General features: G+C 56.6%; 2 protein-coding genes across 2 annotated transcripts; one reads left to right on the top strand and one right to left on the bottom strand.

The window, feature by feature from the left end:
• Nucleotides 1-23,375: 23,375 nt before the first annotated feature.
• Nucleotides 23,376-70,742, bottom strand: KRT7 (keratin 7). The gene is made up of 12 exons (XM_056119997.1): nucleotides 70,627-70,742; nucleotides 70,457-70,522; nucleotides 41,373-41,485; nucleotides 40,933-41,285; nucleotides 39,564-39,775; nucleotides 36,253-36,313; nucleotides 35,261-35,356; nucleotides 33,732-33,896; nucleotides 31,787-31,912; nucleotides 27,417-27,637; nucleotides 23,799-23,833; nucleotides 23,376-23,579 (listed from the first exon to the last, which is right to left on the bottom strand). The coding sequence occupies exons 1-12, from the start codon at nucleotides 70,740-70,742 to the stop codon at nucleotides 23,428-23,430; spliced, it is 1,716 nt and encodes a 571-aa protein (XP_055975972.1). The 3' UTR covers nucleotides 23,376-23,427.
• Nucleotides 70,743-84,328: 13,586 nt separating this feature from the next.
• Nucleotides 84,329-108,012, top strand: KRT80 (keratin 80). Its single transcript, XM_056119996.1, has 9 exons — nucleotides 84,329-84,628; nucleotides 91,164-91,372; nucleotides 95,983-96,043; nucleotides 96,222-96,317; nucleotides 104,648-104,812; nucleotides 105,918-106,043; nucleotides 106,752-106,972; nucleotides 107,700-107,755; nucleotides 107,888-108,012. The coding sequence occupies exons 1-9, from the start codon at nucleotides 84,329-84,331 to the stop codon at nucleotides 108,010-108,012; spliced, it is 1,359 nt and encodes a 452-aa protein (XP_055975971.1).
• The last annotated feature ends 30,332 nt before the right edge of the window (nucleotides 108,013-138,344 follow it).

Here is a 138,344-nt window from a genome sequence, read left to right as displayed (position 1 = left end):
GTTCCACCCTCTCTTGCTGGGCTCTTTGCTTCACCTAGAGTTGTGCCGGGCACCTGCCTGGGTAACTGCAGCCACACTTAAGGCCTCTTGGTGCAGATGAAGAAGCCAGGGCCTAGTGCAGGCACCAGGGCCGGGCTCCACCCGTGTCCAGGGGGGTTCCTGAGAGTCCGTTCTCCGAGGCAGCCAGGGTTTCACCCAGCAGCAGCCCTGTCTGTGCCTCTTTATATCGATGACCAATGAGAGGGTTGGCGGATGGCTCAGAGCTTAAGGCAGCCTCCCTCAGCGCAGAAGTGGGAGACAGAGGCCCGAGTGAGTCAGCAGGATTCCTTTAGGGGAACACAAAAACACGACTGAAACTTGCCAAAACTCTTTGATATGGCTACTTTTTTTTTTTTTTAATGAAGGTCTGTTGGAATGTAGAGGCCTGTGGTGGCTGTTTAATAAAAGACAAAATAATAGGTCAGAGCAAAGGGGTGTTGTGGTGTGGAGACAAGGGCCACGCTCTGGAACCAGCTTGCTCAGGCCAAGGCTCGCTGCTGTTTCTTCCTCATGGAAGGGCCTCGGGCCACGTACCTACCCCCGAGGGGCCTCAGAGTCCACGTCTAGAGTAGCACTGTAGCACTGTCCTCCCGTTGTTCATCGATTTGCTCGAGCAGGCACCAGCAACGTCTCTGTTGTGAGACTTGGTGTTACTGTGTTTGGCATATCGAATACGTCACGGGGAGCTTGCCAGGCTTTGCCATGCAGGCGAGATACTCTCGGTAGCTTGCCGGGCTCCCCAAGAGGGGCGAAGGAATCGAACCTGGGTCAGCCCGGTCAGCTGCATGCAAGACAAACGCCCTACCCGTTGTGCTATCGGGAGCTCCAGCGGTACTTATAGGTCTAGAGTAAAACGCTAAAAAAACAAACCACAACCCCCCAAAAATTTGCTGCCTGAGGCCAAGAGCAATAGTTTAGCAGGTAGGGCACTTGCCTTGCATGTGGCCAGCCTCAGTGATAAGTTCAGCTTCCCGGATGGGCCCCAGTACCCAGAGTGACCCCTAAGCACAGAGCCAGGCCGAAACCCTGAATTCTGCCAAGCATGGCCCCCAAACCAAAAGAACCATCATCTGCTGCTGCAGACGGTCAATGGAAGGATTAGGAATTTGATATAAGTAAACTACTTAGTGCCTACCCCAAAACAATAACCCCTCGCCTATTCTGAGTTTGCCATTGGCAGTTTCCTTTCACAGACTATAACGTAGAACCCTGCCAGGCATCTGGGTCATAGCCAGCTTCTCAGTACTTAGATCTGGGATCAGAGTTCATTTTTTTTTCTTTTTGGGTGATATCTGGTGATGCTCAGGGATTACTCCTGCCTCTGCACTCAGGAATTACTCCTGGCGGTGCTTGGAGGACCATATGGGATGCCGGGGATTGAACCTGGGTCAGCCGTGTGCAAGGCAAACGCCCTTCCCCCTGTACTATTGCTCTGGCCCTCGGGGATCAGAGTTTTCTAATGGAAAGAGAACACCACTCCTTCAAGAAGCTTCAAATTTCTTGATGCGGAACCAGGCCTCACCCTCACCCCTGACACTGATGAGGCTCTCTGGGTGGCCTGGGTGTGGGGAGACAACCCTTCAGCCTCACCTTGAGCCGAAGTGAGTCCCTGAGCTCAGCCTGCATCACTGAAACCCAGGACCCAAACTTCCAAACCCGGGTCTGGAAAGCTAAAGCTGACTGGCCAGCCCCCATATAACTGAGAATACATATGGATGGAGACCAGAAGGAGCTCTCTGAAGGATGTTTTCAGGGCTAGGAACAATCCCAGCAACCACATTGCCCCTCAGTCCACCCTGTCCCTGGAGTTTTTCTCACGCAGAAGCCCAGGAGGAGTTCTGGGTAACAGACCTTCATCTGCCGCACCTTGTACCGCTGAAGCCGCCCTACTGAGGTCTGCATCTCTCACCCTGCCTAGAAAAGACCTGTGCCCCCAGTCCCGGTGGGCCTCACACCACTACCCACGGGTGCCTTCCTCTCCTCTCACCGGCCTCTCCAGGCTCTGCCAGCTGCGACTGCTACAGTCCTCACCCTCCTCCAGCAGTGCTCTTCTCTCTCCAGCCAACCCCCTCCAGGGTCAGACAAGCCCAGGCTGAGAAGCTAGACTACATGAATCAAACACCCAATAGCCCTGACACAGGATGAAGATGACGGAATGCCTTGCTATATGACCATCAGCAAATCAGCCCTCCCCCCAAAACCCCCGTCTGGGGCTCTGTGTGTTCACTGGTGACATAAAATGTTTGCACCAGATCTGGGGCAAGAGTGAAGCGTTCCTTTCAGTTAGGAGGAGTAGGACTGGGCGCAAGAGGGCAGGGCTGGCCCCCCGCGTGTCCTCCTCCTGCACCACACACCTTTTCCAGCAGCTGTGTGAGGGGACCAGAACGTGTGCTGGGCCTGGGGGCCTCTGTGCGTTCTGGAGAGAGGAGGCCCACGTGTGCAGTTCCAAACAGTGTGGTGTGTGCTGGGGCAACATCACTGGACAGGGGTGGGGAGATGGGCCTATTCTTGTGTATGTCTTTTTTTTCTTTTGGGGTCATACCCAGCGATGCTCAGGGGTTATTCCTGGCTCTGCACCCAGGAATCACTCCTGATGTTGCTTGGGATGCCGAGGATCAAACCTAGGTTGGCCGCGTGCAAGGCAAACGCCCTACTCACTGTGCTATCACTCCGGCCCCTCTTGTGTGTGTCTTTCTGGAAGCATCCTTTGTTCAGGGAGACGTCTCTTTAGGCCTAGGACATGCCCACCTGTACTCCATCCCCCGAGCCAGGGCAGACAGCAGACAGTCAGCCAAGCTTGGACCTTCTTGGAAAGCATTGAAAATCCTTCCCGAGTTCATTCTCAAATGACCTGAGAGGTCCTATGCTTCTTCTCAGATACACTCTGATACAGAGAGGTTAGATGGAAAAAGGTAAGTAAATTCTCACTGGTTGCACCTGGGAAGGTAGAATTAAGACCCACAAACTGGTGAAAAGTCTGATCAGATAACAGCAAGACCGGGAATCCCATCCTGGCCCTGACTTCCCTACATCGGCAGCCGGAATCACGTGGGGGGAATAATGCATTTAGACCCAGCCAGGGGCTTCCCTAGGCTGACACACAGTAATGGTGGGAGAGCAAGGCCCCTGGAAGCTAGGACCAGCGTGCCTGGACCCATCCACCTGTGTAGCCATTGGACAGACGGTCTATGTGAGGGGCCAACACAAAGACAAGAGCAAAATTAAGCCACATTCTACAGCCGTGTCGCAGCTGGTAAGTGTGAGGCATGCGCAGAGGCCAACCGAGAGCTGACCCCTCGATGTCCCCTTCTGCTGAGAAATGATGACCAAACTAGTGACAGCCTCCTCCCTTAGAAGTCACCCCAACTCACAAAGCTTATAAAAGCGCTGGTGACTGTCTCCATAAACGCACCGCAAGCCTCCCCCACCCCAGGCTGGAATGCTGCCCGTTCCCGGGGCAGCCAGGCAGAGAATTGGTCCCCAAACCACAAAGATTGCTGGTGCCCCACATGGTCCAGCAGGAGACTCCAAACTGACCCACAATGCTTGAGATCTCCTGGCCTGACAACAGGCAAGTGCAGACACAGAGGATGTGGACAACCAGACCTGGGTGGAGTGGCATCTGACTGCTCACCCTCCAGCCCGTCTGCACCCCTGGGGGTGTGTCCCCGCAGAGGGCCTTCCTTGACTGAACTAGCACAGCCAAGGCTCAAAACCCTGACTCTGGGGGCTGGAGCGATAGCACAGCAAAGTAGGGCATTTGCCTTGCACGCGACCAACCCAGGTTCAATTCCCAGCATCCCTTATGGTCCCCTGAGCACCACCAGGAGTAATTCCTGAGTGCATGAGCCAGGAGTAACCCCTGAGCATTGCTAGGTGTGAACCCCCTCCCCCCCCAAAAAAAACCCTGACTCTAAAAACCAGACAGTCATGACCCCCTCAAACAGTGGAGGGAGCTGAGTCCCGGTGAAAAAACGTGCTGGACAGCAGTCTGCTCAACTTTGCCCTGGGAGCCTGGGGACAGGCGTGTTTACACTGTTGCTCTGGGTCAGTCTTGATCCAAAGGGGCTGAGGCAGGTGTCTGGGCTGACCTGTCCCCTCCTCTTCCCCTGCAGGCAGCCAAGTTTCAGTCCCATTCCTTTGGCATGAAACTGCCGCTTCCCCCACGAAAGGCCTCTGCTGGTGACCTGTTCTCCGGGCAGGGGCCCAGGAAAACCCAGCAGACATCATGGCACTGGAGCACCTTAAAAGGTAAAGCCAGGCTGCCGGCCAGTGACGCACCTGAGCCCCACCCAGGGACAGAGAAAGCAGGAACCATTGTCCCGAGAGAGACGTCGGTGATGTAATCCTTTGTGCAATAGGAAAGAGCGTGAGCTCATGAACAGACGTTTCTCCTGGCCCAGAAACACAGCCCCCCTCTGGCCACCTAGTCCCCCACCCCCAAACTGGTCTTTCTTCTATCCCTCAAAGTCCTTTGCCTTATAAAGTCTCAGCGTGAGCACCCGGACATTCTGTCAGCACAAGCAGAGGCAGCGTCTCCACCTGACCCCAGAGCCAAGGCCCTCCCCAGCAGCGTGCTGCCAATCACCTGTCCCACCAGGGCCCAGCCCCTGGACTCCCGTTGTGCTCCTCCACTGGCCCCCTCCCACCCCAGCGTGGGAGCAGCCTCCTTCCCAGGGCTGACCTTGAACGCCCTGCCAGGCAGTGCCATGCTCCAGCTCACTCTCCACCGCTCTGCTCTTTCTCTTGCTCTGACGGATACGCCACCTCCCCAGCGGCACTGTCTGGTGTGGAGGTCGGGGACTCGCCGAGCACTAGACGTTCTCCAGGAAGCGCAGTGTGTGTGAGCTGAGTGGGTGAATGAGTGAAAGCATTTCTCAGCTGCTCTGCTAAGCAGGGCCAACCGTGGACCCCAGGGTAGGAAGCAAGTTGACCCTCTGGCTTGAACTAACCCCATTTTTGTGCCTTTTCACCGGAGGCTTCTAATCCCACCACACCTCAGTTCTTTTGGAGGTTTTTTTTGTGGGAGGTCACACCCGGTGATGCTTACGGTCTGCACCCAGGAATCACTCCTGGCAGTGCTTGGGGGACCATAAGGGATGTGGGGGATCGAACCCGGGCCATCTGCGTGCAAGGCAAACACCTCGTTTGCTGTGCTATTGCTCCAGTTCAACCACACCCCAATTCCTAAGATCCTGGTTCTGTGATGTCACCACATGGAAGTCGTATGGACCCACCCATCTCGAGGGGATTCCTAGTAGTGCTCTCCTCTATCTCCTCCATTTTCAGATTCGGTCAGACACCCACCCCCGCCCCGACTCTGGAGGATGCAGGCACTGCTCAGGTTACAGTAGAACATTTCTGTGCAAAGGAAGAGTCCCAGGAAAAGAGGGAGGAAAAGACCCAGGAAAAGAGGGGTAGGGAAGTCTAGAGGGACAGGATGCCGGGTGCCAGGAGGCAGCCAGGCGTCCATGGGGGCCCAGCACCCAGGCTCTCTCACCGGCAGGGAAGTGTGTCACAGCTCCTGTTCACATTGCTGGGGACAGGACAGGGCCAAAAGGGAGAAGTCAGATGAGGGCCAGTTCCGTGGGAGGGACATCTGAGGACCAAGACTTCGAGTCAGAAACTAGGGTTCCCTGACGCCCCCAGAGAGGCTCAGGAGGGGGCTGGAGCGATAGCACAGAGGGTAGAGCATTTGCCTTGCACGCGGCCGACCCGGGTTCGATTCCCAGCATCCCATAGGGTCCCCTGAGCACCGCCAGGGGTAATTCCTGAGTGCAGAGCCAGGAGGAACCCCTGAGCATCGCCGGGTGTGACCCAAAAAGAAAAAAAAAAAAAACAGAGAGTCTCAGGAAAGGTTCCACCTTGCTGGATCTGCAGCCGCTGATGACTCCACCCCTCGCCCGGAGCCGCAGAGCTCACGGTCGCCACCAGGGGCGCTCGTCTCCGTCTTCTGGGCACAGAAACCCCAATCCAGGCCAGAGCCGGTGGACAGTGGCCACCTGCACGGCTGAGTCAGGCACCTACCCTGGCAGACCGGAGGGTGGCTGTTAGAGGAAGGAAACCCCCGTCTCCCATACCTACACACACACACACACACACACACACACACACACACACACACCCCTCTAAGAATGCATCTCTTCCACAAAGACAGCTCTAGAGAAAAGCCCCCAACCCCTGACTGCCCACAATAATCAGCCCCGGCCCCCACTACCCCCGCCACAGAGAATCAGTCCCAGGAGGAGCAACAGCCCTTGTCAGAAGGGAGGTGCTGGAGGAAGAAGTCACAGTCATAAGACACCCCCTTCTCCCTTCCCAGCAAGAGGAGAGTGTGGCGTGACCCCACTCACCCTCACATGCCTATTATTTACTTACTGATGCTTCCTCTCCATATCCCAGACCAAGTCTGCTGGGAGGAGGAGGAAGAGGAAGAGGAGGAGGAGGAGGAGGAGGAGGAGGAGGAGGAGGAGGAGGAGGAAGAGGAGGAAGCTGTGAATATAGCTCTCTGCTAACAGATTCTGATTTCTCCGTCCTAGTAGACTCTGATCTCTCCATTCTAGGCCACTCAACACCTGGCCTGGGCCCAGGAGGGCAGAGATCCTTCCGGCCTGCCATTCCTGTCCCCTCATGTGCCTCCCCACTGGCCTGACCCTTCGCCAAACACCTCTTGAATCTTTCAACCCCATCCTTCCTGCCTTACACTCGAAAGAAATCTTTCCCTGATGTCGTCTTGGAAGAGGGAAGAGGCAAAAGTTCTTTCTTTGGCCTATGCCTACCTTGAGGATATGTGGAATATGTGTGTGTGTGTGTGTGTGTGTGTGTGTGTGTGTGTGTGTAGGAGAGAGAGAGAGAATTCCCCATGTGCTGGAGCCAAAATGTCAGTACAGCCTGACCTGCAATTTAAGAACTAATCTCTTCTTGGAAAAATGTTAAAATACATTGTGTAAGTTTCTGAGCTACGCCCGGGATGACTGCCATGAGCCCACCATTAGGGCTCACACCATGATTTATTGAAAATCTGCATGCTTTGTTAATTCCCCATTTTGCTCACTTCCTCATGTAATCAATTATAAAAGGCTAGCTAGGGAGAAATAAATCTGGAGCTTGATCAGAGTCTAGACTTGCTCCCATTCTTCTGTCTTTCTCTTTTTCCCACTGCCGCACCCTCTCCCGGTTATCCACCTTGACTAGTCCCACGGGTCGGGGCACCCTTGCTGCTTTCTCAAAGCTAAAGCCCTTTTTCTCTTCTACAAGGAGGAGAATGTTGCTAGCACAGATAAAGACAAAGAGCGAGGGGTCAGAGCGATAGGACAGTGGGCAAGGTGATTGCCTTGCACAGGAACAAACGGGGTTTGATCCCCAGCATCCCGGTTGGTCCTCCGAACACCACCAGGAGCGATTCCTGAGTGCGGGGCCAAGAGGAACCCCGGAGCATCTCTGGGTGTGCCCCACCCCCCAAAAAAAGGATGAACAGTGAGCTTATGCCCTGGTGTCAAATGTGTAATTTGAAGCAGAGGGACTGTGGCACCACAGTAGGCTGGGCCCACGTGAGAGGGAGCAACTGACTAGTGCAAAACTCCCCATTTTTTTAAAAAGAACCCAGGCAACTGGATTTCTAGGTAAAATCTTGCACCTCTTGAACTTGGCTCCAATCCTCTATACTGACCATGTTCTGCCTTTCTTTTTATTGGTGGGGGACCCTCCCCAGTAACATCAGACAACTGGCCAAACAGTTCTATACTAAGGTCCAGGATGTGGATCTTCTCTGGTCCTGCAGTCCTGGGGACCAGCAGGGTTACCCCTGTGGGAGCTTGGAGGCCCCAGGGCCATGCTCTGGTGCTCAGGGCAGCATACCATGTAGGGTCTCAAACTCAGATCCCCCACACATGGGCCCCTGACCACTGAGCTATCTTGTAGGCCCCTCTGGTTTTCTTTTGAAAATCCTCTTTTATTTTATGGTCTTTGTGTTTTAGGGTCACTTCTTATAAATAACATACCACTTTTCATTATATAATATTACGAGTGATAGCACAGCGGTAGGGCGTTTGCCTTGCACATGGCCTACATGGCTAACCCAGGTTTGATTCTTCCACCCCTCTCGGAGAGCCCAGCAAGCTACCGAGAGTATCTTGCCCACACGGCAAAGCCTGGTAAGCTCCCCGTGACATATTCCATGTGCCAAACACAGTAACAACAAGTCTCACAAAGGAGACGTTACTGGGCCCGTTCAAGCAAGTCGATGAACAAGGGGAGGACAGTGCTACCGTGCAGTGCTACCTTGAAAACAAAATACCCATGAATCCACTTAATGACTCAAGAACCAAAACCTTACTAATAATTTACATCCATTTACACACTCCGTCTACATCTTGTCTCTCACTATAGATAACCAGGTCCTTGAATTTTGTCACCGTTCCCTTGATTTTATTGAAGGGGGGATTCTAACCTTTGAACAGGGGTAATTTTTCATTTTAAGGGGTTACTCCAGATTCTGCACTCAGGAATTTACTCCTGATGGTGCTCAGGTAACCGTGTAGGATGCTGGGAATTGAACCGTGGTTGGCTGCATGCAAGACAAACGCTCTACCCACTGTGCCATCGCTCCAGCCCCCAACTCCTCTTTTTGTTTCTTTTCCCTTGATGCTCTGTGACCTATAGTGTCAGGTTCCATAGGCCCAACCAGTTTGACTTTTAGGATTTCTTTTTTTTTTTTTGCTTTGCTTTGTTTTGTTTTGTTTTTTGGCAGTTGCTCAGGGCTTATTCCTCGAAGGCTCAGAGGATCATATGGGGTGCCAGGGATCAAACCTGGGGTGGCCATGTGCAAGGCAAGCACCCTACCCACTGTGCTGTCTCTCCAGGCCATGATCTTTTTTATTTATTTATTTATTTATTTTGCTTTTTGGGTCTGGAGCGGGTAGGACATTTGCCTTGCATGTGGCCAACCTAGGTTTGATTCCTCCATCCCTCTTGGAGAGCCCGGCAAGCTACTGAGAGTATCCCGCCCACACGGCAGAGCCTGGCAAGCTCCCCATGGCATATTCAATATGCCAAAGACAGTAACAAGTCTCACAATGGAGATGTTACTGGTGCCCGCTGGAGCAAATCGATGAACAACGAGAGGACAGTGCAGTGCTACAGTGCTATTCATATAAAAGTGTTTTAACTTTTTTTTAATTATAAAGGAATCACACAGTAACTTGAGTTTTTTTAACATCGTGTAATTAGGATCCCTCTCCTGGGATTCATACTGTTTAACTGAATTAATGAGAATATTTTAGGTAATTCTATTATAGTTTCTTTTTGACTCTTTTTCTGTTTTTTTTTTGTTTTATTTTGTTTTGCTTTGCTTTTTAGGTCACATCCAGCAATGCACAGGGGTTACTCTGGTTCATGAAATCAGGTATTACTCCTAGCGGTGCTCTGGGGAACCATATGGGATGCTGGGAATCGAACCTGGGTTGGCAGAGTACAAGGCAAATGCCCTACCTGCTGTGCTATCACTCCAACCCTGACTCTTTCTCTTATAAGGTGATACTGTGAGCATTTTTCTAATATCTTCTACAGCATGTATGTGAGGGTTTCTTTTTGATATATAACCAGGAATGGGATTTCTAGGTCATAGGACTGTCAAATGTTCAATATTACAAGTCACTGTCACTGTCACTGTCGTCCCATTGTTCATCAATTTGCTCGAGCGGGCCCAGTAACGACTCAATCATGAGACTATGTTGTTACTGTGTTTGGCATATCAAATACGCCACGGGTAGCTTGCCAGGATTTGCCGTGCGGGCTAGATACTCTCGGTAGCTTGCTGGGCTCTCCAAGAGGGGCAGAGGAATCGAACTTGGGTCAGCCATGTTGGCTGCGTGCAAGGCAAATGCCCTACCCGCTGTGCTATCGCTCCAGTCCCATTATAATAGCAATTAAGAGTTTGTTCAGCTATGCATAAAAGATTCATTTCAACTTGTCTTAATTCCAATAATTAAGTGGCTCAGTCAAGATTATATTGGTCTTGCTTTGCATTTTCATTACTATTAGGGCTAGTATCTTATGTTAGTGATCCTTTTATATTTTCCTTTCCTGTTGCCTAGTTTTTCTTTTGGGTTCTTTGCCTGATTCATATTGTATGATAAATATTGTTTATAGCAAATCACTGCTTTTTCAATATTATTATGTTGGCGGTTGTATGCATAAGATATCTTCAAGTTTGCAAGTTCTCTTTTACACTGTAGAAAATTTTGACGGAAGTTTTAAATTTTAATGTAATCTGATTTCTTAGTCTTTTATACTAAGCACTTTATGTCCTTGTTTAAAATCCTTCCCAGAGTGATAGTACAGTAGGCAGGGTGCTTGCCTTGCATGCGGCCAACCTGGGTTCGGTTCCTGGCACCCTATAGGGTCCCTGAACTCTGCCAAAATTTAAAATACAATAAAATCCTTCCCTTAGTCAGAAAGACATACTCCACTTTTGGATGTTTGTTTGCTCTTGAATTGGGAGCTACACACAGCTGTATTCCAGGGATCTGTGCTTCGGGGATCACTCCTGACTGAGGGGGGTTGGGGCTGAATCAGCCGTGCGCGAGGCAAGCACCTTACCCATTTTTACCATACTCCAGTTGCAACTCCTGTCCCTCATAATCTAGTCTGGTTTCAGGAAGCCCGGAGGCACCACGCTGACAAAATACCCTCCCTCCAGAACAGTCAGTCATGGACCTGGCCAGCCCCCGGTCACACTGGCCCATCTGGGTCGAGATGACCCGTACCTGGCACTGGGCGTTCTCCACCTTGGCCGTGAGCCTCTGGATCATGCGGTTCAGCTCGTTGATCTCCTCCTTGGTGCGGCGCAGGGTCTCCCCGTGCCTGATGACGGTGGCCTTCATCTCCTCACACTGGGGGCAGAGGGGACAGAGGGGCCTGAGACTCAGGACGGGGGGTGTCGCCCATCGGGAACCCCAGGTGAGAGTGTGGGTTGTGCAGTGCCCAGCTTGAGCGACTGTGTGGCAGCCCTGCCGGGAGCTGCTGGCCCTTCTCCTGCTGTCCTTAGGGGCCAGGGTCCCGGGTAAGAGAAGCCTTTTGCAGTCTGTGCTTCAGTGCTGGCCTGTGTGGGAGCCGGGCCCGTGCCTCTCACCTTGCTGCGGTACCAGCTCTCGGCCTCGGCCCAGCCGAGGCTGGCAATGTCATCGTACTGAGCCTTGATCTCGGCCATGACACAGTTCATGTTCAGGTCCCGGCTATTGTCCATCTTGACCATGACCAAGGTGTTGGAGATGTGGGCGCGAATGATTCTTAACTTCTGTGGGTCCAACGGCCATTTATATTTCATTTACCATCCAAAGCTAAGTGGAAAAGAGCTCTTATTTTCCTCTTCATGGATGAATACAACACACACAAAGACACAAACATATACGTACACACATATGTACACATATATACATACACGTACATGCATACAGGCACACATGCACATATATACACACCCACACCAGTCACACACACAAATATCACACATGTGCATTCATACAAACACATTCAGACACACATACATACACTTATACACACTCACACACATATGTGCATACACACATGTAGGCATACATATATTCACACACATATACAATACACATACATGTACTCATATATACACACCTACAGGCACACATTCGTGCACACACACATACACACACACATACACACACTCACACATATACACATATATAGTCGCACACATATCATACAGACACATGCGCGCACACATATACACACATATACATACACACACCACTCACACACATAAACACACATGCACAGCACACACACACACACACACACACACACACACACGCCTTTCCAAATTCCTCAGTCCTTTCCCCTCCAGCAGGCAGCGGGTCCCCTGCAGCAGACTGAGGGAATTGGCCTCTCGGTCTCCCCTGCACAGGCAGACACAAGATCCTCCTGGGGACAAAGACACACAGGCAGCCCCTCCTTATTGAAGAAGTTATCCAGGGTCCCTACTTCCCCCAGCCAGCTCTGGAGAAATCCCACTCCCATTCCCAGTCTCTAAGCAAGCCAGAATCCTGGACGAGAGGTGGGTCAGTAGGGGCTCAGGAACCTCAGCGCCCTCGACTCCAGCAGCCTGGGGGTGTAGGAAGCTCGCTGGGCCTCTCTCGAAAGGGACCCGGCAGCTCCTGGGTGTCAGAAGGAAAGTGCCCATCGGTGGTGGGAAAACAGGAGCTTAGGGACCGAAGGAGAGAGGACAGGAATCCTGGGCGCGGCTGGAAGCCAGACTGCCACCCACCGGCTGGGTTCTGACGCGCTCCTCCTCTGCCAGACAGGAAAGAGGGTTGGAGCACTGTAGTTCTATAGCGCTGTAGCCCTGTCCTCCTGTTGTTCATCGATTTGCTCGAGCGGGCCCAGTAACGTCTCCATTGTGAGACTTGTTGCTACTGTGTTTGGCATCGTGCGGGCAAGACACTCTTGGTAGCTTGCCGGGCTAGAAAGTTAAACGTGGCTCAGAAGGGAAGGGAGGAGACTTTCCAGCCTGTCCCACAATGTCAGAAAAATTCCTTTGGGGGCCAGAGTGATGGTACAGCAGGTAAGGCATTTGCCTTGCATGTGGTCGATGTGAGTTCGATCCCGGGCATCCCATATGGTCCCCTGAGCACCATCAGAAGTGATTCTTGACTGAAGAACCAGGAGTAACCCCTGAGCATTTGCCAGGTGTGACTGCCCCCCCAAAAGAGAAAGGAGGGAGAGAGGAAGGGAGGGAGGGAGGGAGGGAGGGAGGGAGGGAGAGAGGGAGGGAAGGAGGGAGGGAGGAAGGGACAGATGGAGGGAGGGAGGGAGGGAGGGAAGGAGGGAGGGAGGAAGGGACAGATGGAGGGAGGGAGGGAGGGAGGGAAGGAGGGAGGGAGGAAGGGACAGATGGAGGGAGGGAGGGAGGGAGGGAAGGAGGGAGGGAGGAAGGGACTGATGGAGGGAGGGAGGGAGGGAGGGAGGGAAGGAGGGAAGGAGGGAGGGAGGGAGGGAGGGAGGGAGGGAGGGAGGGGAGGGATGGAGGGAAGATGGGAGGGAGGGAGGGAGGGAGGGAGGGAGGGAGAAAAGGAAGAATGAATCCTTTTCTTTTTTTTTCTTTTTCAAATATTCAAATGTCCATCTGCCTCCCCCAGTTCTCAGTCATCCCTCTGACGCATCCCGAGTGGCACTTCTCCAACTTAATTAAGCACAATTTATTTCAAAGATCTCAGGTGTATTGCTCTCGAGTCTAATACAGCGACTGCCTGAGCTCTGATCTGGAGGGTAGATGGGACGAGCCCCAGGACACGGTGGGCACAGGACAGTGGGGTGGAAAGATCGGACAGTGGGGTGGAGTCACACTTGCAGGCGGCTGGCTCTGCCTCAATCCCAGTCACCCCAGATGGTGCCCAAGGGCCTGACGGGGTGATCCCTGAGCTTAGAGCCAGGAGCCAGCCCTGAGCACAGCGAGGTGTGGCCAAAGACCAGAAAAATAGATGAATCGATGGAAAGAGTGCGTGTGAACAGCCCTGCAAAGGTCAGCCCAGGCCTTTTCGCTGTACTTTGTGGACGTTAAGAAGGAGACAGGAATTCGGGCAGGGTTGAGCCCCTCAGGGTCTGCGAGCCTGGCTCTCAGGCTTCCTGTCTGGGCTGCAAAGTGAGCTAAGACCAGCGACAGAGTCTGGACCTTTCTGGCAGGGTGGGAGTGGGACCAGGCAGAGGGTCCCACTTCCAGACTCCACAGACGACAGGATTAGGAGCCAAAGCTGTGGCACAACCCATGAGTCTTGAGCTTTGGCGTACTGTCCCCGTCTCCCCGCCAAACTCAACAAGACGACCAAAAACTCCTGTTCGGTCACTTCTCACAGTCACATGAAACTTCCAGCAGGTTGTGTATCAGTGATAGGACAAGAGGACTCCCAAGAGCTGGGTGTCTGTCCCTCTCTCTCTAACCTCACTCAGCTGATCCTCTCCAGATCCAACTGTGTAACAGCAAATTGCATGATTTCATCTTTTCCTAAGTTTGGATAGTATTCCGCTGTGTTGATGTACCATAGTTTCTTTATCCGATCATACGTTCTTGGGCACTTGGGTTGTTTCCAGACTCTGGCTATTGTAAATAGCGCTACAATGAGCATAGAAATGCACATGGATTTTCTGAATAGAGTGTTTTGGGTCCTAGATGCCAAGAATTTCTGGGTCATACGGAAACTCAATTCCTGGTTTTGTAGGACATGTCCATATTGTTTTCCAAAAGGGCCGGGCCAGTCGGCATTCCCACCAGCAGTAAGTGAAGGTCCCTTTCCCCTCTGGTTGGGGAAACAAAACTCTGGTTGTTTTGTTCTTTGTGGTGAGTGCCAGTCTCACTGGTATGGGGTGATACCTCATTGTTGTTTGATTTGCATTTCACCTGATGATGAGTGATACAGAGCACTTTCTCATCTCATAAGTGGGATATGAAGAAACAAAGTAGGGGCATAACAAACACCCCACAGCAACCGAAACTGAGATCTGATCTTCATAGGAAGCTCACCACAGGGGAGAATAGGACAGAAGTCAGGAGGGGACACTGGGACAATGGTGGGGGGAAGTGGTTACTCTGGTGGAGGGTGTGGTGCTGAATTGTGTTATGCATGAAACCCAATTTTTTTTTTTTTGCTAAATCACACCCGTTGATACTCAGACACCTGTCACTGCACTCAAGAATTAAACTCTGGTGGTTCTCAGGGGACCATTTGGGATGCCAGGGATTGAACACGGATAGGTGGCATGCAGGGCAAATGTCCTACCCACTGTACTATCACTCCAGCCTCTTGAAACTTTGTCATTAACAGTATTATAAACCACAGTGCCTAAAGTTTAAAAATGAAAATAATTTAAAAATTGAGGAGTGATTGTCTTGGGAGTCACACCCAGCGGTGCTCAGGCTTAGACCTGGCTCCGTGCTCAGGGATCACTCCTGATGGGCACAGGGGACCATATGAGGTGTGTGGGGTTGAATCTGGGTCGACCACATGCAAGGCAAGTACCCTACCTGCCATACTGTCACTCTGACCCTAAAATAATTTTTAAAAAAATTAAGAGTTGGGTGCCTGGGACTGGAGCAATAGCACAGCGGGTAGGGTGTTTGCCTTGCACGTGGCCGACCCGGGTTCGATTCCCAGCATCCCATATGATCCCCCGAGCACCACCAGGTATAATTCCTGAGTGCAGAGCCAGGAATAACCCTTGAGCATAGCCTTCAGGCCCTCTTGTTCTCCTGCCCATCCACCCCCATGTCTTCCCTTGTCCTTTCAGCCCCTCTCATCCCCCCAAACCCAGCAGCTCCTCTCCCTCCATTCAGCCCTACGTACAGGACCTTCCTTGCTCTCCAGCCTCTTCCAAATTTCCCCCATCAAACCTTCTCCAGTAAGTTCTGAGCCCAAACTAATGGGAGTCTCAGGGAGAGAACATCAGAATGCAGACCGTCACCCCAGACCTGAAAGATCAGACTTCGGGGAGGCAGGGAGAGACGGGGACTGCTACCTATAACAAACCCGCAACTCCAGTGCCATCCTCACACAATCACGCAGCCGGATTTGCAGCTGCAGCTTCAAGGAGCAGCCCCAGACGCCCTGGCGGGGTTGGGGGTGGGAGACGCCCCTCTTCTACAGGGGACAGCAGTGAAGAGAAGCCACTCCTGAGAAACCAAGTCTGGACCAAGGGCTTGGCTTTTGGTTTTGGCTTGGCTTTGTTGCTGTCGTTGTTGTTGTTTTTTGCTGCTGTGTGTGTGTGTGTGTGTGTTGTTTGGGGATTTTGTTTTGTTTTGTTTTTTTGTTTTTTAGGTCACACCCAGCATTGCTCAGGAGTTACTCCTGGCTCTGCACTCAGGAATTATTCCTGGTGGTGCTTGGAGGACCATATGGGATGCCGGGGATCCAACCCGGGTCAGCCACGTGCAAGGCAAACGCCCTACCTGCTGTACTACCACTCTGGTTCATGGCTTGGTTGTTTTAATTTAATTTTATTCTGTTTTGGAAAGGGGACACAGCTGGGTCATTCCTGGTTCTGTATTCAGGGATCACTCCTGGCAGGGTTCAGGGGACCATGCATGGTGCTGGGTTTCGAACCTAGGTCAGCCACATGCAAGGCAAGCGTCCTCTGTACAATCACTCTGGTCCCAGGATTGGGTTTTGGGGTCAACCCTGGAGCAAAGGGATTCAGGGGCTACAGGGCAGTGGAGAAGACAGAACAGGGCCCATGGCTACTCCCTGGAAGTGGGAAGCGCCAGGCACAGCCACTACAGTGACCCTGGGTGCTGGGATTTAATTACCCTCTGTACAATAATAGTTCGTGTATAAAAGCAAAGGAAGCTCAGGGTGATTTGCATGTTTGTCTTTACTGCCAGCTGCTGAGTGCACACTCTAGTTTCCTCTGCTGATAATTGGACACATAATTAACTTCCTTTATGATAGGTTACGGCTTTCGAGAGTGGGCAGCCAAGATCTGCAGCGGCTGAAGAGCGATCTTTGGATCAGGCCAGTTTCTAGAAGATGCCATCATCTGGAGGTCCGGTCCACGCTCCCACCCCAGAGAAGACCTCCTCTCACCCAGTCACCCCCAGGCTCAGCCCCTGGGCGGAGGCGTGTCAGGGCCCCTCAGTGCCTACCTGCAGGATCCTGTAGTATTAGACCTTGCACATGACCCCTGGCCTCGTCCAGCCCTCATTCAAGTCACCTGGGGCAGAAGTGAGGCCATCTGGGGGCTGCCCTGGGCCAGGAGAGACAGCACCTGTCCCAGTGGGTAGGGATGCACAAAGCCTCATGGAGAAGAACACGGTAGCCACTGGGGGCTGGACACAGGAGAGGACACGGGCACTGGATTCTGAGGAGAGAAAGTTCTTGCCCAAAGGGAGACAGGATGAACAACAAATTAATAGGAATAGAACAAACAGAAGGAGCAAACACATAAACAAACGTTTATGGAGCTCTTAAGTGCTAGGTGGGGCCTGAAATCTTTCCCTCTATTATCGCATGAGGCCTGCCAGCACCTCTGGGCTGGGCGCTATAATCGCCTGCCCTGCAAGGGAGGAAACTGAGGCTCAGAAAGGTTCTGCTCCTGGCCCAGGTCCTGCCCCACAGGACGGACCCCGGAAGCCATGGTGGAGCACACCACTAAATGACGCCTTCCCAGATTCCTTCCTCCCTCCCTTCCTTTCTATTTCTCTCTCTCTTTTTCCTCCTTCCTTCCTCCCTCCCGCTTTCTTCCTTCTTTTTTCCTTTCTTTCTTCCTTTCCTTTCTTTCTCTTTCCCACACCCTGCGGTGCTCAGGGCTAACTCCTGGCTCTGCACTAAGGGATCACACTTAGTGGGTTCTGGGGACCCTAGGGGAGGCAGGGAATGGAAGTTGGGTTGGTCACCTGTGAGGACACGTCCTCACACCTATGAGGGCTGAGCTAAAAACCACCATATCCTGCACCCCAAGCAATTTTTTTCACCCCAGGCCATTCAGATCAGTATGTGGGTGATTTTCACTTTAAAGAAACTATAACTCCTTTGGATCACAGCTAAAGGACCATGGCCTGGCCAGTGTGTCCCACACTGCTGGCCTTCTTGAGGAGGCATGGCTGTTGAAAAGTTGCTGGGACCTCCCACAGAGAGAGCAGCTGGGAGGGCAGCAGCAGGCCTGGCCTCTCCCTCCTGTGCCAGGGGGACCCCAGGCTGTCCTGGGCTGGGCTCCAGGGGGATGGAGCACAGAGCCAGGAGCCAGGAATGTTGACTGAGAACAGAAAAAGAAGGCTGGGACCAGAGAGACTGGGCCCCTAGTTGACTGCCCCACCCCAGAAGGATGACTCTGTTCTTTGGGGGGACGGGGGAGCCACACCCCACGATGCTCAGAGTTCCTCCTGGCACTGCACTCAGGAAACACTCCTGGCAGTGCTCAGTGGACTATATGTGGTATTGGGGCCAAACCCAGGTCGACGGATGCAGGGCAAAGCCAACCCAAGATACTATCCATCCAGCCTGTCCCCCCATCGACCCCCAGGGATGATTCTTAACGACTGTTGGTTTGGAGAGAAAGTTCTGACCTACCTTAATGTGTCATGATTTACTGCCCCTCACAAAATGTACATCAAGGGATAGAAGGAAAAAACAATAAACCTTAAAAAGTAACCATAGGGGCTGGAGAGATAGTACAGTGGGTAGGGTACTTGCCTGGATTGCAACTGACCCGGGTTCCAACCCCAGCATCCCATATAGTCCCCCGAGCAGCACCAGTAGTAACCCCTGAGCATCACAGGGTGTGACCCAAAAACCGATCAATCAATAAATTATGCCTTTTTGACCTGCAGGCTTGCCAGGGGTGGGGCACGGGGTATGAAACTAGCAGTTGAGGTCCCTGATGCCCAACCCTGGGGAAAATGGTCCAGCGCTCCCTGGGAGGACAGACAGCCCCCGGGGGCCCCGCCCTGGCCGCAGACCAGGAGCTTTCTGGCCCCACAAAGCCCTGGCGGGAGGCGAACACGGTTTTTCATAGATACCTGCGGCTCGGCCAGCTTTGATTAGCGGCTCAGTGGGGCTAGGGCCGATCTCCAAGTTCGTACACACGTGGGTCGCGCTCCGGGGTCCATGATATAAGGCAGCGGCGGACTCGGGGTCCAGGCTGCCCCGCAGCGTCACAGCCGGTCTGTGGGCATCATGGCTGCTGCATCACGGCCGCCCCCGACAGCAGCATCTCCTGCTACAGAGGCATCACCCGGGGCTTCCCGGCTCTTGTGGAAGCATCTGCGGGGACCGCTCCCGGGGGAACCTGGCCCGCCTGCATCCCCACTGTGTCCGTCATCAAGAGTCCTCCTCACGCCCCTCAAGCTGGACGCGGACTCCAATGCACGGTGCATAAAGCAGAAGGAGAAAGAGCACATCAGATGCCTTAACCAGTCACCAGCCTTCATCAAAGGTGGGTGGCTTGATTCAGCCCTTCCTGAACTCCACCTCCTCCTTAGCTAGGACTGGGGAAGTAGTCAGGGGCAGCAGGAATGTGGAGCAGGTGAGCTCCCGGGATGATGGAGCAGATGGACACACATCCAGGACACAGAGAAGATAGGACGAAGTATCCTGAGTGGTGAAACTGGTCTGTTACACAGCCTGGAAAAGAGATGGACCCCACAGACCAGATGGGGTATCCTTAATCAATCTCTTCCCAAGCCTGCAGCTGCTGGAGAATCTGGTCAGTCTCTCAAAAACGGAATGAACTGATATTTTTTATGATCCTGTTAATGATGCCTACAGAAAGCATTAAGTAACACTGAAAGCCGACAAGAACATTTCTCTCCTTTCGTTTGTGTCATGCCTCAAGATTTGATAAGGGGGGGGGGGGAGTTTTTGATAGGGAATCTTATTGGCACCTAACATGTCTTTGCCGTGTCGCTAATGTTTGTGACTCTTCTGCTTTTAACTGAGAGTGACGCTCCTTCAGAGCTATCTGGGGCAGGGTGCTCATCTCAGACGAGCTTCTGCGATGCCCGTCTCTGTGTGCCCAGGGCTATGGGAACACATTACTACTGTGACCACAGAAAGTCAGCATCGTTTCAGCGTCAATGTCAAGCACATCCACGTCCAGACAAATGATGAATGGGTACGGGGGGAGGGGTGGGGTACAGGGGCCTGGGCAAGGGCTGCTACCTGCCAGTCCTGGAATGTTCTCGGGAAAGGAAGGAGAGGGGCACCGACAAGGGCCAGCCTGACAGTGCCCATGCCCTGACAGGGGGTGGGAGGGGGGAGGGAGTGGCTGGCTCCCAACACTCTCCAGCTCTCCAGGCCACTGGAGCTGCAGATTCCAAAGTTTGGGGGTCTCTGCCCCCTCACTCAGGAGCTGGACCCCTGGGCAGGCAGTGTAAACATTGGTGAGAACATTGGTGCTTAATCTTGGGGAAGGAAGCCAGGAGAAGACGAGAGGAGGTTCCTGCCCAGGGAGAGATGAGGGCAAAGAAAGGGTCCTATCACGGGAGGGGTGAAGGGAAGGGAGGGTCCTATCTAGGGAGGGGTGAGAGGGGTGAGGACCCTGCCCAGGGAGGGGTGAAGGGAAGGGAAGATACTGCCCAGGGAGAAGTAAAAGGAAGGTCTCGAGACCTTCCAGGGAGGGGTGAGGGGAAGGGAGGGCCCTGCCCAGGGAGGGGTGAGGGGGGAGGGCCTTACCCAGGGAGGGGGGAGGGGAGGGGAGGGCTCTGCCCAGGGAGGGGTGAGGGGAGAGGAGGGCCGTGCCCACCTAAACAGTCATGAAGCCAGGCTTCCCCGTGTCTCCTCAGGAGGGAAGAGCCCAGTAGAGGCGCACCGCCCACTCCCACCCTCAGCCTGGCCGCCTTGGCTCCACCCGCTCTGGGAGTGGGGCTGGACCTATTGACTGACACACTCACCCGCCCACCCCAGCCCCATTTCCACACCAGAGGCACTTCCTGGAGCAGCCGAACAAGCTGCTGGAGACCAAGTGCTTGGTGAAGGCGTACCAGGAGGTGATGAACCCCAAGCTGGGCCTGGACCTCGAGATTGCCACCTGGAGGGCAGGGAGCAGAGGTGGGGACACGGATGAGACCTCCCCCTCTCCCCGAAAACTGGACTGGGAGCCAGTGGCGTGCTCACATACTGTTTACATGTGATTCGCATCTAATCTTCCTGGAGGTGGAAACTGCAAGCTTTGCTCTCTCCAACTAATTTTTTGTCTCTGTTCTCCCCGCTGGCTGTGTGCGGCACTGGTGCTGTGAATGTCCGAGTACTGGATCCTGAGACCGACCCAGGGAGGGGCAAGAGGGGTTTGGGTTCCAAGTGTGCAAAGTGTTCCCTGAGAGGAACGTGAGTTTCCCAGGTCGTGAGTCATCTGGACAGGTGAGGCCTGCCCTCCTCCCCTCCGTCCTTCTCCTGAGAGCAGCCACAGCAATACTTAGAAGAGTCTGTGCCTGGTACCAATACACTGTCACGGTCACAGTCACGGTCCTCCCATTGTTCATCGATTTGCTCGAGCAGGCCCAGTAACGTCCCCATCGTGAGACTTGTTGTTACTGTGTTTGGCATGTTGAATACGTCACGGGTAGCTTGCCAGGCTTTGCCGCGCGGGCGAGATACTCTCGGTAATTTGCCGGGCTCTCTGAGAGGGGCAGAGGAATCGAACCCAGCTCGGCCGGGCCAGCTGCGCGCAAGGCAAACGCCCTACTGCTGTGCTATCGCTCCAGCCCAGTACATTGTCAAATTGTTCTTTACAAAAACAGGAGGCCTGCACAAGGGGAAAGAAGGAGGCTGGAGAGAGTATCGTGGGCAGGGTGCTTGCCTTGCACACAGTCTGCTGGGGTTCCATCCCTGATACTACAGACAGTCCTGTAGCCCAGCCAAGAGAGATCCCTGAGCACAGAGCCAGGAGTAAACCACTACTGTAAGCAACTATTACTGATCGAAGGCCATCAGGAATACCAAGAAATGATTGGTGCAGGGAGGGCGGGTTCCCAGCAAAAGATGGGACTCTTGTCAGCAGCCAGGGGTCCCTGAACTAAGGGGGCACCAGAACGAAGCCCCCCTTTCCCCACCCCCACCCCACCAAGGTGTGAACAGCTCCCAGGGTGGGGTTGTCCTGGGGGACTTCTGCATGTCAGGTTCCAGGCGGCAGCGCCCCCTGCAGGAACCTGGAGGGAGCACGGGCGAGTGTGTGCCCCAGACAGCTGTGGCCGCTTCTCCCAGCGCCTCCCGCTCTGCCAGCCCGGGGTTCCAGGCTTTACAGAACCCGAGCCTGGCACCCCACAAGGGCTTCAGAAACAGCCTGCTTGACCCGCCCCAACTGCTGGCTTCCCGCGACTTGCTCCCCTCCCACTTTCTCTCTTCCTTTTTTTTTCTTTTTGGGTCACACCCGGCGATGCTCAGGGGTCACTCCTGGCTCTGCACTCAGGAATGACCCCTGGCAGTGCTCAGGGGACCATATGGGATACCAGGGATCGAACTCCGATCGGCTGCATGCAAGGCAAATGCCCTACCCATTGTACTAACTATTGCTCTGGATCCAAACCCAAGTTTTTTGTCTTTTGTTTTGCTTTTTGGGTCACACCTGGCGATGCACAGGGGTTCCTCCTGGCTCTTCACTCAGGAATTACCCCTGGCGGTGCTCGGGGGACCATATGGGATGCTGGGAATCGAACCCAGGTTGGCCACATGCAAGGCAAACGCCCTCCCTGCTGTGCTATCACTCCAGTCCCTGCCCTCCTCTCTTCCCTTTTCGTAGGAAGGACAGGCTCTGCGCTGTCCACTGCCCCACCTGCTCAGGTGTGTCAATGACAGTAACCTTGTCCTGGGCTGAGATCCAGTCCTGGTCCAGGGACCCTCTGGGGCCTCGGGAGGGAGCAGTGGTCCCGCAACACGGTTGGGGCTGTGCTGGGCATGTGGGGGCGGGGGTGGGCTGAACAGGGGTTCAGCACCCTCCCTTCTCGTTCGTGTGGCTTCTCGTTTGCTCAGGGGCCACACAGAACTCATTCTGGCCTGCATGCCACTTCCTGCCCAGTTCCTCCAGGCCCCGCAGAGATGGTCTGCAAAGAGCCCCTCTCCACGCTCCAGACACCCTCACCCCCGAGTGAGAAGCCAGCCGGCCAGAGTCCCAGAAGGGAGGGCCCGGCTCCCCGTCGCCACAGGTGGGATTCATCCCTGCAGCTGCTGGGACACAGGACACTTCCGCTTCGGCCTCAGCAGGAAACTGACCACGAGAGCAAAGTCTTCAACGCTCCCTCAACGACACCCCCACACCCCGCCATCACCTACGGGTGGGGGGACTCCTGACACATCCTCTCCGGTAGCCGTCACAGATGCTGCTGCCTGTCAGGAATACAGACACCGCCCCCCCACACACACACACACAGGCACACACATACCTTCCCGCACCCAGCCCCAGAGAGCACCCTCCAAGGCCCCATGTTTGACGTGCCCCGCACCAGGAGAGCTGAGGGCAGCACAGTTGATAGTTGGGAGCACACTGGGCAGCAGGAGAGCCCTCCGGCCCCGACAGCAGACGGCTCGGCCCGCTTCCCCGGAGCCAGGCCTGCCTGCAGGACTTCCTAGGGCTCAGCCTGCACTGGAAGGACTCGTGTGGGAGCTCAATTCTCAAAACAGACCTCCCCCTCCTCCAGGGCACCTCCCAGAGCCAGGACAGACCCAGGCCCCCCTCCCAGCCCCCCACCCTGCCACAGCCCATGAGAGTGATGCCAGCAGGGCAGGCGCCAGGCACGTCTCTCCCAGACCTCAGAGGCTGTTTTATTGGGGACCATCCTCACATCCTTTTCCAGACTCATGGTCTTGGGGCCTGGAGGTGTAGGCGGGAAAGGGAGTTGCGGGTGACTGTGTGTGGAGGGGTGGGTCTCCCTGCTGGGGTTCAGTTGAGGGCACTCCGTCGAGAGGCAGAGGAAGTCCTGAAGGAAGGCAACTTGAAGGGCCCCGAACCTCCGCTGCTGGAGAAGTTCAGGGCATTGCTGCCCATGGTGCCCCCAAAGGTCAGCCTGCTGCCACCGGTGGAATTCACGACGGCTGAGAGAGACAGGAGGAGAGCTTTCTCAGCACGGGGCACCAGGGGCTCCCCAAAGGGCGTGGGGTACGGGGGAGGCTGAGCCACAGATGCCCCTTGCCACCCTCAGCCCGGTTGTTGAAGGAGACCCCTGGGTGGCCCTGGGCACAGTGGCCTCCCTTCCTAAGCCCTGGCCCACCCTGGACAGCACAGGGATGGGGGAGGGGCGCCACCAGACTTACAGATATTCATGGCACCTGCTCCATCTCCTTCCAACCTGAGGGCAAAGCAGAGACCGGGTAGTGAGTGTGGCCCTCTTGCAGACCAGGACGGCCACCCCAGCCAGGCGCAGGAAGGCTCTTCCTTGGCTCTTCCCACCAGGGTGTGCGGGGGGGGGGGGGGGGGGGCGGGGGTGGAGGTGCCGTAGCCATGGCGTGGGCAAAGCAGGCAGGGACCACCTGGCCACACACAACAGTGCTCCCCAGGGACAGAGGCCCCATGCAAGCACTGGGCTCGGTGTCCATAGGGTCTTGCAAGGTCACCCACAGCACGCAGACTCCCTGAGTCTCTGTTGAAAATAGACTCTAATATCGGCTTACACATTAGTCTTGGGAATTGTTTTCAGTTTTGCTGTGTTTCTGATTCCTGCACAAGAGCCCCCTCCCCCCGACTCGTAAAGCTCAATAAATGTTTCACCTGGCACCTGGCCAACGCAGACTCTCTTCTGAGAGCTCTCCTCAGCCACCTGATCTGCTGGAATGAATGGGCGCTGGAGGCCCGATTGATCTACAGTCGGGTGTCAGTGGAGGGGATGGCTGGAGGTCTCGGACCTTCCCATTTTCTTCCAGGACTGTGGGCAGCGCCTCAGAGCCTCCAGACACTCACCAGTCATGGGGTCCCTCCACACCAACCTCACAGGTGGTCTGTGAGAGTCAGAAGTTCACTAACCTAAGGCCAGAGCCATAGCACAGTGGGTCGGGTATTTACCTTGCACCAAGGTTCGATCCCTGGCATCCCATGTGTGCCCAAGCACCACCAGGAGTGATTCCTGAGTGCAGAGCCAGGAGTAACCCCTGAGCATCATCAAGTGTGACTCAAAACCAAAAAAAAAAAAATCCACTGGCCAGGGCACGGGGACGGGAGGGTGTTGGGTTCAGTCCACGAGACTGATTATTCACACCCTTGGCTGCCTCCCAGTCCTCCTGTCCTTCAAGCAGCCTGCAACTTCCTGGTTGCGGCAGCTCCGGGTCCTGGTTCCAGATCTAGCGCTACGTAATGTGTGTGGAAATAGTCAGAATTGTTGAATGAGTGAGCGTGGCTCGCACTGGAGAGGAGAGAGTCAGCAGGAAGAGCCTGTGGGCCCCAAACAGGTCCTACACTCGAAATTAAAAATCCACAGACACAGCTGGAGTTCTGTGACTCACAGCCCGTTGTTACCAAGCCCTTTGCCTTGGGGATGAGTTTACTTTGGGGATCAGGAGGGAGGACACCTGGCTTAGGTGGAGGGGGAGAGGGGAGTCCAGCAGGCCTCAGTGGCCGCCAACCCAGGAAGGCCAAGGGCAAGACAGGTGTGCTAGGAAGTTTCCAGGCGCCGAGGTGGAAACTCTGGGCAGGGACAGGCCCAACGACAGCAGCAGCTGTGACACCCTTAAAAGGATCTGACGCAGCCTCTCACGCTCAGAAGCAAGGGACTCAAATGTATGATTGCTCCTTTCTCCTCCTAAATAAAATATTCTTTCTTCTGGCCCACTTTAAACTTATACCTTGGTATTTTTATAAGGTCTCCTGGATTGCCTGAACTGCTGGACCACAGTCTGGACATGCCCCTGTGGAAAGGTCCCACAGGGTAACAGGTAGGAATGAGGTGTCCGTCCTCATCCTAGGGGGAGATGGACACCCTCAACCTGCCACCCACCATCACGGAGCTGCTGCCCCAGGGACAAAGAGGACCAGAGAACACAAGCCTCCAGCTCTGACCTCAGGAAGGAAAAAGAGGCCCCTGCCAGGTCCCTTTGCTCTCCCCGAAAAATGGGGCCCCAACATCCCTGGTGAAGGGGCAGCTTAGCAGGGACAGCCAGGCCTGAGCCCCAGATCAGCTGCACAGTCTTCCCTGTTCCCTTCCGGCCAAGACTGGCTGCTGACAAGGAGGAGCCCTGCTGCAGGGCCGAGACCTCGCCTCCTCCTGCCTTCCCTGTCCTCTGCAGTGTGCCGCCAGCACCCACCCTGTCACCACCAGCGCTCGGGCTCAGCTCCCACGCACTGCCCCCTTGTTCTCCAATTCCTCCCCTTCCATCAGTCCAGCCTAGTCTCCTTTCCCCAGCCTCCCGGGGAAGCCCACATTCTTGGTCAGTCTGCATTCTGGTTGCTGAGCGCCTCTCAGATGTTGTCTCCCTGCCCCCCAACACACACACACACACACACACACACACACACACACACACACACACACCTCTATCTTGCACCACCCATAGATTTATCTCTCTCTGTCCGCAGTGGCTGGATTCCAGCAAGCAATAGGTTTAGTTTCTAAACCTTCCCCTCTTGCTCTCTCCAGACCCCAAGCTCCCCACAGGCCACAGCCCCACCGCCTTGTCTGTTGACTGAATCCACCAGCCACCACGGGGAGAACAAAGGCTCAACTGCACGGATGTGAGTTCCAGGGCACAGAATTCCCTGTACCACTTGGCCTGTTCTAGCCTCCTCTCCAGCTGCAGATGAGGATGCAAATGTCTTGGAGGACAGAGGGAAATGGGTCTTCCGCTCCACCTGCAGACGATCCCCTGGGACAGAGCATGTGACAAGAAGCAGACTAGTGTCATGGAAGATGCTTGGGCTAGAAATCACAAAAGCTTGGCTACCACTGGCCCTGGCCCACAGTTAACAAAACTGAACTACTTTAAACTTGTAATTTGGGGGCCAGAGAGATACTGGTGGGAGAGTACCAGGGACTGAGGTTTGAACCCTGGCATCCCATATGGTTCCCCGAACACTACCAGGAGTAGTTCCTAAGTGCAAAGGGGAAGCAACCTTCCGCATCACTGTTTTGGGTGTGGCCAAAAAATTTTATTTTTATTTTTATAAAGATAAAAGTAAAGGCCCTCCCGTTGTTTGTCGATTTGCTCGAGCAGGCCCAGTAACGTCTCCATTGGAGATTTGTTGTTACTGTGTCTGGCATATCGAATACGTCACGGGGAGCTTGCCAGGCTCTGCCGTGTGGGCGAGATACTCTTGGTAACTTGCCGGGCTCTCCAAGAGGGGCGGAGGAATCGAACTCGGGTCGGCCATGTTGGCTGTGTGCAAGGCAAACGCCCTACCGCTGTGCTATCGCTCCAGCCCTTTATTTTTATATTTTATTTTATTTTATTTTTGCTTTTTGGGTCACACCCAGCGATGCTCAGGGGTTACTCCTGGTTCTGCACTCAGGAATCACTCCTGGCGGTGCTGGGGGACCCTATGGGATGCTGGGAATCGAACCCGGGTCGGCCACATGCAAGGCAAACGCCCTACCCGCTGTGCTATCGCTCCAGCCCCCCCCCCAAATTTTATTTTTAAACGGACCAGTTTCATGTGTCAGTGTGGAAGTCAGCAATACCTGACTTGCTTGCCTGGATGTATTCTGAGGGTCAAATTAGGAGACCCTGCTAAGGAAGGGCCACGATCCTGAGGGGTTTCTGTTATTTCACCTTCACTTTCCTGCCAGCTTGAGGCATTTCCTTCTAGAAAGTCAACTCACCAGCTGTACCCTACAGATACACACGCGCATGCGCGCGCGCACACACACACACACACACACACTCACGGGATGCTTATGGATGGGGCCCATCCCCAGGCCCCTCCGGGCCTCACAAACAGCCCCTCACCGGCTCTCCTCGCCCTCCAGCAGCTTGCGGTAGGTGGCGATCTCGATGTCCAGGCCCAGCTTGACGTTCATCAGCTCCTGGTACTCTCGCAGCTGCCGCGCCAGGTCCTGCTTGGCCCTCTGCAGGGCGGCCTCCAGCTCGGCCTGCTTGTTCCTGGCGTCCTTAAGGGCCAGATCCCCGCGCTCCTCTGCCTCGGCAATGGTGGCCTCCAGCTTGGCACGCTGAGGGCAGGAGCGGGCAGTGAGCAGGGGACACTTCTCCCCAGCCGCTGCTCTTCTGTCTCCCGTGCTACTGGGCCTCTTGCTCACGGTGGACCCCCAGGCACCCCCCAGGAATCCTGGGGGTCAAACCCTGGGCTCGCCAGATATGGTTCAGAGATAGAGCACGGGAGTGATGGCTCAGAGGCAGAGCACATGCATGCCTTGCTGTGTCATGCACCGCAACATGTCAGCACACGCCAGCATCCAAACCCTGGGTTTTGGTGCCCTCTGCTAGGTCCCAGTTCCGGCCTGCTTGGCCGCGTTCCACCCCTGGTTATCTGGGACACGATCGCCCTCGTGGTGATCAACTCTTGCAAACTAAGCCAAAGTTTCCTCTTTTCTACAACAGAAAAGAGATCACGGTGTCTACCTCCCAGCACTGTTGCAAAGAGGGTAACGTGAGGTCAATGAGGTAATACCCAAGTCCTTGGCACAATGTCTGGCATACACTAAGGGCATATAAATTCTGCGGTGATTACTATTATTAACAAAGGCTATTCTGGTTTATAAAGGCCATCTCTCAGCATCTAGCTGAGGAGTTCCAAGACGCTGAGATTCTGGTTTGCATCTCCAAATACCAGGCAGGTTACAACCCCAAACTCCCGTCTCTGTAGGAGCCAGTTACAAACCCAGAAGCCAGAGCAGGGAGATGTCACCCTTCAGCTCGAATGCGTTGACTTTCTGCCCTGCTGGAGAATTCCCTCAGCTGGGGCCCCACCTGCACCCACTGCCAGGAGCTAGTTTGGTCCAGGGACCCTCTTGTCAGGCAGGGATGCTGCCGGGGCCCTCCCCGTCTCCCTCCTTCTCACTAAGCTGTCTCTGCTCTCCCTCCTCCCTGCTCTTGTGCCCACTGCCTTCACCCCTCTCCCTCCGAGAAGCTCTCTTTGACCCTCATCTGTTGGATGCCCCTCTGGCCCGGCACCCGAGCCATCTGTACAAGGCCGCCCTGTGGACCAGACCTCCGGGGTTTCTCCTTGAAGCAGAGGTAGAGGACAGTCCCATAATCTGTGATCATTGCTCCTCTACTGGGCTGTAGCACAGCGGGTAGGGCGTTTGCCTTGCACGCGGCCAACTCACCCAACCCGGGTTCGATTCCTCCACCCCTCTAGAAGAGCCCGGCAAGCTACCGAGAGTATCTCACCCGCACGGCTAAGCCTGGCAAGCTCCCCGTGGCGTATTCGATATGCCAAACACAATAACAAGTCTCACAACGGAGCGTTACTGGTGCCCGCTCGAGCAAATCGATGAACAACGGGAGGACCGTGCTACAATGCTACAGTGCTCCTCTGTTACGAGAGTTAAGCCTCAGGTCTGTGCCCCTTGCTAGGCGGTCACATTAACTGAGTTCCCTGCCACCCTTTGGCCTCGCCCATTGCAGCGCTGCCATGGCTCTGCAATTCCCCACGGATCCCCACAATTCTTTTTCTTTTTATTGGGGGGGAGGGGGTCACACCCGGCAATGCTCAGGGGTTCCTCCTGGCTCAGCACTCAGAAATTACTCCTGGCAGTGCTCAGGGGACCATATGAGATGCTGGGATTCGAACCCGGGTTGGCCACATGCAAGGCAAACGCCCTCCCTGTGCTATGGCTCCAGCCTCTCCCACAATTCTCTGTGCTGGTGTTAAGCTTCTCCTTTGTGCGACACTTTCCCGGCCTTATTTCCCAGCATATCACTGTCCCCTCGCTCCCGAGCGGCTGCTCTCCCCTGTATCTGGTCTGTGGACTCGAATCATGGTCTGGTGCTGTGTCTGTAACCCCTTCCTCATCCCTGGCTGGCCAGCTGGGGAACATCTAGCGGCCCGGAACGCACCAGGAACTCCCGTCACCGCGGATGGTGACTTCGACTTAGACACTCATCCACTGGCCACACTGGCCCACTGGTGGCCCCTTGGCCATACACTGCCTCTGGGTCCCTCCACGGCAGCAGCGCCCAGCTCTGAGCCTGCTCTGTAGGACCTGGGGAAACTGCAGGGCGAGAACTGCCCTTCCAGTCACTCCTCCGGGCCTCCTCGACTGCATGCAAGCCACTCGCTCCACAGGTGACTCATGCATCTTCGCTGGGGCCAGAGGCAGCCACCACGACAGCCCCAACAGGCCTGCGGGGCTTGGGGGGGGGGGGGGACAGGTGCTGGGTAAGCCTCCCCACATTTCAGCCCTCTGCTCATCTGAAAATGAACTTCCTGCCTGAGAACGTCCCTCCCTCCCTCCCCACTGCAGTCACACCTGCTCCCCACTTCCCAGTCAAAGCTTGGGGACCCTCCGGAAGCACATTCTCCTGCCCTGATTCGGCCACCGTGCTGGAAAGAGGGGTGCAGTGAACCCGCCAGACAGATCCCTGCTCTCCCGGTCCTTTTTTCATATTCCAAGGGAGATGGGGCCAGTCAAGACCTTGTTTAACAAGACAGAAAAGTTCCAACTCGGACAGGTGCTTCAGGCAGCTTCAGCCACGGCTGGTGATGGCTGTGCCGGGGTGGGGAGGGGAGGAGGGTATCTCTTGGGCGGGGGGGGCCTTGTCCAGGCCCCAGCACTGAGGAAGGGGCAGCACTGGCAAAGCTGGGAGAACTGCATTCCAGGGGAGCCATCAGCGTGTGCAGGCCCTGAAGCATGTCAAATGCACGGCGCGCAGAGGGTGGGGAGCAGGCCACTGTGGCCAGAGCACACGAGGCAGGGCACCAAGAGAAGGGGGCCATGGGTGAGGTATGCAGAGGCCCCTGCCGCTCTGTCCCCCGCGCTAAGCTCCACACTGCACCAAAGCTGGGGGCACGGCAAATGCTCGGAACCGATCCTCCCTTCTGCCTGAGCCGGGACCAGGCCCAGAACTTTCCATCCTGGAAACCTCCCAAGTGGGCTGAGAAGAGACTTGAGCTGAGCAGATTGTGGGGCAGGGGCTGGGGTGGGTGCGCTGGGAGAGAGGGGAGGCAGAGCGGACCCCTCAGCCCCAACCTCCTGCTCCTCACTCGGAGCTTGGCCTCAGAGGGCCGCCCTTCGCCAGACCACAGAGCGGACCAGAGCCTGGGCCAGGCGGGAGAGGGGGGGGTCTGGGGAGGGATGGGGTGCTGTGGCGGGATGGCGGGTACCAGGTCAGGGCACAAGGGAGTCAGGCAAGGGGACGTCAGAGGCTGAGCAGGGGTGGGTGGAGCCTGGGTAGGGCAGGGAGGAGCCAGGACACGGAGGGCAGAGCCTGGGCAGGGGAGGGCAGAGCCTGGGCAGGAGGAGCCAGAACAGGGAGGGCGGAGCCTGGGCAGGGCAGGGCGGGGGAGGGCAGAGGCGGACAGGGGAGGGCGGAGACAGGGCAGGGAGGGCAAAGCCTGGACAGAGCATAGCGGAGCCTGGGCAGGGGTGGGCGGAGCCTGGGAGGGGAGGGCGGAGCCTGGGCCAGGACGGAGAGGGAGGAGCCTGGGGGGGGAGAGGTGCTGCGGGAGGACGGCGGGTACCAGGTGGGGGCACTGCGGAGTCAGGGAAGGGGATGTCAGAGGCTCAGCAGGGGTGGATGGAGCCTGGGCAGTGCAGGGAGGAGCCAGGATGGAGAGGGCGGAGCCAGGACAGGAGAGGGCGGAGCCTGGACAGGGCAGGGAGGGGCCAGGGCAGGGAGGGCGGAGCCAGGACAGGGGAGGGCGGGGCCAAGGCAGGGAGGGCGGAGCCTGGACAGGGCAGGGAGGAGCCAGAGCAGGGGAGGGCGGAGCCAGGACAGGGGAGGGCGGAGCCAAGGCAGGGGAGGGCGGGGCCAAGGCAGGGGAGGGTGGAGCCTGGACAGGGCAGGGAGGAGCCTGGGCAGGGAGGGCGGAGCCAGGGCAGGGGAGGGCGGGGCCAAGGCAGGGGAGGGTGGAGCCTGGACAGGGCAGGGAGGAGCCTGGGCAGGGAGGGCGGAGCCAGGGCAGGGGAGGGCGGGGCCAAGGCAGGGGAGGGTGGAGCCTGGACAGGGCAGGGAGGAGCCTGGGCAGGGGGGGCGGGGCCAGGGCAGGGGAGGGTGGAGCCTGGACAGGGCAGGGAGGAGCCTGGGCAGGGAGGGCGGGGCCAGGGCAGGGGAGGGTGGAGCCTGGGCAGGGAGGGCGGAGACGAGGCCGAGCACAGGGTGGAGCAGGGTGGAGACGGGCGGAACACTGGTCCCACCTGGTTCTTGACGTTGTCGATCTCAGACTGCAGCCTCTGGATGGCGCGGTTCATCTCGGCAATCTCATTCCGGGTGTTGCGCAGGTCTTCCCCGTGCTTGCCAGCCTGCGCCTGGAGGGTCTCCAGCTGGAGTACAGCAGGGGCGGCCGTTACAGTGACGCGCCCCACCCCAAGCAAGGAAGGCCCAGGTCCTTAGCGCCCATCCCTCCTGGCAGTATGCCGGGGAGACAGAGCCGATGCCCAGCAGTCCTCACCCGGTGCCAGGAGGGGCCCACTGTGAGCAGTGGGTGGGGCAGATTCCTCCCTAGAAGAGCAGGGAGGACAAGGATGTGTTCCAAGACCCCCCTGCAGCGACTAGGGAGTTCTTCCCATTCCTGTCAGTCCCGGTGCCAGGGATGCCCTGGGAGTCTGAGCTTCTCACTGCTAAGCACCCTCCTCAATGAACCGCCCACTTCACAGATGAGTGAGAGCCAGACTAGGAAACTGCCGGCCAGGACACAGATCAAAGGAAGAGGAGGGCATGAACCCAGCTTCCCTGGCTGGTGTGTCTAACCCAGGGCATGCTGACTCCCTGGCTCTGAATTTTGAAATGCCTCTCTGGCACCCAAGAGCTAGTACACCGGGTTTGGTGTTTTCCTTGCATGCATTCAGCCAGGGTTTGATCCCCAGCGCCCCATTTGGTCCCCGAACACTGCCAGGAGTGATCCATGAGCACAAAGCCAGGAGTCAGCCCTGAGTATGGCCCACGAGGACGGGGAGGAATGCAAGAAGGAGGGTAGGAAGGAAGGAAGGAAGGAAGGAAGGAAGGAAGGAAGGAAGGGAGGGAGGGAGGGAGGGAGGGAGGGAGGGAGGGAGGGAGGGAGGGAGGAGAGGAAGAGAGGGAAGGAGGGAGAGGAAGGGAGGGAGGGAGGGAAGAAGGGAAAGGAAAAAAAAGAAGGAAGGAAGGAAGGAAGGAAGGAAGGAAGGAAGGAAGGAAGGAAGGAAAGAGGGAGGGAAGGATGGAGGGAAAGAAAAAAGAGAAAAGAAAGAAAGGAAGAAAGAAGAAAGAAAAGAAAGAAAGAAGGAAGGAAGGAAGGAAGGAAGGAAGGGAAAGAAAGATAAGAAAGGATGAAAGGAAGGGGAAGAAATGATGAAAGGATGGAAGGAAAGAAAGGGAAGAAAAGACAGAAAGATCTAGAGAAAGAAAGAAAAAGAGAGAGAAAGAAAGGTACACCCTCTGCTACCTGCCCCAGCCTCCCTCAGTACCTCAGTTGTCCTGTCTCCCTGAGTACATGCAATGCTAATAAAAATTAAAAAAAAAAAGAAAAGAAATCAGTAAGAGCCAATTTGTGAATGCTCTATGATTTGACTTATGTAAACGAGAAAATTGAAACATTTAATACAATATAATAAAATGCCTATTCTCATTTACATATATACATTTTCAACTCTGGAGTCTAAAGTATATTACATTAAATTTTATTTTATTAAAAAAAAAAAAAACTCTAAGATCCAGGAGCTAGTCCCTGCTCTTCCATCTACTTAACTATGTGGCCTAGGACAAATTACTTAACCTCTCTGTGCCTCAGTTTCACGATTTGTAAAGTGAGAATAACAGTACTATCTATGAGGGCTGCTCTAAGGGTTAAATCAGTCACCAGGGGTAAACCTAGCCCAGTGCTGTGAGTGCTGGCCAATCTGGTACTATCAGTACTACTAGGACTACTAGTACTATCAGTACTACTAGTCTGTGCCTTTTCCTTTTTCCTTTCTCTGCTTCCCATCAGGCTGTGCTCTCCCCCAGGGCTTCACTCCTGTCTTCCCTGGAAGCAGAGTGCCACTGACTCACCCACCAGGACCTCCCAGAACAGTGGATTCCAGACACTGAGAGCTCGAGATAGCGAAGAAGCAAGGGAAGCAACCGCCCTGCTGAGCACTCTCTCCGGAGAACTCCGGCCCCACACACCTTTGTCTGGTACATGGTCTCAACCTCAGCCCGGCTGCGGTTGGCGATGTCCTCATAGTGGGCCTTGACCTCGGCGATGATGCCGTCCAGGTCCAGGGAGCGGTTGTTGTCCATGGACAGGACCACAGACGTTTCCGAGATCTGGGACTGCATCTCGGCCAACTCCTGTACGAACCAGATAGCAAGTCAGGGCTTAGGACATCCCTGTCCCACAATTCCTCCGGGTTTCCCCACGCACGAGGACAGCAAGAAGAAGAAGAAGAAGAGGCTGGAGCAGGCCTGAGTCACAGCCAGTGAGGGGTGCAGGCCAGCACCCGTTAAGCAGTTCTGCACACCTGCCCCCACCCCCAACCCCTGAGCCACTTTCCAAGTGAGAATCTGACAGGGTGACAAGGGAAAGAGATAATGGTTCATAGTGGGGGCTCCCGGCTGTGGAGCGGGAGGGGGGGGTTGTTCTGGAGCATAAGTACTCCTGTAAAGGGGGTTGACAGAGGCGGGGAAAACCAGGCAGACCCCACCCCGAAGCAGTACTCTGCTGTCCTGAGAGTCGGGAAACGTATCCATGGTGCACTGTTGCATGGGGATCCTATTTTAATTAAAATATGTATTTAGTCTTGCTCTTTCTAGGCCATGCTCGCTTGAACACATATCTCTCTCCTTCTGCTTTTTTTTTCCCATCTGGAGATGCTCACATTCCCTCTTAAACATGCATTCCTCCTTCCCCTCACATCTTTCTAAGTCAACTTCTTCCAGTAAAAATTGTCTTGCTTCACACACACAAATATATATGCATATAAATACAGGAGTCTATTTACGTAGGGAAAAGCAGATACAAAGATGATGAGTAGGTATAGTTGAGTAATTTTCAAATTTACGTTTTATGATCTGGATAGTTCGCAATAAGTGTGTGTTCCTTTTGTAACGAGAGGAAAATAATTCTATAAACAGGCATAACACAATTATATAACCATATATTGGTTCTAAGAGCCACGTGACAGGCAAAGACTAGACTGAAGAAAGCGGAGATGTCTCCATGATGTCCTGAACCAGCCTTGTCAGAGGCTGGGCTATCCCATCTTCTGCCTCAGGCCTGAGACTGCACTGAGGAGAGGGGAGAGGTGTTGGAATCCTGGGAGGGAAAGGAGCTTGGAGCCCAGGCATGAAAGGAGATGTGAGGAGCATGTATCCACCAAAAGGGTGACTGACCCTCGATCCCTCTGTAAAGGACCCACGGGCACTCTTATCTCTACGCTCCTGTCATACCAGTCTTGCCTAGCTCAGGATCCCTCAACACTATTTTGGTTCCATTCAGATCCTCCCCATCCTCCCTCATGACAAATGGTTATCCCACATCTCCAGAAGGCCAGTCCTGGGTCCCAAGAGGATCAAGAAAAGAACAGAACCAACCACATATATAGATGCGTACACACACACACACACAGAGACTTAGCCAGAAGTAGCGGGTAGACCAGTTGGCCTTGGTCAGAGTACGTAGGATATGTTATGTCCTCCACCCCCAAGGTCCTCACCGTCTCATAGAGAGTCTTCAAGAAGTTGATCTCATCGTTCAGGGCTTCCACCTTAGCCTCCAACTCCATCTTGTTGATGTAGGCAGTGTCCACATCCTGGGAAGAAAGTAGGAATGCAAGAAGAGATAGAGAAACTTGTCCTCATTATTCAGAAGTTAGCCAACCCACAGGACCCAGTTCCCTGGATTTCCCAGAAGCATGATTCTCCATGCTCCCTGGCAGGCCCACACAGGAAGTTTTCTCTACCAACCCTGGCCAGGCTGATGACTTGATGGCCTTTCCATGCATCCCAGGACCACAGGAGGGCCAGCACCATAGTCCAGAATAGCCTGACCCCAACTCCCCCAAAAGCCAGTGTTTGGCCAGTTCCTAAAGTCTGGGATGGTTGTTCCTGCCACTGTGGGCAATGTGACCTCGAGAGAGTCTCCTCATCTCTGTGAACAATAAATTCGCACCAAACAGGGAAACATAAAATCACTCCAATGCCAGAAACCGCTATTTGAGATAGGGGAAATCTCAGTCCTGGAAGCTGAAAGCGGAGCTTGGCTAGTACTAAAACAGAAGAGCCTTGGCGGATACCGCAGATCCTGACAGATGTTTCTCCTGATGCTTCACTCATTCCCTCCTGAGGCTCAACACCTCTGAGGAAGACCCGCTTGCACTCCTCCCAGAATCCCTGGCGCCCACTCCCTCCACATTGCATTTCTGTGGCTGGACCCAGAAAAATGAGGTGAGAGCATGTTGCACCCGAATTGTAAATGCATCCTAAATCAAACCCTCCAAACCAAGGCCTCCCACCCTCAGCCTGCACATCTCCAAGGCTGGGGAGCTCACTCAGCCCATCCTGTCCACTTGAGGCTGCCCTGAGCCCTCGAATCTGGAGGAATGTGCCAGACTTTGCCCCCCTCCTGCCTCCCCCCACCGGTGGCTGCCATGTGATCCCTGGCCCTGGGTGTTTTCAGCCATCACTCCCCACCCTGCTGGACTCTCACCTTCTTCAGCACCACAAACTCATTCTCAGCAGCTGCGCGGTGGTTGACTTCATCTTCGTACCTGAAGTACCAGGCAGGGCGGGATTAACAGAGTTTTAACAGCAAGCAGGGAGCTTGCTGGGCACTGAACCCCGCTTCATGTCTAACTGTGCTAACCTACTCCACATCACCTTCACTCCCGACCCCCACCCCGGTGATTCTCCGGGGTGTCAAGCAGAAAACGAAATCGCCATGCCTTTCCCTCTGCCCATTCCTAGGACTCGCAGTGTAGCCGACCCCAACTCCCCCAAAACCTCCCACTTGAGTGGGAGGAAGGGAAGCAGGAGGCATGCATAGACACGATTAAAGGAGAAAGGCCATATGTACCAGGAGCTAGAAATCAGAACCGTGGGAACCCTCCCGGGGGGCACCAGCGCTGGTGTGTGCGTCCTATGAAAGACTCGGGATTCTAATCCCCCGCACAGCCTCTGTCCGTGGAATCACCAGGATGGCAGAGAACTCTGGCCAGACCTGAAGCCTGGCTGTGGACTGCCCAAGCCTTACCCATACTCTGGCCCACTGCCTGCGAGTAGACACAGAAAGCGGGTGCAAAGGAACCAGGGCCCAACAAGATGGTCTAACCTGCACTGGCACCTGCTGACCACGGCTGACCAGCACGGGTCCTAGGATGATGGCTGAAAGCCAGGGGTCGAGCGCCACCTCATCGACCACAGCTGCCCTCCCTGTCCTGTCCCCATAGAAGGCACCAGCAAAGCTGGGCACAGGGCAGGGGAAAATCCCATTTTGTTTTGTTTTTATCTGGAGACACAAAAACTGTGTCAGAACAGGAGCTCAGCAGCGCTGAGAGCTGCAGGGTGCAGCAGGAGCAAGCAGAGCCAATCCGCTGGGGAGCCCGGGGGCCCACGGCCAGGGCCGGTCAAAGAGCCTGGGCTCCTACGGGTCCCCTTGAAGAGTTCTGGAAAGACCGGAGGGGCTGCCTGGCCATCAGCTGGGCCTGGGGGCTGCGGAGGGATAGCGGGGAGCTTGCTGGGCACTGAACCCCGAGCTCTGCCCCTTCGGCCCCAGCTCAGGGCTGGCTCCCAGGGAAGGGCGGGAGGGTTTCAGGTTAAGGAGTTTAGGCACGCACACACACACACACACACACACACACATGCACACGCACAGATACACACATAGACACAGACACACAGACAGATACACAGAGATACAGACACACACACAGAGATACACACACACAGATACAGACACACAGACACACACAGAGACGCACAGAGACACACAGACGCACAGTCACACACAGATACACACAGACACATACAGATACACAGACATACATACACACACAGACACACACATAAACACAGACACACACAGATACAGACACAGACACACACAGACACACACATACAGATACAGACACAGACACACAGACACACACACAGAGACACACAGAGACACACAGACACACACACAGACACACAGTCACACACAGATACACACAGACACATGCAGATACACAGACATACAGACACACACACAGACACACACACAGAGACACACACACAGATACAGACACATACAGACACACAGACATACAGACACACACACAGACACACACACGCAGACACACAGGCACACAGACGAACACACTGACACACACTCTCTGGCACCCATAGCAACAGGCTTTCCTACCCAGCAACCGCAGCTTCCACCTGTTGTGGATTAATCCTTTTGACTGTTGCCCCGGGAACAGGGGCCCCTCTGCCGAGGCCTTTGTTTGCTCTGCCTCCTGGTCAGAGCTGGGCCCTGGGTTAGTCATACATGCGAGGCACAGCCCGGCTCCTCCCCACAGTGCCCGCTGGGCAGGAATGCCACATGGAGCCAGGCCCAGGCCTCAGGCTCCTGTTCCTATTTGATGAGGAAAAGGGCACCAGGGCGCTTCAAAGATCTCCCGGCCACTTCCTGTGCCCCTCCCTGGCCCCACTCCCAGCCTCCTTCTGGGGCCCTGCCCCAACAGCTGCTTTCCAGGGCTCCTCCTGGGGGTCGGACACCCCAAACCCCTGTCCTACTTCTCCCAGGAACAGTCAAGATCCTGCGCCTCCCAGGGCTGGAAGCTGCCTCATGAACTGGGGCAGAAGGCAGGTAGAGAAGGAACCACCAGGCCAATGATGGTTGGAGGGATCGCTCGGGACGGGAGCGGTGGGCTGAAAGCAGATAAGGGACCAAACGCGATGGCCTCTCGGTGTCTGTACTACAAATCATAATGCCCAAAAGGAGAGTAAGAAGGGAATTTCCGGGGCTGGAGCAATAGCACAGCGGGTAGGGCGTTTGCCTTGCACGCAGCCAACCCGGGTTCAGTTCCCAGAGTCCCATATGATCCCCTGAGCACCGCCAGGGGTGATTCCTGAGTGCAGAGCCAGGAGTAACCCCTGGGCATCGCCGGGTGTGACCCAAAAAGAAAAATAAATAAATAAATAGAAGAAGGGAATTGCCTTCCATAGAGGCAGGGGGGAGGGTGGGACGGGGCAGGGGAGGGATACTGGGGACACTGGTGGTGGAGAATGTACACCGGTGGAGGGGTGGGTGTACGATCATTGCATAACTGAAACTCAAACATGAAACCTTTGAAACTGTATCTCACAATGATTTCATTAAAAATAAATAAAATACTGGGGCTGGAGTGATAGCACAGCGGGTAGGGCGCTTGCCTTGCATGCGGCCAACCTGGGTTCGATTCCCAGCATCCCATATGGTCCCCCAAGCACCACCGGGAGTAATTCCTGAGTGCGGAACCAGGAGTAACCCCTGAGCATCGCTGGGTGTGACCCAAGAAGAAAAAAATTAAAAATTAAAAAATAAATAAATGAAATGCTTAAAAAAAAGAAGAACCTGAGCCTCTCCTCACTCGGAACCCCCGAGCTGAACAAAATGCCCTCATTCTAGAATGATCTGTGCGGGTCCTACAAGATCTGGAGCGCACCTGTCAGAGCAGACCTGAAGCCCGACCCTTTCCTGGAGTCTTGGTCAGCACCCCAAGAACACAGGGGCAGGGCGGGCTGGCAGGAGCAGCTCACGGGGATGAAGACAGGAGAAAGACCAGAATGGCTTGAAACAACCCACAGAGACAGGCAGGGAAAAGGCCAGCAGGGGGTCAGGTTAGTCATGACCTTCCCTTTGGGGAGCTCTTGTGTCTACCCCCAGAGCCCAGGCCCAGCGGGGGAGGAGGGCGAGGTGACCTCCGGGGGACACAGGCCAGGAGAGGTGGGGGATGGCAGAGAGGGGGGTTGACGGGGAGCGAGGGGTGACGGTACTTGTTCTTGAAGTCCTCCACCACGCCCTGCACCGTGTGCAGCTCCACCTCCAGGTGGCCCCCCTCGGCATGCAGCCCCTCCAGCTGCCTCCGCAGGCTGGCGATGTGCGCCTCAAAGAGGCCGGGCAGGTTACTGCTCTGGGTGCCCTTCTGCTCCTGCAGCAGTGCCCACTTCGTCTCCAGCAGCTTGTTCTGCTGCTCCAGAAACCGCACCTAGAAGGGAGGGCAGCTGGAGACCGCCGGGCCAGACGCTGCCCGTTACTCCATCCCACCACCCCGGCCCTGGGAAGCCCCAGGAAGCCTCTCCGCCCCCATCCCGTAGGCCCTGCCCCTCCAGTCCCCTTCGCACCCCTGGGAAGCCCAGCCCAGAAGCCTCTCCCCAAGACTCTGGCCCTCAACTCAGGTCTGCGGGCTGCCTGGCTCATGCCCCCGGATCCTGGGCTTGTGCTTCAGGCCTCCTTCCCCTGGGCGCACACCTCCACCCCCAGCCCGCCAGGGTTGCCTCTTCCGGTCTGTACCAGAATGACCTGGCCCCTCCCTTCACACTGGACCTCTGAGCTCCGCAATCAGTGCTCAGTGAGCACCTGCTATGTTGTCTGCCCCGAGAGCACTGAGTATAGGAAGGTTTGGCGGGGGGCGGGTTAACCACAACCCCTCCACCAAGCCAGAGGCTCAAGCAGCAGGAGAGGACCTCTGCCTGGGGGTACCTGGGGGGTGGGGGGGCCCCAACCAACCCTGAAAAGGGACAGGGAGCTCAGGACAGGGAAGCACAGAGGAAGGCAGAGAGTGATCTGGTCTAGTCTGAGGGAGGAGGCCCGGCCTGAAGGATGGGCTGGGTATTCAGCTCCCTGGGTCCCCAGAAAAAAAAAACACACACACAAACAAACTAGCAGCTGCTCCCATTTCCCACCCACACCCCCACCCACTGTGGGACTCACAAGTGGGACCCAGAAAAGTCTCCAAAGCCCCTTCCCGGACCCTTCGGAACCCTGCCGGGCAAAGGGCACTGAGCGCCTCCTGTCCTAGAAGGTGGGGTGGTCAGGCAGGCACGGCCCGGCACAGGGAAAGGAAGGGCATGTCCCCACCTCCGCACTGGAAAGGGAAAGGGGTCTCGAGAGAGCGCGCTGCTGGCCGGCTGGAACCCCGGCAGACCCCAGCAGGGTGGGAGGCGGGGACCCAAGCCAGCGCGCCCACTTGCAGGAGGAAAGGCTGGGCCTGGGGGCAGCGCTCTGGGCAGGGGGCTGGGAGCCGGCGCGCTCTGTGTCCCTCGGGCGCGGGGCTCGCGGGGAGGAGGGGACCCGCGACGGCAGGCGGCCGCACACCCGTCGCCGGCGCCCACCCCCGCCGGGGCCGGGGCAGGGGGCGCCCACCTTGTCGATGAAGGACGCGAACCTGTCGTTGAGGGTCTTGATCTGCTCGTGCTCGTCCTGGCGCGCGCGCTGGGCGGCCGGGTCGATGTCCACCTGCAGCGGGACCAGCAGGCTCTGGTTGACGGTGACGGCGCGGATGCCCGCGCCCCCGGGGACCCCCGCGCTGGGCCGCGACGCGCCCAGCCCCAGGAGGCTGCGGCTGCCGAAGTGGCCGGGGCGCGCCCCGCCCGCGCGCCCCTGGACGCCGCGGCCCGAGTAGGCGGCGGAGCGCGAGCTGAAGCCGGGGGTGCCCAGGTGCAGGGACAGCGACATGGTGGTGGCGGGCGGCCCGGGCGCGGCGCGGCCTTTATCCGCTAGGTGCGGGCGGGTCGCCTGGCGCCGAGGGCGGGCCCGGCCGCCGCCACCTGCCGGGCGCAGACCCCGCCCCCCGCGCCGCCCACCTGCCCGCGCCCTCGGGGCGCAGCGGTCCCGGCCCGCCAGGCGCGCCGAACCCCCGGGGCCCCGATGCCCGCGGGACCCCTCGGTCCGAGCCGGGTGCGCGCAGGACGGCTCCCTGGAGGAGGCGCGGAAAGACCCCGGAGACTAAAGCAGAGGGACAGAGGGCTGGGGGCGGGGGTGGACACCCGCGTTGCTGCCCCCGGCCGCCTCCCGAAGGTCCTCCCGGACTCCCACCCTCCTCCCCGCCCGCCCGCCGGAGAGATCAGGTCTCGGGTAACTTGACCCCAGGTGGGCCCGGCCGGGCTGGTTTCTCTGGCCCCGGGGCCCTCCGCTTCCTTCCTTCCGCTTCGGGAACCGGGCTCGTGGGGAGGTGCATGCATGACCCCACTCTGGGCCTCCTCCTGCCCACTCCACCCTGCCCCTGGGGGTCCGCAGCCGTGGGATCAGTTATCCTGCCGCTAGGCCCCCACGAGCCCGCGTCACTCTCCTGGCGGCGGATTGCAGGTGTCCCAGGAAGGAGAAACCAGGTGTGGTGAGGACAGGTGTGGTGGGTGCCTGTCACCTTTGGGCCCCACCCCTGCAGGACATTTGGCCGTGTCCCCCACCCCCACACCCGGGGTATAGGTGATGCTGCTGACTCCCTCCTGGAGCTGTTGGGGAGGACGTGGTGTCTTGGGACAAGGGGACACACTTGGATACACCCGTGTGTGTTCGAGCGAGCGCGTGTGCAAGCCCTCTTGTATTTGTCCTCAAACACTTAGCAGGGCAGTGTCCTTTTCCTTTTTTTGGGGGGGGGTGAAGGGGGGATTGGAGGGGGACACCCAGAGGTGCTCAAGGCTAACTCCTGCCTCTGTACTCAGGGATGATACCTGGCAGGGCTCAGGAAACCATAGGGGGGTGCCTAGGATCAAACCCCAGTTGGCTGCGCTCAAGGCAACGTCCCCTCCGCTGTGCTGTGGCTTCGGCCCCATCCCTGTCTTTCTTTTCCTTTTCTTCTTTGATTAAATCACCCGGAGATATACACAGTTACAGTGTTTTTCATGATTGGGTTTCAGTCATTCAATGTTCCAACACGCATCCCTCCACCAGGGTGCATTTCCCACCACCAAAGCCCTCAGTTTCCCCTGCTACCCTCTCTCTCTCTCTCTCTCTCTCTCTCTCTCTCTCTCTCTCTCTTCTCTCCCCCTCTCCCTCTCTCTGCCTCCCTCTTTCTCTCTCTCCCTCCTTTTTTCTCTCCCTCCCTCCCTCTCTCTCCCTCTCCCTCTCCCTCTTTCTCCTTTTCTCTCTCTCTCTCTCTCTCTCTCTCTCTCTCTCTCTCTCTCTCTCTCTCTCTCTCTCTCCCTCCCCCACTTCTGGGGATCATGGTTTGCAGTTCAGGTACCGAAATGTTATCACGCATACATGCATGTCCCATTCCTTCCTTTCACTGTTCCCCTGTCATTTTCTGTGTAAAGGGCTCCAGTTTCCAGTTCTCATCGGCTCCCCCACACGAAGCCACCAGGGAAACAATTCCCAGGAATCGCAAATCCCTCCAAGACGGGGAGCATACCTTTGGTCTCTCTTCTTCTACCAATCCAGCCACTGACTGCAAAGCACCACCCCGCTTCTTCCCTCCCTGGCCCTCCCTCCCCTTCCCCTCCACCACCACCCCCTCCCCGCCCCACAGGGCACAGGTCGAGGGGCAGCTGAGGAACCTTTAGAAAAGCCAGTCTGACACATGTCAAGCCCCACCAGAGAGCTGGCCAGGTTGGTCAGCTCAGATCAAGCCTTGTGGTGTCTGGGGTAGAGTGTGGGGCTAAAACGCCCTTCTCGGTGCCTTCTCAGCGTTCACTTCAATTAGACAGAAGAACTTCTCATAGGCACCCTCAGAGGCCTTTGGAGAAGGCCTGGTGTTTAGACAGAGGACTGTGCATGGAAACTGTGTTTACTGTGATGTCTGCTCTGTGTGTGTGTGTGTGTGTGTGTGTGTGTGTGTGTGTGAAGAGAGAATGTATGAGAGTCTGTGTAAGAGAAAGACTGTGTGAGTATGTAAGTTTAGAGGGTGTATGCATGAGAGAAAGAGTATGTGAGTGTGAGAGTGTGTGAGAATGTGGAAGCATGTGTGCACATGTGTAAGAATGTGTGTGAAAGTAAATGTATGAGAAAGTGTGTCAGAGCGTGAGAATGTCAGTGTGTGTAAATGTGTAAGAGTGTGAGAGTATGTGAGCGTTTGTGTGAGAAACTATGGAGAGACAGAGACAGAGAGAGAGAGAGAGAGAGAGAGAATTCCCCTGGAATTTTCCATTGCTGCTTGAAGACCCACACAGATTTCACAGTCCTGTGATATTTGTGATCAGGGGAATCCCCCTCCTCTTCTTCCCCCAAAACCCCCACCAGAAAAAAGAATCTGCTTGCATAATTCTCACAACATGCACTCACACACATATCACCTCACTCGCATACACAGACAAGTACACCTGCACATACCACGTCACTCATGTATACTCACACACATGAACTCATACATCACACGCATCGCACAGACATCTTGCTGACCCCTTCAGCTCCTCCTCCGCTCCTTTTTCTGCTAGTGTTTACCCCAGCCTCCCCCCCTTCCAGCCCCCCTCCCCCCTTCCCTCCTTCCTCTACATTCTGCTGCAGGGCCTTCCCATGCAGCCCCCTGCCCCCCAGGATGTGCCCTCTGCACTGTCCCCTGCTCTCACTGGGCACTCCTCCTCCCTTCCGCTTCTCCCCTAGGGCCTTGCCCAGGGCATCCTGAACTGCCTGGCGACCCAGGCAAGTCACCGCCCCTCCAGGACTGGCCACAGGTGCCTTCAGCAGCAGCGATAGTCCCAGATTCCTCCGAGGCCAGGCATGCAAAGGAGAAACGCTCTGTGGGCTCTCGGGCCGGCCTCTAATTGAGCAATATTTCCCCATTCCAGGGCTGGCCTCGCTCCATCCCCTCCCTGAAGTGTTCCTGGCAGCTCCAGCCCTCCCAGTTTCCTGTCTCCTTTCACTCTGAGCCCACTCAGTGCCAAGCCGCACCCACAAACACCCTCTGGAGGGCTACACAAGCAGCAGTCAGTGTTGAGAGGCCAGGGGTCAAATTCCTGCGCGACAGGAGTGCCCGGTGCCACCTTTACCCCAGCCCAGGCTTCCCAGGCTCACAGAGGCCACACCGTTGGAGATCCTGGACAGAAACCTTGTTCGTTTGTTGTTTGGGGTCCCCTGGCAATGCTCTCAGGGGTTACACCTGACTCTGTGCTCAGGAGTCACTCCTGGCAGTACTCCAGGGACGATAGAGGCCAAACCTGGGTCCGCCACATGCAAGTCCAGCCCTACCCGCTGGACTATTTCTCTGGCCCGTGGGAAGAAGCTTAGACGAGTGTCTTCAGAGAAACCTTGCTAGTCCTCCATTTCTGCCCCAAGAACTCATCCCCCTAACTGTAGTAATCTCTGTGTCTCTATCTCTGTCTCTCTTTGTCTCGCTCTCTGTCTGTCTTTCTCCCTCCCGCCCCCCCATCACACACACACACACACACACACACACACACACCCCTCCTCCACTCCAGCCCTGCCCAGGTGCCTTAGTTTCCCCCAATCACCGTGGGCCTGACTTTGCAGAGGGAACTGGCTGCTTCCCTGACAAGAGATGGGGGAGACATTCTTTGGGGCCTCCTGCTGCATTATCAGAACGATGACTCACTGTCCACCCCTCTGAAAACACATCCTCTGATTCCTAAAGAAAAAATGTCCAAAGGCATGATTTGTTTTCATTACCATGGCATTCAAATGTTTGTTATCACAGCAAAAAATCGCTTGACATTTCTGCTTGGAATGCAATACTTGGTTTCTTTTTTTTTAAGTCAAATAATAAAAGACAAAGAGGTAATATGTGACTTGCTGTGTAAGTCTATGTTCTCCCTGGGCCTGTGTTCTCTCTCTTGAACACACACTTCCCCCGTTCTCTCCCCTCACATCTTTCTAAACAAGTTTCAATAAAAACTATCTGGCTGGGGGGAGGGGGGCGGCAGAGTGATATTGCAGTGGATAAAGCACTTGCCTTGCATGTGGGTCACCCGGATTCGATCCGTGGCATCTCATATGGTCCCCTGAGCCCAACAGGAGTGATTCCTGAGTGCAGAGCCAGGAGTAAGCCCTGAACACTGCTAGGTGTGCCCTAACAACACTGCAAAAAAAAATATATATGTATGTATATATATGTATATATATATGTATATATAATCTTGCTTAGCCAAAAAAAAAAAAGAGGAAATAGGTAAATGGAAGATTCACCAGGCTACTTTCCAGAGATGAATCCAGGGGCTGGAGCGATAGCACAGCGGGTAGGGTGTTTGCCTTGCATGCGGCCGGCCTGGGTTCGAATCCCAGCATCCCATCTGGTCCCCTGAGCACCGCCAGGAGTAATTCCTGAGTGCAGAACCAGGAATAACCCCTGAGCATCGCCGGGTGTGACACAAGAAGTAAGAATAAAAAAATTAAAAAAAACAGAGATGAATCCACAGACGGAAATAACTAAAGGAGAAGCAGCAGCAGAAGAAGCAGGTTGTAGAAGCTCATTTATTTCACAGGTGCGAGCTCTCAGCAGCACATCGATTGATTACCTATTTCACCTTCCAATAGCCCCACAGAGCCATCTGTTATCTCCCCTAGTGTAAGAGAAGAAACTTAGGCAAGGGAATTGAAATGGGCCGAAGGACACAGCTGTATAGAGAAACCCCAGCATTTGAACCTTGGCAGTTAAAACCATTCGATTACTAACTTGAAAAGAAACGAGAAAGAGAGAGAGAGAGAGAGAGAGAGAGAGAGAGAGGAAAAGTACCTGTCACAGGTCACAGAGGCAGTCTGCGGAAGTGTGGAGGTGGGGGGACATTGGAGGTGGGAAATGTCCACTGGTGGAGGGATGGGCGTTGGAACACAGTATGACTGACACCCAAGCATGAATATTTTTGTCACAGTGACTCAATTATAAATAAGTAAATGGATAAATAAAGAACTAAAACAGGCCACCACCTCTATCTCCTGGTTGCTATAAGCCAAAATGTTCCAGAAACATTTCAGTACTTCTTGTGAGAGCCAGAACGGAGACTAGACTGAAGAGAGACCACTTCTGAGGGAAGACTCTTATCGCATAACAATAAATAGCATTGCCAACCTTTAAGAAAAATAGACTCGAATCAGTCACGATCACCATCACGATCATCCTGTTGTTCGTCGATTTCCTCAAGCAGGCACCAGTAGCGTCTCCTTCTTCCTAGCCCTGAGATTTTAAAAGAGCCATTGCAATGCTCTTTCGGGATTAGGAGAACGAGACCCATCATCCTTACTGGTATTTGGCATATTGAGTACAACACGGGAAGTTTGCCAGACTCTGCCAGAATTAATCAAAAAATAAAGATATAAAGAAAAGAAACTAGCAAGTAGGAGGGGGGTGGAAATACCACAGGAGTCGCCCCTACCTCTCAGACACCTGTTACTCGCTGGACCCATACTCTGCTTTCCCTAGACGCCCTGCTCTCACTACTGCAATGTTTGGGGGGCTCCCCTCTCCTGAGGTGCTTTGCGATTTCTTTTTCCAAATTTGATTTTGCATTTGTCTGAACTACCTTCCTGGACATGCTTCTGGGAAGTGATCCACGGGGGTATTATTGCAGATGGGAAAGGTCTGTCCTTTACCGGGAGTCCTATCCCCAGGGGCTGTGTGCTTGGGCTCACAGGTCTGACTTTGCAGGCAGCAGATGATCCTTCAGAGTCCATTTGCGTGTCTCTCCTTGGTGGGTAGCCTGTTTCTGTTGTTGACCGTTTTTGTGCCTGGAAGTTTGGGGGATTTTCACTTTTTATTTTTTTCCAGTTCTGAAATTCCTCCTCCAGGATATGACCTAGGACATAACCTCTTATTAATCTTGACGGGCATTCAGTGAACCCTTCCTACGCTAATATTCAAACCTTTCTTTAGCTCAGTGATGTTTCCTCCTATTGTTTCTACTTGATTTATTTATTCTTTTTGTTTGTTTGGTTTGCGGCACACTGGCAGTGCTCAGGGATTACTCTTGGCTCTGAGCTCAGAGATTACTCCTGCGGGCACAGGGAACCATATGGGTTGGGTTACCCCAGGTCAACCTCGTGCAGTGTAAGCGCCCTAGCTGTTGTACCATCTCTCCAGCCCCTGGATTATTTCTTCCTTCTTCTGAAACAAGTGTTGTTCACTGTAAGTTCTCCTGGTTTTGACATCTGTGATCTTATTTTTCTCACTCTTAACTTCCATGGCCATGGGCAACCTTGGTTCCCCATTACAAGAGTTTCTCCATTTGCTCTCCCAGATGACTCTCTCCTTCATCTGGCGGTATCTACTCCAACTTTTATTTCTTTCTTCGATTTTAAGCTCCGAATTTTTTTTTTTTTTTGTGGAAGGTTTTTATTTATCTGTTTGTTTGAGGGGTGGGGGATGGGAGCTGTTTTTTTGCTACTTTTTTGACAGTGCTGGGAATTGATTACAGAATCTCACCCATGAAAGATTGTGCTCTGCCACTAAGCTACATTCTCTCTTTTTTTCCCCTCTTACTCCTCACTCTATGTTCAGAGCTCATGCCTGGTGATGCTCAAGGAACATCTAGGGTCCCAGGGATCAAATCTGAGGCGGCTGCATGCTAGGAAATGCCCTCCCCATTGTGTTATCACTCCAGCCCTACTGAACTACATTCTTGGCCCCTAAACAAGTTTTCTTTGTCTACATCATTTTTAGGATATTTTATTGAATTTTATAGAAGGTTTTTCATTCTGGTTTTTTTGTTTTCTTTTGTTTTGCTTTGGCTTTTGGCAGGGGTTCAAACCCAGGTCAGCTGTATGCAAGACAAGAACCTCACCCACTGTCCTGTCTCTCTGGCCCCAAAAGTTTTAGTTGGTTTTGGTTTGTTTGTTTAAGTTCTATGAAATTTTTCCTCAGGAGGAAGCACTGATTCCAATGGTTGGCAGTGAATGGACTAGTGGGCAGGATGCTGTGGCCTGAAGAGTGAGGAGCTGCCATGCTCCCCCCACCCCGGGAGGGAAAGGGTGTCTGTCTCTTCCGCCTTTCCCCTCCCCCATATTCTCCCCGCAACCCCAGAGCTGACTGGAAAGCCAGATACTAGCCAGCGGTGATGGGGCAACTGCAGCCTCATGGGAAGGGGGCGGAACTGGCTCGTCTTTCACACCCAACCGAGGCCATGAGTTGCCCCCCACGAGCGGCTCTCCAGCACGGCCATGGCACCAAATGCACAGAAACCAATCTCGTAATTATCTGGCTCTTGGCAGAAATCCCTCCAGACTTAATTAATAAAATATCAGAAATCCAAACATCATATGGTTTTCATAACCAGCAATAAAAACAAATTATTGCGCCATCTTTGAAGCATTAAGCCTAAGAGAAGGACCACATGGAGGGTGCGGGAACCACAGATCCCGGAGGGAAAAAAAAAAAAAAACAGGTTCCAAAAAGAGCCGAGACCACCGGCAAGTTCCAGATGGGGTAGGTGCCGCATCCCGCCTCCCCCAGATGGAACCCCGGTGACCAGAAGCCTCTACAAACACAGCTAGAGTATGCGGGAATGAGGACTTTTTCTCAAAACCGCACAGCCACTTACACGGCCGCGCGACATCTCTCTATATACAAAGCGATCAATGAGAAGTAAACCACCCAATCTTTCTCCCTGAAAATCAGAGTTAAGTTTGGAGCACGGCCACAGCCCCAGAAACACAAGGACTTAATGCAGAACCCAGCAGCTTAGAGCAGAAAAGTGAATGGACGATGCGTTAATCCAGGCCATCATTTCTGCCCAGAGGTGAAAGGGTGTTGCCCCATTCGCCCTCTCTTCTCTGGAAAGAAGGATGGCGGCCGCATGGGAGCCTTGTGGATAGCAGGTATGAGCCGGGGGTGTGGGGGCGACTAAAACCTCATGGGAAGGGGGGCGTTCCGGTCCGTCCTTCACGCCCTACCGAGGTCACCAGTTGCCCCCCACGAGCGGCTCTCCAGCACGGCCACAGCCCCAGAAGCACAAGGACTTAATGCAGAACCCAGCAGCTTGGAGCAGAAAAGTGAAAGGACTATGCGTTAATCCAGGCAATCATTTCTGCCCAGAGGGGAAAGGGTGTTGCTCCCTTCCGCCCTCCTCCCTCTGGAAAGAAAGATGGCGGCCACATGGGAGCCTTGTGGACAGCAGGTATGAGCCGGGGGAGTGGGGGCGACTAAAACCTCAGGGGTCGGGGGACGTTCCGGTCCGTCCTTCACGCCCTACCGAGGTCACCAGTCGCCCCCCGCGAGCGGCTCTCCAGCACAGCCACGGCCCCAGAAGCACAAGGACTTAATGCAGAACCCAGCAGCTTGGAGCAGAAAAGTGAAAGGACTATGCGTTGATCCAGGCCATCAAGTCTGCCGGAGGGGAAAGGGTGTTGCCCCATTCGCCCTCTCCTCTCTGGAAAGAAAGATGGCGGCCACATGGGAGCCTTGTGGACAGCAGGTATGAGCCGGGAGTGTGGGGGCGACTAAAACCTCATGGGAAGGGTGGCGTTTCGGTCCGCCCTTCACGCCCTACCGAGGCCACCAGTTGCCCCCACGAGCGGCTCTCCAGCACGGCCACGTCTCCAGTGCACAGAGACCAATTTCTTAACTATCTGACTTTCAGTAGAAATACTTCCAGGGTCAATAGGTAAAATAGCAGAAATCCAAAACCAACATTTAGTTCTTGAACCCAGCTGTAGAAAGCAAATCACTTCACAATGCTTTTTCAGCATGTCTGATTTGGGGGGGGGGGGGGGTAAACTCTAAATAATAGTGGTGAATCTTTTATTGAAACAATGAATCTAATCAAAGCAGATAGAGTGTTAACTAGAATTCATCTGCCTCACAGGGACGGGGAGGGGTGGGGGGTGGGGTTTTATTGGGGTTCTTCATGGTAAAAAATAAGTATTGGTAAAGGGAAATGTGTTTGATATTTGCATGACTGAGACATAAACCTGATAGCTTTGTAACCTTTCCCACAGTGATTCAATAAATAAATAAATAAATTTAAAAAAAAATAAAAAAATAAAAATAAATAAAAAACAAATTATTTCACAATGCCTTTTCAGCAGTTCTGATTGTTGGGGGGAAATTCCAAACAATAATGGTACATCTTTTGTCAAAATAATGAATGTATTCAGAGTAGAGAGAGAATTAAGTAGAAATCATCTGCCTCACAGGCATTGGGAGGGGTGGGGGGTATTTTGGGTTTCTTGGTGGTGAAAAATAATTACCAGTGAGGGGAGGGGTGTTTGATCATTGTATGACCAAGACTTAAACCTGAAAGCTTTCTAACTTTTCTCACGGTGATTCGATAAAAAAAAAAAAAAAGAGCGAGGAGCTGCTCTAGGCTCTGTCACTGCTCCTGTGGTGAAGTTTGGTGGCTCTCTCCCTGTCCAGGCAAGCAGACAGAAGCCCTGGTGCATTTCAGAAGGTTTAACAGACAATCTATCTCAGACCTTACGTAGAGTTTCCAGGACTGGGTCCTTTTCTCATCCCAGGAAGTGAATCTATCTGCTCAGATATCTTGGAATTTTGAGAGTTTTTTTTTTTTAGGTGGGTGGTGCAGCAGGGGATGACACACTTGACTGTGCTCAGAGATCACTACTGTCCCTGTGCTCATGTTATCACATACCACCATATATGATAACAGGAATCGAATCAGTGTTCGATTCAGCTGCATGCAAGGTGAGCTTCCCACATTGAAAATCTTAATTCTGGTAAACAAACTTCCCAGAACTGTGGTTCTAGGGTCCTAGGAACTTGAAGCTTTTCTGATGTGGACTCAGCAAGTACCCAGACTGCGCCATCCACCCCCGTTATCGAATTAGCTTTTCATCTTCTGGGCTGCGTATTCCCCAGCAGGCAACGAGGCAGAGAGCTGCCCTTCTCCACTCAGCCACCAGCTTCTCAGCAAGCTTCAGAGATGAGGAAGAGTTCAGTCAGTACCAAAGCAAGACAGTCTTTATCCAAAGGGACACAAGATATATGAAAAAGAGCAGCTGTCAGACCACCCATTCCCTGTCCCCAGTGGCAACCATGGCAAGTCTAGTGGTAGTGCCCAGGGCCACCAGACCCACACACAGAGAACAGGAAAGGCTGCCCTGCAGCGCCAGGGACTGGACGTGGGGCCCCAGCAAAATGTCTGCACATATATATACACATATACATGTATGTTAATGTATGTTTCTTAGATGTATATTAAATATCTCTGTCACTGTCACTGTCCTCCCGTTGTTCATCAATTTGCTTGAGCGGGCCCAATAACACTGTGAGACTTATTACTGTGTTTGGCATATCGAATACATCATGGGTAGCTTGCCAGGATTTGCCGTGAGGGCGAGATACTCTCGGGAGCTTGCGGGGCTCTCCGAGAGGGGCGGAGGAATCGAACTCGGGTCGGCCATGTCGGCCGCATGCAAGGCAAATGTCCTACCCGCTGTGCTATGTGTGTATATATATATATATATATATATATATATATATATATATATATATATAATTTATATTCCTTTGTACGTATATTTTATACATACATATATTTTCCCTTATAGGTGTTGTATGTATTCAATTTTTATACAAACATATATATATATATATATGTTTGCTATATACATGTTAAAAATTCACATTTATAATGCTACTTTTGGGGGATTTGGGGGCCACATCCAGCCGTGCTCAGGGGTTACTCCTGGCAGGGCTCAGAGGACCATATGTGGTGCCAGGGATCTAACTGGGATCAGCCACACGCAAAGCAACCCCTGTACTATCAACCCCTCTACTATCTCTCCAGCCCAACAGTGAGATTTCTTTTTTTTTTTTTTTGGTTTTTGGGTCACACCCAGCGATGCTCAGGGGTTACTCCTGGCTCATGCACTCAGGAATTGCTCCTGGCGGTGCTCAGGGGACCATATGGGGTGCTGGGAATCGAACCTGTGTTGGTCATGTTGGCTGCGTGCAAGGAAAACGCCCTACCCGCTGTGCTATCGCTCCAGCCCAACAGTGGGATTTCTTGACATTCCAGATGAAGTATGAACTCCAGCTCTAGAAAGTGCAAAGTTATCTCCTTCACAAGCTGCCCTCCTAGTGATAGAATTTCTTCACTATCAATATTCCCAGCTGTGCCTTTTGAATCACACAACAAACTTCTTGTTTTTTTGTTTACCGAGGGTTGCTAAGTGCTATCGATCCCAGACTCTCCCTGCCGTCCAAACCTCTTGGTATGTGCAAACATGTCCCAGAGTCTAATCAGTATTTGGAGTTCTCCCCCACCCCAGGCTCTCTCTCACCTGGGATCTTCCTCTATCACCCAGAGGATGCCATCTCCTGCACTCTCCTCACACCCTGCCTTCTAGTTCTTCCTCTTGCTCATTTTATATCCAAGTTCTAGTAAACTTTAGTAGCTTTCTCTTTTCTTTTCTTTTCCTTTTCGTTTCTGTTTTGTTTGTTTGTTTGTTTGGGGACCACACCCTGCGATGCTCTAGGGTTACTTCTGACTCTGCGCTCAGGAATCACTCCCGGCTTTGTGAGCTGCCGGAGATCTAACCCTGATCGGCCGCATGCAAGGCAAACACCCTCCCCACTGTCCTATCGCTCCAGCCCCCTCCAGTAGCTTTCTGAGGAAGGTAAGAGAGCTGGAGACCCTGCACCTTACGCCAGCATGCTTCCTCACAGGGGGAGATAAGGTGCCCACATCATGGTGGGGGGGCGGTGCAGAGGAAGAAGTATATTAGGAAAACTACAGTTCTATTCCTACACGTCTCCTCCACTCCTCTCACAGGCTCTTTCCTTCTGACATTTCTGCTTACCTGGGTGGGTTCTCCCTCACTCCACACCTCCTGTGGTACCAGCTGGGTGTCCCCTGCCTTTGCTCAATGCAAACACTCTTTACCTGGACAGAGCATCAGGCTTCAAAGGGAAGAACTCAAGCCTCTAAGACCCCTTTCAGGAGTCAATCCCGAGTCTAGGGGGTCACCTGAGCTTCAGACCAGAGGCTGCACCTCTGAGGTTCCTACGTGCTGCCTTCAATTCATTCCCTTGCTAGTATGGCCCCCAGAACTCAGGATCACACTCACTTGAAGAAACACGATCGCGGCTGGAGAGATAGCACAGCGGGTAAGGCGTTTGCCTTGCATGCGGCCGACCCGGGTTCAATTCCCAGCATCCCATATGGTCCGCTGAGCACCGCCAGGAGTAACTCCTGAGTGCAGAGCCAGGAGGAACCCCTGAGCATCGCTGGGTGTGACCCAAAAAGCAAAAAAAAAAACAAATGAAACACGATCTGTTTCTTCAAGGAGATGGTACAGGAGACAGAGGAACACTCATAGAGTGTAGGATCTTCTGCCCCCATGAAGCTGGCTGCATCACAATGCTTGTGCCCGATGTGGTCCCCAACTTGGAATGTCCCCAACCCGCCATCACTGGCACTTCCTGGAGGCTGCCTCGCACGGGCCTGGTCAACTCTCATGTCCACTTCCAGCCCAGGTCTCCTCTCTCTGGAGGCTGAGCTGGTGGGGCTGCTGAGAACTTAACCCTTTTGAGGCTGAAGTGTCAGTGATGTCGGTGGGCCCCACGGGTGACTTATGTGACGCGGGGAGGAGAAAGACGGTCACTTTCCCCCATCCGCCTCTGCCACCTGGGACCCAGAGTTACTGTGTTCTTGTCTCGCCTCGCAGAAAGGAATTTCAGGAGTAGACGAGCAGTGAAATTACACAGCTTTTCTTTGGAGGTTTTGAAGGGAAGGAGGAAGAGGAAGTGGGAGAGAGTGAAGAGTAACCTGCTCAAAAGAGAGCCCGGGCTTCTCCAAGGGCAGAGAGAGGCCCTACACACATCCCAGAATTAGACGTAAAAACATGAAAGTCCACATCTCAAGAGGGAAGATGCGGGTGACACATGTGCTCGGGCGGCATATCTGCTCGCTTCTTTATTCAAGGTGGCCTTTATAGGGTTTCTTCCAACCTGTCCCCATGTGGAGCTTCGACCTAGGTAAAAGTCTGTTGCTAGGGAGGTTACCAAGGGGCTTGGGAGTGGAGATGGTCTTCTTTGCTCTTTTTTTTGGGGGGGGGTCACACCCGGCAATGCCCAGGGGTAACTCCTGGCTCTGCGCTCAGGAATTACCCCTGGCGGTGCTCAGGGGACTATATGGGATGATGGGAATCGAACTCAGGTCGGCCGCATGCAAGGCAAACGCCCTACCCGCTGTGCTATTGTTCCATCCCCGAGTTGGTCTTCTTTGAAATTCGTTTCCTGACTTTTGTTTCTGCAGGAGCTTCTGTTGGAAGGGATTGATCGGATGTCAAAGGAACAGCTTTGGAGATTCTGGTTAATCTCTCTCTGGTCCTAAATTGGTCTCGATTTCTTCTGCTGTCATCCTTGTAGGCGTCCAGCCTCCGCGTGGTCTGTTATAGACTGGTGGACTGGTGCCAGTTAGTTCTCCATGAGGTCAGAGCTATTGCTTCCCAGGAAATTTACTGCCATTGCCTTGGGCTGAAGCAATAGCACAGCGGGTAGGGTGTTTGCCTTGCACGCGACCGACCGGGGTTCGATTCCTCCGTCCCTCTTGGAGAGCCCGGCAAGCTACCGAGAGTATCCCGCCCGCACGGCAGAGCCTGGCAAGCTCCCCGTGGCATATTCAATATGCCAAAAACAGTAACAACAAGTCTCACAATGGAGATGTTACAGGTGCCCGCTCGAGTAAATCGATGAACAACGGGAGGACAGTGCTACAGTGCCTTCCATTCCTGACATCCCATGCGGTCCCTTAAGCACCACCAGAAGTGATTCCTGAGTTCAGAGCCAGGAGTAACCCCTGAGCATTGCTGGGTATATCCCCACCCACCCACCCCACACACACACAAAATAAAAAAGAGAAAGAAAGAAAAGAAAAAAAACTCTATTTCTTCTTGGCAGTCCTCATCCGGAGTCCAACCCAACATCAACTCCTCGGCTTTACAGAACGGAAGCTGCTAGCAGAGCTCTTAGCATTTGGGAATTTACCAGGAATTTAGGAGGTCTGTCAGGGACGGGGTCAAAGTCGAAACTTCAGACCAAAAGAGGTTCCTAATGTTCTTATCGCTTAGGATACTCCAAGGGTTGCCTAACTCTGTGGCTTGGAATGTGACTTACCCTGCGTGTGGAGGATCTGGGTGGATCTATGGTACCACAAACAAGAAATAAATGATAAAGAGCTCTCTGCCAGGAACAGGGGGCCTCAAACCTCACATGGGTTTTCTGTTCTCTCCAAGCCACTTAAAGCGGCTTCCTTGAGGGCTTCTAAAAGTGCTGTGCAGTCATCTCCCGGCTGCCTCCTTTGCCCTGTAGTGGGTTCTGCCGTGACTTGCACACTCCTAAAACTCGCCATACTGTGCACAATTGGGCTATAAAACCACAGAGCTTATTAGACGCAGGAGGAGGATACAGTTAGGCCTGTGATACTCACACCCTTCACATTTGCCAAGATAGGAAACTCATAAAGATAGTGACACCGTTTTACACATATTAAATGGCTAAGAGATACATAATGACTATAATAAATAGGCATCTTGCCTGGAAGGAGACTTGGAGTTTGTTAGCGGGAGCAGTGGAAGGATTCCCTACAGCTCGTGAGTTTGGGGAAAGAGGCGAGAGAAGATTCCTGCCATCCACTGGAGGCTGATGAGGAGCAGTGGGGTCCGAGAGAGCTGACAGCTGTTCCAGCTGTGAGCGTTTTGTGACTCAGTTGGACCAGACATTTATTCTCTATAATTATCCGTGTTTCTGGCAGACAGAATTGTGTGTGAACAAACACGAAACTCATGCTGTGATTTGATTACTCCATAACACATCAAGTTGATTGATTTTGAGAGTTTCATTTTCTAGGGCTGAAGAAATAGTACAGCGGGCAGGGCACTTGCCTTACACGTGACTGAGCTGGGTTTAATCCCTGCCATCTCATCCCTGCTGTCCCCTGAGTACAGCCAGGCATAATTCTTGAGTGCAGAGCCAGGAGTAACCCCTGAGCATTGCTGTGTGTGGCCCCGAAACAAAATTAAAAAGAAGGAAAGAAAATTTTACTTTTAAAACAACCAATGGGACGGGTTGGAGTGATAGCACAGTGGGTAGGGCGTTTGCCTTGCATGCAACCGACCCGGGTTCGATTCCCAGCATCCCATATGTTCCCCCGAGCACCACCAGGAGTAATTCCTGAGTGCATGAGCCAGGAGTAACCCCTGTGCATCGCCAGGTGTGACCCAAAAAGAATAAAAAAAAAAAGAATGAAAGCAACCAACGAAAGAAAGCATATAGACACATCATGGGTCTCATACCTGGAGGCTCAAGGTGGCCCTGTGTCCACCAGGTTCCAACCAAGAAGGAGAACGTAATGAGACCAGTTATTCACCAAGGAGAGAAGTGGTTGGCCTGATACTGAGTTGTTGGTGGAAATAGTGGTAAAGGTAAAGGTAAAGGCCCTCCCGTTGATCGTCGATTTGCTCGAGCGGGCCCAGTAACGTCTCCATTGGAGACTTTGTTGTTACTGTGTCTGGCATATCGAATACTCTCGGTAGCTTGCCGGGCTCTCCGAGAGGGGCGGAGGAATCGAACTCGGGTCGGCCAGGTTGGCCGCGTGTAAGGCGAACGCCCTACCCGCTGTGCCACAAACAGCATAGATTTGGCACTGGCAGAACAAGCGATCACACCAAAAGCCGAGGGAGCTCAGGGGAATGGGTAAGAGCCACTAACACCCGAAGTGAAGAGGAGAGGCCGTGAAGAGAATGAGCTGCTGAGCTGCTTTGGTATCACCAGCTCAGAGCCAGGCCCTGGGACCCAGACCTCTGTGGAGGGAGCACAGGCCGGCTGCTGCTGGTGGCTTAAGGAGAGAGACATGATGGAGACGGTTCTTGGAGAATGCTTCCAAATGGCTTCAGCCGCTGCTGAGCTCTGGGAGGTACTGGTGCTGCTCAGGCCAAGTCCCTTGCGGGAGCAAAACTCTCAATGACAGCATCTCACAGGCGGGGGAAACCCCCAGAGAGCAAATAACCAACGGTCTCCGTTGCGCCCCCTATTGGCGGATCTCAGTGGAGCCAGCAGGCATCTTGGAGTCTTAATTCCCCCACGCAGGTGTGTCTAGAGTCAGGGCTCCATCCAGTAAGGCACCTGTCACACCCATAAACTAGGAATCCCAGCTACTCGCGTCGCAGTTTTCCTGCGTGACTAAATAAAATCATTGTTTTGGTATTTAACCCACATCAGCCTGGCAGTGAGGGTGTCACCAGGAGAGCCCCTAAAACAGTTGCTGCGGTTGTGGGTTCAATGGTTTTGAGACTGAATTTTTTACTCAGTTACACAATAAAATCTCTTTGTCTCTTCCATTCTTGCCATCATTCCTGGATAACAGAAAGTACCTTTGAAATATTTCTTGAAAAAAAATATTTAAAGTCACATATACACTAAATCAAGAGACATCTTGCCTGCTAAAGGGTTGTCTTTTTTTTTTTAATTTTGGGGGCCAGGGTTAACGGTAGGGCTTCGTGATAGGGTGTCATGCATAACACAATTCCTAGCCACACTTTCCCCTAGAGCATTCACTTCCCTCCACCACTGTCCCAGTGTCCTCCCTTTCCCCTCCTTCCCTCCCCCAGGGTGCATGTGCACACACACACACACACACACACACACACACACCATAATCCCCCCTTCCCTCTCCTGTGGTAGCTTCCTACTGAAGACCAGTTCTCAATTCCTGTTGCCTTTGGGTATCTGTTGTTCCCCTACTATATTTCTTTACATCCCACATATTAGAGAGATCATTTTGTGTCAGTCTCTCTCCTCTAATTTCACTCAATATGATACTCCCTAGATCCAGCCTGATTTCATCTTTCTCATTGCTGAGTAATATTCCATTGTGTATATGTATCATATGTGTATCATAGCTTCTTTATCCAGTCATCTGTTCTTGGACCACAGGTTGTTTCCAGGTTTTGGCTATTGTAAACAATATACTCCAAGGAACACAGAAATACAAATGCCTTTTCTGAATTTTTTCTTTCTCTGTTTGGGTAGATGCAAAGAAGTGGAGTTGCTGGTTCATATGTAAGGTCAATTTCTAGGTTTTAGAGGAGTGACCATATTGTTTTCCAGAAAGACTGGACCAGTCAACATTCCAACCAGCAGTGAATGAGGGTCAAAGGTTGTTTATTTTTAAAAAATAATAATATGTCATTATCTTTTGAAGTGGTCTCAAATTAGGTCAATCCTTTAGAAAACAATTAGTTCAAAAAATCTATAAATATGTACGTTGTGACATTGTCTGAGAGCTAGATAAAGAGAGAAAAGCCCAGATACCCTACAATAGGTCAGTAGAGTGGATTGTTGAAGTTCCTCATTAGTATAATACATTCACACTTTAAATGAAGCCTATGGGGATAGTGATTATTGTGCTATTAAGAAAAAAAAACAATATTACCTACATATGGTAGAGGTATACTTTGGAGTTAGGGTTCCCTGAATTATGAATTCCAATCATAATTTCACCACTTAATAGAAATGTAGATTTGGACACTGTCTCTAAGCCTAGATTTATTTACGCCTAACACCAGAAAATCTCCAACTTCACAGTGCTGGGTGAAGAATTAGATGAGAAAGAGAACAATCAATATAGAGCCTGACATGTACTTGTATTTCATTTCGTTCAGATAATTACTAAGTAGTGATGCTTTTATCCTTGTCTTACTTGTACATTGAGATGGAAAGGTATAGCAACATTCCAGCTATGATCACATTTAAAATAAAGCACACACACTGAAAGGAAACTGAAATACACTAAGTAAAACCAAATACAATGACTGTATTCGGAGTGGTAAAATATGGGTGATTTTTTTCATTTCTACATATTAATCATACAATCTGATATTTTAATAATAACTATTACATTTAAGAATAAGGATTTGCAGGGCTGGAGAGATAGCACAGCAGGTAGGGCGTTTGCCTTACACGCGGCCAACCCAAGTTTGATTCCCAGCATCCCATATGGTCCCCTGAGCACCGCCAGGAGTAATTCCTGAGTGCAAGAGCCAGGAGTAACCCCTGTACATCGCCAGGTGTAACCCGAAAAGCAAAAATAAAAGAAAAAAAAAAGAATAAGGATTTGGGGGAGGGGTGTTGGTTGGCTTTGGTTTCTTTGTGCCACACCTAGAGTACTTAGAATTTACTCTTAGCTCTGTGCTCAGGGATCACTCCTGGCAGGGCCCAGGGGACCATATATCGTACCAGTAATCAAACCCAGGTCAGGCACATGCATGGCAACTACCTTACCTGCTGTACTAGGTCTCCGGGCCTTTAAGAACAAATTTTGAGTGAAATGTCTTAAGGACCAGAACAAGCAATACTTCCTTGGCCAGTGAAAAATCCAACTGCTGCCTCCCTGCCTTAGTCCCTGCATAATCCTATCCCAGAATGAGTAAATGGGCTGAAAGAAGCAGGCAGCAGAGCCAGAAAGCAGTGGAGGAGTTGCTGTTCCCAAGAAGAAAGAGAACATCTGTGTTGACCACAGTGGCTGCCAGCCAGGATTGCTTAAACACACAGGAAGGAAGACAGAGAAAACTGGAAGGAGAGCTGGAGCTATAGTACAAAAGACTGGGCACCCTGAGCACAGAGCCAGGCATATGTCCTGAGCGCCCCTGGGTGTGACCTCAAAACAGAAAGTACTAGAATGAATTATGTGGTGCTGGGATTGAGACTGAGACCAAAAGTGTAAGTGTGGATTTACAGTGTTTAAGAAAAACAGATAAGATACATACATTCACATTGTTATGTGCACATACACATATATGTATATGTGCCCCCGGACTCCCTCCATTGAAGACACCTTAGATTCTATAAAAAATTATGTTTAATCGGGCTCAAGTGATAGCACAGCGGGTACGGGGTTTACCTTGCACACGGCCGACCCAGGTTTGATCCCCAGCATCCCATATGGTCCCCCAAGCACCTCCAGGAGTAATTCCCGAGTGTAGAGTATCCAGGAGTATCCCCTGTGCATCACCGGGTGTGACCCAATAAGAAAAAAAATTATGTTTAATTCATAAATATATCATAAATTTCCTCTTTATCTCCATGCCATTCACTCGTATAGATTTTAGATTTTAGAATCACTGCTTTGGAATGTAAAAACTTGCAGATAACATTCTCTCCTGGTTTAAGGGTCAGAAATTCACTGACATTTCAAAACCGAGGAGCTTACCCAGATCCTGGTTCCTTGACTACAAAAAAAAAGCAAAACAAAACAAAAAAACTAGGGGCTGGAGCGATAGCACAGCGGGTAGGGCATTTGCCTTGCAAGTAGCCAACATGGCCAGCACAGGTTTGATTCCCAGCATCCCATATGGTCCCCCGAGCACTGCTAGGAGCAATTCCTGAGTGCGTGAGCCAGGAGTAACCCCTGGGCATTGCCGGGTGTGACCCAAAAAGAAAAAAAAAAACTAAATTACCTTGAGGAAATGACTAATGACAGGACTGGACAGAGAAGTCACAAGATCAGTGCAGATTGGCTTGTACCAGAAAGTTAGGAAGTGCTTAAAAGAGTGGAAGGGACAAATTAAAAAAAAAAAAACAAAAAACAGACATCAGCTCGAATGGGCTCCCAAAATCCCAAATAGTGAGTGAACAAGAAATTTCTGACTCTGCGCTAATATAAATAAATGCATATTACGAAAAGAAAAGGTGTTTTCCTTTTTCCCCTCATACAGAAGAAGTGAATGTAGAGAGGGGAATGGATTTGACAACGCTTGTAATCAAAATTCAGTCCAGAACACCAGCGGTGCCACAACCAGGAGAAGGAAGTGTACTGAGAATCGGGATATTTACCAAGTACCTCTCCACAGAGCACGTTTTAATTACAACAAGGACAAGAGTAATTTACGGGAGAGAGATTTGGCAGTCTCAGAGTTAACCTGGCCAGGCAGAACACACCTTCTCTGTGAGTTCCTGCCCAGACTGCACCCACTCAAACAAGGGACATTCCACAAAATAACTGGCTTATCATCCTGGGAAGTGTCAAGACGGTGAAAATCAAAACTGTACCAGATCAAACGAGACTCGGCAAACAGCACAAACAAATGCAGGAACCTTCTGAGCTAGATGCTTTCACCCCAAAGCTGGTCAAACTTGAATGGGGTTAAGGCACTTGTTTCATACGCTGCCAACCTGGGTTCAATGCCCCGCGAAGAACTGGACGGCAGTCAAGGACCGATCCCCAATCCATCCCGATTTTGACACTCGTTGAGGTTGAGTTAGAGAATGCCCCTGTGGTAGGAACATACTTAAACGCAGTGGAGGGACAGCGAGCATGCGATCAGCTACTTGCTCTCAAACCGTTTGGGGCTAGGGGCTGGGGTGGGCGGGTTGGGGTGTGTGGATTGTTCCTTATTTTTTTTATACCAGTCTTGCCACTCTGTCTTAAGTTAGAAATGATTCAAAGGGGAAAGAAGAAGAAAGAAAAGGAAAGGAAAGGAAAGGAAAGGAAAGAAAAGAAAAGAAAAGAAAAGAAAAGAAAAGAAAAGAAAGGAAAGGAAAGGAAAAGCTCCAGCTATTGGCTGAGACCAAAAGCTCTGAGTCTTTATCTCCCTGAGAACAAAGGCTGTAGCCAAACCTGTTAGTCCTGATGCTCAGGACCTTCTGGTGGGTGTGGCCAGAGCAAACCACTGCGTCCAGGCGCACACAGAGCCCGCACTGCCTTGGGTCACGGCCCACAGGATCCCAGAACCAAGACTTTGGCAGTGGGTAGGAGCCCTGAGATAGAAGGAGAAGCAGAAGCAGGAGGTGGGCCAAAGAGATAATACAGGGTTAAGGCACTTGCTTTACTGCTGCCTACTGGGAGTCACTGCCCAAATCCTGCCAGGAGTGAGCACAGAGCCAGGAGTAAGCACTGAGCACCACCATGCGTCTCCTCCCCGCCCCCCCCCCCCCCGCCCAAGCCAAAAAAGAAAAAGGAGAAGCAAATCCAGATTATTTCTGAGCCCCCGACACCCACCCCTCCCGCAGGCCCCAACAGCCGGGTGAGGGAAGGAGGCGCCCCAGAGAGCGAGAGTTGTCGGAAGAGAGAGGACGGGAGAGGATGGTCTTTGGTGTCCGATACCGCTGTGCTGTTGACACAGTAAACACGTGTTTTACCGGTTGCAACTCAGTGGTGGAGCCTCTGTGCACTGCCCGGGCTCAGTTCCCGGGACCCTGCGAGGGGTGGCCAGGCCCTGCCCTGGATCCGAGCTTCCCGCGGGCCAAGGCTGCTCCCGGTCTTCTGCTCACTGCAACGGGTTCTACACTAGATTTCAAGTCTCCATGAGGCTGTTCTGAGAAAGTCGGGAACGGCAAGGAAACGTGTGTTGAGATGGAGTCTGTGCAAAGGTGAGCTGCTCTGAGGCAAGTGTGCAGCATCACCTGGGCCCGTTTTACCCAGCACCAGGGCAGTAGCAGCTGTTCCTCTGGGATCTGAGTGGCGACGATATCTCGGTTTGTTTTTTTCACCTGCAAAGGCTCATCCTAGGGACCAGAGCCATAGCACAGCGGGGAGGGCGTTTGCCTTGCATGCGGCCAACCTGGGTTCGATTCCCAGCATCCCACAGGGTCCCCTGAGCCTCACCAGGAGTGATTCCTGAGTGCAGAGCCAGGAGGAACCCCTGAGCATAGCCAATGTGACTCAAAGAGAAAAGAAAGGAAAAACGCTCGCCCTGAATCCCAGAGGGTATGTGGCTGTTGGAGTTCGTGTGTGGTTACCGAGGAGGGCACACAGTTACAAAAACTGTAAAAAAATCAGAAAGTGCCGGGCCCCAGGAAAGCAGTGGCCCCAGAGACAAGTCTGTGGTTGGAGACAGGCTTTGGTGTGGCTATAGATTGGCTCCCTCGAGGCCCGGAGACCCTCCATGCATGTGCGCACGCACGCACACACACACACACACACACACACACACACACACACACACACACCCCTCCACTCACCCTGTGCCCAGCCACTGCCCATTGTAGTCCCTGGGCATTCACCCAGCAGTGGAGGGAAGAATCACCCTGAGCCCAAATGTGCAGGAGCAGAAGAGTTCAGTCTCAGGGTAGACATTGGACCACTAAAGACAAAACTCCTCTCGCTCCTGATGGAACCACTGGGACCTGGGGAAACCCGTGGGCTTTGGGCCTGATGAGAAGCTGGACTAGGGAGTTCTGAGTGAGGCGAGGGTCAGAGACAGAGCTTCGAGAGACCAGCCTTGGGGGCCTTCTCAGAACAGCATCTGAACCGCGTCTGTCATCCGTACCTTCTGCCCACAGAGCTGGGGGTCTCAGTTCTTCCCCAGGACCCAACTTTCCCCTGCCCCAGAGATCCAGCGACTGGCATCTGGCTAAGGTGGCACTCAAGCACGTCATCCTCCTGCCTGCGTCCAGAGTCTGACCCTGGTGTGACCTCCCTCCCTGACCTGAGCCTGACTCATGCTTCCAGAATGGGAATCCAAGATTCCTGCTGCCCAGGGGCCGCTGACTCATCACCGGTCCAGGGGCAGCTATGGAGGGGGTTCGAGGCAGCCAGCAACTCTCACCACCCCTCATTCCCTGAGCACGTGCCAGGCACTAGGCACAAGGCAACATTTTATTGGTAGCCTGTTGGGGCTTCTCTGCCCTTTCCCAGAAAGGAGGAGGGCCAGAGAGACACACAGGGGGTAAGGCACTTGCCTGGTGTGTGGCTTGCCTAGTTCACTCTCCGACACTGCAAATGGTCCCATAAGCCCTGCCAGGAGTCACCCCTGAGCACAGAGCCAGGAATAACCCCTGAACACTGCCAGGTGTGGTCAAAACACAGAAAAATTAAAAATCTAGGAAGGAGAAAACTCGGGCTCAGAGAGGATCGTGAAGAGGGGAGTTCACACAGCAAATTCAGGCACTCACCTCAGGCACCCCCCACCCCCGAGGTCCACAGAGCCACCCTGGGCATCCATATCTCCCCTCATTCTTCCCCCCAGAGCTAAGAGATCTGGGAGGCCAGCATGCAGGAAGCAAACTCAGCTCTCCCAGTGGGGTTCAGGCTGGCTAGGAAAGGGAGGCTGAAGCCCCCAGGTTGACGGGACAGAAAGAGGAGAATGTGCCTTTCTGCCGGCAGGTGCCTTAGTGGCCGGGAAGGATTCTCCTGCTGACTGAACTTCACTTGAGTCAGCCCCCTCCCCCAGCTGGTGTGGTCACTCCCCACTGGCCTTCGGCCAAGTTGGGGGGGCGGGAGCAGGTGGAGGAGGCGGCCTCCTGCCATTCCTGTGGTTTCGGGTGCCGGCTGATGTCAGGCCCAAGCTATGCCCGGACTCTCTGTGTCTGGGGCCCCACTGGGGCTGAGACATTTCTTTGAAAGCTTATAAATCAGTAACTACTTCCCCTTTCAGCCCAGCCCCACCTCCAGGCTCAGAGGCACGCATCACCACACGTCCGCACACAGTCGTGTGCCCTCCCCCCACCCCGTCTCATCTCCTTGGTGCCTGGACACTTCCCCGTGAGTGCAGGGGAAACGGGTGTGTCTGTGACAGGTACACAGGCACCCTCCCACATGCCCCACCTTCTTCCTGCCACTCAGTGCCCACCGTGCGTGGGCCCAGACCTAAGTGCTCCCAAGAGGCAGGCCTCGCCGGCTCCTTCGGGTCCCCGCAGAAACGGGCGTCTTTCCTCTAACACACACCCAGGCACTCACAGGTGGGTTTGAGGAGAGAGGAAGGACTCTGCACATACACTGCTGGAAGGGCATGGACTTCAGCACGGACACAAGTCTGAGAGCTGTACCCATTCACACACAAGCACACAGGCCTGCGCTCTCTGCAACACCCAGTAGCGTGCCACACGCCAGTCACACCTGCGTGCGTGGGTGACAAACTCTCCCCAGATGCCCACACGCCGACCACTTGTGCATGTGCACGGATCAACAAGCCGACTAACCTGGGTGGGGGTGGGGGAGGGGGGAACTGGAGGTGGAGCTGGCGCAGTTCCCAGCCTCACCTGCAGGGGCCGCTGCTCTGGCCGCAGCTCTGGCTGTGAGTGGCAGGTTGAGGGCTGAGCCGGCCCTGGAGTAGACCTGAGGCAGCAGGTGGCACCCTGGGGCCACAGGCCGGGGCCACACATGTCTTAGGGCTTGAGGAGAGAGGAAGGACTCCGCACATACATGCTGGAAGGGCATCACTAGGAGAGACTCAGCTTGAGCTCAGGAAGGGGCAACCGAGTCAGGGGAAGAGCCAGGGGGAGTAAGGACGTTGGAAAGAGAAGTACTGGAGGGGGTAGTGTGGAGAGAGAAAGGGAGAGAATGGAGGGATATGGTGGGGGGACAAAGCCCAAGAGGAGGGGGGACAGTGGACCGGACACGGAGGGAGACAGGGGCTTGGTATAGTGGGTGCAGGGCGGTAGCAGCTCTCGGCCCGGGGCTCGCTCCCTCTCCAGACCGCAGCAGGGGCATTCTGGAGATTGGGGGACAGTCCAGCTCCCCTCTGTGGGTCAGAGGGCAGAGGCTGGGAGACACCAAAGGAATTGCACATGTGCCCAGGACGTGCTAGGAGCCTCCAGAAGGGAAACCCCCGGCCACCCCAAGAGAAGGGACTGAGAGGGCAAGGGTGTACTCGGGAGGCAGGGGGAACTGTGGATCAAAGGGAAGGGCAGGTTCCAGAGGAGGGAGGTCCCCGGCGAGCTCTGGAGGGCCAGGCACCTGGGAGGGAAGGCAGGAAGTCAGTCTCCACCAAGGCACTCAGGGCTCCCCTCCCTCGCCCCTCTGCTCCCCTCCCTCTCTCTGTCCCCCTCCCCCACTTCCCCTCCCTTCCATCGTCCCTCTTCCCTCCCCTCCCCCTTCACCGCTGCCCCCTCCTCTGGTGGGAGGACGGGCCCCAGCCTACCTCAGGGTGTGGTCCCGGGGAATGGACTCAGCCTCAGCCCTGCAGCGCCCCAGCCTGCCTGACCCACATGAGGACCATGAGGACCATCTCCAGCAAGAGGCGGGGTGGGGGGGGGGGGGGTGAGCATCTCTGATCTTGCTCTCCCAGCTGCTCCCCCAAGTGGGGAAAGACTTCGGTCTGAGTCAGCACCGGAAGTTCGAGTTGCCCGGTGGACCGCACCGGACTGTTCGCTCCGGATTTGGCCCTGGGTGAGGAGACATCTGAGGATGGAGAATTCCGGGGCTCGGCCCTTATCTAAGCCTCCACTGTCACCCGTCGCCCTGTCCTCGGGCCTGGGGGAGCCCTGGCCCTGTGCTCGTGGCGTCAGGCACTGCGAGCGGCTCAGGCCACAGAGCAGCGCTGGGCCTTGACTTTATCCAAGGGCTCTTCACCTGATCACGGAGCCCCCCGCCCCAGCCCCCCACAAAGTGCTCTAAGAGAACTGCCGGCATGGCCAGAGTCCGCTGCAGATTGTTTGGGGGGGGGTGGGGGGTCACGGGCTCTGCCTCTCCGGGTTTCTGCACCCCAGAACTCAGCCCAGATGGGGAAAGGAGGCTGTTGGGGAAAGGGGTAAGGAGGAAGCTATCCCACCCCCCTTTCAGGTGAGAATGTTGGGGTTCAGGGCGGAGGCTCATCTCATCTGAGGGCCCATGCCGAGACGCCTTTGGGGCTGGAAGGCTCGGGTGGTGGAACCCCAGCACCAGCACCCTCGGGGCCCTGCCGGCTCTCGTCTAGGACAGCCTGGTGCATCTCGGCGCCCCCCTCTCCACCAGGCCCCACCCATGCACGCCCACCTCAGCACCCCGCGATGGACCCACGCCTTCTCTCCACACCCATCTCCTCTCCATTGGTAGGAAGCAGATCCCCATCACCTGTCTCCTGCAAAGGTGAAATCGGGCTGGAGCAATAGCACAGCGGGCAGGGCATTTGCCTTGCACACGGCCGACCTGGGTTCGATTCCCAGTCTCCCATAGGGTCCCCTGAGCACCGCCAGGGGTAATTCCTGAGTGCAGTGCCAGGACGAACCCCTGAGCATCGCTAGGTGTGACCCAAAAAGCAAAAAAAAAAGGGGGTGAAATCAGCACATAGCCTCCTTCACCCCCACTACACCCGGGCCCCAAGTTTCTCCCCTTCCATCCCTCCCGCTGCTCCTGGGACAGTGCTCACTCTTTCTGGTGGCGTTCAAAGGCCCTGTGCATTTCTCTGGCCTCAACTCCTCTCCCCAACCCATGCCCTGCTCTCCGCCACCACAACGTCCGTTCTTCATCCTCAACCCCTGCCTCGCACCCTCCCTGCAGGGGTTTCACCGCCCTGTGCTCCCCTGCCTGGCCCCGTCCCAAAGCAACCCCCCAGCCACTCCTGTGTGTATTATCCAAGAAGCACTGGCTGTTCCCAGGCTGGTGTGGAAGCGTTCCTCCCCAACAGTGCTCCAGTGCTGGTTACAAGGTGCTGTGGGGGTAGGGGGCAGCTAGCCCACCCTCAGCTCTGCTCCACTCTGGGTGCTCCTTCTGCCGCTCTTCATAAAGGTTCACAAGCTGCGCTGCCTGAGGCCTCAGGGACCGTCCTTGGGGCAGGCGACACACAGGGGCAGGGCCCCTGGAGACCAGAGGCCCCGGGGTGATGTCACAACTTCTCCACCCTTCACTTCCTGGAGCATGGAGCCAGGAGACTTTGCATGTGGGCCCTGGCCCAGGGAAGCTTCCCAGTGGTAAGGAACGATGGCGCCTGCTCCCCACCCCGCTGGGGCCGGACAAAGCCAGGCCAGGGTGCGAGCCGCCCTGAGCTAGGATGATGTCGATGACGGAGACGGCAGGTATCATCAGCCTTGGCTAAGCGCTTAGGAAGAATGAGATTCCGTGCTAAGCAGTTTATACATGGTTGCATAGCTAATCCTTCCCATAACTCCATGGGCCGGCCGGCCTCTTGGCTTTACTGATCGTCAAGGCGGCTCAGAGGGAGTGACCGATCTCTGCACCCCATCCAGCGAAGCAGACGTACAACTGGAATTCAAGTCCGGTTGTTTTTTTGTTTTGTTTTTGGTTTTTTTTTGTTGTTGTTGTTGTTGTTTAGTTTTTTGTTTGTTTGTTTGTTTGCTTTCTGGGTCTCACCTGGAGATACACAGGAGTTACTCCTGACCTTGCACTCAGGAATCACTCCTGGCGGTGCTCAGGGGACCATATGGGATGCTGGGAATTGAACCCGGGTCGGCCACATGCAAGGCAAACACCCTACCCGCTGTGCTATCGCTCCAGCCCCAATTCAAGTCCAGTTTTGCCAACTCCAAAGCTCGTGCAACTTTCCACGCCACTTTATGGCCACCCCACTCGGGGGAGGAAGGGGAGGAGGGAGAGGGTAGTGACCTCCCTTCCCCAAAGAGCTCAAAGTCTTCCTACTGCCAATAGCATAGCTTCTGTTGGCTGGGCCCCCCTCCCCAAGCTAACCCCGGCCTGCCTTTCCATCATCACTCACTCCCACCCCCCAGCTTTTAGTCTTCTTGTTTTTGTTTTTCAAACTCAACCCTCTCCTCTGAGCTTCTGGCGTCCGAAACTGGGATCGAATGTCTGTCCCATTTTACAGATGATAAAAGTGAGGATTAAGAATGTTAAGTAACTAGCCCAAGGTCACACGACTGGGAAGCAATTGAGCCTGGTTAGAACTCGGGTCATTAGAGCATCGAGTAATAAAGCATTAATTTGCGCTACAGACAATTAGGGAACGGGAAATAGCAGGACCAGCTACTAATGATGCAGGAGAAGGGAGAGAAACGCAAGGTGGGTTCAGGGTGGAGGCAGGCCAGGTCGCCCTTGAGGAATGGAAGGTTCTGGATGGGTGAAGCTGAAAGGTGCAAAGATCAGCCAAGAACAGAGACGGGAAGGAGAGGAGAGAGAGGCTTGTCCGGATGAGGGAGGCAACAGGACTAAAGGAAGGAGCCGGAACGTGGGTGCCCTGACACCCAGTGTCCCCAGGAAACTGGTTCCCGCTGTGGGCAAGCCTTGTCTTTAGACGCAGAGGAGCGGGGGTCATTCATCCTTGGATTCCGATCATTTGTGCAGCCACCTGGCCTGGGAATGGGTCTGTGTGCAGACCCACTGACCCAGGACCTGGGCCTAGACACACGGAAGCAGACGTGGCCACAGCCTGCCGGGCACACCTGTGGGTTGGCCGCTCCCACGCTGGAAGTCACCCGCGTCACGCTCATGGCGTGTGTGGACTTGAAATGATGGGTCCCATGCCGCGGGAGCTGAGGAATGGGGGAGGGAGGCATGTGGAAGCCTGGGCTCCCCGCGGGCACTGGTCATGCCCTAGACCCCGGATCGTTCTCAGCAAAGGGGAAGGGAATGCAGTTCCTGGGGAAAGGAACAGAGAAAAAGATCCCGTGGGAGGAAGGATGGGAATGTCCGGTGTCGAATCCGTGGTCTGCCGAACATTGGAGGAACAGCATTATGTAGTCAAGACTATCTTGTACCCAAGAACAGAGTGCAGTTCCCCTCACAGATACTGAGTCTGGCCCAGACATCTCTCAAGGACTGAAGGATGCCAAAGAAAGCTGCATCCCGGGAGACTGGAACACATAGGCACGTGCGTTTAAGCACTGGCACCATCTCCCTCTTCAGAGGACCCCCGGAGGTCAGAGGAGGAAGGAGAGACCCCAGAGGTCAGAGGTCAGAGGGCTGCCGTCTCCCACCCCCCTCCCCGATGCTCTTCCTTCTGGTCTGACTCAGGAGGTGCCAAACAAAAGCAGGCCCACCCACCTCTACAGCTGACGTCCACCTTCTGGAATGTGTATGTGCCTCTTATCCTGCCCGCCCCCTCCACCTCCCCCCTGCCTCCAGAGCCCCTACTTAACGATCTAGGGGAGGAAGAGGAGGCTGGGGAGCCCGCAGGGGCTTCTGGAAACCAGCCTCACGAACCCTTAAGATTTGTCCCTTAAGATTTGGCTCTGACATGGGCCTGAGCGTTCTCGTACTCCAAATCATGGTGAAGCTTCCCCAAGAACTTCCGGCCAAGACCAGGGCCCAGAGCAGGACCCAAAACCGTCCTCTGCGGCTCTGCGTGTGCTCCCACTGCCTCCCTGCTGTGCTCACCCACCAGCCCGTCTTTGGAGAACAAGCCCCCCGGAAGCATCAGCCCAAGCCTTCAGGCCAACCTGAGCTCCACCTCCTCCTGGCCCAAGGTGGAGGAGGCCACCATGGCGGGTGGAGGAGCCACATCCCTGCAAGGGACGGGGAGGAGGGAGATTACCGAGGCGCCAGCCCAGGGCTCTGCCATGCACCTGCCATGGCTCTGCTGGAGACAGGACCTGCCAACTCGCCCCACCCCATGAGCTCATGGCTGCGTTTGCCAGGCGCTGGCTCAGAGCGGGCGCTGACAGCCGTCCTGGGCACGGAGCCCAGCTGGAAGGCGGGAAGCCTGAAGACCTGCAGCAGAGGCATCCCTGCGGGCTCGCAGCATCCCTGGGCCTCCACCGGAGACCCCCGTCCCCTGATGCCCGGCTGCCCCGCCCCAAAGGCCAGTGGTGTCTCTCCTCCTGCATCCCTTGGCTTCTGTCTGCACGGCTGGTTCTGTCCATCTCGAGCGGGGACTTTGCAGGGCAGGAATCTCAAGCCACCGCCACTCCGGAGGCTGCAGCCAGCACGCACCTAAATGCCAATTATAAAGTGAACCCCAGATAGATGCCTCTGCCCCAAGGTTGGGCTGCCCTGGGGAGGGCTGACTGGAGGAACCCCCTGTCTTCAACCCCAGCCCCCTCTTCCACCCCCTCCAGATGCTCCCTAGTGCTCTGAGTCCTCCCCCAGCCCTTGGCCTCATGTCTGGGGGGTTGGCTCCTTCTATCCCGGCTCCATCTGCCGCTTGCTGGAAATGAAGCCCCACAACAGCCCCGGCCTGGACCCCCTCACTGCCCTCTCCGACCAGTTAGACTCAGTTAGACTCCCCACAGGGCCTCCGCACCCCACCAGGGAGCTCCAGCTCTTCCAGCATCTCAGCCTGGCTGACCACCACCCCTCCTACAGGGACCCCCCACGGGGTTTGTTCCTCCCTCCCTCTCTCCCACCAGTGCTCCACACCTGGGCCCGCCCTGGACCATGGTCTGGGATGCGCTGTTCCCCTGAGGGGAGCCCTGAGTGGCACCTCTTTCACAGTCCCTGGATCTCCACCCCATCATCACCCCATCACACACGCTCCATCCTCCCCTCCCAAGCCCCGTGCTCCAGGGACCAGTGTGCAGGGCAGGGCTGGCCCAGGCGCCCGCCAGCCTGCACCTCTGTGAAGCTGAGTTTTCTCCTTTGGGTGGGGTGCTGTCCCCATTCCGGGCACCCTGAGAGAGAAAAGTGGGAGATGATAAGATAGCCTCTCCCCTCTACTCCTCAGAGTCTGCCCTGGGCCTTGCCACACGCATCCTCCTCTCTCCCAAAACATCCCACAGGAAGACGCCTGATCGGACTTCAGCCAAATCTGGGCCCGTGTCCCTAGGGCCAGGACCAGCCCAGGGCCACGCCACCTCTCCGTGTCATTTGCAAGCGACACCAAGTCAGCTGGACAAGCGTGTGGCTGGACCATCCCCACCCAGAAGGCAGGGCAGATTCCCAGGCGACCAGGTCATGCCTGAGCCAGGGTTCCCAGGAACCAGCTAGTTCTGAGATGATGTCGCTGGGAGGCTAGGTCCCGGTGCCTCCCCCCGCCTGCCCCCACGCCGAGGCAAAGTCTTGTCCCTCCCTGGCCTGTCCCCACCCCCTGCTCCAGGAAGCCTTGCCCAGCCAACCCCACCCAGTTTTGCCTCTGCACGCCGCGTCCCCTCCATCTATTCATCTGTCTGTTCCTATCAGGCTTTGCAAATGTGCACACAAAGCCACATCGTCTACGGTCATCACAAGTTGGGAGTCCCCAGATCTAATTAAGCGCGTGTTGCAGAAGAATTAGTCCCTGCCCTTCAGGAGTGCCAAGGACGCCTCTGGGACGCCTGTCCTCTGGGATTTGTTCCTCTCGGTAATCAAACAGCCTCCCTGATGAAAGTCCTTCATCCGGCAGTTTCTCCACAGGGGTAGGTACTGGTACTGGCCCCAGGAGAGACTGTCTGGCAGTGGGAACCCTGTCAGGAGTATCTGGACGAGATCAGCTTCTCCCATAGAGAAGCTTCTCCATTTAAAAACCCTCCCAAGGCCTGGATCCATTCAGTCCCTCGTCGGGACCCTGCTTTTGGGGTGCTAGGAACTAAGGGCAACTGAGTCAAGAAAGCAGATGCCCAGGAGTCAATATTATTTGGAGTCAATCAACTCCCAAGTTACAGAGCATAAGATTAGCTGTCTTCCTGTGTCCATACAGAAAGGACACTGCTTACATTACAAGTTCAGTGTCCTTTGATGGGTGTGACCCGATAAACCTAAGCCACCTGAGGAAGAACAAAACAGTGTTATCCTACACCAACGGAGACCAGAGTGACAATACAGCTGGGTTCAATTCCCAGCTTCTGTTATGGTCCCCTGGACCAGAAGCGATCCTGAGTAAGCCCAGAGCACTGCTGGTGGTGGCCCCAAAACAAAAAAAACATCTTTCCGAGGGGGCTGGGTGATAGGGGGTTTGCCTGGCATGTGGCTGACCTCAGTTAAATCCCAACACCACATATGGTCCCCAATTCCACCAGGACTGATCCCTGAGTGCAAACACAAGAGTAAGTCATGAGCATTGCCGGGTGTCACCCCAAAACAAAAAAACTAATAATACTAGAAAGAGAATAACTCTTCCAAGACCAGGTTGCTTCCTGTTGGCCTCAGGAACCAGGCCATACTCCTGCCGCCCAACGAGACCTCCAACCCTTCCCTTGGACGTCCCAGGAGACCATGGACAGCCCCCTCCACTGTGGACTTTCACAATCTGGACCTAGTACCTAGCTATAAAAGGGGCTCAGGGGCTGGAGTTTTAGCACCACGGGGAGGGTGTTTGCCTTGCACGCGGCCGACCCGGGTTCGATTCCCAGCATCCCATATGGTCCCCTGAGCACTGCCAGGAATGATTCCTGAGGGCAGAGCCAGGAGTAACCCCTGTGCATCGGCAGGTGTGACCCAAAAACCAAAATAAAACAAAATAAAATACAAAAATAAAAGGGGCTCAGTAACAAGAATAGAAATCAAAGTGTGTCCATTGGCCTGAGCTGGCACCATCAGACCCCATTTTGCAGAAGAACATTATCATCTTGGGTCACACAGCTGGTTCCAGAGGCAGAGTCCAGGCGTTCCCACTCTCTGAGGGGAGGGGGGATCTGGAGGTGGTATTGCCATTCATTGATCTGGAAGAAGTGCTTGAGCGTTCTCAGTTCCCAAAAGTAATCTGCAAGTCATACCAAGTAGGACCCTCTTCTTTTTGGGGCGGCAGGGGGTGGGGCTGCAGTTGGTGGATGGTATGGAGTTGGGGTCACCACCGGCAGGTCTTGGGGGTTCCTCCCAGCTCAGTGCCGAGGAGCTGCTCCTAGTAGTGTTTGAGGGAGCACGTGGTGCTAGGGATTGAACCCGGGCCTCCTACATGGGAGTCCCAGTCCTTTGAACCAGCTCCACAACCCCAGGAACCTCTTCTTTACGGCTGCAGGAGAAGCCTGACTGGGTTTATCTGCTTGGCCAGGTGACTATCGGCAGGAGGAGTCAGACCTGAGAGTGGGAACCTTGGCAGGACACAGAGAGCAGACTCCAAGCTGCAGCAGAGGATACACAGATTGCTTCCGGTTCACAGACAGGGGTCAGCAGCCCTTTCTCAGCTCCCTCTTTGGAGTCCAGAGGCGATTTTAACTTCATTCCAATCATACGAGACACAGGGGCCCTTGGCCTCCAGAGGGCACTTGCTCTGCACCCTCCAAGCTCCCGGTTACCCCAGACTCTCGTCGCCCAGAGTGGCCACAGTCTAGAGCCCCCCTGGGCCCTGGGTCCTCTCAGAGGCTCTGTCTCGATTCTCAGCGGTCAGGAAGCCCTGGGAGCTCAAGGCGGAAGGCAGCTTCTGTCCAGGGGGCTTCCCGCGAGTCTGTTGGTGGTCCAGGGGGACGTGTAAGAAGCCAACAGGGAGTTAGGGCAGCAGCCACCTCAAGCAGCCGCCTCTGGAGTCAGGGGGCAGGGCCCAGATCCGGGGTTTCCTACCCACGAGCACCACCAGCTGGCTGAGAGTCCCGGCCCCCAAGGGCACCCAGGGGCTGCCGGGGAGGTGGGGCCTGGGCTTCTCCCCACCCCCAAGATACCCCAGCAGGAAATGTGTTGATCTCATCAGCATCTCTCTGGCCACAGGCCCAGTGCTCCAGTGGCTCCCAAATGATGGGGCAGAAGCCAGGTCATTAGGCAGGGGAGACTGTCATTAGCACGGGTGATGCCACCACCACACAGACAATGGCAAACAGTCATTAGTGGCTGTGTCACAGGGTGAGGCAATGCTGGCGGGGTGCAGGGAGCCACCGCCCCCCATCCAGGCCAAGGAAACACAAAGACACACACACTCACACATGCACACACACTTATACACAGGCGCACGCCACACACGCACACATGCCCCCAGAGGTGTGAGCAGACTCACGGCCTTGTCTCTTGCATACGGTTGCATACGGGCGCCCGTGTGCTCACACACACCGACACAGGGGCACACGCCGAGCTCATGGGCTCCCACGCAGGGTAACAGCCATGCCCGGCCCCTCCTACTCACGGGCAGGAGCCAGAGTGGACAAAGGTGCACACTAACCCCCACAAACGCACACACTCACCCTCAGGGCCACACAGGCGGGAGGGGCACCCACACGCACCCACACACTGACACGATCACACGCTCATTCCCACCCATAGAGCATGTGAGAGGACCCACCCAGGCGCACACACATGCACACGCGTGTACAGGGAAAGAAACAGAAACACATCCCCATGTGGGCACTCGCACACGTCCACATACTCCCACAGGGGCTTGACAAAAAACACTGCCCAGAGAGGCCCACGGATCTGAGATCTGCATATAAACATACACACACGCACACACACATGCATGCCTACACACAGAGATGTTTACATGTACATGCATCCACACACACACTTGCACACACACGTGCACATTCTTGCACACACACATGTATACACATGTACCTCTATGCATACCTGCATGTGGAGACATAGACACAGGGCTATATACAGACACACATTCTGGGGTTGGGGTCCTGGGTCTTCCCACACCAGATACCTGGAACCAAAGGTCCCGTCCCACCCTGAGAGACACACTCAGAGTAGCCCCCTCCCCTCCCCAGTTCAACCTTCACCACAGCCCCTGTGTTTCTGCACACCCTCCCCCCACCAGGAACTCAGGGCTCTGGGCCTGTTCCTCAGCCCCGGCTCCGAGGGGAGAGTGGGAGCAGGGGCCAGGGAGGGCGGCAGCAGAGCCTCGCCTCTGCCAGCCTCCTCTCCCGCCTCACCCCTCTCAGCTCAGAAACTGTGGGCGGGCGGGGCAGCGGGAAGTGAGGGGCAGGTGGGACCCAGCTTGGACACAGGTACCGTGAGGAGCCGAGAGGCGCGTCCAGCTCTCTCGAGCTGGGTGTGGGGCTTCCTGTTGTCGCTGGAGCACATCGCCATGAACGCAGTGGTGGAAGACAACACAGTGCTCCAGTTGGAAGGTCTGAAACGTCACGTGGTTCTCCATGGGCGGCAGGAACCGGTGGGCTGCGTGCTCCGAAGGTGCTGGAGCACAGTCCTTCTCCCCCCCGCCCCCCGTCAGGCTCCGCTCAGCTCAGAGCCACGAGCTCAGTCTCTCCCCATCTCCTGCCCAGAAGGGCCTCATGGGGGCCCCATGAAGCCGTGAGAGTCTCTCCCCAGGAGGTTCTGGGTTTTAGGGCTCGGGTATTGGGGGAGAGCATCTGCTTTTCCGCTTACCTCATGGGGTGCCCTTAGACAAAGAGCGTGATTCCTCCCCCTGGCCATCAGAAACGTTCTCCCACGGGGTGGCCATTGGATGAAGAACCAGGTGGGGTTCCCGCTTCCTCGACTCCGCCTGGCTCCCCGGGGCTCCCTGAGGATTCATGGGACAGGGGACCGCAGAGGCTGAGGGTGGCGAAACGGAGGGGGTGTAGGATGCCTGGGTCCGGTGCTCCGAGGACAGCCACACGTGGCTCCAGCATACCCCGTGACCTGAGATGGGGCCCTGGGTGGGGCTGGGTCCTGCCCTGCTGCCCCTCCTCAGCCAACATCTTTTTGCAGGGCCCTGGGGCCAGCGGCAGGACAGGAGCCTCAGAGCAGGCTGCCATTACCCTGCTAAGTGCAGAGTACGGCAGTGATGACCCAGGAAGATAAACCCGTCCTAGAGGAATCGTCCGCAGGAAAACACTCATTAGTTGCCAGGCACTGTTTGTCCCTGAAGAGGCCACAGCAGCACCTCAGAGGGCCGCTGAGCTGTCAGATTCCCACCGGTCAGCCTGGCTCCATCCTGCGGCCCCAGCGAAGGGGCCTTCCCCCAGCCCTCCGCCCATCCCCCAGGGCCCAGACCTGCCCCAACCCCAGCTCTGTCCGAAACTGAGGCTCCAAGCAGGGACCAAGGGCCCAAACAGGAGTGGCCAAGGCAGGGAACTGTGTTTAGAGGCAGCAGATGGGGTGGTGGGGGCCCACACCTCGGCAAAACACAGTCCGGGGCGGTCTGGCCTGCTCCAGCAGGATCTGGGAGACAAAAACCAGGTCACCCGCTGGAGCATGTCGGTCAGCCTGGGTGCTAATTTGTTCCAGCCACATCCGGAAGGACTTCCTCTTTCTTTCCTGTGGGAGACGCAGCTGGCAGGCCCGGGGGGGTTCTTCTCAGACCTGCTCTCGACAGTCCCTACACACTCAGGTTCCTGATGGGCACTGGGCGTCTCAGAAGGGCTCCACGGCCCGCATGGAGGCCTGGCAGGAACCCCCAGCACCACCCCTGGGCTTGCCACCTGCCAGTTCCTGGGTGCACGCGCTATCCTGTGGCCTCCGGAGCGCCTCCTAGTTGAGTGGGACATTCTGGGGGGTGGGGGGTGGGTGAGCGGGGGGGTGGGAGGGGCAGGCAGAGGGGCTGCCTCTTCTGGCTCCCTGCCTGGACACAGTTTCCCAGGGCTGGTCGGTCTGTCTCGGCTGGCACTGGGCCCAGCACCAACCTGGGCCCCTGCCTTCCTGGCTCGGATCAGATCACTCAACAGCGACACGGTTTTGGTTTTCTTATGGGGCAGATAAAGGCAGTGACCACAGCAGAGGGGGGGACATTGGGGTTCACAAATAGCTGCCCCACCACTCCCCAGGTCGCCTTTGTCAGCCACCCCAGCCTTCCCGGGCCTCTTTGTTCCTCTCTGAAAGCAGCCCCAGGGAGGAGGCAGGAAGGGAGGCCAGGAGGCTGCAGGTGGGGGCCGGAAGAGACTGCAGAGTGCAGATCCCTGGCCACACCCGCTCACAGCCCCACTCTCTGCACACAGCCTGGAGCCCGGGGGAGGCCAGTGGCACCTCGTGATGGGCAAGGCGCCTGGGAGTCACGGATTGGTCCGTTTCTCCAGGAAACAGGATTCCAGGCCTCTAGGAGAGGGGGCAACAGGGCCCCCAGATCCTGCCTGTGGGGTGAGTGCCGGGGGGAAAGGCCCTTTTGAAGAGGATCGGGAAAGCAGTGCAGGTGGTGGACGGAGCACTGGGAGGAACAGGAGCGAGCACTCCACTCCAGAGCGGCAGAAACGCAGAGGCTGCCCAGGCAGCCTTCCTGAAGGTGCTGTGTGGGCAGGGGCGTCTTTGAGGGAGCCTGAGCACCAGGGTACCTCGAAGGGACCATCCCGCCAGCCCACAGCAGGGAGGAGTTGCTGGAGCCAGAGTTGGAGCCCGGCGCTTCCCTGAGGAAGAGCTGGAAGGCGCTGCCCGTCGTGGCCAGGCCCGTGTGCCCGGGAGGTGCGCGCGGGGCCCTCCTGCCAGTTTCCCCTTGTGCAATCCTTCCTTTCCTCTCCACCCAGAAGCAGGCCTGGCCACTCCGCCGAAATGCCGCTGGCGTGAACCCAGCACCCACACAGTCGGCACGGCCTGGGCTTCCCCAGGTAGCTGGCTGGTCCCCTCAGCCAGGACCAGGAAAACACCAGACGGGCCCTGCCCTGGCCCAGATGCACACCGAAGCCCACTCGGGGCGCCTGGGGCTTGACCAGCTTAGGGGCGCCTTAGATACGACACCCCAGAGAGGAGCCCTGTTGTTCAGCCCAGGAGGGAGGCAGCCACATCCCACAGGCCAGGGGCTCTGCGGCCGGCCTTCAAGTTCATCTGTCCACCTGACTTGGTTCCACCAGGGTCAGCCAGTTTCCCCCAGACCAAGCTGGTGGTGCTTATGGCCCCTGGCGGGATGTCCTGTCTGCAGGGCAGCCCTTCCTCACTGCAGTAGGAAATGGTGACCAGCGCTGAGTGCCAGGGGCTGGCGAGGCCCCAGGAGGCCCCAGGAACCAGGCGGCCTCAGCGTCCATGTCCTGCCACTTGGCTGGGGCACAGGCGCAGGCAAACAACCAAGGGCAAATCACTACAAATTGGACTAAGTGCTGGGAAGAGAGGAAAGTGTAATTAGCTTCCCTCCAGCACAGGGCCTGTGTGCTCAAGAACTCCAACATCTCCAAAGGGGCCTCAGCCCACGCTGGGGACCACCAAGAGCCCGGCATGGTGACAGAGGGACAACAGTTAGAGAAACACTTGTGACTCAAGCTGTAAAAAAGAGTTGCTACTTTAAAAAAAATAATAATAAAAAGGGGATCAAATGGAGAGAACAAGGGTCAAGGCACTGGCCTTGCAAGTGACCATCTCCAGTTTGATCCCCGAGACCACCTGCAGTGCCCCAAGCACCTCCAGGAGTGACCCCTGAGCACAGAGCTGGGAGTAAGCCCTGAGCACTGCCAGTGTGGTCCCCAAACCAAACCAACAAATACATAACAATCACCACCACCACCATCCCTGGGACTTGTGCAGATTTTGTAAGTCACTGAGTCTGAGTGAGGACAAGCATTTGTCATGGAAATGGCAGTGGCCAAGCCAGCGACCAGATCTCCCATCCCTGACCGCCTCTTCCTGTCCACCGCTGCTCTCCTTGTCTCCTTTTTGTTGTTATTAGTTTGGGGGCTACACCTGGTGGTGCTCAGGGACTGCTCCTGGCTCGGTGCTCAGGAGCACCGAGCACCCTGGCAGGGCTTGAGGAGTCATATGCAACGCCGGGATCAAACCCAGGTTGCCCGCATAAAAGGCAAGGGCCCTCCCCACTGCACTGTCTCTCCCACCCTTCCCCTTCTCTTGAGCTAGGTCACAGCCTCTAGGAACCTGCATTCTCGGCCCACGTCGGCTCCTTCTTACAGACCAGTGCACTGTGCTCGGAGGAGATATTGTGACGGAAACAGGCCTCCCGGCGCGGGACATCGCACTGCAGCTGGACGGAAGGGGCCCGCTTTGGCAGCGTGGAGCGGGAGGGAAGGGGGAGGAAAGGAGGGGCGGGAGGTGACCCACACAGTGGAAGGGACAACACACTAGCGGCCCAGGAGTCATCCAGACCTTGACTGTGGCCTCCCTGGGCTGCTCCAGGTGGCCACTGTCCTCTGGGCTCAGCAGCCCCGAGTCAACAGTCCTGTAATGAGCCTGAGTCCTCCTGACGCTTCTCTCCCCCAGACCCATTTGCTGCTTTAGCCCCAGCCAGCCCCCTGTCCCGACCTGGAGAGCTCTTGGCCGCCCCTCTGGCCTCTGGTCCTTGCCCCCAACAGCCTGGCCAGCTCAGGCCCCGTCCATGCCTCCATGGCCTGCCGGGCACTTGGAAAAGCTTCTGGGGCAGTTTTTGTTTCTTATTTTATTTCAATTGAATCACGGAGAGATACATAGTTACCAAGTTGTGAACAGGTGTCAGTCATCCAGTCCCTCCACCGGTGTACGTTTCCCACCTCAATGTCCCCAGATTCCCGCCCACCACCCCACCCCCCACCACAGCCTGCCTCTATGGCAGGCACTTCTCTGTCTCTCTGTCTCTCTGCCTGTCTCTGTCTCTCTCTGTCTCTCTGCCTGTCTCTGTCTCTCTCTGTCTCTCTGCCTGTCTCTTCCTCTCTCCCTCTCTCCCTCCCTTTCTCCCTCCCTCTCTCTCTCCCTCTTTTTCTCCCTCTCTCACTCCCTCTCTCCCTGTCTCTCTCCCTCTCTTTCCTTTCTCCCTCTCTTCCTCTCTCTCTCCCTCTCCCTCTCTTTCCTTTCTCTCTCCCTCTCTCCCTCTCCCTCTCTCTCTCCCTCTCCCTCTCTTCCTTTCTCTCTCCCTCTCCCTCTTTCTCCCTCCCTCTCTCTTTTTCTCCCTCTCTCACTCCCTCTCTCCCTTTCTTTCTCCCTTTCTCTCCCTCTCTCCCTTTCTCTCCCTCTTTCTCCCTCTCTCTCCCTCTCTCTCTCCCCCCTCACTCTCTTCCTCCCTCTCTCTCTCTCCTTCTCCCTCTCTCCCCCCCTCCTTCCCTCTTTCTCTCTCCTTCTGGGCATAATGGTTGGCAGCACAGGTACTGAAAGTTATCACGTGTATCTTCTGGGCCGTTTCAGCGTCTCTGTGTTTGCCATGGGTTCCCCCTTTCCTGGTCCTCCCAATCGACTCTCAGCTCTTCATCCCCAGGCCCCAATCCCCATCTGCCTCCTGCAGACTTAAACCAGGCCTGTCAAAGGGACAGTCAGAGAAGGGAGCCAGCCTCTTCAGGGAGAAGGCCCGGACCCAGGAGGTGACTGGGTGAGGCCCTGCATTCAGGAGACAGGACACATTAGGCGGAAACTGGGCTGGGCTGGGAAGGCTTCCTGGAGGAGGGGACCCACCCTCTCGTCCTGCTCTGGAGGAAACGTCTGAGCTCCTCCAAGTCTCTCCTAGCTGAAGGGCTCCTGCCTGTTTCCCGGGAGTCATGTCCCTCCCAGGAGCCTGGCGTGTGGTCACAGGCACATTCATCCCGCAACTATGCGCCGCTCACCTGCCTCATGCCAGGCCTGCCCGCCGGGCCCGGGGGCCAGGCCAGCGCAGAAACTGTGACACAGGGTTGCCGTTCCCATCAGGCCATCCCACTGGCGCTCCTCCTCCGCCAGGACCGAGAGCCCCAGAGCCCCAGGGCCTGGACAGTGAGTGGGTGGTGGGGAGAGGGACGGAAGGCTGTGGGGAGGAAGTCAGCTGGGAGGAGAGAGGACGGAAGCCCAGAGACAGAGAAAGGCCCGAGGAAAGAAAGAGCTTTCTGGGCATGCCAGCCCACACGCCCCTTCCATGGGGGGCGGGGGCTCCCGCCAGCCTTGTCCCCCCAGCCCCCAGCCCATCTTTTCTGCTCCATCACCCATAGACGGCTCGGCCACCTGCCATGAGTGGGCAGAGCAAAGCCCGGAGACGAAGGTCGGAAGCAGAGGACACTGTCTCTGTCCCTGCACCACCAAGGACTGACCAGCCTCTGCCCACGCGGGCACCCACAAGCTAAATGCCAGGTGCCACCTCCCTCTGGGTTCGCCCAAGACCCCGTCCCTCAGATCCCAGAGGGGGCTGCTTGTGCGTCCTCCTGGCCCCAGGAGGGGCTTGGGGACTGCTCAGAATCACCCCCCTTACACACACACACACATACACACACACACACACACACACACACACGCTGCCACTTCAGCTTCCCTCCCCTGTTCCTGGGCTTGGGGCCCATTCAGAGAGGAGGGGCGGCAGGGCCTGTCCACTCTGGGGAGGCCTGAGGTGGGGAGGTGCTTGGCTCCTGGCTGGGATCCTATCAAAAGCCCCTCCAGCCGGTGAGGGAGGCCAGGGGCCAGAGAGGCAGCCACAGACTGACCCCACAGCCCACTTCAGCCCTCCTAGAGTCCAGGCCAGTGTGGCCACCCCGTCTCCAAGAAGTCGGTCCGCCCTCCAGGAAGGGCCAGCCAGATCTCAGGCCCAGAGACGGTCCCACAAGGTGGGACTCCAGTGGTCGACATAGCAGAGGACTGGGTGGTCGCAGCTGAACGGCATAGGTCAGCTCAGAGGACTGAGCAGCGGGCCTCAAAGTCCAGGGTGGGGTGAGCCCAGAGGGACAGGAGACAGCTCCCCTCCAGCCCCACTGCCCTTGCCATGGGTCACAGATGTGAGGGCTCAGGTCTGAGGGGTCTTCCCCCCACCCTCGCTGTAGCGTATCGCTAACAAAGGGTTCAACCTCCACCGAGTGCAGGACCCTTCTTGGCCACGATGCCCCGCTTGGCATGCCGGGGCCCACGAGATCGAAAGTACCTACAAAGGTGCCGGGCATGAGGGTCGAGGCACCTGCATGAGAAGTGCAGGCACAGAACTGCCCCATCGGCTGATGTCTGGGCCCACACGCCAAGGCCGGCCCCATGGAGGGATGCAGGGTGCTGAGCCGGACCACATGCCACTCGGATACCAGGTCAGGGCGAAGCTGGTGGGAGGCCCAGGTGGGCCAAGAAGTAGGTGAGTGGAGGAGGGGCCACACATGCCAGGAGTGAGGACACAGTCATCTTGGAAACCTGGTCACCTGGGCAGAGGGGTCGGGGGGGGGGAGGGGCGGGTGTTCACCCACAGCTGTGTCAAAGCTTCGATGCTGCCTCTGGAGGAGGGGATGGCTCAGGTGGCTGAGCACATGCCAGCATGGCTGGAGCCCTGAGGGTACCCCTGGCCCCGCATGCCCCCTGATGGTCCCCAAACACACTGAGCTTGAGCACTGTTGGGGGAGTCCCGGCAACAGAAAAGGGAGTCAGGAGGTGGATGGCCTCATTAGAGAGCCCCGTGCCCTAGGGAGTGAAGCTGGCCAGCCCCTACTGCCTCTCTCTTACTCCAGCCCCAGAGCACAGACCTCCTGCTCCCACCTGCACCCCTCAAGACTCCCAAGAGGCTTCTCAGAGCTGCCTCTGGACAGGACCCTTCCTTCTGGGGCCTCAGCTCCTGACCCTCTTGCCACGTCCCCATGGGGTCTCTGTGGGTGCCAAACATCTTTCCTCTCCACTGGACATTCAAGAAGAAATAGGGGAGGGGGCTGGAGCACTAGCACAGCGGGTAGGGCGTTTGCCTTGTAGGCAGCCGACCCAGGTTCAATTCCCGGCATCCCCTATGTTCCCCTGAGCACCGCCAGGAGTGGTTTCTGAGTGCAGAGCCAGGAGGAACCTCTGAGCATCGCCAGGTGTGACCCTCCCCCAAAAAAAAGAAGAAAAAATAGGGGTGAGGAAAGGAAGAGGGGAGGGGAGGAGACCGAGAACATCCCCTGCGGGCAGGGGCATCAAACACCGGAGCTGCGGGGTTGTGGGAACTCCAGCCCGGAGACCGAGGCGAGGCGGGTCGGGCGCCCCCTCCCCTGCCTTCCTTCCTGCCTGTGCTCACGGCACCCCCTGCTTTCGTGAGTCGCTTTCGTGCCACTTCCCAGTCGGGGAATGCAGATGCCCCGACGATCCTGCCCAGGTGGCAGCAGCCGGAGCCGCCTCCAGCATGCAGGGGCCCAGCCTGCGCCCGCTTCCTCCCTCCCTGCGCCCAGGCGGCGGCGGCGGGGTGCAGAGGGGGCTCTGCAGGGGACAGACCCCGGGCCGGTGGGGAGGAAGCGAGGGCGCCCCGGGGGAGGGCCGAAGAGGCGTTCTACTTCGAGGAGCAGAGGAGGGTGAGGAACTCGGGGCTCGCTCGCAGGCATCGCCTGCTCCGGGGGATGCGCACGGGCCAGCGTCAGGCCTCGGGTATGCGCCGGGGCCGCGGCGGGAGGGGCTCGCTCCGGCCGCTCCTTCCGTGCGCGCCCGCCGCGGGCCCACCCCGCCGCCCGCCCGGCCGCGCCCCCCGCCCCCCGGAGCCCGCGCCCGGGCGCTGATCGGGGCGCCCCAGCAGGAGCGGCCGGGGCCGGGCCGGGCGCGCGCAGAGGGGTGCGCGGGGCCGGGGGCGGGGCGCCCCATCCTCTAACAGGTCGGGCGGGCTGCGCGGCGCCCCGCCCTCGGCGGGTAATGAGCACTGTCCGACAGGTGTTTGCGCCTCAGTCCCCGGCCGGCCCTGCCCGCGACCGGAGCAGCTGCCCGCCAGCCTCGGCGCCCCCGCCGTGCCCGGGCCCGGGGCCGGCACCATGGCCTGCCGCTCGTGCGTCGTGGGCTTCAGCAGCCTCAGCAGCTGCGAGGCCAGCCCGGCGGGACGCCCCCGGCCCGGCCCGTCGGGCTGGGGCGGCTGCGGGGCCCCCGGGCCCGGCTTCGGCTCCCGGAGCCTGAGCGGCTGCCGGCCGGCGGGCGCCCTCCCCAGGGTGACCGTCGACCCCAGCCTGCTGGTGCCCCTGGACCTCAAGGTGGACCCGGCCATCCAGCAGCAGAAGACCCAGGAGAAGGAGGAGATGAAGGTGCTCAACGACCGGTTCGCGTCCCTGATCGGCAGAGTGAGTGCCGGGGGCGGGTGGGCGGCGGGACGGGTGGGCGCGGGGCGCCGCGCGCGCGGGCAGGTGGCCCGGCTGGGCTTTCCGGAGCATCGCGCCCCACCCCCGCCTGCAGCCAATGGGGAGCGGGCGCGGCCGGGCGGGCCGGGCCGGGATGGGGAGGGGAGGCCCTGAGCCACCCTGGCCGGCACGGGGAGAGCGAGGAAGGCCGGCGTGGATAATAACGTGTTGTGTGGCCTGGAGTCGCCCTCCCCGCAGGCAGGCCCGGGGAGGAGCAGAACCCGGCCCGGGGAAGCCCCCTCCAGCCGGCGCCTGCGGGCCCGGTCGCGGCCTCGGCCCCGGGGAGGCGTGGTCTCCGAGGCCGGCTGACCAGGACGGGGACCCCCAGCCCATCCTTCTGCTCACCGCTCGCTCGGGGGGTCAGAGCGCTGGCAGCGGGAGGAGGGCGTCTGGGGCTGGCAGAGTCGGCTGGGGTGGAGGCGCGCAGCTTGAGGGCGTCTGCAGGCAGGAACGCGGGGAACAGACGCCGGGAGGGAGGACCAGGTCGGCAGCCTCCCTGCACCCACCCTGCGGCCCCGCTGACGAGGCTGGCACCGTTCTCTGGAGCAGGTGTGTGTCCGTTTCTGGCAAAGGCTTGCGGAGTTCCGAGGAAGAGACCAGAAGGGGAGCGTGACACCGGTTCGATACTCGGCATCCCATATGGTCCCCCAAGCGTCACCGGGAGTGATGACAGAGTTGGGAGTAAGCCCTGAGCACCACTGGGTGTAGCGCCAAACCAAAAATCAAAACAAACAAACAAACAGCTCCCAGGAAGCCCTGTCCACCAGCTGCAACTGTTCCTCACTCACCCCCTCCAAGAAGCCCTTCCTGACCAGCTGTCCCCACACCGCTGCCCAAATCTGCTGCCCTGCTGGCCTGAGAACCAGCACCGTGACAGTCACAGTCACTGGCCAGTGCTCACTGCGTGCCCTTCACAGAGCTCCCTAAGCCACCTTAGGAAAGAAGTCACATGATACCCATTTTTTTTTTGAAAGTTTTTATTGGGAGTAAAGATGGGAAGGACATCAGAGGGAGTACCGTAGAACAATTGTCATCTAGGAGTCTTCTCTTTTTTTTGGCTGTTTGGGTCACACCTGGCGATGCACAGTGGCTACTCAGGAATCACCCCTGGCGGTGCTCAGGGGACCATATGGGATGCTGGGAATCGAACCTGGATCGGCCGCATGCAAGGCAAACGCCCTACCTGCTGTGCCGTCACTCCAGCCCCGATACCCATTTTATAGATGGGGAAAAGGCAGGTTTCTTCCATGCCGATGGAGCAGACCCATTAGACATTGGCTTTAGATACTGGTTCAGGTCTTGTCTTCCCTTGGCATTCCTGCTCTGTGGCCACTCACGGCTAGTGGCCTCCCAGAGGGAGGTGCTGGGCTGACCAGCAGGACGGGAAGCGCTCACATGGCAGATCTGTGTGCGCTACCGTCCTCCACCGCCTTGCTCAGTGGGCTGACCCCCACTCCTGTGCAGAGGGAGACTGGCCAGGTCACATCCGGCAAGAGTCCCAGTCAGGGCTAGAACTCGGGCCAGTGAGGCAGGAGTCAATGGACTCAGACGCAGTTTCCCGTCCTGTCATGTGCCCATGTCGGGAGTGTCCCCGTGGTGGAAGGGACGTGACAACCAGAGAGAATGAGGTAGAGCACCCAGACGGTACCGGGTGGCGGGGACGAGCCCTGCGCTGCCGGGTGCTGCCCCCGGAGACAGGCCTCTGCAGGGCCACAGCCTTTCCAAACCCGCTTTAATCCCTTAAAAGGAAAGTTTCTCCGCGCTCTGTAATTTGGCTCCCATGGGTGGCTTTTCTCCCTGAATGGGGCTGATATCACCCTGGGCCTCTGCACAGGGGCAGGAGGGTTGTGTGGGCACAGGGAGGGGGCCTCCGGGTCAGAGGCTGTGCTCAGTGGCCCGGCTCAGGATGTTTCTCCAACTTTGGCCTTGAGATGGGCACCCGGAAGGGTGGGAGTCAGGGAACAAAGGTGCCGGCCTGAGGTGCCTCGATGACCCGGGTCCTGCCAAGGAGTCCCAGCTGACTGCTTCCGGTTCCTCCTTGCTGGCTCCTTGGAAAGGCCAGAGGTCAGGGGTGGCCACTAGCATTAGGAGAGGGTGACACAGCTTCCCAGGAAGCCTGACTTAAGTGCTCAAGCAAAGTGCTCCCTCTACTTCTCTGAGTCTTTACGCACATGGGGTGGTGGTTTATCTGTGTCAAAAAGGATCATTTTTCTTTTCATTTGTGGGGCACCGACACCCAGCTCTACTCAATGGCTCCTTGTCCTGAACGATGCAGGGAGGCTGCTTCTGCTGGTGTTTGGGAAGCCACAAGGCTGGGGATCAGAACGGAGAACCCTGCATGCAGAGTCCATCAGGCTGAGCCCAAACTATCTTCCCAGCTCGATACTTATTTTTATTATATCTTATTGTTTTACTTGGGGGGGGGCGCACCCAGGACTGCTCAGAGCTTACTCCTGACTCTGCACTCAGAAATCCCTCCTGGTGGACACAGTGCTGGAATCAAACCCAGGTCACCTGCAAGGCAAACGCCCTACTCACTGTACTCTCTCTTGGGCCCCACAAATGTATATATTTGTGATATCAGATTAAGCTCGGGTCTTCACACATGCGAGGGACGTGCTCTATCACTGACCTCTAACATTGGGAGACCCCAATGTTATTTTTTTTTCTTTTTGGGCCACACCCGGCGATGCTCAGGGGTCACTCCCAGCTTGCACTCAGGAATCACTCCTGACAGTGATCGGGGGACCCTATGGGATGCTGGGAATTAAACCTGGGTTGGCCGCGTGCAAGGCAAACGCCCTACCCGCTGTGCTATCACTCCAGCCCCCCCACCCAGTGTTCATATTTTGATTTTGGTTTTGGGCCACACCCGGTGATGCCCAGGAATTACTCCTGACTCTGCACTCAGGAATCACTCCTAGTGAGCTCTGAGGATGGGATGCTGGGGTTGAACCCAGATCAGCCGCAAAGCAAACATCCTCCCTGCTGTACTCTCTTAGGCTCCTGCTATGTTTTGCAGTGATGGGTATTCGATGAACCCCAGGGTCTCATCCACGCAGATGCACTCGGGTGCTCTCCTCTGAGCCACATCTCTAGCTCCTGAAAAGCACTTGAAACACATCTGGCACATGTTATATGCTCGAATAACTATTAAGCTAAAAATCTCATAGAGCGGCCTGGGAGACGGTCCTGGGAGCTCACACTTTGCAGTCAGAGTCTCGATTTCCAGCACCTCATGGTCCCCCAGATACCGCCAGACCTTCAGACCCTCACAGCCAGACCAAGTGTCCTGCAGGCCCCGGCCCCTGAGCACCATTTGGGAGACTCCCCCGCCATTCCATGAATGGCCCAGCCAAGGAGCTCCTAAAGCCCAGACAGGCCCTTCTAGGCAGGAGGAAAGGGAGGGAGCAGCCGGCAGAGGCAGTGAGGGCCCGTCATGGATTAGGGGTGCGTCACGTGGCCGGGAGGAGCAGGGGACACAGCCTTCACTAGCACAGGGTGGGGCGACAAACAGGAGAGGAGGAGTCCCCCAGCAAGTGGCACCCAGACCAGCTGGCCCCCACTGCTGCCCGAGGACAGGCACCTTCGTCTGTCATTGAAAAGGACTTGAAGATGGAGCTGGAGCAGTAGCACAGTGGGTAAGGCCGCTTGCCTAGCATGCAGCCGACCCGGGTTCGATTCCCAGCATTCCACAGGGTCCTCCGAGCACCGCCGAGAGTAATTCCTGAGTGCATGAGCCAGAAGTAACCCCTGTGCCTTGCCGAGTGTGACCCAAAAAGCCAAAAAAAGAAAAAGAAAAGGGCTTGAAGAGCTCCGAGATGCCTGCTCTCACTCAGCCTCTCCAAGGAGGAAAAGAGGGAAGGAAGAGGGCTAGAACCCCACCCCCCAGGAGGGGTGAAGACCCCAGGCGCCTTCCAGAGTCCCTGAAGCACGGCTGGTTCTTGCACTCTCAAGCTGGGCAGCCTCCCCTGCCTCTCGGGCATCCATCTGGCCTCCCTGCTTGAGGATGACCCTGGGGGGCTGGTGCAGTGGAAGGTGGCCTGGCTGGTTGGGGTCCTCAGACAGGGGGTGTGAGCAGAGCAGGTGGGGGACCTGGACGCCGCATCTGCCCAGAGACCGTGCAGCTAAGAGGCTGAGGAGGGACCCAGGAGGGTTGAAAGGAGGTCTCCCCCTGGTACCTGGAGCCAGCAGGAGGAGGCTACAGGCGCCAAAGCAGGACTTGGGCTAGGCACCCTTCTAAGGACTAGGGGGTACCCCAGGGGCACCCCCGGCCAGGCTGTTCATCAGCATCCTTCCCGGGGGCCAGGAGCTCCAGGCCCAGAAAATCATTTCCCCCACTGTCATCTGCCCTGAGTTTCAGGGGGACGCCTGGGTGCCACACGTCGGGGCCCAGTGAGAACTGTGGTTTCTGGGCCCCCATTTTCTTGAAATGGTGTGGCCCAGCCTGGAGCAATTATATCTGGTGTCCGGGCTGGGGGCCCGGCCAGGGGCGGGGGAGTGAGGGCCCTGCATGTTGACAGGTGGGAGGCAGTGAACCTGCCTTTGTTCCCAGCGGGAGGGGCCTTTCTGCGGGGAAGGCCCTGGGTGGGGAGGGGGGGATGACTCTTCATCCCCACCCACTGAAACCAGGGCGACAGGGGGAGGGGGTGCCCAGGATCCCCCAAAATGTCCTCCAGCTGGCCCGGCCGGCCAGAGGCAGGTAGACAGGCGCTGAAGCGTGGGGGATTGAGGTGAGACTCCGAGAAGGACTTCCTGGTGTCGGGGTGTCTGCGCTGCTTCTGGGTGGGGAGAAAAGCCCGGCCCCTCCTCTCACCCCACCCTCAGTGTAAACACGGCGCTCCGGCTTGTCCAAATGGAGGCAAGGTGGGGTGAGCGGATACCTCCCGCCACCGACGCACGGAGGGTGGCCACGCTCCGCGCCTCTGAACCTGTTTGGAGGCGACTGGAGCAGCACGCCAGCTCCCAGGGTTGGCGCTGGTCACGGCCACTGGGGTCCAGCAGCCGCTGACCACCTGCAGGCCCCAGAGCGCTGCTGTGGGTTGTATGGGTCTTGATGGAGCAAAGGAGACCTCACAGGGGCCCTGTGAGAGCCCGGGGATGTGGGCAAGGCCAGGGAGGGAAGGGAAGGCGCCTGGCACCCAGGTTTGCACGCAACAGGGAGCCAGTGAAGGCGCCGAGTAAGCAGCCGTGTCCTCTTGGCCACCAAATTGCTGTGTGACTCCAAACAAGTGTCTTGGCGGCCCTGAGTCCCCATCTGCACCTCCTTGGTAACAACAGGCACAGACTAGCTTGATCCCAAAGGCTCCTGGCTGTGCAGCTGGCTTGTTCGGGCTGTGACTCTGGGACCCAGAGCCAAGAGAGGGAGGAGGAGGCCCCGTCACATGTCTGTGTCCAGGGCCGTCCCGGCTACTCATCACAGAACCCCTCGACAAGGCAGCCTGAACCGCCAGGAGCTAAGGCCCGACCGTCCCCAGGGCCCCCTATGTCCCGGGCATCCAGGGGCCCTGAGAGAAGGTCACAGCGGCTCCCCGTCTGCCTGGGAAGGTGGCAGGCGTGGGGAGCGACAGAGGCCCACACAGGAAAGAGTTTCACTTAGAGTCCCCGCAGCGGGGAAGCTGGGAACTCGCCCAGCGGCCTGGCTGGTGGGAAGGAGTTTCGGAGACAGGACAGGGCTGAGTGGAGAAGCGGGTCCGAGCTCCAGCCTGCTGGCCCAGGGAGGCAGAACTGGGCTGCCCGAGAGGTGTCCGGCCCGGAGTGCTCCTGTTCTTCGAAGAGTCCTCCAGGCCCACCTGAGCCTAAGCAGGTCAGCTGGGCACACGCTCAGATCCAAATCCCAGACTGCCTGGCGGGGTCCCCGGGCGTGCCAGCAGGTGACTGTCTGCGGCCCAGGAGGAGAGGTGGTCAGTACGCCCCCCACTACCGAGGCTGCTGGGCAGAGGGCGAGGGGACATCAGGCAGGTCCCGCAGGCAGGGTCAGGCTCCTCTCCCAGGGACCCCCAAAGGCACACAGGGCGGGCGAGGTCACCCGGTGCTTCTAGCCGGGGAAACTGAGGCTTGGCAGGACCGCAAGTACAGTGCTGCTGGGAGGATCAGCACCGACAGGAAACCAGGCCCTGCCCTGCTAAGTTTCCAGAGCAAGATGCGACTGGGCTTGTCGAGGGGGGAGGGGGCTGGTGGGGCTCTGACACCACCCCCCTTCCCCGGGGTCTCCCACGCACACCCCGGGCAGGCCCGGAGAGCTTGTCACCCGCCACGCGTTCCCCGCTCCTCCCCTGGGAACCTTCCCTAATTGGCCCCACCTCCCTCTCATTCCCTCCTTATCTTGCCATCTCCCTTGCCAGCCCTCCGCACGGGCACTGCGGGCCGAGGGTGCCGAGTGAGGCCCGCGGGGGTGCGGGCCTGTGGCAGGATGGGCAGCCCCTTCCCCGGGGGGCCCCCGCCCGGCCCCCTCAGCCTGGCTCTGCTGCTCCCCCAGGTGCAAGCCCTGGAACAGCGCAACCAGCTGCTGGAGACGCGCTGGCGCTTCCTGCAGGGCCAGGACTCGGCCCCCTTCGACCTGGGGCACCTGTACGCCGAGCACCAGGGCCGGCTGCAGGAGGAGCTGCTCAAGGTCAGCCAGGAGCGGGGCCAGCTGGAGGCCAACCTGATGCAGATGCTGCAGAAGGTGGAGGAGTTTCGGATCCGGTAGGTTGCGCCTGAGCTGAGGAAGGGGCTTGCTGGGGATGGGGCGGGGCGGGGGGGGGGGGGAGGGCGGAGGAGGGAGAGGAGGGCCGACATGCATCCAAAAAAAAAAAAGAGAAAATGAAAACTGGGGATTCTGGGTGGCTCCGTGGTAAAGCCCTGCATGTGTGAGGACCTGGGCCCAAGTTCCGACACTCCGGTGAAGACATCTGTATCTATCGTTTCAGTGAAAAGGAAAGGGAAAGAAAGGAAAAAGGAAAGGAAGAAGGAAAGGAAAAGGGAAAAGAGGGGAGGGAGGAGGGGGAGGAGGGGAAGGGAGGGGAGGAGGAGGGAGGAGAGAGGAGGGAGAGGGGAGGGAAGGGGAAGGGAGAGGAGGAGGGAGGGGAGGGGAAGGGAGGGGGAAGGGAGGGGAGGGGAGGGGGGAGTGGAGGGGAGGGGAGAGGAAAGAGGAGAGGAGAGGGGAGAGGGGAGAGGGGAGGGGAGGGGAGGGGAGGGGAGGGAAGAGGAGAGGAGAGGAGAGGAGAGGAGAGGAGAGGAGAGGAGAGGAGAGGAGAGGAGAGGAGAGGAGAGGAGAGGAGAGGAGAGGAGAGGAGAGGAGAGGAGAGGAGTCAGCAGGGGTAATGCTGGCATGGGGCCTGCCCCAAGCGCTGTTACACTGGCGCCCGCCTCTCCGGCCCCTCTGCTCCCGGGGCTCTGTCCCTGACATCCCACTGGGAACATGTCACTGGGGACAGTCATGCAGCTGCCAGAGCCACAGAGGCCTGGCCTGGGACGGGGACGGCCCCTAGAACAAAAACAAGGGCTCCTGCTTCAGACAGGACTGGGGACTTTATCTCAGTTCCAAGAATGGGGGTGGGAACGGGGAACTTGGTTGGAAAATCAGAGACGCTGCTGCCTCCGCTCTAGGTAATGCAGCCAGACTCCAGTGGGGAGGCCCAGCCAGAGGCTCACAGCTGGGCAGGTCGGGCAAGGGGGCAGCTCCCAGGGCGGCTGCAGGAAGCAGGGAGTGGGCACTGTGGCCTCGCCACATGCCCCCATCCCTGGGGTCTCGGCCTCTTCATCTTCGGGTCAGCTGAAGCCTCTCAGAAGTGGGCGTGAGCTGCAGTCCTCGCCTTCCCGGGAGACCTTCCAGGCCCCCTCCCCCACCCCCTCCCCAGGTCCTGGAGGGTCACACTGGGAGCTGGCGACCCTTTCTCAGCAACCTGGAGCCCCAGCTTTGAGGAGGGAAAGGATGCAGCTCACAACACCTAGACTCGCTTCACCGCGGCCTTCAAAGCTGGGGGGGGGGGGGCAGCAGAGCCCGTAAGCACCGTGCACCCACGGTTGGCAGGGAAGGAAGGGACGGAGACCGGGGAGCTTCCCCTGAGTCACGCCGCCGTGCAGCCCGCCAGAGCAGAGGCCTGGGACCGGGACGACCCGTCCAAGCACACTCCCTGTCCCAGCTGGGCTCAGCTCCTCCTTTGGCTGGAGGCCTGCTTTCCATCTGTGCCCGAGTTTGCCCTCTGGCTCAGGACCCCCTCCCCAGCCCCGTTTGGGAGAGTGGGTGGCGCTGGGGAGCTTCTAGGGCTGCAGGCCAGAGGGGCTGTGCAGGACCCGGGGCCCCCAGGAGCTCGGAGACGCCTGACAGGGTAGGGTGTGCCCTGCCTCTCCAAGGCTGATGAGATCAGCTCCACTCTTAGGAATAAACAAGGCGGGGGGGGGGGGGGGGGGGGGAGTGACAAGCTGAAAAGGGCTGAGAACGGGTTTGGGTGCTGGGAGCTGGCACGTCGGCCGAGGACTGGAGGATTGGGGGTGGAAGGGAGCGATGGTATCACCCGAGCCCGCATGGGATGGAGACGTCCCAAACCTTTGATGCAGCAGGACCCCGGGATCAGCACGCTAATCCTTCTATTTGCAGAGGACAAAGCAGAGGCTCAGCAAGGGGAAGCAGTTTGCCCAAGGCCACACAGCAAGTGACTCAGGAAGGCGCAGTTGTGCAAGCTGCCGGCTTTACCACAGCCAGTGGCTGACGGACTGAACCGGAGCCGAATCCAACAGAGCAGAAGCCAGGGAGGAGCCGGGGTGGCAGAGAAGAGGGGAAGGGCCCGGGCGGGAGGAAGGAGGGGTGGCAGCCCAGAGACACACACACACACACACACACACACACACACGTGCACACACAGATGTGCACATACACAGATGCATGCACACATATACACACATCACAAGTACACACACGCATACACGCATATACAAATGTGCACACATAGATGTACACATGCCCACATACATACAGATACACACACATACACAAACACATGCACACATAGATGTACACATACACAGATACATACACACATATACATACATATACACATGCATACATACATACACATACACACATGCACACATATACAAGTACACACACACATACACACACACGCGCGCGTGCACACACAGATGTGCACATACACAGATATACACAGATATACACATGCATACATACATACACATACACACATGCACACACACATACACAAGTACACACACGCATACACACATACACACATATACAAACACATGCACACACAGTTGTACATATACCCACACACATAGATACACACATACACATATATATACCTATATACACATAAACACATGCACACACACATACACAAGTACACACATGCATACACACATGCACACACACTCACATGCACACACGAGCCGGACATTCTTCCCCAGGTCCCACCCCAGCAGGAAATGTGTGACGTTGAGGGGAGGGATCCGAGGGAGCTTCTCGGCCCAGAGCTGGAGGTGAAGGGCTTCTCGGCCCCTGAGAGACCCCTGCCCCTAGCACAGAAAACCCCTCAGAGGCACCCATGCCTGCGCAGGGTCCCTGAGGCCTGAGAAGGGACACAGAGAAGGGGCTGAGTGGGCAGCGTGCAGAGAACCAGGCCACGAGGCTTCCAGGATGCTCTTGCAGGGCCTCGGGCAGAGCTGGGGCAGGGGCCGGGGACTGGACCGTGGCCAACACATGGCCTCATGCCAACGCTGCTCACAGACCGCAGCACCCCACGCCCCCCGCGGAAGCCAGGCCCAGAGGTGCTCATCCGCCCAGACACACGCTCACCAGCCGGCCCTCCTCTGCGAGATGGGCCCAGCAGGGCTGCCACACGCAGCTCAGGGGCCCCTGGACAGGGGTCCTCAGACTGCAGCGCAGCCCACCCCTCACACGCCAGGCCTCGCCCGCAGAGCCTCACGGGCACTTGTGGAAGCCCCTGAGAGCGTGCACCCAGCCCACAGCGCGCTTCCAAGACCCCAGGGGTGTGCCCCACTCCGGGAAAGGGAGGCCTGGGGCGGCAGGTGTGGGCTCAGGAGGTCAGAGACCCGGCAGGCAGCAGGCGGAGGGCGGCTATAATTAGAGCTGCCAGTGACTCAGGCATTCCCTGGAGCAGAGGGAAGAAAACAGGAAGCGAGGGATCCCCACATCCGCCCTGGCGGCAGGGCTGGCACGAGCCTGCGGGCCGGGACAGTCTGTGTTGGAGGAAGAGGGTCGGGTGGGGTGGGGGGTGGGGGCAGGGCTGCTGGCCAGGCCCCTCACTGTCCCTCCTGCCCCTTGAGCCCAAGGGGGTGGGATGAAGGGGGCCCCACTTCTGGCAGGAGAGAAGAACAAGGAAGGAAAGGTTCAAATGCACTGGGCCCAGCTCACTGTGAAGGCCACGCTTTGTCCTCCCTGGGGAGGCGTCCGGCAGAGCTGGGGGTACATCATACCTCATCAAGGTTGACCAAAGATTCAGGAAATGGCTCAGTGTTAAGAGTCCAAGACTCTTTTTTCTTTTTTATTTTTTCCTTTTTGGGTCACACCCAGCAATACACAAGGGTTACTCCTAGCTCATGTACTCAGGAATTACTCCTGGTGGTGCTTGGGGGACCATCTATGTGGGATGCTGGGAATCGAACCCGGATTGGTCGCATGCAAGGCAAATGCCCTACCCACTGTGCTATCACTCCAGTCCCAGAATCCAAGACTCTTAGAGATCAGAGTTCCATCACCTGCACCATAAGAAAGAGGGAAGGGGTGGGGAGGGAGGGAGAGAGGGAGGGTGGGAGGGAGGGAGGGAGGGGGGGAGGGAGGGGCCAGAGAGAGGGTACTCAGCGGGGAGGGTGTTTTCCTTACACACCACTGACCTGGGTTCAATCCCCAGCATCCCATGGGGTCCCCTGAACTTGCCGGGAGTGCAAAGTCAGGAGTAAGCCCTGAAAACTGCCAGGTTGGCCCAAAAACCTAAAAAACAAAAGAGGAGGGGGAGAGGAAAGAGAGGAAGTGAGAGGAAGAAGTGACTGTGACTCCAGAGAAAAAGAAAAGATGAGGCAATAGTCAGATGAAAGGGCTGCACAATCAGGAGGGCTTCCTGAAAGAGGGGGTATGGAGCACAGACTGCCCTCCCAGCGGAGAAGGTGGGGAAGAATTGGGGAGCAGGGTTGCCCCAGACCATAGGGGCGTCACCAGGGCAAAGACGCCCCGGGGACCGCCAGAAGGAGGGCTCTTTTTCCAGCTGGCACCCAATGGCGAGGGGGCCGGGGAGGTTGGCTGAGCCCCAACTGAGCGGCTCCCCTGCCTCCTGCCCCAGGTACGAGGAGGAGATCTCCAAGCGCACGGACATGGAGTTCACCTTCGTGCAGCTGAAGAAGGTACTCCGCCCTGGGGCCCCTCCTCGGGATCCTGGGGCCCCTCCCTGGGCTTCCCTCTCCCCCACAAAGCCCTATGACTCCCCCACCACACACAGGCAGACCCCCGGCCACGCCCTCGGAGTCCCATTCCCTGGGCCCCTCCGTGTCCCCTCCCCTGCTCACCCGTCCCTGTCCCCAGGACCTGGACGCCGAGTGTCTCCGCCGCACGGAGCTGGAGACGAAGCTGAAAGGGCTGCAGAGTTTCGTGGAGCTGATGAAAACCATCTACGAGCAGGTGAGAGGCGGCGTCTGCCCAGCGCCCCCGCGGGCGCGGGTCTACACGGGAGCACCTTCTCCTGCGGGCCCCACCTGTGGCCCCGTCTGCGGGCTCACCGTGCATTTCCCCAGGGAGAGGCTTTGAGCGCGGGAGCTTAACAATCCCTCTCTCCAAGCACCCCCTCTTGCACCCCCGTTGATGCAGCTCCGTCTAGTTCTTTTTCTTTTCTTTTCTTTTCTTTTTTTTTTTCTTTTTGGGTCACACCCGGTGATGCACAGGGCTTACTCCTGGCTCTGAACTCAGGAATTACTCTTGCGGTGCTTGGGGGCCCTGTGGGATGCTGGGAATAGAACCTGGGTTGGCTGCGTGCAAGGCAAACGCCCTCCCCGCTGTGCAATGGCTCCAGCCCCTCAGTCTAGTTCTGATGGCACCCAGCTCCTCCCAGCTGACCTCGGGAGCAATCTCTCTCTCTCTCTCTCTCTCTCTCTCTCTCCCCCTCTCTCACCTAAATCCTGAACCAGGTGGGAGAACAATGGTCCAGGCTCCAAGGAGGCTGCCAGTACCCTTGGGGCCCTGCCCCTGACACCGGATGCTGCCCCCCACTCCTGGACACCCTCAGAGGAGGACGTCCACTCCCTGGTGCAGGGGGGAAACAGAGGTCCAGGTTTCGGTTTAGCTACAGGCCCGCTGGTGGCCACAAGCTTGAGCAATGCAGCTGAGTTAGAGAAGACCCCACAGTCCCCTGAGACAGCCCTGGGGCTGCTGACCCCAACATCAAGAGCAGGGGAGGGGGACTGGGCCTCTCGCAGCCCCACTTAGACTTCCATGAGCCTGTGGCAGGCCCGAGGCAGCAGGCACAGGTACAAAGGGAACACCACAGCCCTTGGCAACGGCAGGCGTTGGGCGGCCCCCCAGGCAGACAGCCCACAGCAGGTTCTTGAAAAGCTGCGTTTCTGGCTGGGCCCTCCACAGCCCGGCCAGGCCTTTGAGGCTCACAGGAGCCCCAGCCCACGGGTACACTTGAGAACTGGTCCCGCTGGGCCGGGTACGTAGCCGCAGATGGGCCATTCGGAATCTGAGCTCGGCTCTTCATTCTCCCACTTCTCAGCCAGCCCAGAGCCCCCGTCTGGCAAGGCCCTACGTACAGGAAGGCCTCAACACACTGGCAGAGTGCATGGGCACTGCCCCAGGTGCCCTCCAAAGTAGACCCTTGGGGGCTGGAGCAATAGCACAGCGGGTAGGGCGTTTGCCTTGCACATGGCCGACCCGGGTTCGATTCCCAGCATCCCATATGGTCCCCTGAGCACCGCCAGGGGTAATTCCTGAGTGAAGAGCCAGGAGGAACCCCTGTGCATCGCCTGGTGTGACCCAAAAATCCAAAAAACAAAAAAAAACGAAGTAGACCCTTGCACCCCAGAGCTTGGCAGCCCCTGAGGCCTGGGCCTGACTCCAGCTTTTCTGGGCCAGCTTCTCCTCCCGGTGCCTCAGTTTCCTCATCTGTCACATGGGGTGGGGAATAGTATCAGGCTTGTAGGACTGGGATGAAGTCTCCACCGCTCGGCCAAGTGCCCACTCCCGGGAGGGCACCACTTAGCTAATTAGCAAAGAGACTGGGGTCCTGGAGGGAAGATCAAGCTCCGAACCATCTCAAAGATGGCACAAGCCAGTGCGGCTGCCCACCCCCACACCCCCACCCCCGCCGAGAAGGTCCAAGCTGCAAAGTGCTCACAACAGGAGGAAACTGGGTGATGAGGGCAGAGAAGCTGATCAGGTCAGATGTGGAGCCGCAGGGCAGCCCACGCACAGCCTCGGCCTGGGCCAGCTGAGGTGTCCTTCTCCGGGCGCAGTGGGACCCCCACCCACCCTGGTGCTGGGGCGGGCGCTGCTTCTGCTGCTGGGGTGCCCACAGCAGGCCCGAAAGGACCGTCCTTGGCTTAAAACCCCCTTCCCGCTCCACCCCTGCTCTGTACAGCAGAAATGCAGAGTGGGCCGCTGGGATGAATATGACTTGCCTAGGAACAAGGTGGAAAAAAACCTTAAACATAAAAGATCGTTTTATTTTATTATTGTTTTATGTGAATCACCGTGAGATAGGCCCTTACAAAGCTGTTCATGATTGGGTGTCAGTCATACAATGTTCCAACACCCGTCCCTCCACCAGTGGACACTTCCCACCACCAATGTCCCCAGTTCCCCTCCGGTGCCCCCCCGCCCCCGCCTGTCCCTATGGCAGACACTTTCTTCTTCCTCCCTCTCTCTCCTTTTGTGTATTATGGTTTGCACTTAGGTGCTAAGAGGTCATCATGTTTGTTCAGGGCATTGGGTGTTTTTTATCGGGAAGGCACAGCTGGAGTAGCTTGGAAACATTGCTTTAATGCACTTGGGTTTTTTGTGTGGTTGGTTGGTTTTTGGTTTAGGGGCGGTACCCAGAAGTGCTAAGGGATTATTCCTGGCTCTGCATTCAGGGACCAGTCCGGGCAGACTCAGGGCACCATATGGGATGCCGGGGATCGAGCCCAAGAAGCTACATGCAAGGCTGCGTTGTCACTCCAGCCCCTAATGTAATTGTTTAGCCCAAACAGTGATTGGCAGATTCAGTGTTTTGGGGGTTTGGGTTGTTGTTTGACTGGGGAAGTGGGGAGCAGGATGCTCCGGGATTGCTCCTGGCAGGATTTGGAGGACCCCATGGGGATCAAACCCAGGACAGCTGCATACAGGCAAGCGACCCACCCTTGATACTATCTCCATGGCCCCCAAGACTAAGTCTTTATATATATATATATATATATATATAGGGCTGGAGCGATAGCACAGCGGGTAGGGCGTTCGCCTTACAAGCGGCCAACATGGCCGACCCGAGTTCGATTCCTCCGCCCCTCTCGGAGAGCCCGGCAAGCTACCAAAAGTATTCGATATGCCAGACACAGTAACAACAAAGTCTCCAATTCTCCAATGGAGACGTTACTGGGCCCGCTCGCGGAGAGCCCGGCAAGCTACCGAGAGTATTCGATATGCCAGACACAGTAACAACAAAGTCTCCAATGGAGACGTTACTGGGCCCGCTCGAGCAAATCGACGATCAACGGGAGGGCCTTTACCTTTATATATATATATATATATATATATATATATATATATATGCACTGTAGCACTGTCCTCCCTTTGATCATTGATTTGCTCGAGCAGGCCCAGTAATGTCTCCATTTTGGGACTTGTTGTTACTATTTTTGGCATATCGAATACGCCACAGGGAGCTTGCCAGGCTCTGCCATGCAAATGGGATACTCTAAGTAGCTTTCCGGGCTCTCTGAGAGGGACAGAGGAATCGAACCTGGGTCGGCCGCGTGCAAGGCAAATGCCCTACCCACTGTGCTATCGCTCCAGGTATATATATATATATATGTATATATATGTATGTATATATAGATATATATATATATCACTGTCACTGTCCTCACGTTGTTCATCAATTTGCTCGAGTGGGCCCAGTAACATTGTTACTGTATTTGGCATATCGAATACGTCACGAGTAGCTTGCCAGGCTTTTGCCGTGCGGGTGAGATGCTCTCAGTAGCTTGCCGGGCTCTCCGAGAGGGGCAGAAAAATCAAACTCTTATATATATATATATATATATATATATATTATATATACACCATTTTTCATACTGAGTCTTCAGATTGCAAGTGTATTTTACTGACAGTCTATCTCAATTTTTTTAAATTTATTTCTGTATCAATTCTAAGCGCATTTCAGTGTATCTCCAGTAGAAGCTTACATACCAGCTACTAACAATTCAGGTGACAGAAAAGGCCCTGGGGTCTGCTGGGTAGGGCCTGCTGGGATCACTCTGGAAGAGAAAAGCACTGCAGACTAGACTGGCGGCTGGTCCCTAAAATCAGTTCCCCCCACTCTGCGCCCAGCCCAGGGCCATGGATGGGGGACACAGCTCCCCTGCAGTCTGATCAGTCTGATACCTCCCTTAGCCGCTCAGGCACCCACTTGGCCGCAACGGCTTGCACTGCCCTCAGCTTCCAAGGGCTCACGAGGCCCAGCTGCATCCAGTGAAACCCGGCCAGCCCCGCCCTAGGAACTCTGGTTCCAGGGAGATTAGCTCTGGAGTCCGCTGACACCCCTTGCAGCCCGGCCCCTTGAGCCTGGAGCTGCTAAGCTGCGTGGCGCCACGCTGAGGCCGGCGAGGTGGCTCTGCTCTGCAGGACACAGTTCCTCCCTCCACTGGACTAGAACACCCTGAACTGCTGCTCACTGAGCTGCTTCCAGAATTCGGAATCTCCACAGTGCTGCTAAGGAGAGCAAGCGAACCACGCCCAGCCCCTTGCCTTTGCTTTTTCAGCTTTGTTTTGGGTTTTTTGTTGGGGAGCCACATCACAGTGCTCAGGGCTTACTCCTAATTCTGATGCAGGGATCACTCCTGGCGGGGCTCAGGGGGCCATCTGTAGTGCTGGAGATTGAGCCCGGGTTGGCCGTGTGCGAGGCAAATGCCCGACCTGCTGCACTGTCGCTCTGCCCCCGATTGTGATTCTGTGAACTTGAGCACGTTCTTTCTTGCATGCCTTGATTTCCCCCTGAAAAAGCTCAGAATGAGAAGAGCCTGTCGCTCACCTCCACGTGGGGCGGGTTCGCTCTGCTAACACACCCTGAGCACTTAGAACAGTTTGGAGCAGGGCTGCGAGTTCAGGACACGTTTGCCACTTTCCAGTCTAGAGCCCCACTTAGAGGTGGGACCCGGAGCTCAGGGGGGCTCTGCCTTGGCCCGGGTCACCCAGCGACTGAGAAATGATGGTGCTCAGAGCCCATGAAGGGCTGCATTTTACAGAGCAGCCCCGTCACCCCCACGGCCGCACCACCGCCCCTCAGCCGCTAGCTAGCCTGACTTGGGGACCACATAGGCAAGAGTCTCCCAGGCTTCCTCAGGGAAGCCACAAACAGTCCCTCAGCTTAACTCTGGGCGACTTGGAGGTGCAGATCCCAGGAGCTCAGCCAGGCTGGGACCTTCATGCCACACAGGCCAGCATTGTTCTGCCCGGGGAGGCCCGGCAGAGGCCGGCAAGTCTGAGCAGGTTGGCTGATGTTCTAACCCTCCACTTCCTGCTACTATTTACCAAGTTCAAGTTTCTACTCCTTGCAGAGAGGATCTGAGGAGGAGCTACCCTGGCCAGGATTCCACAGCCCCGTCCACTGTCCCACAGCGGGTCCACTCTGCCCTGGCCTTTCCTGCCAAGGACAAAGGAGTGCAGGACTCCCCATGCCTCCCAAACACACTCATGACCCTTTGCACAAGAAGCCCAGAGCTTCTGCCTGCAGATCAAGCCCTGGGTGGGCTGTGGGATGTGGCTTCCAGGGGGCTGTTTTGATTTTCACTGTGCCGGGGCAGCCCGCTGGGCCTGGAGTCTGTGTTCATCAGAACACGGGTGAGGCCCTCTGCCTACACTTTTGCCCAGAGTTAGAGCAGATGACACAGAGCTCAGCTTCCTGTTGGCTCCAGGCAGCACACAGGTGACTCCGAGAGGCTTCAAGATGCCCCCCACAGCTCAAGTTGCCTTCCAGGAGCTCAGGCTTGTCACAGGGGTGCTTTGTCATGAGGCAGAAGTGAGGGGTGCAGTCAGGGGGCACCCACGTGACTCCAGCCAGCCCTCCATCACCTGCAGGCAGGAAAAGGGGGTGAGGGGAGGTGGAAGGGGTCTGTCCCAGCCATGCAGAGCCCAGAGGCTTAAGCACAACCTCTCTGAGCACAGACAGACAGACAACGGACAGTAATGCAGGACTCCAAGTGAGAAAGCAGCCCCAAGGGGTCAGAGAGATAAAGCAGGGGTTAAGGCTCTTGCCTTGCACGCGACTTCCCCTGGTTCTATCCCCAGCACCCAGTGGTCTCTGAAACAGCCCAGAGGCCCCCAGCACTGCCCAGGTTGGCACCTCAGTGCCCGACAGTACCGTACCTCCAGCCTTTGCAGTTCAATGCTGCCTGCCTGGTTGCTGACAACCACTAGAAAGACCTCCCTCATCCCATCCCCCAGGAGGACCCAAAAGGAAAGAAAAACTTAAAAAAGAAAGAGAGGGGGCTGGAGAGATAGCACAGTGGGTAGGGCGTTTGCCTTGCACGTGGCCGACCTGGGTTCGATTCCCAGCATCCCATAGGGTCCCCTGAGCACCGCCAGGGGTAACTCCTGAGTGCAGAGCCAGGAGTAACCCCTGTGCATCGCCAGGTGTGACCCAAAAAACTCAAAAACACTCAAACACTGTCCTCCCGTTGTTCATCGATTTGCTCGAGCAGGCCCAGTAACGTCTCCATTGTGAGACTTCTTGTTACTGTGTTTGGCATACTGAATACTCTCGGTAGCTTGCCAGGCTCTCTGAGAGGGGCGGAGGAATCGAACCTGGCTCGGCCAGGCTGGCTGCGCACAAGGCAAACGCCCGACCGCTGTGCTATCTGGCTGTGACCTTAGTGCAGTAGGCAGCGTGACAGACCCAAAAGAGAGAGAGAGAGAGAGAGAGAAAAGATCAACACGCGATGGCCTCGGTTAAGTCTGGACTATGCGGACCACAGCCAGGCAAGCAACCCAAAGCAAACGTCTGTAAGAAGCAACAAAAGAGTTGGAATGTTATAGCTCCAGAAGCTTAGAGACGTGTGGACCCATCACCATGTATCTAGGCAGATCTTGTCCGAGCCCTGATTCAAAAAAGGAATATTCGTGTGTATGTATGTGGCTGTCAGAAAATGGGGACACTGACCAAACTTCGATAGTTGAAATCAGGGTCAGGAAGGAGGTGCCCCGTGCTCCTTCCCCAGGTAAGACCCAGGCTGCACCTTTGAGGCTCCTGGGCCCCCTAAATTGCTCTGTACAGTTCTGGCTGTGACATTACCCCCCACACACACACACACATCTTCTCCCCCACACAGCCATGCATCATCACCCAAGGGTGCTCGAGGCACCCCGGGGTCCCTTCTGGAACCTTCTGGAACCCCACCTGCCTCTGCGCAGCCCCGCAGTGTGGTCAGAGACGGGGCTGCAGGGATGCGGACAGGTCAGCAGGGCACAGGCTGAGCATGCACACAGCCACTCCCGAGACTCCTTCCTCCCTGTGACTCACCCCCTGCCCCTGCCAGCCCTGCAAGGGCAAGCGGGGAGGACCCAGAGGTGCAGAGCCCCCGCTGGGCCACCGTGGGCCCCTGGGGAACAGCCGTGTCGCTGGGACTGGCATTCCCAAAGCAGAGAGGACGAGAGGAGGAAAGTGAGACTGTGATTGTCAGGGAGATGACAAAAACACTGGGGCTGAGTCCTGGTGACAGGCAAGCCCTCAGCCTGGCAGGGAGGGTGAGGGGGGTCTCCGGGCGTCCCTGCAGCCCCCCACCCCCAGGCTCTGGCAGGAGCAAGGTAAGCATGTTGGGGACCTCTAGCCCTGACTGCATGCATCACTCCCAAGCCTCCTACCCAGCATTTTTGAATTGATTTTATTTTTTATTGATTTTATCGATTGTATTGATTTTTATTGATTGACTTTGAGCGATAGCACAACAGGAGGGCATTTACCTTGCGCACAGCCAGCCCCGCCAAGCCCCTCTCGGAGAGCCCGGCAAGCTACCAAGAGTATCTCACCCTCGAGGCAAAGCCTGGCAAGCTCCCCGTGACGTATTCGATATGCCAGACACAGTAACAACAAGTCTCACAATGGAGACGTTACTGGGCCCGCTCGAGCAAATCGATGAACGACGGGAGGACAGACAGTGATTTTAGTTTTGTGGGATCAGGGCTTACTATGGGCTCTGCACTCCGGAATCACTCTTGGTGGGACCTGAGGGACTTCCTGTGGTGCCAGGAATCAAACCCATGTTGGCCACGTGGGAGGCAGGCCCCCTCCCTGCTATGCCATCGCTCCAGCCCCCCTTTTAAACATTCCTGACATCAGCTGAGATACTTCCAGGTGTGACGCGTCTGTGGGACCAGACGTGGAGGTCAGAGACAAAAACAGGCTGTTTTGGGAGCCTCATCCAGTGAGGGAGTCAGTGGCCAAAGTGGAAAACAAGAAGCAAGTCTCCAGGAGGAAGGTGTCCTGCCTGGCAGCGGGCAGCTCTGCAAGGCGCAGGGGACTAAGGAGGCCTCAGGGCGAGCCCGTGGCATGAGCCCTTCAGTGTCCCCCCTCTCTCTGAGAGGGAAGAAGGGGGAGGGATGCCAGGGAGCTCGAGCCTGACTAGGAGGTGGCAGGCAGACAGCAACCTCGTCCTCTCGCAGGCAGACAGGGAGGGAGGGACCATTCTCCCCTCCCCGAGGAATAAAGGAACTGTGGGGGTCTGTGGTGACCAGCCCTCACCCGCTTGTCTGTGCCTGGCCAGGAGCTGAATGACCTAACCTCCCAAGTGAGGGATGTGTCCGTGACGGTGGGCATGGACAGCCGCTGCCACATCGACCTGAGCGGCATCGTGGAGGAGGTGAAAGTCCAGTATGATGCCATCGCCGCTCGAAGCCTGGAAGAGGCAGAGGCGTACTCCCGGAGTCAGGTGCGTGACCCTCCAGGTGCACGCCTCCAGGGCCAGGTGTATGCCCTGAGCCAAGTGTGTGCCCCTGGGGCCAGGTACATATCACTGGAGCAATGTGTACCCCCAGAACCAGGTGCATACCCCGAGGGTCAGGTGGGTGCCCCCCAGGGCCAGATGTGCCCCAGAGCCAGATGTGTGCCCCTGAGACTAAGTATGGCGCCCCCCCATCATGTGCATGCCCCAGGACCAGGTATGTACCCTCAGGGCCAGGTGCATGTCCCCAGAGCCAAGTGTGTGCCACCCGACCAGGTGCATTCCCCTGAGGCCACAGGTGTGCTTCCGGAGTCAGGTGTGTAACCTCAGGGCCACGTGTGTGCTCCTGGGGCTCCATAATGGGCTTCCAGAGTCAGATGGGGGCCCTCAGAGCTAATTCCGCAGTTAAAGCTTCCAGAGCCAGGCTCTGGGCAGGTCACACCAGGCAGGAGCAGTAGCCAAGGGGCCTGCAGTGGCTAAGAGACTGAGAGAGGAGGACGGGTGGGGGCAGTCGGGGTCTGCAGCATGCCAGTCGCAAGCGGGAGACGGGTGGGGAGCCCGTTATTGCATGCTGCAGAAGCTCCTGGCCCTAGTGGTTTCATCAGGACTGAGAGTTTTGTCTTTAGTGGTCCAATGTCTACTCTGAGACTGAACTCTTCTGCACCTTTGGGTGATTCTTCCCTCCACTGCTGGGTGGATGCCCAGGGACTACAGTGGGCAGTGGCTGGGCACAGGGTGAGTGGAGGGGTGTGTGTGTGTGTGTGTGTGTGTGTGTGTGTGTGTGTGTACATGTGCTGAGGGTCTCCGGGCCTCGAGGGAGCCAATCTATAGCCACACCAAAGCCTGTCTCCAATCACAGACTTGTCTCTGGGGGCCACTGCTTTCCTGGGGCCCGGGACTTTCTGATTTTTTACAGCAGTAACTGTGTGCCCTCCAGAAGGCGAGGCCAGGTGTGGGCAGGAGGAAGGAGGCATCCAGGGAGCATCATTTCCAGGGAGGCAGGAGAGCGGCCGGGCGTGGGAGTGGTGCTTCGGGGAAGGGGGTGCGGCCAGGGCCTGGGACTGCCCCTCATGGCCCCCTGGCACCCCCACAGCTGCAGGAGCGGGCAGCGCGCTCGGCCGAGTACGGGAGCAGCCTCCAGAGCTGCCGCAGCGAGATCGCGGACCTCAACGTGAACATCCAGAAGCTCAGGTCGCAGATCCTCTCGGTCAAGAGCCACGTGAGCGCCCCTGGGCGGGATCTGGGGGAGGGGCGGGCACATGCAAGCACAGGCAAGCACACGGGGTCTCCCGGGGCGGAGCAGGAGCGGACTGGGTGACCCTGGGCGAGCCACGGAGCAGCCCCCCGTCTGCCTTCCCTTCTCTCCGCCAAGAAGGCACGTGGAGGGGCTGGAGCGGTAGCACAGCGGGTAGGGCGTTTGCCTTGCACGCAGCCAACATGACAGACACAGGTTCGATTCCCAGCACCCCATATGGTCCCCTGGGCACCGCCAGGAGCAATTCCTGAGTGCATGAGCCAGGAGTAACCCCTGAGCATCGCCGGGTGTGACCCAAAAAGCAAAAAAAAAAAAAAAAAAAAAGCACGTGGATCCCGTGAGCTGGGCAGGTGCAGGTGCCCTGTGGACTGGCCCCGGCCGTCGGGACAGGAGAGCAGCCCAGCACACGCCCCACGCTCGCCTCCCTCCAGGCCTTGTGCCACCACTCCAAGAGGGGCCCAGAGGACAAAGTCCGCCCCCAGAGCAGCACCGCCCTGCAAGGACAGTGAGGCCAGGGCACGGCACGTGGCTGGCACCGAACTCCCCCTGGCCTCCGGGCACCCCGCTGAGCCGTCCCTCCCCGCGCACATCCCCAGCCAGGGCAGAGAAGGGCCCGAGGCCCACTCTCAGCCCAGCCACCGCGTCCAGTGACCTTTGTGCTCCTGGCTGCAGTGCCTGAAACTGGAGGAGAACATCAAGGCCGCCGAGGAGCAGGGGGAACTGGCCTTCCAGGACGCGAAGGCCAAGCTGGCCCAGCTGGAAGGCGCCCTGCAGCAGGCCAAGCAGGACATGGCGCGCCAGCTGCGCGAGTACCAGCAGCTGATGAACACCAAGCTGGCCCTGGACATCGAGATCGCCACCTACAGCAAGCTGGTGGAGGGCGAGGAGAGCCGGTGAGGGAGTGGGCGTGGCCCGGCGGTGGGCGTGGTCCGCGGCGGGTTGTTTCGTGGGCGGGGTCTGGTGTGGGCGGGGTCGTGGGCGTGCCCTGAGATGGGCGTGGCCGCTGTGGGTTGTGTTGTGGGCGTGGTCTGGCGTGGGCGGAGTCGTGGGCGTGGCCTGATGTGGGCGTGGCCTTGCGGTAGGTGAGCTTGCTTAATCGCCAGGAGTGGTCCAGACACAAAAACAAAAAATGTTTTCCCATCCAGAACATGGGCTGGTCCTTTTTTTTTTTCTTTTTGGGTCACACCTATTGCTTCAGCCCCTTGCCTTCATTTTTTTTTAATTTTTTTTATTTTTTGCTTTTTGGGTCACACCCGGCGATGCTCAGGGGTTACTCCTGGCTCTGCACTCAGGAGTTACTCCTGGCAGTGCTCGGAGGACCATATGGATGCTGGGAATTGAACCCGGGTCGGCCGCGTGCAAGGCAAACGCCCTACCCGCTGCACTATTGCTCCAGCCCCTGGGAGTCCTAAATGATTCCTAAATGCATGGCATATATTAGCCATTTGACTAGCAAAGAGGGGGCAGACGCCCACCGAGGACAAGCTGGCTAAGAGGTGTCACAGAGCAGCGTAATTCGGGGCCGGGAGAGGCACCAAGACCTGCCGTCCCCAGATCTCGGCTCCCAGGCAGGCACATCAGTCTCCAGCTCTCTTCACAGTTCACACCCCTTCTCCTCAGGATGGACCTGCCATCAACGGCTGTGGTCAGCACTGTGCAGTCCAGACCCAGAATCGGTGAGTGAGCTTTACCCCAGGAACCCATGATGGGGAGGAGCAAGGCAGGGGCCCAGGACCCAGAAGGCAGTGTTTTAAGACCCTCCCAAACCTCCAGCCCCTCCCCTCCCTCACCCTTTGTGTTCCCTGTAGCTGTGTCCAAGTGCAGTGTCCCTAGAGCCTCCTCCCGGAAGAAGAAGAACAAAAAAGGGCCTGTGATTCAAATCACCGAGATGTCCGAGAAGTTCCTCTTGCAAGAGTCGGAGGCTTCAGACTAAGGCCGGAGGCTCCGGGAGCCCCAGTCACTCCCACTGCAGCGGGAGGCACTTAAGATGGACTCCAGAAAGCACCAGGCCTGGAGGGAGGCAAGCCTGGTCCTAAACTGGAGTTCCAAAGAGTGCTTGCTTGGGGGAGGGTTGGGGGCTGCAGGGTGGGCGGCCCAGGAGAGTGGCCTCCTCACCCATCACCAGCTTGCAGCCCTGCCCGCCAGCCGCCAGAGACCTCCCCCATGATCAACTGGAATTGAACAGGGTCAGCCTTGTCCGGGCTCCTTGCTCCCCTGAGGCTCCTCTCCCAGCACATCCCCAAACTCCAGCCCTTGCCCCAAACTCCCATCTCCAGCCTGGCCTGGCCTCTGCCCCGGAAGGGAGGCCGCTGCCTGCGTCCTCACTGACTGGCAGCCTCAACCCCGCCTGGGGAGTACTGGATCCGGAGCTCCCGGGAAACTGCGTGCTAAGTCCCCCCCTGGCTTCCACCGCCGGGGTCCCCAGAGACTTGACAGTATTATGGGAGGGAGGAAAGAGGGCCACAGGTGTTTGGGACTGGGTTTTAAGAGAGGCCATCCAGACACACACACACACACACACACACACACACACACACACACACCTTCTTCTACATGGCCTTCTCAGCAGACACAGTGCAGGCCAGGCCCAGAATATTCCAGAAGCTATTCTTGCCATGATGAGTGCCCTGGGGGCAGAGTCCCAGTTGTGAGTGAAACCTGCTCTCACCTCCACTCTGCCTGTGCCCGTTCTCTGCCTCCTGGTAGCTCTTTCACAGCCCGAAACCTGGCTTCGGGGCTCCGTGTCCTGGGCCACCCCAGGGCCACTTCCCAGGAGTCCCACTCAGACTCGCTCATCCACAGTCCAGCCCTTCCCTCTTCATTCCCTCAAGAGCCTAGAGACCCCCACCCCACCCCCCACGGCCCTGCCCTCACCTCCGTGCCTGCTCCCAGCCTCAGTGGGGCCAGGCAGATCTGGGAGGCCTCAGTAACACCCTCTAGGGAGCTCAACCAACGAGAAAGTCTGCCTTCAACCAAAGTTCTGGAGCTGGAAGGATTTCCCTCCCTTCTCAGGGCCAGCAGTTCCAGCCTCCCCTTCTGCCACCTTCTCCTTGCCTCCTCTCGCCTGCCTGCCCCTTGCCTCACCTCCCCCTTCAGCCCCTTCTTGGTTTCCCTCTTTTCACCCATTTTCCAGGACCAGGTGGCCCAAGGTCTTGACTCCAACTAGGCCTAAGTCCTCCCGGCCTATAGGGGGCGCCAAAGGGCCGCTGGCGTTCAGGCTGGAAGAAACTCAAAAGATTGACCCGTCGAATCCCAAAAGGGTGTTGATTGCTGCTTTTTCTCCACCTATTTATTGGTTTCCAAGGGAGCAACTCCTCAGTGGGGATACAAGTATATAAAGTATATATATTATTTTTTCATAACTTATGTCGCTTTTAACTTATTGCTTCTCCTCCTGTTTCTGCATAATCCATGCCATATATTATACTGTCTGGATAGAAAACATGCGTCCCAGCTACCCTGCCCACTGGCTAACTCTGGGTGTCAATAAAGTGCCGAGATCTGTCTATGTTCAAAGTTTCGTGTCTGGTTCATTTGGTTTTTGTTTGGGGGGGGCAATACCCAGCAATGCTCAGGGGTGGTTACTCCTGGCTCTGTTCCTGGCAGGGTTCGAGGGACCCTATGGGATGGTGGGGATCGAACCTGGGTCAGCCACGTGCAAGATTCTCTCCGACCCCTTGTGTCTGTTTTGATCTCCACTCTCAGAACAGTCAGTCACTGGAGAGCCAGTTAAGCCACAGGATTGGGGAATCCTCCAGTTATGGAGAATTCTATGACCCCACTGTACCTTCCGACCCCGGCAGTTTGACACCACCCTCACCCGCGTTCCCGACCCCCATCCCCACACCCAGCCTGCAGTGCCGGTGTCCCTGTGGGCCCACTTCCCAGCCTCCCCGGCGTGTGTGGGCGGCAGGTGGGCCGCCCCAGCAAGCACTGGCATGGGGGTTCCCCAGGGGTGCTGCGAGCTTTCTCCAGTACCTCTGCCAGGACGTGGGGGCTGACACAGAAAGCCACAGGAGATATTCTGATGGGTACAGGCCTAATCCTGTCGGATCGAATTCTAGATCAACAAACAAGGGTTGAGGGCCTTCTCCCGGCCCAGCCCTCCGCCCTCCGCCAAAGACACACAGGCTGACAAGCCAACACCTGGCAACAGGCGTCCCAGGTCCGCACAGTGTGTGGCCTGGCCCTGTTGGGGGTCACAGAAGGTGGGACTTGGTGGTGGTGGTTGTGGAGGGAGGGGAGTGGGGCTTGCTGTGGGTGTGAGGGAGCTGGACGGAAGGGAAGCAGGAATCCAGGGCAGCCAGGAGGGACATTGAGGGCCTGGCTTCTCCATTCTCCGGCCAGCATACGACCTCAGGTAGGCAGTCCCGTGTGCGAGCCCGTGCCTCCCTTCCCGGCCCCTCTCCGGCCCCCTGACCGAATTGCTGGCAGATTCCCAGGAGGAACTTTGGCTTTTGGCTCTTGGCACTCAGACCTGCAATAGCTCATCAAGTGTAGGGGATTAATAGTGCTGTTGTCTTGTTGTTACAGCAGATGTATGGATTAAAGACAACCTACTAGTCAGGAATTCCAATCTGGGCCAGCAGGCCTTGGGCTGGCTGGCTCCCAGGTCACACACAGAGGTCCCTGGGCCTTGAGGGCAGAGATTGAGGCCCTGGGTTCAATTCCCACCACCAACACCACACACACACACACACACACGCACACACACAAATGAGGAAAAGATACGTGAATTTTGTTTGTTTGCTTGTTTGGGGGCCATGCGCAGCAATTCTCAGGGTTCACTTTGGGCTCTGCACTCAGGAATCAGTCCTGGCGGTGCTCAGGGGACCGTATGGGATGCTGGGGTCGAACCTGGGTCGGTCACATGCCAGCCAAGAGCTTTACCCACTGCCCTATCTCAATTAATGTTAAAAAGGAAAACACACAGGAGAGATTTGTTGCTGGTGGATTCCGTGATATGCAGGGAGCCTGGAAGCACCTTTAGGGGGAGTCTCCCCACTTCCTCTTGGCTGCCTCTGTCACCCAGTGGGCGTCTGAGGGTGTCAGGACTGATAGTCGGGCCTAAGCACAGGTGCTGGCACCTCCCAGCTCCCCCAGGTAGCTGTCGGGCTGTGCCTGAATCTCACTCCATCTGAGAATCGAGACCCAACACCTCAATCTCTCGGGGAACCTTGGCCTCAAGCTGGAGGGAGATATTTGCTCTTTGCAGGAAAGGAAAAATCAGGCTGAACTTGACTGGGTTCCCCCAACCTGCCCCGGTCTGTCCCCTGGGAGTGTGGAGTGGGCAGGCAGGGAGTTAGTTGGGGAGCTGGCAGTGAGTTCTTGGGATGTGATGGAATTCTTGGGCACGGTGCGGGGCATGAAAAACGCCGTTTGCCTGCCCCTGCTCCACATTTTGTTTTTCTTAAAAACCCTGCTCCTCCAAAAGGAGAGAGAGAACAAAAGGGAATGCCCTGCCACAGAGGCAGGGTGGGACGGGGGGAGGGGGGGTGAGAGAGATACTGGGACCCGTGGTGGTGGGAAATGGGCACTGGTGGAGGGATGGGTGTTCCATCATCGTACAATTGAAACCCAAGCACAAAACTTTGTAAATCTACAACTGTACCTCGTGGTGTTTCACTAACAAAAATTTTTAAAAAAATGTAAATGATGGAGAATGGGCACTGGTGGAGGGATGGGTACTGGATCATCGTGTAACTGAAACCCAAGCACAGAAATTTGTAAGTCTACAACTGTACCTCATGGTGTTTCACTAATAAAAATTAAAAATAAATAAATAAATAAATAAAAACCCTGCTCCTTCCCCCCTTAACCATCTGCAAGGGAAGGACATCTGGGCTGAAAACTTGACCTTGGCAAATAGTTTCATGACCACTCTCCGCTATCGAAAGAACCACCCAGAGGCGGGCAGGGGTGAGTAACCGCCAGAATGTCCCGGGGAACATGTCCAGACGACCCATCAGTAACCTTTTGTTCGTACCATTTGAAGTTATGTTTTCTTTTTTTTTTTTTTTTTGCTTTTTGGGTCACACCTGGCGATGCACAGGGGTTGCTCCTGGCTCTGCACTCAGGAATTACCCCTGGTGGTGCACAGGGGACCATATGGGATGCTGGGAATCGAACCCGGGTCGACCCGGGTCAGCAGCGTGCAAGGCAAGTGCCCTACCTGCTGTGCTATCACTCTAGCCCCTATGTTTTCTTTTGGATCGTGAAACTTGCATTTTGACTTATGCTTTTCTTTGAACCTGTAAGCAAGGGCTATGATGTAAACTGACTATAAAACCTGAAGCGTCTCCCTTGCTCAGGGTCTTACTTTGGCCTGCGTGCCTGAGAACTTGACCCCAGCTAGCTGGCTTGAACAAACTCTGCTTGTGGTTTGCATGACTGGCTGGAATCTTTGTGTGGTTCGAAAGAGGGACTATCGGCCTCGGACCCAAACAGAATCAAGATGGGATGTGAAGAAGGTACTGTGTCACTAGCCCTGAGAGCATTATTGCGAGACCCACTTTGTGGACACAGAAACTGAGATCTGATAAGTCCCTCACAGGCCCAGGGAGGGCTGGGTCCCCCTCCTTCATTCAGCACAAGTGAAGGGCTGGCTCAAGGACTTGGAAGAGGACATCAAAGGCTTCAAACTCTCCTTCTTGACAAACATAGCAACAAACTCCTTTCTTAAATATATACTGGGTGTGGGCCACGCCCGGCAGTGTTCAGGGCTGACTCCTGGCTCTGCTCAGGAATCACTCCCGGAGGGCTTGAGGACCGTATGGATTGAACACGGGTCAGCCGCGTGCAAGGCAATGCCCTACCCGCTGGGCTATCTCTCCGGCCCCATTAACAAACTTAACTAGGTAGGCAGCCCACGTGGGGAAGTTTGGGGAAACTACATCTAAACTAACTTGGACAAGGAAGAGAGCATGCAAGTCCACACTGCCGGGCATGTTGCCTGCACACACTCGCTGCCCACGTCTCCCTTCCGAGATGTGCAACCTCCGTCCATGCACTCTGCCTCTGGAGAAGCCCCGGTTCTCACTAGAATGTGCTGGACTCTCTTCTCCCTCTTCCTGATCCCCTTCCTCTTACCTAAATAAAAACGGTTTCTTTTCTGTGAGGGCAAAGCAACAGACCCAAAAGGCCTTGAAGGGGCTGGAGCAATAGCACAGCAGGTAGGGCATTTGCCTTGCACGCGGCCGACCCGGGTTCAATTACCAGCATTCCATAGGGTCCCCTGAGCACCGCCAGGGGTGATTCCTGAGTGCAGAGCCAGGAGGAACCTCTGTGCATCGCTGGGTGTGACCAGAAAAGAAAAAAAAAAAAAGGCCTTGGTAAGCTCTAGGGCTGAATTCTCCCTTTCCTGCAAAGAGCAAAGCCTCGCTCCAGCCTGAGTCCGTGGCTCCCTAAGGAAGCAGGTGGCGGGCATCATCTTCCACAGTGACTGAACAAGCAGGCTCCAGGTGAGCTCCACGGCTGCCTCGTGGGCTGATGAGACATGAGGTCTGTACCATGCAGGGGCTCATTGCAGACTTTTTTTTTTCTTTTTGGGTCACACCCAGCGATGCTCAGGAGTTACTCCTGGCTCTGCACTCAAGAATCACTCCTGGCAGTGCTCGGGGGACCATATGAGATGCTGGGAATCGAACCCGGGTCGGCCGCATGCAAGGCAAACGCCCTCCCCGCTGTGCTATCACTCCAGCCCCTCATTGCAGACTTTCACCAGTCCGAAATCTCCCAGGATCTTTCGGGATGACAGAGGCGGAGAGAGAGAAAACGGTAGATTGTTTTCCTTGAAGCTCCTCACAGAAGTCACCCAGGGAACCTCCACCAGCAACAAAAGGAATCTCAGGAAGGAGGTAAAATATTTTGCCAAGTAAGAGAAGTTTAGTTAGGAGAAGAATTGCGATGTATTTGACAGAGCATCTGCTTTTCCAGAGTGGAGAGAGCCACGTACACATTTAAAGAGATGCAGGCAAATCCCCACAGCGGGGAATATGTGCCATAAAGTAAAAAAAAAGGAGTTACATGGGGCTGGAGCGATAGCACAGCGGGTAGGGCGTTTGCCTTGCGCGCAGCCAACATGGGTTCGATTCCCAGCACCCCACATGGTCCCCTGAGCACCGCCAGGAGCAATTCCTGAGTGCATGAGCCAAGAGTAACCCCTGAGCATCGCCGGGTGTGACCTAAAAAGCAAAAAAAAAAGGAGTTACATATCTCAGACCTGCACAAGACCTGCTCAGCTTACACACACACACACACACACAACACACGCGCGCGCAAAGTCCCACACTAAGCTTGGCACCGATACCTTTTTTTAAAAATTTTTATTAGTGAGACATCATGAGGTATAGTTGTAGACTTACAAATTTTTGTGCTTGGGCTTCAATTATCACTTAATCACTTAATCACTTAACTTCCCGTTAATCGTCGATTTGCTCGAGTGGGCACCAGTAATGTCTCCATTTGTCCCTGTCGCGTGCTAGTGTAGCCCAATGGCATCTGTTCGCTCCGGGAACATGAAGGGCCTCAAACTGATCGTTCATGACCTTGACGAAGAAGTCTGACCATCTGGTAGGTGGGCGGCCACGCGGTCTTTTGACATCCCGTGGAATCCAGTCGGTAACGGCTCTAGTCCAGCGGTCATCTTTAAATCTCATTACGTGACCAGCCCATCTGATTTTCGACACCTTGGCAAATGAGACAGCGTCCCTGATTCTTGATCGTCGACGGATGTCAGAACACCGGATTCTTTCTCTCATTTGAGTGAAACGTGATATTCCAAGCATAGCTCTTTCAATTCCTCTTTGGGAGACCTGAATAGCGTTCTCATCCTGCTTGCGTAGGGCCCAGGTCTCTGAGGCATATGTTAATGCAGGAAGAACAGTGGGATCAAAGAGATGTGCCCGGAGCCGGAGGTTCTTCGTCCTCTTAGCTATTTCTTCGACGTTCTTGAAGGCGTTCCAAGCCGCTCTCTTCCTCCTGCGCAGCTCGGGTGCCAGGTCATTTGTCATGTTGACCTCTCGACCTAGGTACACATAGCTGTTGCATTCGGAGATGGTCGTTCCGTTGAGAGCGAATGGGGCATCAGGAACGAGGCTGTTTCTCATAAACATTGTCTTCGTAAGATTAAGCTGTAGTCCGACCTTTCCACACTCACGGTCGAAGTCGGCCAGCATTTGTGCCGCTTGGCTGATGTTTGGTGTCATTAAAACAATGTCATCAGCAAAGCGGAGGTGGTGAAGGATGAGAAGGATGAGAAGGCTTCAATTATACAATGATCAAATACCCATCCCTCCACCAGTGCCCATTTCCCACCACCACGGATCCCAGTATCCCTCCCACCCCCACCCCCACCCCCATCCCACCGATGCCTTTTCTCTTTCAATTCTTATTATAGTCTCTGTTCCTACTTGGAACCTCTCCTCTCAGGGGGTTCCAGCCTATGCGCCAGGCCTGGAATTCTGCATCTCAGACAGCTCCTCTGCTTCAAAGGCCTCCAGGTCTCTGGGCTAGTTTGCGTTCCAGACACAGACTTTCCCAGTTCAGTTGTCAGGCCCCACCCCTACCCCTTGCGACAAACTGATGGCCAAGCCAAACCCAGGAGAGGCCAGAGCGGAGAACAGCTCTCCTTTCATCTTTGGTTTAGAGAAAGTTCTGAGCTATACTTTTTTTTTTTTTTGCTTTTTGGGTCACACCTGGCAATGCACAGGGGTTACTCCTGGCTCTGCACTCAGGAGTTTCTCCTGGCGGTGCTCAGGGGACCATATGGGATGCTGGGAATCGAACCTGGGTCGGCTGCGTGCAAGGCAAACGCCCTACCCGCTGTGCTATCTCTCCAGCCCCGAGCTATACATTTCTGAGGACTGATTTGGGTTTCTGAGTCTGAATATAAAAATATAGATTAGGGGCTGGCGGGGGTGGGGGTTAGGAGCGTCAGGTTGGTCTTCCTTGGAAGCCTGAGGTCCTGAGTCTGATCCCTGGGGCAGCCACTGGCCCCGAGAGCGGAGACCCAGCTGCTCTGCCGTCTAGAACCGTGGGGCCACTGCAGCGTGTGTCCTCAGGTCACACAGCCCAGCTGCGGGGGAGAACTAGAATGTACCACCCCCTGCGAGCACTGTGTGAGCACCAGAGCAACCCCCGGTGAGCACTACAACCAGAAGATACGCCAGTGCTACGACTGCGTGAGAGCGCCCCCTAGCGAGTTCATGCGCAAACACCACAAGGAAAGTGTGGACCCCTGTGACGCTGCAACCAAGTGTGTGTGCCCCCCCCCCACCCATGGGATGGAAGGAGAGAGGGAACACGCACACAGATGCATGCCAATAGGATGTGACTTATGATATACATACCCGACCGTCCTCTCCTTCTTGCTTTCTTTGAACTTACTTGGCTGGAGCCATAGCACAGGGGTAGGCGTTTGCCTTGCACATGGTCAATCTGGCCAATCTGAGTTCGATTCCCCCGCTCCTCTCAGAGAGCCCGGCAAGCTACAGAGAGTATCCCACCCGCATGGCAAAGCCTGTCAAGCTCCCCGTGACGTATTCGATCTGCCAGACACAGTAACAACAAGTCTCACGATGGAGACGTTACTGGGCCCGCTCGAGCAAATCGATGAACAACGGGAGGACAGTGACAGTGACAGTGCTGCTACTTGGATCACTTTCCAGTTTCTTGGGGTGAATGTTTAAATTGAACACCCTTCTTTTTCAGGAAGACCATTTGACTGCTTCCTGTCGCTTTCTCACAAAACAATTTTACCTGCACTTCTTTAAAACAATTTTATTCTTGGAGTCTGGAGCGATAATACAGCGGGTAGGATATTTGCTTTGCGTGTGGCTGACCCAGGTTTGATTCCCAACACCCTCATATGTTTCCCTGAGATTGTCAGGAATGGTCCCTGAGCCTATAGCCAGTAGTAGTAAGCCCTGAGCACCATGGGGTGTGACCCATACAATTAAATTTTTCATTCATTTTAAAATAAAATAATTTTATTCTTGGACCAGAGTGATAGTCCAGGAGTGATTCTGTTGGGTACCGAGCGGTACCTGACAGACTCCATGATGGACTCCGTTCTTGAAGTCCCTGCTCCATGCCTCTTGTTGCATTTCCCTGTCCCACACGTTGTTTTTCTGGATGGATTGTAGTTCTCAGGGTTGTGCTCTTCCCTACTCCACCCTCGCCATCTGCCAAAGAAGGACATCTGGGTTGATAACTCACCTTGGTTCTCAGAATTCTGCTTCTTCCGCCCCGGGCTGATAGCTCGGCCCTGGTTCCCAGAAACCACCCAAATGGGAACAGGGGGGAAGGGAACAACCTCCAGAAGGGCCAGAAGGGCCGGGAAATTATCAGGATAAGACGACCTGTTTGTGGGGCTGGAGCGATAGCACAGCGGGTAGGGCGTTTGCCTTGCACACGGCCGACCCGGGTTTGATTCCCAGCATCCCATATGGTCCCCTGAGCACCGCCAGGAGTAACTCCTGAGTGCAGAGCCAGGAGGAACCTCTGTGCATCGCCGGGTGTGACCCAAAAAAGCAAAAAAAAAAAAAAAAAAACATACACCGGCTCTAAAAATTGAAGCATCTCCCTTGCTCAGGGTCTTGTTCTGGCCTGCGTGCCTAAGAGCTTGACCCCAGCTAGCCGGCTTGAATAAACTCCGTTTGTGTTTTGCATTACTGGCTGGACTCTGTGTGTGGTTCGGAGAGGACAGATTATCAATCTCGGACCCTAACAATCCCTGTGCAGAGAGGCAGGAATAAGCCCTGAGCACCCAAAAGAAAAACATTCACAAAATAAAAATCTAAAAGTTTTATTCCTGACTCAGAAGTTATTTAGAAACATCCTGCCGGGGGTCATTCTTTTCACACACATGCCCTAAACTCAACATATTCTGAGTGTGGCCCCACCTGAGATGCTCAGGGAGACGGAACTCTTCTGGCTCTGATCTGTGTCCTGGGGGCCTCCTGGCCTCCACTCTATCTGTGCTTCATTTGCCCTCTCCCAAATCCTTTCCCTGAACCCCAGCTTCTATGGAGTAGGGCTCACACCCCACTGCATCCTCAAGGAGGAAGCAACACAGCGCACAGCACCTGGCCCAGTGTTGGTGCTTGTTAGTGTGAGTGAGTGAAACCCTGCACTTTCCCAGCCAGTGTTCCCAGGTCTGAACACACCTTTGTCCCGTGAAGGTGAGGACATGTCTCCTTGGGTTTTCTACCTCAGTGCCGACGTAATGCTTGGCACAGTGAAGGGGCATGCAGGGAACGAGTGACGAAGAGGAGGAGAGGCGATGGAGGCCAGACATTAATTTGCTCCCCAGGGAAAGGACTCCCTGCCCTGTCCTGCCCTGCCCAAAGCCCCCAGAGGCTCCCCGACTCCCCTCCCTGCTCAGACTCCCTCCCCCCTTCCTCCCTCTTCCCGCCCCTGGTGCTCCAACAACCTCAAACAAGGAGCCCAGGGTCCCATCCCTGCCTATTCTAAGGACCGCAAATAAGCCATCTCTGGGTTTGGCATCTCCTTCTCCTTCTCTCTGGACCACTGACCACCATAAGAGGAGACCAGGGATCCTGGTCCAGCTCAGAGAGGCGAAGCCCCCCAACACAAGCCACCTGGAGGACAGATCAAGCGGTCTGTTCTATCCCTGGGGTCATGCCTCACCCCAGACCGCCTGCCAGTGAGCAGTGGAAACAACAGAGCAGGATCTGGGGGGGAGACCGCAGGTCCCTTCACACATGGAGTAGGGGGTGAGCATGTGTGCAGAGGTGGGTACAGCGGGCACCCGTGGGCCCTGTGGGGAAGCCCGGAGCACTGCCTTGCAGCAGAACTGGCATTCAGGCACCTCGGGGCTCCTGAGAAGCTCCCTGTAAGGGGGGGGGGGGCGATCCTGAATGCAGCAGGGTGGGGACTGTTGCATTACTTTCCTGCCCGTCCCCTGGTCTGTTCAGGCCTAAGGACAAACAGCCAGAAAGAAGAGGCTGGTGGGGAACCCAACAGAAACGAGGATGGGTAGAACCCGCACCAGCTGGGCAGAGAGCGGCAGTGTTAGTGAGAGGCTCCCTGAGGTAGGAGCCGGGGTAGGGTGGGGGGTTAGGGCGCTCGTTGGGGGTTAGGGCGCTCGTTGGCCTAGGAATGCTGACTCAGCCCCTGGGATCACGGGGCTTCCTGGGCGCAGCTGGGTGTCCTGGTGGCCCCCAAGACTGTGCACCACTGCAGACTCGACCCCCCCCCCCGACGAGCATCACTGGGGTAACCCTGGTGATCCCCCCCAGCCCCTCATACTGAGTGCCGGAGCAGACCAAGTTATCACAAGAGATGGCCCTGGGCCCCCTGAGCACAACTTGGGAGGCCCCAAAACCAAAACAAGAACCAAAAATCAGGGGCTAGAGCGATAGTACAGCGGGTAGGGCGTTTGCCTTGCTTGCACGCGGCAGACCGGGGTTCGATCCCCAGCATCCCATAGGGTCTCCTGAGCAACGCTAGGAGTAACTCCTGAGTGCAGAGCCAGGAGGGACCCCTGTGCATCGCCGGGCGTGACCCAAAAAGAAAAAAGAAAAGGGAAAAAAAAAGAACGGAAACTCCAAGAGGCTTCCTGGAGGACGCGGGCGTAAGCGGAGTGAGGAAGCAGTTCTGCTCCCGTCTGCACGGAGAGAAGCCGGCAATGCCTGAACTGGGAATGAGGGAAACTGTGGGATCCCCCGTCGCGATGTGGGGGTACCTGGCAGAGCTGCCACCCGGGCATAAATAAACAAGCCAGCGCGCACGCAGAGCAACGAGTCCACGCCCCGCACAGGCTGCTAAGAGCCGGATAGGCCCGCCGACTTGAGTGACAGGTGCGGCCGCCACTGCTGGGGAGGGACGCACGCGGGGGGCGGGCTTCCCGAGGGCTGTGCCCGCCCCTCGAGGACCGGGCCCGGAGGGAAGCGGGGAGCAGGGGGTCTTTGCCCTGAAGGGGCTTCTGGCTTCGGCAGCAGCATCCTGGCCCTGGCCCCGGCCCCGCGGAAGGCCCCTCGCTTGGACGGCCACGTGCCCCCGAGGCTCAGGCTGTGGAGTCCAGGCGGCGGGATGCCCGGGCAGCTCGCGGGGCCCCAGGGAGCCCCCCTGCACGCCCCCGCCGAGCCGGCGCTAGCCGGGTGGTCCTGGGAACCCTCCCCAGGTGGGGCTGCGGGGCTTCAGCGGGCCGGGCGCGACCCAAGGCTCCCCCACGCGCTCGGTCCCAGCAAAGGCGCTGGCGTGGGAGCGCCCAGGGGGGTCGGGCTCCAGGTGGCGGCGTCACCTGCACGCCCTCCCCCGCCCCCCGGAGAGATCGGCCTGGCGGGGTGGAGGAGGGGAGGGGAGGGGGGAGGGGGAGGCCCACCCCGCCGGCTCCTTCCCCGAGCGGAGCCGCATTCCTCTGGGCAAACGTCAGTGCCCGCGGCGCGGCGGGCCCCGCGGCGACCACTGCCCTCTGCCGGCCGCGGCCGGAGCTGCAAGCGGACTCCTCCCTCCCACAGTTCAGACCTTAGGGGTCAGACCTTGTCACACTGTATCAAACCATCCTTACAAGAACAGGGGCTTGGGGGCTGGAGCGAGAGCGCGGCGGGTAGGGCGTTTGCCTTGCACGCGGCCGGCCCGGGTTCGATTCCCAGCATCCCATAGGGTCCCCTGAGCACCGCCAGGACTCGTTCCTGAGTGCAGAGACAGGAGGAACCCCTTGCATCGCCGGGTGTGACCCAAAAAGGAGAGGGAAAAAAAAAAGAACAGGGTTTTGGGTGTTTTGGCCTTTTTTTGTTTTGTTTTGTTTGTTTGTTTGCTTGCTTTTAGCCCGGCAAGCTACTGAGAGCATCTCGCCCTCATGGCAAAGCCTGGCAAGCTCCCCGTGACGTATTCAATATGCCAAACACAGTAACAACAAGTCTCAAAATGAAGACGTTAACTGGGCCCGCTCGAGCAAATCGATGAAACAAAGGGTGACAGTGACAGTGACAGTGAATCCCCTCTTTGCTGGACTTTTTTTTGACTTTTTTTTTTTTCTCAAAGGGAAAAATCTGCTCTTCCCTCTTTCAGCTAAGGTCTGTGAGTTTGCAGTGATCCCTGGTTCCTCAACTTTTCAAAGAAAGCAAAAAAAAAAAAGAAAGAAAGAAAGAAACCTGCCTTTTCCCAGGCTCCCAGACCTGCACTCACCTCACACAAAATTCTGGGGGCCTCCAGCGTGCAGGGCATGTTCTAGGCTCCCGGGTGAGAGCGTGCACGAGCCTGCCCCAACCCTGCTCACTGCTTATTCCCACACCAGAAGAGACAGGGAGGAAGGACAGACAGCACCAAGCAGCCATGATCAGTGCAGGGAGAGGACGCAGAAGGGAGCGGAGGGAGCGTTGGTTAGGGGCATGCCTCACTGGCAAGGGGGCATTTCAGCAGAGCCCAGAAGGAGGGCGGGCTGTGGCTCAGCACAGGGCATGAGCCCCGCATGTGTGAGGCCCTGGGTTCAATCCCTAACGCTGCCTGCAATCAAAAGAATCCAGAAAGAGGGGCCTGAGAGATAGTGCAGTGGGCAGAGCACTTTCCTTGCGGGCAGCTCACCCAGGGTCATTCCCCGGCATCCCTCAAGCACCACCAGGACTAACCCCTGAGCACAGAGCCAGAAATAAGCCCTGAGCACTGCCAGGTGTGACCTGAAAAACAAAAATACCCAGAAAGGAACACAGAAGCCAGGATGCCTGAGAATGCCTGGCACACAGGTCAGAGGGCACGCAGGTCAGAGAGCACGCAGGTCAGAGGACCTGCTGGTGTGGTTTGGTGAACGCCAGCTTTGTCTGACTTGGGTCCAAGAGTGACAGAATCCAACTTCTGTGTGGGAAGAAGCAGAAGGCCACAGCAGAACAGTCATTTCTGGAATTTTCTCTGCCTGGATTTGACAGACCATGAGAGATCAGCTGCCAGTCCCTTTACACTCCAGTTTCCATTTCAGTGAACCGGGGGAGGGGGTGGGCCCTCAAACCCTTGACCCACTAGAATTTTAGCTTCTCGGGGCTGGAGCAATAGCACAGCGGGTAGGGCGTTTGCCTTGCACACGGCCGACCCGGGTTCGATTCCCAGCATCCCATATGGTCCCCTGAGCGCCGCTAGGGGTAATTCCTGAGTGCAGAGCCAGGAGTAACCCCTGTGCATTGCTGGGTGTGACCCAAAAAGCAAAAAAAAAATAAAAAAGAAAAGAAAAGAATTTTAGCTTCTGGCCAGTGTCACCGAGTGTGAAGTGGCTGGCTTGGCCAGGCCCAGGCACCCAACAGGGGCTCCTTGAATATTTGTCCAGGAGCTGGCAGGCAATGCCTGAGGGAGCGTCCTCTGGAAAGAAGCCACCTGGCTGCTTTCAAACGGCCCTTTTTTCTATTCCTCCAAGCCAAGACCACATGAAATACTGGAAAGGAGGAAGCAGGGGTCAGACATGGGTGGGCTTTGGGAAATGGAGGTTCCACCAGGCTTCCTAACTCGGGGAGGCAGGAGGCTGGGGCCCAGTGCAGGGGGACAGACACTCCGAATTTCAAAGTCCTTGTCCCAGCGGGGACAACTGCCAGGCATTGTGGCACTCGCACCGCAGCCCAAGGCCCCGACTCCGACTCTCCCAACCTCACAGGGACACCAACACACGACACTGACAGTCCCGTCATCATCACACAATAATGACACCAAAACACCCACTTCTAACGACCTCCAAAGCCATGCGGCCGACCCACATCCCACAATCACCGCCGGGCAAGCTTATTTATCGACCCAGTTTACAGACTCGTGATTAAATCTCAGAAGAGGTGAAGTGACCACAAAAATTCACATACACACCCGTGTCCAGGCTGAGAACCCCGGGGCCCCCTCAGGAGGGTTGCAGGCTGAGTCAGACCCCCACAGCTGCCCCATGCCAATGGCCTGGCACCACTGCCTCACAGCTGAGCTCTGCAGAGATGCCGAACTGCCAAAAGTTTCAGGCACACCAGTCTCAGGTGGAGGGCTCAGCGGTCTTCTTGGAGTGGGGGTGGACAGTCTCCCCCCATACTTACTTCCAGAGGCCCCAGAAGCACCCCCCACACACATCCCACAACCACCCACACATAAACTCACCACCCAGTTCATTGTTCTGGAGTTTGTGGAACACACAGCCACATTCCCAGCCATGCAACGCCTCCAAACTGTAAACTGCTGACATCCGAGTAGGAGCACCCCAAATTAGATGAGCGAACAACACAGAAGCCAACTTAGCTCAAGACACAAACACATTAACACAGAGGCTCAACCAGCAACAACAGCTTAGTAAACCTCAGACAGGGACTTAATGTCCCCATGAGGAGCACGTAGCACTGTCCTCCCATTGTTCATCGACTTGCTTGAGTGGGCACCAGCAACATCTCCATTGGGAGACTTGTTGTTACTGTGTTTGGCATATCGAATACGCCACAGGGAGCTTGTCAGGCTCTGCTGTGCAGACGGGATACTCCGAGAGGGATGGAGGAATCAAACCGAGGTCGGCCGCATGCAAGGCAAATGCCCCACCCGCTGTGCTATCGCTCGTTCCAGCCCATGATGAGATAAAGCAATTTTTTAAATTTTCTTTTATTGAATAGTCTATAGACCAACCATGATTGCCACTCAATGCCTCTCTTGCAAAACACAGTACCCAAAAGAAGACAGAGAGAACAAGGGGGAATGCCCTGCCACAGAGGCAGGGTGGGACGGGGGGGGGGGGGGGGGATGGGGGGGGAGGGATGCTGGAACCCGTGGTGCCGTGGTGGTGGAGGATGGGTACTGGTGGAGGGATGGGTACTTGATTACTGTATAACTGAAACCCAAGCACAAAAATTTGTAAGTCTATAACTGTACCTCATGGTGTTTCACTAATAAAAAAAAATTTTTAATTTCTTTTATTGAAGTATTTCTTGATCAGTTTTAACATGCAATATAAAATAAGTTGTTTTGTGCCTGCTGAGTGGTAGGTCTGGGAGGGCTGTTGGGAAAATGGGGAAATGGTGGAGGGAGGGTCAGCTGAAATACTGAAAACCTGTAACAAATATATCCTGAACAACTTTGTAAGCCACAGTGCTTAAATAAAGCGGGGACGGGACTGAAACGATAGCCCAGCGGGGAGGGCGTTTGCCTTGCACGCCGCCGACCCGGGTTTGATTCCCAGCATTTTGTATGGTCCCCTGAGCACCGCCCGGAGTGATTCCTGAGTGCAGAGCCAGGAGGAACCCCTGAGCATCGCCAGGTGTCACCCCAAAATAAATCCAAAAAAATAAAAATAAAAATAATAAATCGGGGGGCGGGGAGAGAGGAGTCATTCAGCCCATGTCCCCTTGCTGGGCCCAAGTGAACCCCATGTGGGGAGAGGCTGGGGACTTGCTGAGCTCCCTTCCAGGCGCCCTAGAATGGGCCCGTTCAGGGCCACCCTTCCCAATCCAGGACCCCCGCGACCCCCTCTCCCTGCCACACCTGAGGGTCCCACAGGCCAGCGTGCTCACTCCCACTTCCACGCGGCTTGGCCAGAGGACGGACCGGACAGTCTGTCCCTCTGGGGAGGGAGTGAAGAACTGAAGAGCTGCCCCCTGCTCTTGCCAAGCCCTGTCCCACCCGCATGCCTCTCACTGGCTGTGCCCGACCACCTGCCTTTGGATGTGTCCCCCACCACCACCACCATCCCCGCGGCATCCGCAGGCCCCGCGCGCCCCCTGCTGGCCGCTGCTCTGCCTGCACCTCCGCGCCCCGCCGGGGCCCTGCGCCTCTGTGCTGAGGGGCAGCGCGAGGGTCAATTTCCTCCCCCGGGCCCGGTCCTTGCACCCCACACCCAAGTACCCAAGTACCCAGGGGAGGGAGGCTTGACATGCCCATCTTTTTTCTTTTTTCTTATTTATTTTTTGCATTTTAGGTCACACCCGGCGATGCACAGGGGTTCCTCCTGGCTCTCCACTCACCAGTTACTCCTGGCGGCGCTCAGGGGACCATATGGGATGCTGGGACTCGAACCCACATCGGCCGCGTGCAAAGCAAACGCTCTACCCGCTGTACTATCACTCCAGCCCTTTTATTTATTTTTGCTTTTTGGGTCACACCTGGCGATGCACAGGGGTTCCTCCTGGCTCTGCACTCAGGAATTACTCCTGGCGGCGCTCAGGGGACCACATGGGATGCTGGGAGTCGAACCCAGGTCGGTTGGCTGCGTGCAAGGCAAACGCCCTCCCCGCTGTGCTGTCTCTCCAGCTCCTTGACATGCCCATCTTAGCCTACCTCTCCCTTGCGCTTCCCTGGAGGTTAAGGGGACTCCTTGGCTCATACACATACGGGGACCGGCACAGACGCGCCCTCTCGGGACTCTGCTGACCCCAGTCCATGGGGGGCTGAGTTTGAGCAGGCGGGGGGGAGAGGACGCCAGGCGCAGGCGTTGGCACAGTGGCCCGGCTTGGGAGATGAAGACGACCCCAGCAGGTCCCTGTCCCCAACCTTAAATTTCTCATAGCCGCCGCTTCCTCCAGTTCAAGTCCTGAAGGGGTCAAGGCCAGCGCAGGAGGCAGGGCCCCAGCAGGGATGGGAAGGGAAGGGGGGGAGCTCCTAGGGGCGGGGCTGGCACCCCTGGGCACTCACGTGCAGGCGTGCTCGCGTGCATGTGCACTTCCCCGCATCCACACGTGTGTCCCTGTGTCCACGCACACACGCATACATGTATCGCAGACATACATGCCTGCACGCATGGGCAGAAGTGCAGGCCCTCCTACGGCCCTTAATACCGACCTGCTGACTTTTTTCCATCACTCAAGTCCTCTCAACCTAGTTTCCGACACCCCTAAATAAGGGGAGGGCTAATGGGGACTCTGGGGCCAGGCTGACCACAGGTAAGAACCCTGGTTTGGCTTTACTGCCCACTGGCTCTGCCACCATGACTGTGTGCAGCTTTGCAGAGCCTCAGTTTCCCCATCTGTAAAAGTGGGTGAGGAGGGTGCCAGTGGGCTGTGAAGGAGGAAGGAGCTAAAGCCATGGTCAGCCAAGTAGAGGGAGGCACCGGCAAGTGGCAGCAGACGGATCCCCACCCTCCGGGCCCTGTGTGCCTGGACCCCTCAGTAGGCGCCCGCATGCCTACTGAGGCCTCGCACCCTGAGCCTGGAGCCCCAGCAGGCACCGGGCCTCAACCAGCGGGGCCTCTTCTGTTCACAGCGGCTGAGTCGGCTGAGTCGCATCCAACCCCACCTCCCCCCAGCCCCGCCCGATGGGACAAGGATCCCTCCCTCTGCCTCTCAGGGCCCACGTATTTAGGGAACCAGATGGAGAATTGCAGTACCACCCGCCTCCCACCACTGCAGTCTCTGCCCTGACCACAGCGTAGTGGGGGCACTGGGTCTCCTTCCTGAGGCTGGGGAGTCTGCCCGGAGCCCCTGCCCAGTCCTCCCCACAAGCCCCAGGCCTGTACTGGGGTGAGGTGTGGGAGAACCAGCACCCCTTCTCCCACCCCTCACCTACTCTCCTCAGGGACCCCCCAAACTCCTTTTTCCAGAACCCTGCCCCGTGCCCCTGCTCCCCTCCACAGCCTCCCCTGCGCTGGGCTCTGAGAAAAAAAAAAAAGGAGCTTAGAGAACTGCCAGTCTGAGCTGGTCCAAATGGTCCTGAGAACATCCCGAGGGGCAGGGACAGCCCAGTGGCAGCCCCCTGCCCCCACCTACACACACACACACACACACACACACTCACACACACACTCCACATCCTTTCAGGCCTTAAGGGATGACCTGCGACTCGGTCTGCCCATCCACACCCCCAGAAGGGCAGAAACAGTCATCTGGAATGGCAACCAAGCTCAGCTGAGAGCGTTCCCCCCCGTCCTCCAGAAACTGACCTCTGAGTGGCCACGGGATCAGAGAGGCCCGGTTCCTTCCAGTTCTCCCTGGAGTCAGTCAGGGCCATCTCAAGCCTCAGGTGTGGGGTCCAGAGAGTAGCACAGGCATGAAGCCAGCACCAAGAACGTCATTTTACACACGGATACCCTGGGGCCTAGCTCTCGGCTCGCCTTTGGGCTGGCTGCCGGGCCAGCCTGCCCACCTCCGGGAGACAGACAAGGCCCCAGGACGCCCAATCTGGTTGTGCACCAGGACTGCCTGGCAACTGGGCTTAGGAAGCTTGTTGTGTGCTGAGGCTGTAAGCTGAGGCTGTGGTCAGGGGTTATGTTGGGGGGGGGCTGTAAGCTGGGGCTGGGGGCAAGGGCTTTGGGTAGGGGCTATGGGCAGGGGCTGGGAGCTGACTGTGTGTTGGGCAGAGAGAAAAGGCCAGGTGCTCCAGAGTCAGCAGTGACAGGTACCAGGGCCTCTGGGAGAAAAGGCAACCACTGACCACTCAGGGCCCGGCATCGGGTCCTACTTCGGTCACTGACTCAGGGCCAATGTCCAGCCGTCTGTCCGGTACAAAAGGGGGCTGGCGCTCCCAGAACATGCTCCCACACTGTGCAGGCCAGGGTGGGGGCAGCTGGAAGGGGGCTCTCCCCAGCCCCCTAAGGCAGCTCAGCCCTAAGCTTGCCCTGTGATCTCAGACACCAGTGGTGGGTCCCAACTACACGCATGCACACACACACAGGCATACACACCCACCCTAGTCTGTCCTAGAGCTCTGTTTGTGCGACTGGCCCCTGGACATGTCCTGTCCACCCTGCCCGCAGTGACCCCCGCAGGCTCGTCTCAGGTGGCTGCCCGCCCCCCTGGGAAACTCGGGAACTCGGAGGGGGGGCCGAGCCCGGCAGCGGGGCGCGGTCGGGAGCGTCAGTCCCCGCAGCGCTGACGTCTGGTGTCCCCCGGCGTGCCCGGGCAGGAGGACTGGACCGGACGGGACGCGGGCGGCGCCGCCACACCTGAGCCCGCCGCATTCCGGGGCAGCCGGCGCGGGCCCCGGGAGGCGGAGCCGCCAACACAGGTGGGCAACGCCCCTGCCAGCCTCCTGGGCTCCGGCAGGCTTCAGAACCTTCCAGGGGCCTGGGCTGGGGACTGCCCCAAAGTTCTGGCCACCACCTTGCGGGGATCCTCATCCACTTCTCTCTTCACCCCCTCTGGTCCGTCCCCCAGGACCCCCATCCCGCTCCAGCCCAGCACTGGGCACGTCCGCGCTCAGGCTGCCCAAGTGCCCGGATCCCAGGAGGTGGGACTGGCCAAGCACTCACCCCCCAGGCTGCCCTGCAGCCCCCCGATGCCACAGAGGTGGCAGCCAGGGGCTGGAGCCATAGCACAGCGGGGAGGGCGTTTGCCCTGCAGTGGCCAACCCGGGTTCGATTCCCAGCATCCCATAGGGTCCCCCAAGCACCGCCAGGAGTCATTCCTGAGTGCAGAAGCCAGGAGTAAGCCCTGAGCATCCCGGGTGTGACCCAAAAAAGCCAAAAATAAATAAAATAAATAAAAATAAAAACGAAGATGTGGGGCTGGAGTGATAGCACAGCGGGTTCGATTCCCAGCATCCCATAGGGTCCCCCGAGCACCACCAGGAGTGATTCCTGGGAGCAAAGCCAGGAGTAACCCCTGTGCATCACCGGGTATGAGCCAAAAAGCCAAAAAAAAAAAGAGAGAGAGAGAGATGGCAGCCAAATAAAGCCTGCCCTCTTGCTTTATGAAGCCACATGACATCTTTTTCTACAAAGAACAAACCTACACACACACACACACACACACACACACACACACACACACACAGCCTTGTATCTGTCCTCAATCCCTGTTCCATGGCCAGCCTTCTGTGGATATTCCCTCTGTCCCTCCCCAGCCATGTCCCTCCCGCCATGACGTCCAGGGCCCATCGGCTCCATCGGGAGCAAGCACGGAGCTGCTGCAGGACCCAGGTCTGAACATGGGGCCCTGCCGGCCCACAGCCGGTGTCTGAGGCCCAGGTCTGAAGTGCAGGGACAGTGTCCCCTGCCTGTGGCTGGGGCTGCTTTGCACAGCAGAGAAGCTCACTTGAATGCCTGGAGCAGCTCTCAGATGTCACAGGCTGCGACCCTGCTGCCAGGATAGGGGGAATGGTGCCCTCTGCCCCGCCGTGCCCTCCAGAATCCTTGAAACTGCAGCAAAGTCAGTGATGACACTGAGCAGAGGCTCCTCCCGCCAGCCCTGGCCAGGGCCCAGGCCCAGCCTGCAGTCCAGAAATCCAGGGCCTGCAGACCGACGGAGTGGCAGGATGGGCCAGCGGACTGAGGAAGGGGACAAGAAGTGCCCCGCAAGTGAATCCCCAGAACGGAGCCTTGGGGTTCCCCAATCCCACAGGGCATGGGGGGAGGTGGAGGGAGGCCCCACGCTCAGCTCAGGACATTCTGCAGCCTGTGGACAGAACAAGCAGAGCCCAAGGCCCACACACAGCAGGAGAGAACGTGAGCTACCTTCTGGAGAGTGGACTGGGTCCCAGGGGTAGTCACAAGCCTGTTGGAGTCACTGTGGGCAGGGCGGACGGACATGCCCAGAGGCCAGTCCCACAAACAGGGGGTACTAGGACAGGTGTGAGGGGTGTGTGTGTGTGTGTGTGTGTGTGTGTGTGTGTGTGTGTGTGTAACTGGGAGCCCCAGACCCACCGCTGGTGTCTGAGATCACAGGGCAAGCTTAGGGCTGAGCTGCCTTAGGGGGCTGGGGAGAGCCCCCTTCCAGCTGCCCTCGCCCTGGCCTGCACAGGGTGGGGGCATGTTCTGGGAGCCCCAGCCCCCTTTTGCACCGGACAGACGGCTGGACATTGGCCCCGAGTCAGTGACCGAAGTAGGGCCCGACGCCGGGCCCGGAGTGGTCAGCGGTTCCCCTAGAATTTTTCAAGGCCATTCTGGACTCGGGGAATCCTTCCTGCGAGGGGCAGGGCGGGCCTGTCAGGGCGGGAGCAGGCACCGCCTGCCTCTGCGTTGGCCTTGTTTTCTCACAAGTTGCCTAGTCGGTTCTGGCTCCGGGGAAGGTTCGGAGCAGTCCCCACCCCGGGAGTGGGCAGGGCTGAGGCCCCGGGAGCAGAGCAGGACAGGAAGCACACGGCCTGCTCCCAGGCCTGCCACCTCCTCACCTCCTCCCACTCCCAACTGGGCCACCTAGGTGCGCCCCCAAACAGAGCTGAACCACCCTCAGGACCAGACCCTCCCAGAGGGGGACAGAACACAAGCACAGTGAGGTGCGGGACACAGGGCAGGCCTGGGGGTCCGAGCAGACATCTGAGCCTCTGTCCCCCTCAAAGGCCACAGTGAGGGCCTGGCCCAGGGGCAGAGGAGAGGCACTCAGCTGCCGGGATCCCGTCTGAGAATGCTCGTCTTTGAAGGGGGCACGGGGAGACTCCTGGCAGTGCTGCAGGGGCCCCGGGGAGTGCCAGGGACTCCACCTCGGGTCAGATGCGTACAAGGGGAGCACCTGAGCCCCTTGGACTCTCTGGCCCGAGAATGCTGGAACGGGGGGCTGCTGTGTGACGCCGTCCCCTCCAGAACTCAGGCCCCAGAGCACGGCACAGCTCAGCTTCCCACGGGAGCCTTAGTGATTCCAGCCTGTCTGCGAGGATGCAGCCGACCTCCCCACCCTGGGACCTCGGACCTGAGAGCTGCCCCAGCCAGGGAGCAGAGGAGCTGGCCCTGCCTCCAGCCCGGCCAGACGCCAGAGCTTGGGGAAGGTGGCGCCCCAGGGTGGCAGCCTGGGCCTACTGAGAGTCTGCAATTAAAGGGCACTCCATGGGCCTCTGTTGCCCAGCTGACCCCTTCACGGGACAGAAGAGGAAACTGAGGCTCAGCAAGGTCCTTAGCCAAGGCCAGGGCCACGGCACTGTTGATCTGGGCCTCTGGCCGCCTCCCTGCTTTCCAGGTGGCACAATGGGGCCCCCGCTCTAGGTCTGGGGGACGGCAGGTGTTCCAGGACGTGGGGGCACAGAGGAGGGTGCCCAGTCCCCCCCCCAGATGTGGAGGCAGGCTGGGGCAGTGGGGAGGCCTGCAGGCAGGGCGGGGCGGCTTAGAGAATCGGAGGAGGAGGGCTGGCGCATTGGGAGCCTTGCCCTTTGACCCCCAACTGATCTGAGCAGCCGGTTCCACCAGCAGAGGGTCCAAAGGAGGCCCCCGCCCGCCCTGAGAGGACCCCCAGGGTTTGCAGGTTGCCTCCTGGGCAGCAGGACCCAGGGTTCACACTCTGGCCCTCAGCTCGTGTGCCCTGGGCCAGCACTCACCCCTCCTCCTCTCTCTCTGGCTCTGGCCCTCACACACACACACACACACACACACACACACACACACACATACGAAGACACACACACAGAATCACATACACAGAAACAGACGCACACTCATACATACAGAGACACACAGACATACACACACAGACACAGAAGACACACACATGGACACACAGAGACACACACTCGCACATTCATACACTCACACACACAGAGACACACACACAGACACAGACTCGCATAAACAGACACACACACAGACACACACTTATATACAGAGACACACACAGATATACACACACAAACCCAGAAGACGCAAAGAAACACACACATTCATATACTTACACACAGAGACACAGACACACACACACATAGACACAGACTCGCATAAACAGACACGCACTTATACACACAGAGACACACAGACATACACACACAAACATAGACATACACACAGATACATATACTCACTCACACACACAGAAACACACTCAGACACAGACAGGCACACAGACACACACTCACGCACACGCACACACTCACTCACACACACACAGACAGGCACATACAGAAACGCACAGACACGCCCAGATGCACTCGCACAGAAATGTACACACACACACACACACACATGCTTGCACACATAGAGACATGCACATAGAGACACACACGCAGCTGCCCGGGGGGTTTCCCGTCCCTGGCACTGTGTAGTGGCCGGGGCCATGCCCGCCTCACGGACAGGGCCTCGATGCCAAGCAGCCGGGGCCGCTCCCTGCCTGTGAGCCTGTGAGGGACGGAGGAAGTGGCCGAAGCCAAGGTTCCGGAAAGAGCTGATGGGTGGGACCAGGCCCACCACAGTGAGGACAGATGGGCTGAAAAGGGGTCACTCAGAGGGGCTGGAGTGACAGCTCGGCAGGCAGGGTGTTTGCCTTGCACGTGGCTGACCTGGGTTCGATTCCCAGCATCCCATATGGTCCCCTGAGCACCACCAGGAGTGACTCCTGAGTGCAGAGCCAGGAGGAACCCCTGACCCAAAAAGTTAAAAAAAAATTAAATTTTTAAATTAAAAACTGAAGTGGGCATTCACCGGCTCTGTGAGTAGGGACCACCCTCCACAGTCTCCCGTGTCATGGGGAATCACGGAACCTGCTCCCCGGGCTGTCTGCCAGGCAGAGCAGCACACAGAGGTCCAGGAGGCCCTGCCCTGGCCCGCTGGGAGAGGGTCGCTCCCCTCAGAGCTCCACATCGTATCTGCCAAGCCCATGCCCGGCACCCTCTGCAGCCAGGTAGCATGCCCTGCCCTGGAAGTGTCTGTCTGTACCCGAGGCTGGGTATGAATCCAGGGCGCCCTCAGACGGGGAAGCCGCACCCCAGTGACTCAGGGCCGTGGCATGCGCCCGACCAAGGCCAGGGTGGAGAGCAAAGCCACCAGCTCAGGCATCCAGCCTGTCACACAGAGACACGCCCAGCCAGGTGCCTGACCACAAGACGCCCCTCACTCAGACCACAGGGGCGGCTGGCAGAAGACAGGAGTTAGGTGAAGGCCTCAGGGACCCCACACACCACTGGGCGTCGGGTTCCAACTCAGCCCCCTGCCTGAGGCCCAGGGGTGGGCAGCGACTCTTGAGGAAGAGGGGCTGGGGGAGGAGAGGCCGGCCGAGGGGGCTCTGAGCCCTGCTGGTCAGAGGGCACAGACTGGAACCGGCCCTCCCATGTGGAGCACAGCAGGGAGGGCCTTGCACACAGCCGGCCCGGGTTCGACCCCTGGCATCCCATATGATCCCCTGAGCAGTGTCAGGAGTGATCCCTGAGTGCAGAGCTAGGGGACACCCCTGAATGTCCACCCTCCCCCACAAAGACCCAACAACGCGACAAACCAAAGACTCTGACAGCATAAGCTGAGCCTGCCTGGCCGCTGATCCTCCAGCCAGGCCAAGCTGTCCCTCGCCGGAACTGAGCCTCAGCCTGAAGCGGCCCAGACACTGGGCTGAGCTGCGTGGAGCTGTGGAAGGAGGACAGGGGGCCCAGGACGGGGGACAGCCCCAAAGCCCAGTGCAGTCCAGTACAAAATGTCAACCCACTGGCCCGAGAAGGCCCTGCCTGGCTAAGGAGCCCAAATTCCACCACCACCGGGATCAGGTCCCCAGCCAAGACCCCAAGCAGCTGACAGCAACCCGATAAGTGGGGAGAAGCAGACCCCCGTGGATACAACTAGCACCCCCAAACATCCCTAACCCTAACAGACACTGTCACCGGACCCCAAAGGGTGTCTGCTGTTAGTCTGCACCCTCTCACACCCACCCCAGCACCTCGCCCGGGTCTGACGTGGCATCCACCCCAAATCTAAGCCAAACCCCAAACCCATGCCAAGGTTGGAGCCCCACTCCCAATCCAGGGGCTCCTCTGCGCCCCAGAACCCAGGGCCATCGCGTGCCAAACCCCAACTCTGAGCCCCCCGCCGTTCTCGAGCCAGACTTTCACCCCGAGTCCCCACATCAGCCCTGGTCCTGCTCTCAATCCAGGCCATTTCCCCCCGCCAGGGAGCCTTTATAGCCCCCAAAACCCTAATGCCCATTCCACCACCTGCTTGACCCCCACACCAGCCTCCCTCAAGCCGTGCACCGAGCCGGAAGTCAGGGCCCACATGCCAAGCAGGGAGTGGAGATAGAAGGACACGGGTCGCCACGGACCACGCCCCCCCCAGCCACCCCTGCCAACATTCCACTGGGCAGGACGGCGGGGTGTCATCCACCCTCGGGACCTGCCCTAGCCTGTCCGCTCCACAGCGTGGGGCAGAGGGGGCAGCTCAGAGCAGACCAGATGCCCACCGAGCCCCCCACCTCGTGCAGGAGCCAGTGAGTCTGACATCCACTCCTGGCCACGCCCCTCCCTGACCAGGGTAAGGCTCAAATCTCAGTCCCTGGAAATGTGCCAACAGCCTCCCTCCCCTCCCCCCCCCCCCACCAGCCCCTGGCCCCACACCCACCTCCCGCCATCCCCACTCCACCCCACCTTTGTATCTGCCCTCAGCGCCCCTCTCCTGCCAGCCAGCACCCCTGCACTCCCAGTGGGCCAGGTCCTCAGGGGAAACAGGGAGGGCTCAGCACCCTCCTGCCCGGCCGTCAGGCTGCTGGCAGTTCTGCGCAAACGTTTCTCTCTGTCTCCCCAAGAGCCTCTCAGGCGGGTCCAAGCACCACACCTACCCTCCCAGCCCCCACACGGCCCATCAGCCTGCAGGACAGGACCCCCGAGTGAGCGGGAGGCCCAGACCCCTTGTCCCCAAGTGGGTGTCCAAGCCTCGCTTCCGGTACCCACCGGGCAACAGGCATCTGGCCACATCTCAGGCCGCCGCCAGCCTGGGACTCACCCCAGAGGTCTGGTTAAGTGTTTGGAGAGGCAACACAGGGCTCCCCCACACCTGGGCCCAGAATCTGGTTGCTAACACGGCAGCCCCAGCCTCCTCCTCCTCCCCTCTCCTCACCCCTGCCGGCCTCCGCCACCTGACTCTGCGCCTCTAGAGGGTCTTGGTCCACTCGGGAGAGGGCTCGGGCCTTGGCGGAGCAGCACTCAGCTGCCCAGTGCTTAGCGCGCAGTTGTCAGGTCACCCCCCACTTCTCAAGGTCAATGTCCACAGTCCTGGTCACTCAGTCAAGGGCCCCACAGGTGCCAGACCCCCAGTCCCTCTTGGGCTAGACAGTGTGACCAAAGCAGGTCAACCCACTACGAGACGCCCTGCCCCAGCCCTGGGGGCTCCCCTTCTCCCTCACTTACCCACCTCCCTGCCCTGTAGCTTTGAGGCCCGGCTTTGCCGTCCCACCCCCAGCACCCCGAGGATGCAGTGGGGTTGGGGTGGGGTGTCCCCAGGCCGGCTCCCTGGCACTGCCCAGGTGCCCTTTCGTGTTTGGGTGCCACACCGGGTGGTCTGAGCCTCATTCCTGGCAGGCTCCAGGGACCACATGGGGTGCTGTAGACTGAACCCTGGTCTGCCACGTGTGAGGCAAGTGTGCTCTGGGCCGGACCCCCAGCCCTCCCCGTTGGCAGCTTGCAGGGTCTCTGGAGAGCTAGGTGCCTCCCTCTGCGACTCCGATCTCGTGAGACTGACACTGGTGTCACTGTCCCGGTTTTACTAAGACAGTAACAGGCTGCAGCAGGATGACTGTCCCAAGGACCCCCCCCCCAAGCCCTCCCACCCAAAGAACAGGGGACCTGCCCCAGCAGGTGCGGAGGAAAGGAGGGCAGAGCCGAGGTCAGACTTTTCTCTAAGTCCTTAAAACCCTAAGTAAGGGGGCTGGAACAATAGCACAGCAGGTAGGGCATTTGCCTTGCACGCGGCTGACCCAGGTTCGATTCCCAGCATCCCATATCCTCCTCTGAGCACCACCACCACCAGAAGTGATTCCTGAGTGCATGAACCAGGAGTAACTCCTGTGCATCGCCAGGTGTGACCCAAAAAAGAAAACAAAACAAACAACAAAAAAAAACCCTATGTAAGGGGGCTGGAACGATTCTAGTACAGTGGGTAGGGTGTTTGCCTTGCACACGGCTGGCCCGGGTTTGATCCCCAGCAACCCACATGGTCACTCAAGCACCGCCAGGAGTAATTCCTGAGTGCAAAGCCAGGAGTAAGCCCTGGGCATTCCTTTCCAAAAAGGAAAAAAAAAAACTATCTAGGGGGTCTCCAGCCTTGGGGTGCAGACAGGACCCTGAACCCTGCCCAGGGAGTCTTCAGCCTTGGGGTGCAGACAGGACCCCGAACCCTGCCCAGGGGGTTTCCAGCCTTGGGGTGCAGACGGGACCCCGAACCCTGCCCAGGGAGTCTTCAGCCTTGGGGTGCAGACAGGACCCCGAACCCTACCCAGGGGGTCTACCTAAGGGGTTCCTAGCCTTGGGTGCAGACAGGACCCCAAAGCCCCTGGCCCATAACTGATCAAGTAGCCGATGCTCCAGCCTGCGCCCCCCCAACACGCTCAAACCACTGTGCAGCCCCACGCACCCCCACCCCCGCCCCTGTCCCAGTTCCCGGCCGGGCAGCGCCCACCCAGACCGGCCAGACCGGCTGCACCGGCCCGGCCCTCGGTTCTCCCGAGATTCCGCGCTGCAGCCGAGCCTCCCTGGGCCGCGGGTTCCGCAGGGCAGGGGCGCCCCCTGCCGACCTGGGCGGGACAGGCAGGCCGGGAAGGGGACCCGGGTGTATGCTCAGAGGTCCCGCGAGGCCCAGGCACATGCTCTGAGAGTCCAGGCCCTGGCTGGGCCCCGCTATTGCTCTCTGCGAGTTTCACCTCATTTCTGCACCCAGAGCCCACGTTGTGTGCTGTGTTGCCCCCGCAAGCTGTATCGCCTCTCCCGAGTATCTTGTACTTGACGGCAGATGCCTTGGAGAAATCACTTGATCACTTGACATCCTGTTACATCATCATTTGCTCAAGCGGGCACCAGTAACATCTCCAGTCGTCCCTGTTGCGTGCTAATGTAGCCCAGTGGCGTCTGCTCGCTCCAGGAACACGAAGAGCATTAAACCGTTTGTTCAGGGTCTTGACAAAGAAGTCTGAGCATCTCATAGGTGGGCGGCCACGCACTCTTTTGACGTCCTGTGGAATGGCTCTAGTCCAGCAGTCGTCTCCAAATCTCATTACGTGTCCAGCCCATCTGATTTTCGATGCTTTGTCAAACGACACAGCGTCCCTGATTCTTGACTGTCGATGGAGGTCGGAACTCCGGATTCTTTCTCTATTTTGAGTGAAGCGTGATACTCCAAGCATAGCTCTTTCGATTCCTCTTTGGGAGACCCGAATAGCATTCTCATCCTGTTTGCGTAGGGCCCAGGTCTCTGAGGCGGATGTTAATGCAGGAAGAACAGTGGAATCGAAGAGATGTGCCCGGAGCCAGAGGTTCTTTGTCCTCTTAGCATTTCGTCAATGTTCTTGAAGGCATTCCAAGCCGCTCTCTTCCTCCTTCACAACTCAGGTGCCAGGTCATTCGTCATGTTGATTTCTCGACCTAGGTACACATAGCTGTTGCATTCGGAAATGTTCATCCCATTGAGAGTGAATGGAATGTCAGAAACGAGACCGTTTCTCATAAACACTGTCTTTGTGAGATTCAGCTGTAGTCCGACCTTTTCACACTCGCGGCCAAAGTCAGCCAGCATTTGTGCTGCTTGGCTGATGTTTGGTGTTATTAAAACAATGTCATCAGCGAAGCGAAGGTGGTGTATTTGCTGACTGTCTATCTTCACTCCCATTCCTTCCCATTCCAGTCGTTGCATGATGTTCTCGAGGGTGGCACTGAAGAGTTTCGGTGAAATGGTATCACCCTGCCAAACCCCTCTCCTGACATCAACGATCACTTCTTTGTAGAATGGTGAGATCCTGGTAGTGAATCCGCAATACAGCTCACGGAGGATCTTGATGTATTGAGTCTGAATGCCCTGTTTGGCTAGGGCCTCGATGACTGCTTCCGTCTCAACAGAATCAAAGGCCTTCTTTAAATCAATGAACGTTAGACAGAGCGACATTTTGAACTCCTGAGAAACCTCAATGAGCTTGGTTATCGTGTGGATATGGTCGATTGTGCTAAATCCTTTTCAGAAACTGGCTTGCTCGCATGGTTGTCCTTCATCTAGTATTCTGCCAATCCTATTCAGGATGACTCGAGTGAACAGCTTGTAGACGACAGACAACAGGCAGATCGGGCGATAGTTGCCAATGTTGTGGATGTCTCCCTTCTTGTGCAGTAGTACAGTCCTGCTGATTTTCCACTGGGACGGAACCTTGCATTCAGACAGGTAGCATGTGAAGAGCTGAGCCAGTGTATTGATGAGTACTGACGGCAGGTTCTTCAGGTATTTGGGTCTGACTTTGTCTGGGCCAGGTACTGTTCACTTCTCCTTTTTTTTTATGTAGGAGTACTGGCCAAGAGCATTGATTCATTCGAATGCCTAACAACCCGAATCGGACGTTTACATTTGAATAGATATGGCTCACTGCCTGCAGTTTCTATCTTCGTTGTCTACGCACCAACATCTCATTATGATGAAAGAGAAATCGAGAAGTTCTACATGGAGCTAGAGAAGTTCTATAAAGAAGACCACACCTTCTACAAGATCATTGTGGGTGTGATTTTAAT

Source organism: Sorex fumeus, unplaced genomic scaffold (assembly GCF_029834395.1).
Source record: "Sorex fumeus unplaced genomic scaffold, SorFum_2.1 ptg000042l, whole genome shotgun sequence".
Lineage (NCBI taxonomy): Eukaryota > Metazoa > Chordata > Mammalia > Eulipotyphla > Soricidae > Sorex > Sorex fumeus.
The sequence above is the reverse complement of the archived record's forward strand: the minus strand, read 5'-3'. Positions and strand labels throughout refer to the sequence as shown.

Excerpts from the sequence above, each read along its gene's own strand:
- KRT7 (XM_056119997.1), bottom strand. The coding sequence starts at position 70,742 with ATGCCTCTGCTGCAGGTCTTCAGGCTTCCCGCCTTCCAGCTGGGCTCC. Across the intron at positions 41,286-41,372 it reads CGCCCCGAGGGCGCGGGCAG|CGGATAAAGGCCGCGCCGCG; the intron begins GTGGGCGGCGCG and ends GCCCGCACCTAG. Across the intron at positions 23,580-23,798 it reads AGCAGGTGCCATGAATATCT|CCGTCGTGAATTCCACCGGT; the intron begins GTAAGTCTGGTG and ends TGTCTCTCTCAG.
- KRT80 (XM_056119996.1), top strand. The coding sequence starts at position 84,329 with ATGGCCTGCCGCTCGTGCGTCGTGGGCTTCAGCAGCCTCAGCAGCTGC. Across the intron at positions 96,044-96,221 it reads CCTTCGTGCAGCTGAAGAAG|GACCTGGACGCCGAGTGTCT; the intron begins GTACTCCGCCCT and ends CCCTGTCCCCAG. Across the intron at positions 106,973-107,699 it reads GTGGAGGGCGAGGAGAGCCG|GATGGACCTGCCATCAACGG; the intron begins GTGAGGGAGTGG and ends CCTTCTCCTCAG.